The sequence below is a fragment of the Peromyscus californicus genome, unplaced genomic scaffold (assembly GCF_007827085.1).
Source record: "Peromyscus californicus insignis strain IS unplaced genomic scaffold, ASM782708v3 Scaffold_6__1_contigs__length_162567912, whole genome shotgun sequence".
NCBI classification, from domain to species: domain Eukaryota; kingdom Metazoa; phylum Chordata; class Mammalia; order Rodentia; family Cricetidae; genus Peromyscus; species Peromyscus californicus.
The window spans coordinates 66,804,401-66,948,579 of record NW_026294584.1 but is presented as its reverse complement, the minus strand read 5'-3'; the positions used below and the strand labels follow the sequence as shown (position 1 = coordinate 66,948,579).

The 144,179-nt window shown below is 40.4% G+C and overlaps 3 protein-coding genes across 5 annotated transcripts; 1 reads left to right on the top strand and 2 right to left on the bottom strand.

Moving 5' to 3' along the window:
• Positions 1-26,427: 26,427 nt before the first annotated feature.
• On the bottom strand, positions 26,428-107,366 carry Stk31 (serine/threonine kinase 31). Its single transcript, XM_052721508.1, is given in 25 exon segments — positions 26,428-26,562; positions 26,565-26,757; positions 30,633-30,701; positions 49,935-50,057; positions 53,827-53,976; positions 55,239-55,325; positions 55,497-55,622; positions 56,396-56,521; positions 60,181-60,261; positions 61,399-61,500; positions 63,437-63,568; positions 64,593-64,712; positions 65,653-65,769; positions 66,257-66,436; positions 71,681-71,803; positions 72,526-72,685; positions 78,110-78,225; positions 79,859-80,033; positions 82,417-82,775; positions 89,647-89,805; positions 92,016-92,090; positions 100,612-100,710; positions 105,717-105,728; positions 107,196-107,248; positions 107,339-107,366. Coding segments are annotated over 25 exon segments (2,994 nt in total). The 3' UTR covers positions 26,428-26,533.
• Positions 48,815-49,478, top strand: LOC128099504 (40S ribosomal protein S8-like). Its single transcript, XM_052721470.1, has one exon. The coding sequence runs from the start codon at positions 48,834-48,836 to the stop codon at positions 49,458-49,460; it is 627 nt and encodes a 208-aa protein (XP_052577430.1). The 5' UTR covers positions 48,815-48,833; the 3' UTR covers positions 49,461-49,478.
• Positions 107,367-113,990: 6,624 nt separating the features above from the next.
• On the bottom strand, positions 113,991-136,808 carry Fam221a (family with sequence similarity 221 member A). 3 transcript variants are annotated; one of them, XM_052721403.1, is made up of 7 exons: positions 136,634-136,808; positions 131,878-132,051; positions 128,270-128,460; positions 126,324-126,530; positions 120,947-121,054; positions 119,608-119,690; positions 113,991-114,600 (listed from the first exon to the last, which is right to left on the bottom strand). In XM_052721403.1, the coding sequence occupies exons 1-7, from the start codon at positions 136,696-136,698 to the stop codon at positions 114,532-114,534; spliced, it is 897 nt and encodes a 298-aa protein (XP_052577363.1). In that variant the 5' UTR covers positions 136,699-136,808; the 3' UTR covers positions 113,991-114,531. The 3 variants fall into 3 exon arrangements, 2 of the variants coding, with proteins under 2 accessions (XP_052577363.1, XP_052577364.1); XM_052721404.1 differs by lacking the exon at positions 113,991-114,600 and adding an exon at positions 115,979-118,949; XR_008214532.1 differs by lacking the exon at positions 113,991-114,600 and adding an exon at positions 125,526-125,665.
• Positions 136,809-144,179: the final 7,371 nt, after the last annotated feature.

Below are 144,179 nucleotides of genomic sequence, written 5' to 3'. Positions count from 1 at the left end.
GGTGGCACTCACACCTTTAATCCTAGCATTCCAAAGGCAGAGATCCATCAGGATCTCTGTGAGTTCAAAGCCACACTGGAAACAGCCAGACATAGTGCCACATGCCTTTAATCCCAGGAAGTGAGGGCAGAAAGCAGAAAGGTATATAAGATGTGAGGACCAGGAATTAGGCTGGTTAAACTTTTAGGCTTTCAGCAGCAGTTCAGCTGAGATCCATTCTGGATGAGGACTCAGAGGCTTCCAGTTTGAGGAAACAAGATCAGCTGAGGAATTGACGAGGTGAGGTTAGCTGAGGTTGGTTCTGTTTCTCTGATCTTTCAGCATTCACCCCAATACCTGGCTCCGGGTTTGTTTTCATTTATAAGACCGTTTAGCAATTTGTCTACATCTGGAGTCCAACATGGGTTACAAATTCGAGAAAAAGTTACTTGCCTGTGGCCTTGCGGGCCCCAGCTCAGACCCAAGCTACATGTTGCCAGTTGTGGTGGCACACTGGTTGGATTTACTGAAGGAGGCAGAGGCAGGAGGATCCCAAGTTTGAGGCTGGCCTAGGAGGCTTGCTAAGGAGAAGCTTCGGGCAGGGCTGAGCCACAAACGGTGGTGGTGGGACCCCGGAGGCAGCAGCTGCTGCTTCCCAGTTGCTGGCTGCCGGGAGGAGGGCGGTGTGGATATGATAAGATAAAAAGGGAGATTATTGAATCTACTTTTATAAGACAATTACTAGTTTTAAATGCTTTACATTGGATTGAAGAAAGATCTAGGAGCCAGAGAAGGAGGAGACGTTCAGGGGCCAGCCACCCAGCCACACACCAACAAGCTACGGAGTAGGAGTAAGATTTATGGAAGTAAGAGAATGGGAAAAGCTCAGAAGAAAAAGGAAAGCTGGCAAGAAACCAAGCCAAGATAAGGCCGGGAATTCATAAGCAGACTAAACCTCTGAGTGTGAATTTATTTGGGATCTGGGTGGTAGGCTCCCCCACAAAAGGAAAAAAACAAATAACAACCACCTGGCTCCTGCCTCCTCTATGTCCAGGGTCAGTTGTTCCTGAAAGGGACCGAAGCTCACTGACAGACACCTCTAAGCATAGTGGCTCTGGGGGCAAAGAAGCCTGCTTGGGTTTGCCTTGAAAGCTGCAAAAGTGGTGCTTTCCTTCCCTGGGATTCGCAAAGCATCGCCTGTGATCCTGGTTTCTGGAACTATCTGAGCCCATGTGATTAAGCTCAACTTAATCAATGCTGGTGCTATAAGATCACAGCATGGGAATTAGGGGCCCACCATTTTCAAAGAGACCACCAGCCCATTGACTTAGAACCCAGGACCATGGCTTTTGCTCTTTGCAGGGTTACTCCACCCACGAAACCTCCACTTCTCAGTAACAGATATTCTGCACTGTGCTACAAGGAGGAAAAGATGGGCCTCCTCAAATCACAGAGATGTAAAGGGAGCTGCAGCAGCCACCACCTCTAACACTAAAGGGACAGGCAGGAAGCTACATACAACAAACTCCAAGCCTCCTCAAATTAGCCTGACTTTTGTCTCATATAAACCAGGAAAGCATGAAGGCTTCAGGGCTGGTGTTAGAGTCTTTCCTTATAAGTGCTCCCTGAGATACACTTGAATGAATGGACACCTAGGTTGACTATCAGCACACAGAGGATTCATTAGTCTAGACCAAACCTCCAAGTACCACAGAAAAACTGTCGGGAAAATAAACATCTAGAAGATGTTATTAGTTAAATGTGAAGGGACTGGTGACAGGTTCACACCTCTACTTCTGCCTCTCTAGATCCAAATTTCCCCAGTCTCATGCCTACCTCTGTCATCTCTGGTCTCCCTTTCCTCTCTCATCCCATTCCCAATGGATCACAAAGATCTCCTCCAACATTTTTTCCTCCAACTCATCCCATTATCCTAGCTTCCAACACCGGCAGGCATAACCTGAGAAGACACCAGCTGAGCAGGACACAGACAATTTCCTACCAGACAACACACAGCCACTGCACTCCCTGAAAGTCCAGGGAAAAAGCAGAAACCAAGGAACAAAGCATTCATCCAAACCAGCATGCAGGTGCCAGAGCTAAGAGTGCTACAGCTTGCAGGCAACAGGAAGTCGACTGACTTACGGGGTGGTATCCTGAACATAGGAAACCTCAAAGTGACACAGGTCCTCTAACAAGGCTATACTCACTCCAACAAAGCCATACCTCTTAATAGTGCCACGCCCTATGAGAATGAGGTCCAATTACATTCAAGCTACCACAATTAGTAAGAAATCAACCTAATTTAAGCTCTACTAATAAAAATATAAAACGTAGCAAAGGTTTGAATGTGTGCCAATGGATTTCCTTTTTTTATTTAACTGGTGTCTAAAATTTTACATATTTATTGATTTTGATAAACATACAAATTCTGTTAGGGTCAAGTGTGACTCTATCTGCTGAGATATTTATCATATCTTTACAATCAAACTTCCAAAATCCTCTTCAAGAGAGTTTTTAATTAACACAAACTAGAGTAAGCTAGGAAGAAGGACCCTCCCTAGAGGAATTGCCTCCATCAGGTTAACTTGTGGACATATTTGAGGGGATATTTGATTAACTGATTAATTAATTAATTGTTACTTATATGGGAGGGGATAGCCCACTGTATCTAGTACTACCCCTGGGTAAGTGGGCCTGAGTTGTATAAAAAAGCAAGCTGAGTAAGGCCGTATGCAGCTTTCCTCCATGGTTCCTGCCCTGAATTCACTCACTGACAGATAACGTCCTGACAGTTGTGAGAGGAAAACCCCTTGCCTCACCTGAGTCGGTTTTGATCTGTGTTTTGTCACAGCAATAGAAAAGCAAGGCAGGACAAACCCTGTAAAGGAAATGATCAGTACATTATGTATAGCAATCCCACAGTGCAAGAGACACATAACTCCTAACCATAACTTAATACCATTCACCACCCTCTCCCCAGCTCTCCCACTGTGTCCTTTACTATTCATCAGAGTCTTGAAAGGGCTTGTTAAAACTGACTGCTAGACTCACTGTCCAGACATTCTAGTTCTTAGAAATTAGATGTCACAGTTAAAACAAGCTCCTAAGTGAAGCTGATATCACTGGGACAAGAACTCTGCTTTAATGGGGGGACTCAGTCTCAAAAGAAAAGAAAAGAAAAAAGGAAAGGAAGGAAGAAGGAAGGAAGGAAGAAAGGAAGCAAGAAAAGAAAAGGAAAAACAGAGTAGAAGAGAGCTTACAAAATGTTTATAGACACCACTTATAAATTACCATTTCAGTTTCCTGATTCTTGAATACATTAAGATGGCTTCCAGGCAGCAAGACGGCAGCAAAGGCATGAGCCTCTCTCCCAGCTGCATTCCAGCTCCTTATAAGCAGAACTGTGTGTACTCAGTCAAAACTCCTAAGAGCTAAAATGAACTGTCTGAGAACTGGGCAGCCCCAACCCACTGCTGAGGTCTATTAAGAATGCAGAAGGAAGACAAGATCTTGGGAGCCTGGGCCTGGTACACAGAAGCTACTCTACTGTGGGACTCTCCTGCATTGTCACCAAGTCCAGAGCAGGGCACTGACCACTCAGAAACTCTCCCCCAGGCTTCAGCTCCTTGTCCATTTCCCTACTACATGCCTCTTTTCCTTTAGCCTCCCTACCCAGGTGCTGGGTAGAAATGGGTTTTCAGGGAGCTCAAGCTGATGAAAATTCTTCAGTGAGTCCATGTTTCCCCCAAAGAAATTAGTTAAAAACATTTGACTTTATACAAAATTCTCCCCTACCATTCATCCCCTGCCTTGAATCTTATTCTAAATAAAACAGACCTTTTCTATCTTCAGTGCTCTCAGGCTTTCCCTACTAAAGGTGCCCTTGCCCGCCTCTTCAGTGTTGCTACCCATCCTTCCAGATGTGCTCAGGGCACAAGTAGGGAAAGGTGGGATTGGCAAACATCCTTCAATGATCCTCTCCCCTCATGGACACCAAGCTAGTCACACATCGTATTACCCTCACAAGAACTGAGGAAACCACAATTCCTGCTCTAGTGTAACAGAATGAAAAGGCAAACTGAAGAATACAGGAGAGAGGTGTCAGCATTGCCCCTCCCCCAACTCTATGGGCACACCTCCTGGCTGGGGAAGGGAAAATTGTGACTAGTCTGAAAACTGAAACCTGTTACTAGGCCCATCAGGGTTAAATGCAGTGCTTGGCCAAGTCTCTGTCTATTAAGTCAATAACTATGCACTGGGCCACCAGAACTGTTAGACCAAGTGGCTCTTTCTACCAATCTCTCTAAGCTTGGGCTACAGACCCAGAAAAAAAAAGACCCAGCCACTGAGGAGCAGGATGTGAGAACCACAAGTGTACAGTGGCAGAACCAATTTGCAGAGACCAAGTAACCACTAAGACCAACGATCTTGTCCACATGTAAAAGCTAACAATTCTATGCTCTAACCAGTGTGATCACCTGGATTCTTTTCTGCTTTTTTCCCCTTTGTTTCTTTGTTTTCTTCTTTTCTATTGGTGAAATTATTTATATATTTATTATTTAGTTATTTAGTGTTGGGGAATGTTATTTTAAGGTGTGTTACTTTTTTTTTTTTTTTTTTTTTTTTGGTTTTTCGAGACAGGGTTTCTCTGTGTAGCTTTGCGCCTTTCCTGGAACTCACTTGGTAGTCCAGGCTGGCCTCGAACTCACAGAGATCCGCCTGGCTCTGCCTCCCGAGTGCTGGGATTAAAGGCGTGCGCCACCACCGCCCGGCCTAGGTGTGTTACTTTTGTTTATGTTGCATTTGTTTAACTCTGTGAAGCTGGTGGCTGTGTCTAAAACACCTGATGGTCTAATAAAAAACTGAGCAGCCAATAGTGAGGCAGCAGAGAAAACTGGTGGGGCTGGCCGGCAGAGAAACTATATAGAAGGAGACATCTGGGAGGAGAAAAGATCGAAGAAGTAGCCAGAAAAGGAGGAGGACGCCAGAGGCCAACCACCCAGCTACCCAGCTACACAGCAAGCCACAGAGTAAGAGTAAGATTTACAGAAGTAAGAGAATGGGAAAAGCCCAGAGGCAAAAGGTAGATGGGATAATTTAAGTTAAGGAAAGCTGGCTAGAAACAAGAACAGCTGAAGCCGAGTATTTATAAGTAAGAATAAGCCACCATGTATGACTTATTTGGGAGCTGGGTGGTGGGCACCACAAAAGAGAAAACAACAACAACAACAATTTAGTTATTTCTTTTTCATTGCAAATAGATTCCTTTCTCATACTGTAATTCCAGAACATAGTTTCCCCTCCCTCCACTCCTTCCAGTCTCCCCCATACACTTTCCTTCTCCAGGACATCCACTCCCACTCTGTCTCCCTTCAGAAAAGAACAAACCTCCAAGAAACACCCAAACGTGACAGAAAAAAATAATAATACATTCCAAATGCTCTTACACAGAAGCTCAACAAGGTACCCCAACAAGAGGAAATTAGTGCAAACAGCAGGGAAAAAATTCAAAGATATACCCCCTCCCACACTTAGAGCCTTACAAAAACACCAAGTTAACAGTAACAGCATTGACATGGAGGTGGAGATCCATAAAGTCCCCTCACTTCAGTCTCTCTGAGCCCATACGTGCTAGTTGATTCAGTGGGGCAGTGTTCTCCTGCTGCCCTACAATCTTTCTACCCTCTCTTCTCTGGTATTCAATGAACCTGAGGGGAGGGATCCAAAGAAGAACTCCAATTTAGACTCTTTCTCCCCCTATGTCTGGCTGTAGGTATCTGATTCTGCTCCAATACAATGCCAGAGAAAGCCTCTATATTGACAAATGGACAGGACATGATCTGTAAGCATAGCAGAATTTCATTAGGAATCATTTCATTGTTTTTTTAAGACCAGTTGTATTTTATTCTACCCAAGAACTCTGGGATATCCAGTCTCTAGTTCCTGGCCATCCAAGCACTGTTGGGTATGGTCTCCCTCTCTTAGAGGGGGCCTCAAGTGACATCAGACATTGGCTGTCCACTCACACAAGTTCTGAGCCACCAGGCACAATTGCCCCAGCACATACAGACAGAACAGATTGTAAGTCAAAGGTTTGGGGCTGGGTTGGAGTCCATGTTCCTCTCTCAGTAGTCTACAGAATACTTTCTTTCACCAAAGACATTAGGACATGGGGCAAAGGTTCCATGCAAGCATAAGCTTCACCTCTCCATGTTTAACAAGCCCAGTGGATGTTGTCCTCTTTAGAGAGACACACTGTCACTGTATAGAGAGCAACCCTCTGTCTTAGCATCAGCCTGGGTTGTTTGGGCATATCCATGGGACCCCCTCAGCCAACAACTGAAGCAAATGCAGTACAGTCCCACTTCTGGAAGCCTTGCCTGGCTATAAGAGATGGCCGGTTCAGATTCCATATTCTCCATTACCAGGGTTTCTCAGTAGGATCACCCTCATTCTTAAGGGAAAAAATAGCCAGCAAATTTGAAAACACAATAGGATATATCACTGACAAACAAATGACACAAAAGAGTGAATTATTTAGGTACCAGAGTACTTTATAGTTAAAGTATTGACTCCCCAAAATACAAAGAAAATGAAATGGTAACAACACTACCTTTTTCGCAAAGATGAAGAAACTTTTGTCAAAGGCTTCATTAAGATACATCAGGCAGCAGTTCACATTTCCTGAGAAAAAGAAAATGTTGAAAAGCATAACTGAGTGAACTGAGCCCACCCATCACCTGCCTCTGCAGCCAAAATCTTTTCTTCCAAAGCACATAGAGCTGAATAGCAGTGACAATGACTTCCATTGCATATTCAGGGACAGTGAATTCTCACACTTTCCCTTTAAAACATAAAAAGTCTTCATAGAGATTTTAGCAGCATTAAAACATGAAGTATTCAATATTTTAATTAATTCTTTGAGAATTTCATACATAAGTAGTTTATTTTTAACATAGTCCTCTTCATTTCTCCTATCCTCCCTGATCTCAAACTCAACTGTACCAATTTGGTGTCTTTGTCTGTGTGTGTGTGTGTGTGTGTGTGTGTGTGTGTGTGTGTGTGTGTGTCCTTTCTAAGGCAACATTTCATGCCCATATTCTCACCTGTGTAGGGCTATTCACCAAGTTTTGCTCAACCTACCGTTACATCATCACCATAAGAAAAACTGACTCTTCCTTCTCTAGAAGCCACCAACTGTCAACAGCTTTTCAGTTAGGGGAGGGGCCAGTGGGCTCCTTTCCCTTCCATGCTAGAATACTGACTGGCTTCATCATAGAGTTCCTAAATGCAGCAGGACTCTCATGTCCAGAAGACAGTGCTTTATTGAAAATACCAGGACCTGTGGATCTTAAAATCTTCCCACCCCTCTTCTGGAAAGGGCTCTGAGACTCAGAGGAAGGTGTTGTAGAAATATCACAATTTCCCCGTGAACTCCTAAGACACTTCATCTGAATTTTCACAGTTTCTAGTGTGAAACACAGATTCCTGCATTAAGAGACTTCTCTGATGAGGACTGAGAGCTCACTAACCTTTGAGTAGAGAGATATGAATTCCAAGGTATATAAATGTGAATTCAGAGGGCAGTGTGATCTGATCATTTAACATAGTAATTGTGGTAGGTTCACCCTGGGGGCCTGTGAGTTTGCCAGCCACTGGTTATAGATTTACACTGTGACCAACATGGCTTTATTCTTATGGGTTGGTGCCGGAAGCCAGCCCTGGCGGTGGATGGGTCCCACAGAGGATGTAAGGAGTCCGCGGGAGAAGGAAATGAGCCAGGCCATGGTGGTCAGGAGAATCTTGCAGCCTGACCGACTACCAGCCAGAGTGTTTCTTTATTTATACAGAATTTAGTTAGCAGGGATACATTCATAATGTTCCAAAACATAGATCATATCATTTTTGTTTTTAGACATGTGTTCACTTCCTTTTGCTCATCTTTTAGTCATCATTAATAAACTATGACAGAACAGAGTTATCATTTCCAATCATTTTCCCTCAAGTTTTGACATCATTAATAAACAGAGTTATCATTCTTACTCATAAACCCCATAACCCAATTTTTGAGAATCTAGAGGCATATGACAGCCTGTGCTCAGGCTGGTTGCTTTGGTTGCTTCAAGGACACTACACCAAAACAAAATCTTCAACTACTCTGGACATTTTGCCATGTCTCAAGCAATGTATTATTAACTCTTAGTGGTCAGAGTGCCCAGGAAAAATCCTCAGACTAAAGTTGCTATAGTTATTATTCAAATTCTGACATAATATAATCAATGTTCACATTTATATCTTCATAGAATTTGTCTATATGTCTAATCCTGGCATTCTGTTGTTCCTTTGTCATATGACATTATAGTGGCTCCACATGAGCTAACTTCTAAGAGAGGGAGGTCTTAACACCTCATATTTTCATCATCTTTCCACTCCATACTTTGCTCACCAATATGTCTCTATGTAGGGCAGAATTGTATGCCACATAATTGTCTGAGTGCACAGTGGGAAGAGGCTTGTAATCTGAACTGTGGCCAACTCCTCTAGCCCACTGGATCTTGTTGACCTTTTTAATTTTACTTGTTTTGAATATCTTGTTCCTGTATAAATAGAGGGACAGATGTTTCAAGAATGTCTCATAGCCTCATAAAGAGACCTCTGGCTTCTTTATGTGTCACAACCTCCAAGGCATAAGGAAGACCTTCAAGTAGATAGGGATATCTCCCCCTCAAAGTAGGGGGCGGGGAACAGTATGTTCAGGACTTTCCTGGATAAGCTTAGAAGTAGCATTCCTGGGAGAAGGCATAAATGATTCATAAGGAATTTTCCATCAATACAATATCCTCAAATTGTACAAGTATTAAAAGTTCCTCAAGTATGCAACAGGTGGAGATGAAAACCAAAGGTGGCGTGGCAGCCATCATGTGGCTCAGCTTTGCTGGATCTTTGTCAAGCAGCTGTGCTGGCTTTATGACTTCTGCCATTCCATTCAGTTATGGCTGTGCCAGGTTGGATTTTAATTCCAATGAGAATGTGATTCATCACTGCTGTGTTTTTCATGAGAATGGGTCCATAAGCTCCTATGCTTGAATAATTAAGTCACAGATTGCAAAACTGTGGGCAAAGGTTTAGGAGGTGTGACATCATAGGAAGAGGTATGTCACTAGAGATGAACTCTGAGGTTTCTCTCTGACTCATGCTGTTATCCCAAGATGTGGGCTCTCAACTGCTGCTCCAGCACCATGCATGCCAGTCGGCTGTCATGATCTCTGCCATGATGGCCATGGACTCATCCTCTGAATCTGTAAGGCCCCAATAACTTTTGCTTCTATTAATTTCCTTGATGATTGTGTCTTTTTACAGCATATAAGAAAGTCCCTCCCATGACATCCATCCACTATTCCACCAACAGGTCTATCTTGCCATGCTGGTTGTCATTTATAACTCACAGGAATACAGCTGGAGGAGATTCCTACTGGTCCCTTCCATCAACCTAAATAGAACATTTCTGTACTATAACTCTAGTCAATATGGAGAAAACATCTTTCCATGACACCTTTGATTTCTCTATGTCCTGTGAAGAATGACTGTAGTGTTTCCAGTAGTGGGGTCTTAACCTCAAGTTCTGGTGCACCACCAAGACTAATGGCAATGGGCTATAACAATGAACTTGTAGAGACAATAGCTATAGTAGCAAAATTACATGCATGCAGTCTAGACAAATATCAGCTTAACTGGGAAAAGTAAGGCTCTTCCTCTTAGAATAAGTTGGAGAAAAATATGAAAGCTATTTTCTACCCTCTACCCCAGGTCAATATTTCAGAATAATGTTATGAGATTATATATGGTTGAGTATGTGTTTCAACAAATCATCATACATGGAAAAATTAACAAAAAGAGAACAAGAGGAAAGAGAGAAAAAAGAAGGTGAACTTTCTCGGTTCTGCAGGTAGCAAGATAAAGAGCAAGACCCCAGTGTAGATGTAACCAACCGTCTTATTAAATAAGAAACACAGAGCCAATACAGAGATAAAAGCCAAGAGGTCATAGCAATAGCTAAGAGCTAAAAACCTTACCCTTCACTATCGCGGTGGTCCTACCTCTCCAAAAGAGACCTACTTCCTGTGTGTCTGTCTTTATAAAGACTTTCTGTTCTGCCTTCTCATTGGTTGTAAACCCAACCACATGACCGCCTCGTCACTGCCTGTCTGTACAGACCTCCAGGTCTTCTATGGTTGGTATTGAGATTAAAGGCGTGTGTCTCCAATGCTGGATGTATCCTTGAACACACAGAGATCTACCTAGCTCTGCCTACCAAGTTCTGGGATTAAAGGCATGCGCCACCACCGCCCAGCTTTCGCTATGGCTTGCTAATAGCTCTGACCCCCGGGCAACTTTATTTATTAACATACAAATCACATTTCAGTACAAATAAAATATCACTATACCCCAGCATCCGGGAATGGGACTTCTCAGAGAACTTGTTGTTGTCCTCTCACTCGGTGAATGAAGAACAGAAGAGAGTGATAAACACCATATTTTTACACCATATTTTACATATTTTTACATGAGGATGAGAACGCACATTTCTCCCTGAAAGTTCACCTCCCAGTGCCAATGCCCTGGAGCAAACTGCAACCGCTGCCATATCATGGATACATGGAGGACATATTGTAAAGACTGGAACACACACAAGGATCGACAGAATGCCTTGAAATCTCAGGAGATTGCCACCCGGCTCCTGCCTCCTCTATGTCCAGAGTCAGTTGTTCCTGAAAGGGACCGAAGCTCACTGACAGTCACCTCCAAGCACCATTTGCTGTTGGGGCAAAGAAGCCTGCTTATTTTTGCATAGACAGCTGCTAAAGTGGTGCTTTCCTTCAGTTTTCCTTCCCTGGAATTCTCAAAGTATCTCCTGTGATCCTTTTCTGGGAGTGTCTGGGCCCATGTGAGGCTGCTATAAAAAGACATCCCAGTCAATGGCAGTTTCCATATCTGCTGAGGGCAACTTCCTATTTCACGATGGGAGCCTATCCAAGGTGTCCTTTTATCTGATCATTTATGCTCTTCATGAGGATACTACCTTCATGATGTGATTACCTCCCAAAGCCTCAACTTCATCATCTCTGGAGGTATAAAATCACAGCATGGGAATTAGGGGCCCAACATTTTCAAAAAGAGCAGGGGCCCATGTCTTAAAAATCAGAACCATGACTTTTGTCTTCTGCAGGGTTACCCACCCTTCAACCCTCCAGCTGTCAGAACAGATACTCTGCACTCTGCTACAAGGAGGAAAAGATGGGCCTCCTCAAATCACAGAGATGTGAAGGGAGCTGCAGCCGCCACCACCTCTAACACTAAAGGGACAGACAGGAGGAGCTACATACAATGAACTCCAAGCCTCCTCAAATTAGCCTGACTTTTGTCTCATATAAACCAGGAAAGCATGAAGGCTCCAGAGCTGGTTTTAGACTCCTTCCTCATATGTGCTCCCATAGAAACACTTGGATGAATAGACACCTAGGTTGACCATCAGCACATAGAGGTTTAATTAGAGTACACAAAATCCCCACATACCTAGGAAAAACTTCAGGGCAAATAAACATGTAGATGTTATTAGTCAAATATGAAGGATTTCTGCCTGAGAAATGATTGTGGCCCACATGAAAGTGGCCCACATGGCCAAACTTGCCACATTCCAGAGAAATCCCAGGTACCTCCCACAAGGTCAATAGTGGAACCTGGGATACACTAGGCTCAAAGACAAGATACATCATAGTATTGGTGACCTTCACAGTCCAGTGGGGAAGGTATCACCAAACATGTATTAAAAGAACCAACAATTTAAACTTGAAAGAGTCTGTGCACCAATCTCACAGATGGGACAACCTTCAAAGCAGGTCCTGGACCCTGGCCTGCAGTGAGCAGATTAGCAGTGGGAATGGAAAGGGAAGGATGTTGAGAAGCAGTCTCCCTCTCACTGGAGCTCAGCTGGACTAACTGTGGTCCCGCCAGCTCTTTATCACACGTCCTAATGGATTCTGTCAGCCTCTGGACTATTACCCTGCAGTTCACATGTAAAGTATGTAAATGCAAAAGCAGCCACAGGCTAGTTGCTTACACTGAATCATCCATCCAATCTGAGCATGTCTCTATTTCAAGTTCTATTTAATTAAACTGATTTTTTGAAGATGTTATTATTAGCTCTCCATCCCTTCAGATGTAATTCCCTGGCCTCATCTCCACTTCCACAGTAGAACTCCTGTGGCAGCTGTCTTGGCCCCAGCATTCTCATTTCCTGTGGATCACACAGATCTCCCCCTCTCTGACTCCTTGATTTGTCCCACACCCCAGTACCCCTGCTAACACAAAGGCCCCTCCTGCCAGGGTAACAAGTAGGCTGATGGCAGATACACCCCTCTACTTCTGCTTTCCAGATCCAATTCTCCCCAGGCTCGTGCCCACCTCTGTAGTCTCTGTTCTCCCTTTCCTGTCTCACGCCATTCCCAACAGATCACAGAGCTCTCTTCCAACCTTTCTTCCCCCAACTCATCCAATTATCCCAGCTTCCAACACTAGCAAGCACACCTGGAAAAATGCCAGCTGAGCAGGACAAGGAAACAGATCCACAGAAAATTTCCTAACACACAACACACAGCCACCACACTCTCTGAAAGTTCAGGGAGGATCAGAAACCAAGGAACAAAACACTTACCCAACAGAGACAAAAACAGGTATCATCACCCAGACCTGTACTCATCCCAATTCCAGATACCTTGACATCAGCTTTAAAACACAATCAATAACAGACAGGACAATGTCTCCACTGGAGCCCAGTAATTGTAACACAGCAGGCATTGAATATTCCAACATACTTAGGAAAAAGAACTAAATACAGCATGTATGAAGATCAGAGAGGCACTTAAAAAAGAAATGAAAAAAAATCTCATTAAGAAATCCAGGAAAATACACACACCATGTAAGGATATGAATTAACCCCTTTTTATAAAATCCAAGAAAACACAAAGAGTGCAGGGAAGTCAATAAACTGTTCATTTCTAATAACAGAAGTAGAACTGATGAAGAAAATCCAAACTGAGGCAAATCAGAAAATAAAAAAATTGGGTTATTTGAACAGGAACTACAAAGGCAACTGTCACCAAGAGAATATAAGAGATAAATAAAAGAATCTCAGACATTGAAAATAGGATAGAAAAATATATACATTTGTCAAAGGAAATGTTAAATCTAAAAATTTCCTGACACAAAGCTTCCTGGAACTCTAGGCCATTATGAAAAGACCAAATCTAAGAATAACTGGAATAAAGGAAGCAGCAGAAACCAAGCTAAAGGACCAGAAAGTATCTTCAACAAAATCACAGAAGAAAATTATCCTAACCTACAGATAGAGATGCCTGTAACAGTACAAGGAGTATTCAGAATGCCAATCAATTGGACCAGAAACAAAGTCCCCTCGGCACATGATAATCAAAACACCTAATGTACAGAACAAAGAAAGAAGATTAAAAGCGGCAAGTAACATGTAAAGGCAGACGTATTAGAATACCTAAATTCACAATGGAGACGGTAGAAGCCAGAAAGTCCTAGACAGATGTGCTAAAGACCCTAAGATACCACAGGTGGCAACCCATACTACTCTACTCCAGTCTCTAGTTCCTGGCCATCCAAGCACTGTTGGGTATGGTCTTGAGGGGGCCTCAAGTTACATCAGACATTGGTTGTCCACTCACACAAGTTCTGAGCCACCAGGCACAATTGCCCCAGCACATACAGACAGAACAGATTGTAAGTCAAAGGTTTGGGGCTGGGTTGGTGTCCATGTTCCTCTCTCAGTAGTCTACAGAATACTTTCTTTCACCAAAGACATTAGGACAAAGGGCAAAGGTTCCATGCAAGCATAAGCTTCACCTCTCCATGTTTAACAAGCCCAGTGGATGTTGTCCTCTTTAGAGAGACACACTGTCACTGTACAGGGAGCAACCCTCTGTCTTAGCATTAGCCTGGGTTGTTTGGGCATATCCATGGGACCCCCTCAGCCAACAACTGAAGCAAATGCAGTTCAGTCCCACTTCTGGAAGCCTTGCCTGGCTATAAGAGATGGCCGGTTCAGATTCCATATTCTCCATTACCAGGGTTTCTCAGTAGGATCACCCTCATAGAGATTCTTAAGGGAAAAAATAGCCAGCAGAATTGAAAACACAATAGGATATATCACTGACAAACAAATGACACAAAAGAGTAAGTTCAAAACCTGCCTGTTTGAAAATGCACAACTGGAATAGAGAGAAGAATGAAGTGAGGAAAGCTAACTGTATCTTTAGGATGATACTAAAAGATCAAATATCCAGAATATTGCAACTTGAAAATGAAAGTAAAAAATAACAGAAAACTTCCCACAACTGGAAATGGATACAAGTATCCAGTTACAGAAAGTGCAAAAGTCACCATTCAGACTATGCAAAGACACCTTCTGTCCCAACTCTCAAAGGTAAAATGTAAAAGGTTCTCTGGGCCCCATGATAAAAGAAACAACCAATAAGAATGTCTCAACTTGACAACAACACATTTCTCAGCAATAACTTTATAGGGAGGAGTGGATAGCATTAGATTTTCACAGCTTTAAAAAAATTGTATCTAAACTTGCCAAAACAAGGCAGGACAGTCCTTCAAAATTCCTGCTTCATAGAAAAGTCTGCCAGACATTCTGTAGGACACACAGGAAATCAACTGCTGAACTTTGCCAGCATTAGGTGGGACAGTCCATCAAAATTCCTGCTTCACTGAAAATTCTGCCAGAAATTCTAGGCATGTAGACAAAAGATTGGGTGCCCCAACATTGCAAATGAATCTTGAGTGACTGTCCAGGCAACCAGCTTCTCTGTGGTTTCTACAGTTTTGGAAGTCGCTTTACTGTATGTACTTCCTGCTTATTCATATAATATCCTATCATTCTGGGGGTCTTTGATGGAGTTGAAGATTATATAGTCATATGTCAGGAGCCAAGTAGCCTAACTGATTCTCATGGGAAAAAGCTGTGTACCTAGCCTTCCGTTAACAGTTTCAATAGCAACCATTTTTCAATAAGACCACAGTATGTACCTTTTGATCAACTTCTTGAAACATAATGGTTTGCTGTATGGTCCGTTGATCAGGCCCTGGAACAAAGAGACCTTGTCCTGAACCCTACCTTACCCTAACTTCCTCCTAGTAACTTTCCATACCCCTATCTACTTCTCCTAGCCCCTAGCATATATAAACCTGATTCCCTGTGCAATAAACGAGACCTTGACGTGACTCAGACTGACTTTGTCTTCTTTTATGCGCCTGGTCTCCTTTCTCTTTCGCCCCCATTGATCTTTCAGGAGGTGCCTCCTCGGGTCTCATCAAATAACCTGGCCCGCGGGACGGGTCAAGTGGTGCCCGAACGTGGGGCTCAAGGCACGGTGACCTGCCGGACGACGGATAACAGAAGGGGCCCCGGAGAGGATCAGGGTAGAGACGCCTGGACCGCATCACTCGTGCAACGCGGGAGAGTCTTGAGCTAAGTGTGTCGTCCCATCAATCATGGGCAAAAATTTATCTAAAGAGGCTATTTTTCTAAAGGAGATGAAAGGAAATCTTAGGGAGAGAGGAATAAGAGTTTAAAAAAAAGGATTTAATGAAATTCTTCCAATATGTGGAGGAGAAATGCCCCTGGTTAGTGATTAATGGACCAGGAATTCACCCTCTGACTTGGAACAAGGTTGGAAAAGATATTAACAAATTAATCAGAGATGGGAAAATGTCCCGATGCCTTTTTTAGTTTTTATGGTGTGATTAGAGATGTTCTAAAGAAAACAGAGGGAGATGGGCGTGTTTCACATTTACTAGCCCTTGCAGAGAATTTTCTCTCAAACTCCCCCTGCCTGACACCCAAGGGTCCAGAGGTTTATTGACATCTACCGGTAAGAGCGCTCTCTGTCTTGTCTGTGTCTCTCTGTCTTGTTACTTTTGTTTTGTACTTTGCAGGCTTGATTTGTACTTTGCAGGCTCACTGGGACAGACGTGTCCGGACAGTGAACCTGGCGGCAAAGGGAGATGTCCCAGAGCCCTAAGGCCACCTCAGAGGTGACCATTTGGTTTAGGAGCATCTTTGGGTATCTTCTCCCACGGTGGGAGGAAGTGCCATTTTGTATTTTGTCCCGGGAAATTGTCAGAGCCATTTTGTGGGGTTTTTGTGGATGTTTTGTTGTGATCATTGTTACTTTACTCTCTCCTTCTCTTCCAAGAAAAAAAGGTGCATGTCTGACTGACAGGGATGTGGAAGCCCCTGATGTCTGTTTGATTAAGGACAGAGATCCTCGAGTCTGGATTGTTTTTGATGTGATTGAGCCTGGAGGGTTCCCCCCCCCCCCCCACCCAGAGCACATCAGGCTGTCATTGTTCTTGGAGCTTTGTTGGTTGTTTTGTTGGGGCAAAGTTTTTTTGTGTGCCCTTGGTCTTGTGTGTAATGTATTAACTGTTCTCATTGTTGACTTGACTGTGACGGACGCTATGGGACAGTTCCCTTCTTCTCCACTAGACCTTTGCCTAGCCCATGGGAAGGATGTGTGAGCCACAATAGAGGGAACTGGGTCCCCCACCCCCACTCCCTGAACTGAGATAAACAGGTAGCTCCTGCCAGGTGGGGCTTGCATACTGCAGGAGGGGCTTGCTGGCTGTGAATGAGGCCATCGTCTCAGTGCTGATGTTCCGGTTCTTGGATTGTCTGTGTAAATGTTATTTGTTTCTGTCTACTAACCTCCCTTATTTTCCTAAAGGAAGAGGAGGGAAGAGAGGCATAACAAAGGCCACCTCCATCCCTCCCTAGCTCTCTTGCTATCAGGACTGCAGCCAACTGGCTGCTCTCACGAGGGTGGGGGTGCATGCTCTCCGTACAGGCGGGCAAAGACAGGAGCTCTGGACAGGGCAATGGGGACTGCCTGCAATTGACAAAAACTGTGTGAACACTGAAACAGAGAATCTGACTTTAGTCAGAGGAGTTAACAAAAACTTTTTTTCAGGAACACTGGCAGCCAAGGACACGCTCTATGCCCACTGCTCCCCCTCCCTTCCTTTACTGTGATAACCTTAAGGTCTCTTCTGCCGGCCAGCAGCTTCTCTTGTTAACCCTTCTCTGTCCTGATATTGCTTAAAAAGAAATGTTAAATTACCAGTTCAAGATACTGGGAAAATTATGCTTTTGTTTCCACAGGAAAAATAAAAATTTACATGGGTTTTGGTCATTTGAGTTCAATGGGTTACAAATACTTGCCATCATTTAAGAGAATTGGTTTCAAATTATTGTTGGTTAAGAAAAAAAATGTTTTAAAAAATATGAAAATGCAAGTTATTAAAATACCTAAAAGCAAGGTATAAAAGTCTGAGAATAAAAAGGCTTAAATAATGATTTAAAAAAAAATGACTTGAGATATATAAAAAAATGAAACATGTTTCAGATTTCTTTGTCTTGCTATTCTGCTGTTACATTGAGACTCCAAAGGGTCATAGTTGTAAAAATGTCTGTCTACTCTACAGGTATGAATGAAAAATGTGGCCACGTGTATGTTTGGTTTTGAATGTCTGAGTTTGCATGTCCTTTATGTTAAGGAATACAAGTTAATACTAGTCATCTGGCTATTCAGATACTAGTTTAAAGCATAAACTGTTCTATTTTAATAAAAAAAAACTGAGAGGTATATTTAACTAATATATCTATAAGAGAACAAATTGGCCTGGTTAATGTTACCAAACTTAGAGATATTTTCAAGATTGGGCCTAGATTTGTTTGGCTCAGATACATTTAATAGATAATGGTCCTCAAACCTGTCAAGGATCTGATGAATATGGCATTTACATTATTTGATAAAAAGCTTACTATAGCAAACAGAGACTCCAAGCTCCCCAGCTCCTAGCAATGACTCCCAAGGAATGGCCAATTTCCCTACGCTATGTCAAAAGTATGTAGCTCAGTTTATAGATCCAATGAGGGTCAAATACCCTGAAGTTTATATTATACATTATATGGATGATTTGTTAATAGCAGGGGAATCTGAAGAAAAAACACAAAATGTAGCTCAAAAGATAATTACCACACTTCAGGACCGAGGATTTCATATAGCTCCAGAGAAGATACAAACCCAATACCCCTTCCTGGTTTTAGGGTTCGAGTTACACCCGGACCTCCTCTATACACAAAAAATCCAGATTAAAAAAGATACACTTCGTTGTCTCAATGATTTTCAAAAGCTTTTAGGGGATATCAATTGGCTGCGACCCTATTTAAAAATAACCAAGGGAGAGGTACGCCCCCTTGAGGATATTCTCAAAGGAGATTCCAACCCTCAATCCCCTAGATACCTTACGGTGGAGGCAGAGAGGGTATTACAAAAGGTTGAAACGGCCATCACTCAACAACACACGGGATATTTTGACCCGAACCTCCCATTGTATTTGATCATTTTTTCTACAGATTTTGCCCCTACAGGCCTGCTCTGGCAAGAGCCCGTACCCTTACTGTGGGTACATCTTCCTGTTACTAAAAGAAAAATCCTTCCCACCTACCCTTCCCTGGTTTGCCAAGCGATAATGTTGGGAATAAAAGCCTCCACTTGATACTTTGGGCATGACCCTGATATTATTGTTATGCCATATGACAAAGAGCAACTTGAATGGTTATGCACCTGTAGTCCTGACTGGGCCATCCTTGTCTGCACCTATGAAGGAAAACTTGACACACAGATGCCCAGTAACAAACTCCTACAATTCTTCTCCCTCACTTCCTTTGTTTTTCTTAAAAATACCCGAATGGAGCCCACCCCGGACTCCCCTGTGCTTTTCATAGATGGGTCAAGTAATGGTAAAGCTGCTTATGTCCTCAATGGCCAAAAGAATGTTATGACAACTCCTTTCAAGTCAGCTCAGCTGGTGGAGCTATATGCTGCCCTTGCTGTCTTTAAAAATTTTGAAGATTGCTCCTTTAATTTGTATTCAGACAGTAGATATGTGGTAGGGGCTTTACAGGCTTTAGAAATGGTCCCAATAATTCAACCCATTACTCCCACCTTCCAAATGTTTTCTGAATTACAAAAATTAATCCGACAGAGGTCGCTACCCTTTTATGTTGGCCATATTCGTGCCCACACAGGCCTACCTGGACCCCCTAGCTCAGGGAAATGAACTTGCCGATTCTGCTACACGTTCTATCTTGGTTTCTTACTTGGAACATGATCAGGTAGCAGCTGCTCGTGAGGCACACCGCCTTCATCACCTCAATGCTCAAACTCTGAGACTAAGGTTCTCAATTACTAGAGAACAGGCTAGGGAAATTGTAAAAAGCTGTAAAAATTGCCTGATGCTCTTACCCAAACCCCATTATGGAGTAAACCCCAGAGGGCTTATACCTGGACAAATATGGCAGATGGATGTCACCCATGTTCCTTCTTTTGGCAAATTAAAGTTTATACATGTTACTGTAGATACCTTCAGTGGATTTATTTGTGCCTCCGCTCATAGTGGAGAAGCCACCAAAGATGTTATCAATCATATGTTACATGTCTTTACAGTGCTGGGTCAGCCGAAATGTATAAAAACTGATAATGGTCCGGGATATACTAGTAGCAAATTTAGACAATTTTGTTTACAATTAGGAATTAAACACATCACTGGAATATCCTATAACCCTCAAGGCCAAGGTATCATGGAGAGAGCTCACCAAACTTTAAAAAATACTCTTAATAAACTCAGCTCACAAGAGACACTATTTCCCCTTAAGGGAAACCACAAAGCTTTGCTTTCTCATGCCCTATTTGTATTAGATTTTCTGACATTGGATGCTTTCGGAAAATGTGCGGCTGAGTGACACTGGCATCCAGAAACCAAACAAGGATATGCACAGGCCCTTTGGAAAGATCCAATAACTGGAAAATGGGGCGGTCCTGATCCAGTTATAATCTGGGGAAAGGGGTCTGCATGCATTTATGACTCCAAGGAAAATGGGGCTCGTTGGCTACCAGAAAGACTGATTAAGCCTTACTCTGCACAGATTGTTTCCCTAGACTAAGAAAAAAAATAACTGTTATGTCCAGGATACAACCCTGAGACAAAAATTCTCTCTTTTTCTTTCAGAAATGCCTCTGACTTGGAAAATAAAGGGAGCCACGGACATCTCAATGGCAGGACCTGATCGTCGCTGGCCTTGGAAAATCAACCCGTTTCATCATTTGCTTACTGCTCTTCCCCCTTCCCCTCTCCTGCATCTCCAAGGAAAGCCCCTACGCTATTAAAAAGCTTACCTGGCGAATTTTCACAGTAATGGGGGAGGAGGTCTGGAGGGTTACTGCAAACCATGCTCCCTATTCCTGGTGGCCATCACTCACTCCTGACTTCTGTCAGCTGGCTGCAGGATTGGATTCTTGGGATATACCTAATATTGGCCAACACCAGTTAAATGGTACAGGAGGCCAAACGATTCCAAACTGCCATCAATTTCCTTGCAGTCCTAAAACCACTTGGTCAAGCCCTTGTGGGACATTCCATGATAATGACCCTGCCATGATGACTGCCCCAGGCTGTGTTAGTCCTACAGCTCGTTGTAGGTTAGCACAATCTGACTTTTATGTTTGCCCTAAGGATGGCAGAAGCCGAGCTACGGCTGCCAGATGTGGGGGATTTGAGACCTTCTTTTGTGCTCGATGGGGTTGTGAAACTACAGGGGCAGCTTACTGGGAACCAACTTCATCTTGGGACCTTATTTCAGTTACAAGGGGATACAGTAAACCTAGCACGGATAGACATTTTTGCTTTAGCTCCTATACTGGGAAAGCCCATAATCCCGGGCTATCATTACCTTTAAACATAACCTTCACCCCTCAGGGTAGGGCAAATCGAGAATGGCCCTCAGGAAAAACATGGGGACTCCGCTGGTATCTTGATGGCACAGATAAAGGAGTCATTTTCAAGATCTTGCTAACAATAGAAAACCTGTACCCAAAGCCAGTAGGACCCAATGTAGTTCTCTCTGACCAAAAAGTTCCCTCTAATCATGAAAAGGTGCCATCACCTCCTCCCCCCTCACCTCATCCTCACCCATTTCCCTACCATACAAACACCGTGAGTACAGACTCCATCCAGTAACAGTACTCTCCTTACTCCTTTTGGAGGAACAGGAGATAGATTGTTTAATTTGGTCAAGGGAGCTTATCTGGCCCTAAATGCCACAAATCCAAACCAAACCTTGGGTTGCTGGCTCTGCCTTACTTCCAGTCCCCCTTATTATGAAGGGATTGCCTTTCAGTCTGCTGCCAATAACCTCACTTCCCCGAGCAATAGGTGTCAGACTAAGCCACATAAACTAACACTCCCTGAAGTCTCCGGACAAGGTTCTTGTTTGGGCAAGATTCCATCGACCCATAGTCACCTCTGTAAACAAACTCTGACTCCCTATAAAGGGAGCTATTATCTCGAAGCACCCAACGGGTCCTACTGGGCCTGTAACACAGGATTGACCCCTTACGTATCTGCTCAGATATTTGATGATTCCCATGAATTTTGTGTGATGGTCCAGTTATGGCCTCGAGTAACTTATCATCAAGAAAGCTCAGTGATGGAATTCTTTGAGCAGAGAGGCAGATACACTCGAGAACCTGTGTCTATGACTATTGCCCTATTGTTAGGTATTGGGGGCATCGCTGCAGGAATTGGTACAGGAACTACTGCCCTCGTGCAGAACCACCACCTTGTGCAGTTACAAATGGCTATGACTACTGACCTAGAGGCCATAGAAAGATCCATTTCTGCTCTGGAGAAGTCTTTAACCTCGCTCTCTGAGGTTGTGTTACAAAACAGAAGAGGTCTGGATTTACTATTTTTAAAGGAGGGGGGATTGTGTGCAGCCTTGAAGGAAGAATGCTGCTTTTATGCTGATCACACTGGGGTAGTTAGAGAATCAATGGATAAACTAAGAGAAAGATTGGAACAAAGAAAACATGATTTTGAAAATCAAAACAATTGGTTTGGGGGTTGGCTAAAGGGGTCCCCTTGGCTTTCTACTCTGATCCCCACCCTCTTGGCCCCCTTGATCATTTTCCTTCTCCTCCTCACCTTTGGTCCTTGGGCTTTTCAACGACGAACACAATTCATCAAAAATCAGATCGATTCGGCCCTATCAAAAACTGTTTCAGTACACTACCATCGGATAGAAACTCATGAGGAAACTATCGGAACAGGTGAAAGGCTCAGGTTCAGCGGCCTACAAACCTAAAAAACCCCTTAAAACTAAAGGCTAGAGGGTACTCAATGACGGGAATAGTATGGGGCCTGTGCTGGGAGCACAACGTACAGAGGTCGCCAGAGACCGGCTCAAGATGGCACATTGCCAGCCACAGGATGCACTCCATATAGCCTAAGACAGGGGCCCTCTCGATTTATGACCAAAGCCTGCTTTGGCCATTTTATAGAAAGAAGGGGGAATTGTCAGGAGCCAAGTAGCCTAACTGATTCTCATGGGAAAAAGCTGTGTACCTAGCCTTCCGTTAACAGTTTCAATAGCAACCATTTTTCAATAAGACCACAGTATGTACCTTTTGATCAACTTCTTGAAACATAATGGTTTGCTGTATGGTCCGTTGATCAGGCCCTGGAACAAAGAGACCTTTTCCTGAACCCTACCTTACCCTAACTTCCTCCTAGTAACTTTCCATACCCCTATCTTCTTCTCCTAGCCCCTAGCATATATAAACCTGATTCCCTGTGCAATAAACGAGACCTTGACGTGACTCAGACTGACTTTGTCTTCTTTTATGCGCCTGGTCTCCTTTCTCTCTCGCCCCCATTGATCTTTCAGGAGGTGCCTCCTCGGGTCTCATCAAATAACCTGGCCCGCGGGACGGGTCAGTCATAGTTATAGATTTCCTTAGTTATGATAGAAAGTAAATTAGGTAAAAAAAAACTTTGGACTCATGAACATAGGATTAATAATGGAGTATTTTCTCTGAATTTGCCAAATACAAATGGACTGGATATTGTAAATGTAATTCTTACTTGATAACTGTTCTTATTGTATGAGTCTTACTACGTTAAAGTTAAAACCCTTCTTTTGATTTAGACAAAAAGGGGGAAATATTGTAAAATATTATTATAGCTATGTAAAGGTGTGCTGCATTAGTTTACGCTGCAGATTACTTTAACTGTGTATAGGTGTGTTTCATTGGTTTCTGCTGCCTTTGTAAATGATTTAAAGATGTGTTACCTGTGTTTATTCTGCATTTCTTTAATTATGTAAAGATGTGTTACATTTGTTTCACCTTGCCTGCCTAAGGCACCTGATTGATCTAATAAAAATCAGGATGGCCAATAGCTAGGCAGGAGAGGGATAGGCTGAGCTGGCAGCAGAGAGAATACATAGGCGGAGAAATCAAGGCTTGAGAGAAGAGAGAAGAAGAGAATGGGGGAGAAAGAGAGCAACACACCGTCAGCCAGACATGGAGACAGAAGGAAATTAAGATATACAGAGTGGAAAAAGGTAAGAAGCCCCAAGGCAAAACATAGACAAAGAAATACAGATTAAAATAAGAGCCACGCTAAGGCCCAGCATTCAAAACTAATAATAAATCTCTGCATCACGATTTGGGAGCTGGATGGTGGCCCAAGAGAAAGCCTGGAACAATCTTCAGTCTGGGGGCTGGGGCTCAGGAGCCAGGCATGAGAACCTACCCCTCTCCCAACACCTTTGCCCATTCCCCAGCCTCATGATGGTGACACCTAGGAAAATCTTCCACAAACCATGTGCTAGCCCTGTCAGTGGTCAGACATAGCAGAAGATGCAACAGGAGGGTTTAAGTGTAATATAAACTGTTTCGGTTGTATCTGTTGTGGCTTAGCTTTGTATTCAAATAACAAACAAAAAAGGAACTAAACTTGAAACTTCTTTATCATAAAAATAAAACAACAAAATTAAAATATTTATTGCCATGCTAAAAGGGGGGGGGAGGAATGAAAGTGAAAGAAAGACATTCTCAGATCAGCAAAAGCTGAAAGAATAAATTTCTACAAGATATATTCTACAAGAAATATGAAAGGCAACCTCACTAGCCACACTGGCCAGAGAAGCAGGTAGGCTAACTGCAGATCCTCACCACTCTCTCTTCTCCAAATCCACTGACCCAGGCTCACAGCCAGTTTTGCAGCACACCACCTGCTGAGGCCTCCCCTTCCTCTCTGCTCCCATCTCCAGGGGACCATGCAGATCATCCCCTCCAATCATCCCCTCCAATCATGCCCTCCAATCATGCCATTGTCTCAGGCTATAACTCCAGGAGGCATTTCCTGGACCTGCCAGCTCAGCCTGCCACAGAAGCAAGGAGGCCAGGGAGCAGGTAGACAAGCTTCAGATCTTCACTCTCCCTCCTCTCCTCCAATCCAGGTCTCCAGTCTCATGTTCAGCTCTGTAACAGTCACCTGTTGTGGCCTCTCCTCACTCTCTGCCCCAATTCTCAGGGGACAAAGTAGATTCTGGTGAACACCCTGTTTTCCTACCTCCTGTAGACACCCTAAACCCCTCCCCCAACCTCTGCCTCTAGCTCATCCCCAATTCAAAGTGTCAGCTCCCAATTCCAAGAAGGACATTCTTGTCAGAAACCCTAGTCACCATGTCTAGCAGGATCCCAAAACAATTCCCTACCTGGCAACACCCATCTACCACATCCTTCTAAGAACCACAGAAGGCAACAAACCAAGGCACAAAACATACACCCTTCAAAGACAAAAACAAGATAACAGCATCTAGAAGCTGAATCATCCCAAACCCAGATGCCATTGAAAAAACACATTCAGTAGCAGCCAAAGCAAGATGTCTCCTCTAGAGCCCAGAATTCTACTACAGCTGGCCCTAACAAATGCACCATGTATAAAACACAAGACAGGAATCTTCAAATAGCCTTTTTGAATAGGATAGAAGTCCTTAAAGAGAAAATGAATTAATATCTTAAAGAAATATATAAAACACAAACGAGCAGTGGAAGGAAATGAATCAAAAGTAGAAATAAAATCAATAAAGAAAATTCAAACTCAAAGGAACCTGGAAATGATATTTTTAGGAACTCAGTAAGAACTGCAGAGGCAAGCCTCTCAAACAGAATACATATGATGAGAGAAAGAAAATCTCAGACATTGAAGGCAAGACAGAAGTAATGGATACCTTGTCCAAAGAAAATGTTAAATCTAAAAAAACTGGGCACAAAACTTCAACCTGAAGATCTAACCACAACTAGGAAAGCAAAGGAATAAATAATCCTAGACAAACAAATCAGAAGTAGGGAAACACACACACACACACACACACACACACACACACACGCACGCACGCACGCACGCACGCGCACAAACACACATATGGTGATACTTTATTTGTGCTGAAATGTGATTTTATTTGTATGTTAATAAATAAAAGTGACTGGAGGTCAGAACTAATAGCAAGCCATAGCAGAAGTCTGGCAGTGGTAGCACACGCCCTTAATCTGATCACATGACAGGCAGATCTCTGTGTGTTCAAGGACATAGTCAGCAATGGAGACACACGCCTTTAATCTCAATACCAACCATAGAAGACCGAGAGGTCTGTATAAAAAGGCAGTGATGAGGAGGTCATGTAGTTGGGTTTACAACCAATGAGAAAGCAGAACAAAAAGTCAATAAAAAGACAGATACACAGGAAGTAGGTCTCTTTCTGAGGGGAAGGACGGCAGCAAAGGATAAGAAGGCGGTTTTAAGTCTCAGCTCTCAGCTACTGCTCTGACCTCTTGGGCTTTTAACTCTGCATTTGGCTCTGTGTGTATTTAATAAGACCGGTACATCTACACACACACACACACACAGAGCATTCTCAAGTTGTTGGTCAGGCATAGAGATGCCAAAAAAAATATATAGGCTATTATTGTCTTTGCCCTTGGGTACCCATCAGAACTTGATACTAAGATGCTATTATGAAAATTACAACACATCTTAGTTGCAGGACATGAAGAAACCAAGTTGGTACTAACCAGGAAGCTTCCTTCTTGCTATCTCTGGATATTTCTGTACTGCATTATCAAGATCTCTCTAAACCTTGAAATTTTTCAAACTGTGGGCCATATAAGTATAAAGGATGTTTTAATTTATCTTTATGTTGCCAGAACTAGATACAAAACAGGATGCCAAATATCCTTTGTTTCTAAAAACCTCAGCCTTTATCACTACTAACTAGCATAAGTCAATAGAAGACTTGTACTAACACTATAATGACTTAATTTCAGTAAGTCCAAACAGAAACCCTTTCCATAACAATGCTAAGTTAGGCAAAATTTCAAAGAATATGAGTGATTTTCAGGCACAACCAAAACATTTTTTATTTTTTACAATCCAAATACAAAGATGCAATCCAACTAGTTCTGGAACATTTACACACCTTTCTGTCTAGCGAACTAACAGAACAAAGTTTTTAAAGGGACATGTACAGCAACAATAGAGGACTACTTGTCAGTCAAGGGTTGGCGTCACCATTTCTTGTCGTTCTATGTATCTATCCAAGCTCTCCATCTTTGATTCATCTTCTTTGTTATGCTGAGCATACTCAATCTCTTTTTCTGGGTTTGGAATTGATTTCCCTTTTGAAAGCAAGAAACATTCAGCATTCAAAACTTGCTCAGCAGTCATTGAACTTCTGAAATATATCAAGCTACAGAGGAGGGATTTGACATTATCATCCTGCAAGGAAAGAGAAACATTTTTTAAAAGAATCCAAAACAAAACTAAGGGTAAAAAGAACAAATCTGTAATGATAAAAAATTCAATTTTTAAAAACCACTTTTAGTTACTGACATAGGCTAACAGTTTTTTATTTAGATTTTTAGTGATTATTTCCTAGTTCAGCTACATTTCATTGGAAAGAGATATCTACAGTAATAAGAAAAAAGAATTTATTTACTGGGGAAATACCATCTCTATTTGCAAATGGTACAGAGTTATGTTAAAGCATTAAGAAACCCACTAAAATTATTAGAACTAATAGTTAAGAATAATTAAAATAGTTACAAAGCACATACTTTGAAGACTACAAGATACAGTTGAAGGAAATCAAAGGTCTAGATAAATGGGAAAACATCCAATGTTTAATGGATCAAAAAACAATATTGATAAGGGGCCAAAGCTTGAAAACAATCCTTATTAATCAACTTCTTTGTAGACATTGACAAACTATCTCTGAATTTTACAAATCATAATAATAATCCTGACCCTCTTTAAAAAGAACAAACTGTAACAATTCACATTTCCCAATTTCAAATCTCTATACCAGTAATGAAGACAACATGATACCAGCAAAGGAACAGACACAAGCAGTCAGTCCTTGACTTCTGATGGTAGGATTTGTATTTTAGCAATACGTAGTATAACACTCTCATGGATGCTGGACATCCTCAGTGATCTGCACTCTAAATCAGCATGTGATTGAAATATATCAAGCTACAGAGGAGGGATTTGACATTATCATCCTGCAAGGAAATGTTCTAAATCAGCTTGATCAAGATAATCAATGTTCTGCAGTGCACTGTATACTAAGCTGTAAATTCTGCAGGTAATGTGGACCATATGCATTTTAGACTTACAATGGGTTTATAAGAACATAATCCTATCATAACTGAGAAGCATCTGTAAGACAGTGGCAGAAAATTCAGAATCTAGAAAGAAACCCACACAACTATCTACTGGTTTTGACAAGAATGACATGAACATTTAATGATTACAAAACAGTCTTTTCCACAAATGGTGCTGGGATAGACAGGCACAGGCAGAAGATTGAAGCTGGAATATTACCTCTTAAAATATACAACAATTGCCAGGCGGTAGTGGCGCACGCCTTTAATCCCAGCACTCGGGAGGCAGAGCCAGGCGGATCTCTGTGAGTTCGAGGCCAGCCTGGGCTACCAAGTGAGTTCCAGGAGAGGCGCAAAGCTACACAGAGAAACCCTGTCTCGAAAAACCAAAAAAAAAAAATATATATATATATATATATATATATATATATATATATACAACAATTTAATTCAAAATAGATCAAAGATCTAAATATAAAACCTTAAATTATATAAATGTAAGAAGAAAATATAGAGGTAAGTCTTTACAATTTTATACTTGACAAAGAACTCTTGAAAATAATCCCCAAAGTACAAGCAACAATGGGGAAAGTTATACTTCATGAAAATTACAAACTCTCATGATTCAAATGACACTATCAAGAAAATAAGAATACCACTCACAGGATGAGGTAAAATATTTACAAACCACATGCCCAACATGTTATGTATTTCTAGAATACATAAGCAACCATTAAAATTCAAAAATCAAAGGGTAACCCAATTTTTAAAATGTAAAAAACAAAGTAAGAGTCTGCATAGGCAATTCTCTGAGGAAGACACCACAAATCTAAATGAAGACTGTGAGATAGTACTCCCATTATGATGGCTAGAATCAAAAAGTCTTATAACCAGTGTTAATATAGAGAAACTGAAGCTCTCATATACTGCTACTACAAATGTAAAATAACTGCTTTGGAATCTAATAAGTCTTCAAACTACTAAATAAACAGTTGCCACAAGACCCAGTAATTCTACTACTACCCAAGAGAAATGAAGCATGTCTGCTTAAATGTTTATATATAAATATTTGTATCATTTTCTATAATAACCAAAAGGCATATAAAACCCAAATGTCCATAAATAGAAAGGTATCAACAAACTGGTAAATCTATCACTGGAATATTACTTAGCCATGAAAGAGATGAAATGCTAATATTAGAACGTGTATGAACCTTAAAAGCATGCTAAGTGAAAGCAAAGCACACTATACCCATTAACTATGATTCTATTAATATGGATGCCCAGAATAGCATAGTGGTTGATTAAGACTGAAATAAAGAAATGCAGATACTGAGAGGCAGCATATACAATTGTAGTGAGTTTATGGTACTGGTCAGACACATATGACTATACTAAAAACCACTAAGTTATACACTCAGTGGATAAACTCTAAAGTTTGTTATCTCTTTTTAAAGCCGTTTTTAATTTTTTTAAAGCTTTACTGAAAGACATGCCATATCTGACTAAATTTGAAGATGCATCAAAAATTTAAGAAATTTTTTTGCCAACTATGAACGAACCATGATTAAAAAAAAAAAAAGACTTCAACTGAAAAATACCTCCTGAACCTTTCCTTCCTTAAATTGCTTCTTGGCATGTTTTTGCTCACAGCAATGAAAAAGAGTAATAAAGAAAATCAGTCCTGAAATCAGGGGACAATGCTGTGATAAACCTGACCCTGTAGTTCCTGGGTCTCTGGAACTGGTTCACAGGAAGGACATGGGAAGAGTTTAGAACTTGGTGTTAAAATCCCCTAGAGTGCTGCAAGCAGAGCATACTGGGCTTCTAGTGGGAGTTAAGAAGATAAGAAAAAGGAAATTGGAAGGTCTGGTCCGTGAGGTTTCAGAGGGGAACAGGATTCTTACTGTGAAGTGGGCTAGATGCCTGTGGTGGTTTGAAAGAAAATGGCCCCCAATAAGGAATGGCACTATTAGAAGGTGTGGCTTTGTTAAAGTAGGTGTAGCCTTGTTGGAGGAAGTGTGTCATTGTGGGGATAGGCTTTGAGGTCTCCTTTGCTCAAGCTACACCCAGTGTGGACATAGCTGCTTTTGCTGCCTGTGGATCAAGATGTAGAATTCTCAGCTCCTTCTCCAGTACCATGTCTGGCTTCATGCCACCCACCATGATGACAATGAACTAAACCTCTGAAACTGTAAGCCAGCCCCAATTAAATGGTTTCCTTTATAAGAATTGTCATGGTCATAGTGTCTCTTCACAGCAATAGAAACCCTAACTAAGACAATGCCATCTATGTGACAGTCTAGCAATAATAATAATAATAATAATAATAATAATAATAATCTAATACTTTCTGCCCATATCCTGAGACCATGAGTGTGAGGAGAGTCCGAATACAGGAGTGATGCACTAATGTATTTGGTGGAGGAAATCTCAAGAGAGAAGAGCATTCAAGCTGTGTGGAATGGCTACTGGTAACTTTTCTCATCCAGATCTACAATGCAAGAGAGCAAAAAAGCAAAGCAAAAAAAAAAATTGTAGTTAGTCAAGGAAAAGAGCCTGGGTAAGATTACATTCACTCCCTGCTCCAATTCTGGTAGCCCCAGTACCTAGTTCAATTCCTGGTACCAGACAAGTGCTCAAAATAAGTTGGCTGAAAACATATATGGATGACAAAGTCATATCAATGACATATATGAATTTCAAAGAAAAGATATAATTAGGCACTTACAAAAAAAACAAGAGTAAAACACTCATTTCAAAACAAAATATCCTTGGAATATATAATAAGCACTATATTTTCTTATTACATATATGATTTGTTAATTATCTGGCAGCAGCATAAGTAGGGTACTTAAATTTTCTTCAATACCTCATTACTAATACTAATTTAAATTTTTGTAAAAATTAGAGAACATTTTCAATCAAATACTTATAGATTTATATTATTACACATTTCAAATGAGTAAATAGCCAATGGAAACCTACCAAATGAAACTGATCCACTTTTGGGACTCCATCTTCATTTGTCTCAAACTCCTGATTTTGAACAGAAAGCTACAAAAGAACACAAAAGTAAATAGGCTCTAAAAGTATCTAAATCAGTGATTCTTTTTTTCTTAAATCAGTGATTCTTAACCAAGGTCGAATATCAGATATTCTGCATATCAGATATTTACATTACAATTCCTAACAGTAGCAAATTTACAGTTATAAAGTAGCAACAAAATAATTTTATGGTTGGGGTCACCACAATATGAGGAACTATTTTAAAGGGTCGCAACATTAGGAAGGTTTAATTAGTGTTAAATACTAATCCTAGAGAGTCCACGCTGGATCACTTTCATATAGAATCAACCCATAGCCCACTGCATGTACCTTGGGATAACCAGGAATAAAATCTAACACTTTGTAGATTATAACAACATACCACAATGTCTCGGATAGCTCACCCAATGCAGCCTACAGCAAGGAGTGGAGCCAGTTCTGCTTTCAGGCCCTCAGCTCCAGGTCCCCTCACTCATACTGCCAGGGCTAGCTAGCTGTTTTGCCCAGGCAAGGTATAGGGCCCCCTCTCCCAACTGCTGAAGAGGGTATCTATGGGGGGTTGGGAGGGAGTTGGTCAGCTCTCCTGCTCTCACCCCCTCAGGGCTGGCTCACGTGCAACCCTGACAACAGGGTCAGCTCTAGTGTGCTGTCGCAGCAGGGTGCAGAGCCCCCTCTCCTGTGTGCTCTAGTTGTAGGGCAGGGCTGGTTCTCTCACTCTCGGGCCCAGCTCTCTTGCCTGCCATAGGCAGCAAAGAGCAGAGGGAAGAGTGTATCTTTCCCTAACCCATGCCACCATATGGCAGATAACAGGGGCGGGGGGGGGGGGGCTGTCAGTTTACCTGTGTCCCCAACCCCAGGGTCAGCTCTAGTGTGCTTCCCAGGTGAGGGAATGCTTATGGTGAGGGGTAGGACCATCTTTCCCGACTGCAGAGGTGAGCCCTCCCCTGAAGGATAGGGCCAGCTTGCCAGTTGTAATATCCAGGTAGGGGCAGGGCCAGTGAAGAGTGGGGCTGGCTCTGCACAGCATGGTTCCAATGACTCCCGTGCCAACATGGGTCATGGACATCACCACAGACACAGCTGCAGCAGGACCACGGGCCCAGATGCCACCATAGCCCCAGTGGCAGCACAGGGCCCTCAGATTAGTACAGCCCCAGCTGCAGCATGGCCCCTGGCAATCAACATGGTCCCAGGTGGCATAAATCTATTTTTTAAAAAAGAAAATGTTCTAGAACTTAGTAATCTATATTGTTTGCTTAACCAATTTTCGAAACTTAAATACTAAGGAAATAAATCAAGTTTCCTTTCATTCTAACACTTACCCTCTGTTCTTGAAATATTCAATAAACTTTATTTGTCCTGGTTAGTTCTATGTCAACTTGGTACAAGATAGAGTCATCTGGGAAGAAAGACTCTCAATTGAGAAAATACCTCCAAAAAATTGGTCTACAGACAAGTCTGTTGGGCATTTTCTTGAATAATGATTGATGTAGGAGGAGGGCCCAGACCACTATGGGTGGTACCCAACAGTGCAGGCGGGCCTAAAAAAGCAGGCTGAGTAAACCAGGAGGAGCAATCCAGTAAGCAGTGTTCCTCCATGGCTTCTGCTTTGGTTTCTGCCTCCAGGTTCCTACCCTGACTTCTTTTGACGATGGATTCCTATATGGAAGTATAACAAAATATACCTTTTCCTGCCCCTGTTTCTTTTGGTCATAGTGTTTTTATCACAGCAATAGAAAGCTAACTAAGACACTGTTAAATATAACTAAAATTTTTACATTTGCAAAGGTATTCTGAGTCCTATATATTTCATCACCCAGCCCTAACAACCACTGATTAATGATTATTCTTTTCCTATACACAAACCCACAAAATAGTCCATATTTACTACTATTTTAGTGAGGATAAATATAGGTACACAAGCATGTGTGTATACACATATGCAGAGACCAGAGGTCAACCTCAGCTATCCCTCTTTGGGAGTTATATATGATTACTTTTCTATTGCTGTGATAAAACAACATGACCAAGGCAACTTATAAAACAAAGTATTTAATTTGGGGTTCATGGTTCCAGAGGCTTAGAATCTGCAACCATCATTGCAGCAAGCATAGCAGCAGAGAGGCAGGCATGGCACTAAAGCAGTAGCTGAGTGCTCACATCTCCATACATAAGCATGAGGCAGAGAGACACACTGGGAATGGCTGGAGTCTTTTGAAATCTCAAAGCCCATTCCCAGTGATATACCTTATCCAACAAGGACACACTTAATCCTTCCCAAATAGTTCCTCCAACTGGGGAGAAAGTATTCAAACATATGAGCCTATTAGGGCCATTCTCATTCAGAATCATCATCTACCTTGTGTTTTGAGACAGGTTCTTTTATCATCCTGAAACTCCCAGGTTAGGCTAGCTAGGCTGGCCATCGAGTCCTAGGGATCCATCCACCTGTCCCCACCTCCTCAGTGTCAGGATATAAGTATGCACCAAACACTTGCCTTTTCACATGGGTTCTGGGGATTGAACTCAGAGTTTCACGCTTGCATAGCAAACACTTTATCAATGGATCTATCTTCCCAGTACACATATTTATTTCTTTTGAGATAAAGCCTATACAAATCGTAATTTCATCAATGAATACTTTACTACAAAAAAAGAGACCACTAAGTGGATCAGGGGCTTCGTGACCCCAAACCCTCCATAAACCATACTGTCAGGAAACTCAAGGTCAATGTCAGGAAACTCAAGGTCAATGTCACAGGACAATAAGCTGAAACATGACCAGCAAATACCTCTAGTCTACAAGGAAAAAACTGTGAAGCACACCTGCATAGTAGAACAAGGCAGAAACGTGGTTAGAGACAAATTATCTGTAAAATATCAACACGCAGCATGCTCAGTGTTGAGGACAGCCCAGAGGTGTGTCAGCAGTCAACTGGACTCCTGAAGACTAACGGAGGTCTGACTATCATCTGTGACCTGATGCAAGGATTACTTACTGATAGACATAACATCTGCTACCTGACCTCCTCTCCCCTTTATTCTTCCTTTCTCTAATAATTTCTATTTCATTTTCCTGTGGAGTGACTTTAACCTGGTTTACAGAATCTTTTCAACTTTCCAAGGCCTGGAATTCATTTAGTTTGTCTCACTACATTTCTTTCTTTCCATTCCACCTTTAGCTTCTACTGTCCTCTCCTTACCTCTGTGCTCCCTCCTCCTATGTGTTCCTTTATCATCAATCCAGTATTAACCACTGGTCTTACTCTCCTTTTGTTCCTTTTACTCATACCCACAGTAATTAACTTCTTACTATACTGTCAGTGTCCTTTACTAGACTACATTTTTTAAGTAAACTTACTTACTTACTTACTTACTTATTCAACATCTCGGCCACAGTTCCCTTCCCTCCTCTCCTCCTCCCCTCCCAGTCCCTCTCTCGCACCCACCCCTCTATTCCCATCCCCCAAACCACTCCTCTGTTTCTGTTTAGGAAAGGGCAGGTCCATCATTAAAAAAAAATCAGAGATTAAAAACAAAACCAGGACTGGAAAAAGGGCTCAACCATCAAGAAGACCTTCTTGTCTGGGTCTGCTCTTCTGGAAGACCCAGGTGTGGTTCCCAGCTCCTACATGGTGGCTAACAACTGTCTGTAACTCCAGTTCCAGAGCATCCAAAACTCTCTTCTGGCATTCACAAGCACTGCATGCACATGGTACACAAACATTCATGCAGGCAAAACACTCATACACATAAAAATTAAATAAAATCTCTCAAAAAATTAATTAAAAACAGTTATCTAAAATAAATAAATTAATGATACACATTGAGGTCTTGGTGAAAAAAAAAAAAAGAGCAAGCTAAAACCAAAGTCAGTAATGTAAAGAAATAAGATCAAGCTAGGTGTGATGGTGCTGCATACCTTTAATACCAGTACCTAGGAGGCAGAGGCAGGTGGAGCTCTGTGAGTTCTGGCCAGTATGGTCTACATAGCAAGTTCCAGGCCAGACATGGCTACTAAGTGAGACCCTATCTCAAAAAACAAAAAAGAAAGAAAGAAAGGAAAAGAAATAAGATCAAGTCTAAATGGAAACAAACAAACAAAAAGCAATATAAATAATCAATGAAGCAAAGAATTGGTTCTTTAAAACAATAAATAAGAAAGGTAAACCCTCAACCAAACTAAAAGACAGAGAAGACCCAAATTCAGAAAATAAGAGATAAAAAGGGAAACATTACTAAAATTACTAATGAAATTCTTTAAAAATCATTAGACCATAATTTATGAACTTAAATTTCACTAAGTTGGAAAATCTCACAGAAATCAATTTCTAGACACAAACTACCTACCAAAATTAAACCAAGATGACATAAATAAATAAGCAGAACTATGATAACAAGAGTGAAGCCATAAAAAAAAAAAAAACCTCAGAATTCAAAGGGTCCAAACCCAGATGCATCCAATGCTGAAATCTACTTGTACACTTGGTTGTTGCCCACAGGCCAGAAGCACTTCTGGCGGACCTTCAAAAGGCTGATATCAATGCTTCTCAAACTATTCCATTAAATACAAATGAAAGAGGTGCTACACATTCTATTCATGAAGCTGGGATTAGCTGTACCCAAACCAAACAAGGCCACAACAACAAAAAAGAAAATTACACACCTGAAGAGCATACATGCAAAAGTTAACAAAATATTTGCAAACCAAATTCAAGAATGCATCAAGATCATTCACCATAGCTTTATTCCAGACATGCTAGCATGGTTCATCACTTTCAAATCAATAAATACAATAAAAAGAGAAAACACATGATCATCTCAATGAATGCAGAAAAGGCTTTGGACAAAAACCCAACATTCTTTCAGGATAAAAAGCCCTAAAGAGACTAAGAAGGAATATATACCAACACAATTAAGGTGATATATGATAAGCCGATATTCAATATCATACTGAGGAAAAACTAAATGCATTTCCACTAAAATCAGAACAACACAAAGTATCCACTTCACCCACTCTTATTCAATACAGTGCTTAAGTCTTAGCGAGAGCACTATAAACAAAAGGGATACAAGCTGAAAGGAAAAATACATTCAAAATGTATTTGCAGGTGATATGATTCTATACATCTAAAGAGACTCCAAATAATCCCCTAGAAAATTCTTAGATGTGATAAACACTGTCAACTAAGAGGCAGGATTTAAAAATTAACATTTAAGCCCAGTGGTGGTGACACACACCTGTAATCCCAGCACTCAAGAGGAAGAGGCAGACAGATCTCTGTGAGTTGGAGATCAGCCTGGTCTACAGAGAAAGTTCCAGGACAGCCAGAGCTGTTACACAGAGAAACACTGTCTTGAAAAAAAAATTAACATATAAACCCCTATATGCCTTTCATTCATATGTGTGTGTATGTATGTATGAATAACAAAATGAGAAATAAGTCGAAAGATACAAATTTCATTCATAATTGAAAAAAATCCTCTGGAATAAACTGAACCAAAGAAGTAAATTAACTCTATAAAAAAATGTTAACTCTACAGAACACTCCCACACCTAAGGCTCAGTTAATATTGCAGAAGAGGGGCAATACAGTCTTGCCCAGCTATGACACCTGCAATGCACATCAACACCAGTATGTGATAGCCCTGAGGGTGCAATAGTGACACACACACATGCAAACAGCTCTCTAATTGAATTTAAGACCCACTCAACAAGGAAACCATGCTTAGTATTGGAAACCTAGCTAACGACTCAGTGCTAGTACAGTCGCGACTGTTGGGAGAATCTACAGCTACTACTTAACTAAACCAGCATAATCCCCAACAACAACAATCTATACATACTTGTCCTTATACACACAGATAGGGTAGTCTTCACCCTCATCAAAAAAAAAAACTGTTTGTAACAGATGGAGACCATTACAGAAAACCACAATGAATCAAAATGTAGAGTTGTGGAGCCCAATCCCAGCAAATACATCTATCTACAAAACACTCCCATACCCAAGGCTCAGTTAATATTGCAAAAGAGGGGGCAAAAAAATCTAAGAGCCAAAGGATCAGCGAGTTTGCTGAGAGACTGTGTCTCTAGTAATGTCAGAAGCTACATCCAAAAAGTCTCACCAACATGACTGCCCAAACATAAACTGAAAAAGAGTGACACTAATGGACGTGCCAAAGTGGATAGGGAAAAGTCCATAAGGCCTCTACCCTACACAAAGAACTATATAGGCAACTGAGGAAAGCTGTGAATAGGAGAGATGGTCTTCCCCAGGGAAGAGTCCACCAAATTGGTTGTCCAGTGCACATGGCCAACCCTGAAAACACACATTTATAGGTAGCATTATAGGGACTGAACAGGTTATATTTAAGGGAGTATGTGTATACATGAATATACATATTTGTATGCAATAACAAGTAGTGAAAAAAAGAAGCCATGGATTTGAAGGAGATTGTGAAGGGATAAGTGGAAGGGTTTGTAGAGTAGAAAGGGAAGAGAGACATGCTGTAATTATAATCTCAAAAATAAATAAATAAGAATTTTAAAAAAGAAAATGTCATGTACCAATTTTTGTTGGAAATCAGCTTTATAAAAAGTCTGTAGCTGGGCGGTGGTGGCGCACGCCTTTAATCCCAGCACTCGGGAGGCAGAGGCAGGAGGATCTCTATGAATTCGAGGCCAGCCTGGTCTACAGAGTGAGTTCCAGGACAAAGTTACACAGAGGAAACCCTGCATCGAGAAACCAAAAGAAAAAGAAGTCTGTAATAACTACATTAAAAAATTATATAAAATCAATTAAAGACAAACATGAAGAACAGAAAAAAAAATTAGTAAAATTTTACAGGACAGAAATGCAGAAAACACTAAGCAGGGTTTTTTAATCTAAAAAAAATTATCATTCTTTATTGGTGAAAACATAAATCTAGGAATGCTCAGTCATACCACAAGGACTCAATGCTCAACTGTGTTCATAGCAGCATTATTCATAATAACCAGAACCTGGAAACAACCTAGATGCCCGTCAACTGAAGAATAGATAAAGAAAATGTGGTACATATACACAATGGAGTACTACTCAGCAGAGAAAAACAATGACAGCATGAAATTTGCAGGCAAATGGATAGAACTAGAAAAAATCATCCTGAGTGAGGTAACCCAGACTCAGAAGGACAAACATGGTATGTACTCACTCATAAGTGGATACTAGATATAATGCAAAGGATAACCAAACTGCAACCCACAGCTCTAGGGAGGCTATATAGCAGGGGGGACCCTAGGAAGGACACATGGATCGCCCAGCAAAGGAGAAATAGATGAGATCTACATGAGCAAACTGAGGACGAGGGGGATAATGGAGGGCAAGGGACCGGGAACATAGGGGAACGGGAGGTTTGAACTGGAACAGGGACAGAGTGGGAGAGCAAGGAAAGAGATACCATGATAAATGAAGACATCATGGGAATAGGGAGAAAGAGAGTTCTAGGGAAGTTCCCAGGAATCCAAAGGATGACCCCACCTTAGACTACTGGCAGTAGTCGAGAGGGTGCCTGAACTGGCCTACTCTGGTGATCAGATGGCCAAATACTCTGTCATCATAGAGCCCTCATCCAGTGACTGATGGAAGTAGATGCAGGGATACACGGCTGGGTGCCAGGCCGAGCTCCAGGTGTCCAATCGATGAGAGAGAGTGCCACATCAACTCCAGTGTCATCCATGTGACATGAACAATTATGTCAATAATAGCGGATGGGAGATACGTGTCCCACAGGACTAAGCTCCCTGGAGGTCCCTGGCAGAGTGCCCGCGTTACGCTTTCTTCTCAAAGAAGATGTACTTCACAGATCATGAGCTCCCTGGGCTATGGGTTCTGTATAACTGCTTTTCTGATAATGTTCTAATTAATCTATGAAGCACAGCCAAAATTAATGAATGCTTGGGTTGTGAACTATGGAGGAAAGGGGAAGCTGGACATGGGTCTTAATCAGACATAACAGAATGAGCTATTTCTTAAAGACCCCAAGCCGCTAGATAAAGAAAGTATAAAAGTTCAGGCACTTCTAGGGAATGAACACTCACCCACTAGGAATCCTTTAAGAATCCCAACTAAAGTGATTTATGGTAGAAAACGTTATCTCATAGAAGGCAGATGGTGGGCCCCTCTGTTGAGGAAGTTCAGCATGGGAAACTTAAGGATTAAAATAGAACCCCTTCCTCTTACAGGAGTAAAAGTACAAGAGTCCATATTCCAGCAGGTAAAAAGGTTTTATATTAAAAGATATATGTGGTAAAAGAACTGAAGAAAGACTTAGAGAGGGTCTGCAGCATCCAAATTGGCTAAGTGGGCCATGGAAACCAAAAATGTATTATAAACTAAAAAACTGCTGGGATAAGATAAGGGACACAGCTGCAACCACAATAAGTCTACACAAGTCTGAGGACTGTACTAAGTTTAAAAAACACAGACTGCTCTTTGGGTCATAAAGTTCTTGTGGGAGAAGGGATATATCTAGCGCCGATTAATAATTGTGTGCTTGCTGTTTTTTAAAGATGATGTAATTGAATTATTGCCAAGCTCTTGTTGTTCCTTGTATGACTTGATAGTTTTCTTTTCTGTATATAAACTACTGATTTGCAGAAGTAAAATTACAACAGATTCAAACCCCTTCTGAGTGTGTTGTCTGTCATTCGCTGAATCCTTGCCTTCTTGACTACCCAAGCCCTGGTTCTCCTGCGGTCGTGGTACCCCCATGGGCCAGTCCATGACAAGAGAGGAGGGAGTCTATGAGCAAGGGACATCAAGACCATGATGGGGAAACATACAGAGACAACTAGCCAAACTAGCGGAAACACATGAACTGTGGACCAATAGCTGAGGAGCCATCACGGTACCGGACTAGGCCCTCTGGATAGGCTAGACAGTTGTTTAGCTTGAACTGTTTAGGGGGCCCCCAGGCAGTGGGATCCCGTCCCTAGTTCATGAGCTGGCTTTTTGGAGCCTAGTGCCTATGGTGGGACACTCTGTGTAGCCTTGGTGCAGGGAGGAGGGGCTTGGACCTGCCTCAACTGAATGTACCAGGCTCTGCTGACTCCCCATGGGAGACCTTGCCTTAGAGGAGGTGGGGATGGGGGGTGGGTGAGGAGGAACACTGGGGGGCTGAAGAAGGGAGGACAGGGGAATCTGTGGTTGGTATGTAAAATGAATAGAAAAATCTCTTAATAATAATAATAAAATTAAAATGAATAAAGAATAATATAAAGTTATTCTTTAGTGGTGAAAACATAAATCTAGGTATAACTGTTCTGTCTATAGTAAGTGACTATATGTATATTCTTCTTTAAGAGTTTAGAAATGGAGAAGTATAAACAAATAATTGACTATTTCTTGTAATCTATCACTGCTACTTGTCATCTACACACCAGAATTTAAGACAAATACAACTGTTATCATCTGGAGTTCTTCATTTATTTTCACTGTAATTCATTTAGATTAGAAATACTCACTGCAGGTTTTTCCCTCTGAGGGGCGGGGGCATTTGCCTATGTCTCCATGAATAATGAAATAAAATATCAGGTTTATGGTTGCAAGGAGAGGCAAGAGCATGGAAAGCACAGCAGTGCAGCATCGACAGCAGCTAGAAAGCAGGGAAATGCAGAAATGCTGAACTTCAGGTCTGAAGAAGAAACAGAAACTCCTAACACTGGGCACCAGGCAAGACAGTGGGAAAAGAAAGGGGGATTGATCTTCAGTAGGGCTTTCAGCACAAAGAGAAAAGGAAAGCTATGGCAAGCTCCGTGGGTATTCCATTTGGCATTCTGTGAAATACAGATTAAAACAGGAGGTCAGTGATCTGTACAACAGACACTAGACAAGAGCCTTTGTATTTTCTAAATTGCTCATCAGTGATGTGGCTGGATTTTTAGATTTTCAAGCCACAAAGGCCTTCCTCCATCTCCACTGCCTGAATAAGCAATCACATTGAGAAGTTGGGGACCCAGTAAACTGGTTTGGACTTGACAGACCTGGAACTCAGGTTTATGTGGTAAGAAATGTAATCATGCTGAAAGAAAAGCTGCCCAACCTCTGAGGAGGAGCCAAAGTGACTGAGCAGGAAGGCTGAGGCAGAGAGCACACAGGACCAGTCTCTGTCTATGCCTTTCCTCTCAGCACAGACTACTTTGGCCTGACTGTTTCCTACACTCTCAGAGTCCCAGGAACAACTGTAAATGCCTATTCCCAGCATCTCCCACACCTACACATGCAGGGGCAGAATGCTTCTGTTGATAGTGGATGTACACTGAGTGAATACACAGACTCAGCAAGTAGGAGCTAGAGGGTAGTTTCTACATTTAAACAGTTCCAAATATACCTGGGAAAATGCTGGCAAGAATTCCGCCTGGCAGTGGTCACCGAAGCCCTGGTAGGAAGGGCAGAGAAGAGCTCAGCTTCTAATAAGCTATTTCTGTTCTTACCTCTTGGCCTTCGGAGAGAAAAATGGCTCACTGTCCCAATCTCATAGCAAATAAACTGAAAATGACATGCCTGAGGAAAAGGCAGTGTCTCCATCCTCCACCTCCTCAGCAATGAGGATATAGACTGTTGTTTCTGTTGTTGTTTTGTCTAATACTGTATTTGCTTTGTTTTATTCTCTGTTTCTAGTTTTGTTTTTCTAAAATTAGGGTCTGACTGCATATCCCAGGCTGGCCTGGAGAGTCTGGCCAGAGTCTCCTGTCTCTCCCTCCTAAGTGCTAGAATCTCAAGCATGCACCACCATGACGACTCTCCCTAATGTTTCTGAAAACTTCATCCCATGTACCTTTCCTCTCTTTCCCCATTTTCCTGCTTCTGTCTCTTTCCCTTTCCCCATACCTCCCTTCTTTTTATCAATAATTAATACCTTTTCCTTTTCTAACTTTTTGAGACAGGGTCTCACTTTGTAGCCCTACACTAGTTCTAGGCTGGCCGATAACTCAATAGAGGTAAGCAGGGCTGGCCTTGAATCACAGAGATTTGCCTGCCTCTGCTTCCTCAATGCTGGAATTAAAAGCATGTAGTAATTTTTAAAATCAGTTTTTCCCATGAGTATCTTAGCCCCTTTCTTTTCTATCTCTACTTTGGATAGAGGAGTTGTTCCATTTTTTATCTCATTCTTTGACTTCTGTCCACACTTACCCTAGATAATTTCTAACTTTACAGAATATTCTATACTCTAAATTTCTCTATTTTCAGTTTACAATCATTGGTGATATGTAACTGGGTTGAAATTGATATTGGGTGATGTTACTGTTAAAGCAGTTTGTCTTTGCACACTGAGGTACTGGCAACTGAGGCTTTAACAGTATGCTACTCAATAGGAAGATTCTCACCATCCCAACCCCCCCACACAAAAATAGCCTCATCAAACAAGTGCCATCAACTAGGGACCAAGTATTCAAATATCTGAGACTATGGGAGACATATCATTCAGACCACTACACTGCCCAATAATTAATTCAAAAGATATCACAGACCTTAATGTAAAACTTGCAACTTTGAAACTGTTGGGAGTAAAACGCTTTGATAAATAAGCACATGTATGCACTTTATGAAGACTCCAAAGGCACAAGAAATAATTCTAAGAATTGAATGATATTACATGAAATTTAAAAGCTTCTGTAAGGGCAGTAAGATGCCCATCAGGCAATGGCATTTTCCTCACCTAGCAACCTGAATTAAATGAACCCATTTAAAGGTGAAAGAAAAGAATCAAGTCCACGAAACTGTCCTCTGGCCTCCACACATGCTGTGACATGTGTGCCTACACATATACATCATGTGCACGCATGCACACACACACTCCATTTTTATATAATTTTCTGTACAACAAAGGAAACAATCACAGAGTGAAGCAGCATCCTCCAATGGGGAAACAACTGTCCAATACTCTTCTAATGGGATTGCTATCTCGACTATATAAAGAACTGCAATAATCTAAACACAAAAGTGAAGTATACAACTCTTCAGCAAGCAGGCATGGGCTGATGTGGAACTGAAGTCCCACTCCAGCAATTCACCCTGATAGCAACATCGAAGAGAAATAACACAAAAGCTATGGGGCAAACCTGAGAGGAAATTTGTTACAGTAGGTTAAATAGTGAGATCATGTCACATGCATGAAAACTGATGGAAGATATTATTTGTTTGAAATCTTCTCAAATGAATGGACAAAGTTTCACAGGGTGGTGGAAGAATGTGTATTCTGTAGCTATTAGAATAGTCTACACGTCTGAATATTTTGTACTTCTCTATTTTATCTAATGTAATATTAAAGCATTTTCTCTAAAATCAATAATAATGATGTCCTCTCACAACACTTTTATTCAATATAGTGCTAAATTTGTAGCAAAAGCAAAAAAAATAAAAGGGATACAAAAAAACCCAGAGAAGTTAATTATCCATCTTGCAGATGATATGACCCCATATTTAAAAGCTCCTAAAGAACTCACCTGAAGACTCCAAAATCTGATCAAAGATTCAGCAAAGTATCAGGTTGAAAAATCACAAAAGAATCATAACATTGCTATACACCAACAAAACATCTACTGAATAAGATATTAGAAAAACAATCCCATTCATACTAGCTTAATACTTAGGTATACATATAACCAAAGATTATCAAGCATGTCTTCAGGAGATTTTAAATGCTTTTTTAAAAAAATATTTGGAAGCCGGGCGGTGGTGGCGCACGCCTTTAATCCCAGCACTCGGGAGGCAGAGCCAGGCGGATCTCTGTGAGTTCGAGGCCAGCCTGGACTACCAAGTGAGTTCCAGGAAAGGCGCAAAGCTACACAGAGAAACCCTGTCTCGAAAAACCAAAAAAAAAAAAAAAAAAATATTTGGAATACAACCCAAACAGACAAAAGATATGAAGAGACTTCATCAAGTATATAGAAAACAAACAAAATATGTCCATTATGGAGATAAAAACTTAAACCACGACACGTCTACACTTCTAAGACCATGGTTAAAATAGAAGATAACAATACCAAGTGGTGACAATGATGTAGACAACTGAAACTCATTTATATGAGTAGAGTGAAAAAGGATGCTCACTCTGCAAAGTAGTTTGGCAGTTCTTTATAAAAATTATTCACACAATTATAATCTGACCCCTCAGTCTCACTCAGAGATATTTACCCTAAAAAGACAATTTGTTTTATAACAAAACCACACACAAAGCTGTTACAAGCAGCTTTATTTGTAATAACCAAAAGCTAGAACCATCCAAATATCCTTGTGAACAAATTAACTGGGTACACTCATACAAAAACTACATTAGACAATATGCATGGGTTTTGAAAGCATTACACTGAAAGAAGATAGTCTCAAAAAGTCATTGTTTATTGTTTATTGTTTGTATGGCTGTGGTAGTTTGAGTAAAATTGGTCCCCATAAACTCATAGAGAGTGGCACTATTAGGAGTATGGCTTTGTTGGAGCAGGTATGACCTTGGTGGAGGAAGTGTGTCACTGTTGGGGCAGGCTTTGAGGCTTCCTAATACCCAGTATCTCAGTCCACTTCCTGTTGCCTACAAGATGTAGGACTCTCAGTTACCTCTCCAGTTCTGTGTCTGCCTGCACGCCATAATGCTTCCCACCATGATGATAATGGACCGAACCTCTAAAACTGTAAGCGAGCCACCCCAATTAAATGTTTTCTTTATAAGAGATGCCATGTTCATGGTGTCTCTTCACAGCAGTAAAAACCATAAATAGGACAGTGGCCTTCTTCAATAGACAAAATACAGGTGTTTTTAAAAAGAACAATGTTTATTAAAGGTGAAAGGATTACTCCTACACGTGTCCAAACTAGAGCCCATGGGCCACATGGCAATAATATTTATAAATTAGCCCAAAAATCACAGATTTACTTAATTCATTGTGAGATTCTGGGTGTGGTTTTGTTGTTGTTATTAACTAGACTGATGACAATGTCTTCCACAATATAAAAAGGTTGGACACATCTGAGTCAGAGAAAGAACTTGGCTACAAAAGGATAACACACATAAATTTGAAGGGATTACAAAATTGTTCTGGCTTAACAGTGGCAGAGTTACTACACTGATGAATGATAATTGAATAACTGAAGAAATTAAGAAGAAAATAAAAAATTCCTCCTTCTGAATGAAAATGAAAACATAACATACAAAATCCACAGACTGATATACTGAAGGCACTCCTAAGAGGGAATTCTACAGCACTAAGTATCAACGTCTAAAACCATAAGATCTCTAGTAATCTATGGATGCAGCTGAGGCCTCGGAAAAACAACAAATTAAATTAAATCCAAAGAGTAGACAGGAAGACACTAACAAAAATTAGGGCTAAAAATAATAAAATAGAAATAAACAAAAAACCAAAAGCAATACAGAGAATCAAAGAAATGAAGATTTGTTTCTCTAAAAAGATAAATGAAATTGACAAAGCTTTATCCAAATTAACCAAGAGAAGACCCAAACTAATAAAAATAGAAATAAAAAGGGAGACATTACAACAGATACAAATGAAATTCAGAAAACCCTGAGAACATACTTTTAAAACCTCTGTTCCAAGAAATTTTAAAAAAATCTAAAAAATGGATTTTCTCCTGTGTTTTCTACTTGAAGCTTTAGAGTTTTACACTTGGATCTAATAAACATTGCTTTTAATTTTTGAGCATAGTACAAGAAATTAATCAGAGTTTATTCTCCATATATGGATATCCATTGTTCCAGTACTCCATTCACTCAAATAACTTCCTTGTCAAGAATCAACTGGCCATACATGAATAGATCTATTTTTACTACTGTCTATACCATTGCTTTTCAATCTGTGGGTCACAATCCCACAGGGGTTGCAAATCAGATATTTATGGTTTAAAACAGTAGCAAAATTAGTTATGAAGTAGCAACAAAATAATTTTATAATTGGGGGGGTCACCACAATATGAGGAACTATATTAAGGGTCACAGCATTAAAAAGGTTAAGAACCACTGCTCTATACCATTCTCATCTGTTGTATGATATTTTGTTTGTGTTCTGACAAATAAAGCTTGCCTGGAGATCAGAGGGCAGATCTAGCCACTAGTTAACTATAGAACCAGGTGATAGTGGCACAAGCCTTTGATCCCAGCACTCAGGAGGCTCAAGCCTTTGATCCCAGCACTTGGGAAGATCATGCCTTTAATCCGAGCACTAGGGAGGTGGAGACAGGAATATAAGGTGGGTGGAGACAGGATCTTGACCCCATTTGGTCTGAGATTTCAAAGAGGTAAGAAGACTTTGGTGGCTGGCTGCTCTGCTTCTCTGATCTCAAGGCAAGCTTTATTTGTCAGAATACAAACGAAATATCACATAACACTCATCATTTGTATGTCTAACTTCACAATAATATCAGTCTGGTTTCATAAACTATGATTTTATTGTCTTGAAATCAGATCCTACAAGCCTTCCAATTTTTGCTTTCACAAAACTCTGTTGCTTAATACTGAAAGACCCTAGCCCTTCAGGCTTACACCCCCAAGCCTCAGGAAGAGAGAAACTTCAAGGACCAGGAAATGAGAAACTAAAAATCTAGTTCCCAGGGTCACCTGACTCAGCCACTACTCAATCACCCCTGTAACAATATAACAATGTAAAAAGATTTCTGTTAAGAGATGTGCTCAACTGTGACTGGGATAGCTGCAAGTGTTCCAGGAAGGACCACCGTGACCTGTGTGTAAACTTCACTCCCACCCTGATACCCCCCTTGAGGTTTCAAGAAAAATGTGCACACTGACGTAACTGTATCCCCCTCTGTGATCACTCTGTAACCAGACAATGATTTTATGAAATTAGCTTCTAGACATAAATCAATCGAAGTGACCTTGTATGGGAATTGTAATCTTGTGGGGTTTGTGGATTTTTCCTTTAAAAGTCCTTATGGGGCTGCAGTAAGTTGCGACTCTTGCTCTTAGGAGCAGAGCTTGCCCTTCTGTACAGAAGCCAATAAATTCCTAGTGCTGTTGCATCAACTGGACTGGAGTCTGGGTTCTTGGGGCGCCCACTAGAGACCCTAAACTTTGGGGTCCAATACTACCAATCCTATACATTTTACGTAAACTGTAACATTTATTATAATGCCTGATTATTGATTTCCACACACAAAAGCAACTACCAGCATTTCAGCTGAAAGTGTTTTGAATGTAACAGGCCAGTCTTGAGTAGAACTTTCATAAAACATCAGGTTTTCCAGTCCATAAATATAGTGTATTTTTCTATCTGTATCTTTAATTTTTCTTAGAAATGCTTTATGGTTTTTTATTTGTCTCATATATATTTTTATTAAACTTGTCCAAAGTTTCATATATTGGTATTTTCGTGATTTTCTATGAATGTGTAAGGGAGTGCATGCACACAGGCCCATGTGCATACATTCATCAGGTGTCTTCCTCTATTCCTCTCTTCCTTATTCCCTGAACTAGAAGCTCCCCATTTTAAGTGGAGAACCAACCTATGCTGGAATTACAGGCACAGCATAAAGCCATGCTTGGCTTCTTCATGGTTCTGGGGCTTCACACCCAAGTCCTCATTTTTCCACAGTAAGCCCTCACAGTCACTGAGCTGTCTCCCCAGCTACTTTCATGACTTTTTCAATTCTTTCATGTGCGTTTTTTTTTCCTGCATGCATGCATGTGTAAAATGTGTGCCTGGTGCCTGCTGAAGTCAAAATAGAATGTCAGATCCCCTAGAATATGAGTTACTCGTGGTTTGCAAGACAACATATGGTTTCTTGGAACCAAACTCAGGTTCTCTGCAAGAACAAGTGTTCTTAAGCACTGAACCATCTCTCTGAGCCATTTTTTTTTTTTTTTTTTTTTTGGTTTTTCGAGACAGGGTTTCTCTATGTAGCTTTGGAGCCTGTCCTGGAACTCACTCTGTAGACCAGGCTGGCCTCGAACTCACAGAAATCCACCTGGCTCTGCCTCCCAAGTGCTGAGATTAAAGGCGGGCACCACCGCCGCCTGGCGAGGGCCATATTTTTATAATTTTAAATTTCCTACTAGTAAATAAGAAAGATAATTATATTGCAATTAAAATTGTTACTTTGATAAAATACATATTAGTTCTAGAAGATTTTATGTACATTCCTAAAAATACTCTACATTGTTAATCATGTTATCTGCAAATAAACACAGTTTCATTTCTTTGCTTTTAAATTGAATGATTCTTCTTTGTTCATCTGTAGGGCTAGAACAGAGATTAGCAAACTATGACCTCTGTACCAAATCAATGTTACTATCTGCTTCTGTACAAACTGTAAGCCAAAAATTGTTCTCATGTTTTTAAGTATTTAAAGGAAAATCAAAGAAATACTATTTAATAAGATATGAAAGCTACATAAAATTCAAATTCAGTGTCCATTAATAAACTATTATTGGAACAGGTCACATTCACTTGTTTATGCTTTGGTGCTACAGCAGCAGAACTCTGTACCAAGAACACATACCATGCCATAGAGCCTAAGAACATAATGAGCTGACCCTTTATTGTGGTGATATATTGTTTACCCTAATAAAATTTACCTGAAGATCAGAGAACAGAACAAGCCACTAGATTAAACATAGAGGCCAGGCAGTGGTTGCACACACCTTTAATCCTAGCACTCAGGAGGCAGAGATCCGTCTGGATCTCTGTGAGTTCAAAGCCACCCTGGACTACATGAGATTGATTCAATCTAGGAGAGAAAACAGAGCCAGACAGTGGTGGCACACACCTTTAATCCCAGTACTTGGGAATCACAGGCCTTTAATCCCAGGAAGTGATGGCTGGGTGGAGAAAGGTAATTAAGGCATGAGGAGACGGGAACTAAAGGCTTTTCAGCAGAAGCCTCCCTTTCAGCTAGAGGCTTTTTCAGTTGGAGCCTTTCAGGTGAGGGCTCAGAGGATTTCAGTCAGAGGATTCATGGAGTTGGTGAGGTGAGACACAGCATTGGCTTGTTCCTTTGTCTCTCTGATCTTTCAGCATTTACCCCAATATCGGCGTGTAATTAAGTGCTTGCCACCCAAGCATGAGCTCTGAGTTATAGCCACAAAACCCATGTAAAAAAAAGGGGGCGGGCTCTTTCCAGCCAGCGCCGAGCGATGGGCATCTCTCGAGACAACTGGCACAAGCGCCGCAAGACCGGGGGTAAGAGGAAGCCCTACCACAAGAAGCGGAAGTATGAGCTGGGACGGCCTGCTGCCAACACGAAGATTGGCCCTCGTCGTATACACACAGTCCGAGTCCGAGGAGGCAATAAGAAGTACCGTGCCCTAAGATTGGATGTGGGGAACTTTTCCTGGGGCTCTGAGTGTTGTACCCGGAAAACAAGGATCATTGATGTTGTCTACAACGCATCCAATAACGAGCTGGTCCGCACCAAGACCCTGGTGAAGAACTGCATTGTGCTTATCGACAGCACACCATACCGACAGTGGTATGAGTCTCACTATGCGCTGCCCCTGGGCCACAAGAAGGGGGCCAAGCTGACTCCTGAAGAGGAAGAAATATTAAACAAAAAACGATCAAAGAAAATCCAAAAGAAATATGATGAAAGGAAAAAGAACGCTAAAATCAGCAGTCTTCTGGAGGAGCAGTTCCAGCAGGGCAAGCTTCTTGCCTGTATTGCCTCAAGACCAGGCCAGTGTGGCAGAGCAGATGGCTACGTGCTAGAAGGCAAGGAGCTGGAGTTCTATCTGAGGAAGATCAAAGCCCGGAAAGGCAAATAAAACATCATTCATAGCTCATGTAATAAAGGTGTTTATTGTTCTGTAAAAAAAAAAAAAAACAAAAAAAAAACAAAAAACAAAAAAAAAAGGGGGGGGGGGCGGGGACCTGCATCTGGTTGCACATGTCTATCATCCCTGTGTGGGGAAGGCAGATAGGCAGAACTCTGTAACTCACTGGCAGCCAGCATGGCCTACTTGGTAAGCTCCAGGACAATGACAGACCCTGTCTCAACAAGCCAAGTAGATGACTCCTAAATAACTCATCCAAAGTTGGTCTCTGGCCTCTACATGCATACACACAGGTGCATGTACACCTCCACACAAACACAATACACACACATCCACACACAAATTCTACTTTTAAAAAGTACACCATTATTCTTCATCAAGAAAAATGGCTGAAAATCACTACAATCATACCTTTACATTCTGAAACATATGTAAATTATTGATGATTTTTAAAAAACAACATACCCATAATAAAAGGCAGCCATAAGCATATAAGTCTGAACTTGGAGAAGGAGGTTTTCCAATTTTCAATTCAGGTGATGTCAAACTCAGTCCACCAACCATCATGTTCACTGAGGCTCGCTGACTCTACAAAAACAGTATCGTAAGCATTTTAGAGACAAAACAGTTAAGGGCTTTGTGCGAGAGCCTCTGTTCTCAATTTAAAGGTTTTCTGAAATATTTCATTGTCTACCTCTCAAGTATCTTATTTTCTACTCTTACAAATTTTACTTTTGTTATACTCAGATTGTAGGTGTGGACTGAAAATGAATGACTCTGGACTCTTTGATCATGGACACTGTTTTGCATATTTTAATCTTACATGTGCGCATGCACATGCATGTTTGTGGGCATGTATGTTTGTGGGCATGTTTGTGGGATGGATAAGCATGTGTGCCACTGAGCATATGTGGAGGTCAGAGAACAACTTCCTGAAGAAAACCTTCACCTTCTGCCTTGTTGAAGCAGGGTCTTTCTTGCTCTTTCTGCTGCTATACTACCTACTCCAGGCAAACTGCCCAGAAAGCTTCGGATTCTCCTATCTCTACCTCTCGTCTCACTGTAGAAGTGCTGGGATTACAGGTATGTGCCACTGCATCAGGGTTTCTTGACTTTTTACATGGGTTCCAGGAATCAAACTCAGGTTGTCAGGCTTACATGGATAGTACTTCACCCATGAAGCCATCTTCCCTACTCCTGTTTGTGTGTTTTAACAAATTCACAAAGCAGTACTATTTTCTAATTCTGAGCATTCTAAATAGTTTAAATTAAATTGTACAAATCACTTTCTTTTCTTCATGATCATTTTCTAAATATACCATATTCTAAGAAATCAAAGGGCAATCAATGACAAATTATGACACCTAAATTCAGTCTGCCATTAGTTGCAATTCCAACTCTCACATTTATTTGCTGTGTAGTCTTAAATTTTAAGTTCTTCATGTCTAAACTAACTTTTAAAGTGGATATATCTATATTATAGAGTTGTTATAAAGATAATGTTAGTTAGCACAGTGCCTACTACATATCCCTAAGTATTAATTACATATTTTCTCCATTTACTATCTTTAACCCAACTTCTCTAAGTATAATCTAAAACCCAGCAGCTAAGGCATCAACTGGGAATGTTAAATGAAAGATTAAAATAGCACTTTGGGGAAGAGTATCAGATGACAAATTAATATAAAAAGGAGTGATTCTTGGAACAGTCACATCTACAATTGTACCAATGATATGCTCAAAAATAAACTGACAAGAATCATTAAAATTGAGGTTAGAAGTCCTTATTTTCTTGTGTTCTCAGATAAATTAATATGTGACAATAAATGTTTCAAAAAATTAGTCAGTATAAAAATCCTTGTACAATCCAAGTTTGTATTAGTTTCATATTCACTTTTTCATTCTTTTGAGCTATCATATGAAAACCACGAAGACTATATACATACAGCATTATTCTAAAACTTGTGAACAACAAAATGACTGAAGTATGTAACAGCAGTGATTGACAAGGATGTATGTGAAGAAACTGAATCCTTACATAAGGCTTATGAAGATGGAAAACAGTAGGTACTTCGGAAGTTCCTCAAGAAAGGGAAACAGTAAACTGGATATATTTATTGTAAACCTACCAGAATCAATATAATTTTCTTAAATTTTTCATGTTTTTCACTGCTAGAAATAACTTAAAATCTGATTTTTAAAAATGGCCTAAGTTTGTCTCTTGAGAAAAGAATATAGTATTCTTATTCCCAGAATCCATGGTACCTTGAATATTTTTCATATAGCCAAAAACAAATTTCATTTTCTTTTTTTCTTTGTTTTAGGGTTTTTCTTTTGTTGTTGTTGTTTGTTTGTTTTCTGTTTTTTGAGACAAGGTTTCTCAGGGTAACCCTGGCTGTCCTGGAACTCTGTAGACCAGGCTGGCCTCAATCTCACAGAGATCCTCCTGCCTCTGCCTCTGAGTGCTAGGATTAAAGGTGTGCGCCACCACCACCCAGCTACAAGTTCCATTTTCCAACAGTTTTTGGCAATAAAAACTCCAGAAGTAGTGATGCTTAAAGATTTAGATTCTCTATACTGGGGCCCTTGAAATTTAGATGGAAAAAAATTCAAGCAGAATATCTACATTAGACGTAATCTTGCATGATACTTGATCAAAAATTCTTGCCACTTAAGACATTTTTTGACTTTTTTCTAAGCCAGTTTTGTTTGCTTACAATGTGTTTTGAGATTATGTGGACACCAATTATAATACAAATTATCACACATCCCTATTCATGACTGTGTAACTTGTTAAGTGTTCTATCAAACACTAAGAATTTTCAATAGGAAGGAAACCGAATTATATGACTCAGTAATTCCATTCCCCAAGGCAATGAGAATGTCTGTACAAAGAACTTGTATACTAATATTCATGGAAACCTAATTCATAATAACCGAAAAACTAAGCCTAGAGCTAGGCTTGAGGATACATACTTGTAATCTCAGCATGTCAAAGGCTGAGGCAGAAGGGCACTAGGAGTTCGAGACCTGTGCTACAAAGAAAGTTCAAAGTCAGCATTTACTACCCAGTGAGAGACCCTGTCTCAAGTAAACAAAAAAAATGTAAATCTAAGTATCTATCCACTGATGAAAACACACACTAAAGTTTCACATATACATATAATTAAATACATTTGGCCTTAAAAAGAATTATGTCCTTAAACATTCAGCAACATACATTAACTCTGAATGTTACACTAAGTAACAGAAGTGATTCACAAAAGGCCAACTATTTGCATAATTTTACTTTTGTGAGATTACAGAATAAGAAAATCCAGAAGTACAAAGTATATTTCTAGTTTCCAAGGCCTGAACAGAAGCAGAAATGAAAAGTAACTGCTAATCAGTGACTACTTCGGGATGTGATAAAAATGATCTAAATTGCTGGGCGGTGGTGGCGCACGCCTTTAATCCCAGCACTCGGGAGGCAGAGCCAGGCGGATCTCTGTGAGTTCGAGGCCAGCCTGGGCTACCAAGTGAGTCCCAGGAAAGGCGCAAAGCTACACAGAGAAACCCTGTCTCGAAAAAACAAAAAAACAAAAAAAAAAAAAATGATCTAAATTATATAGTGGTAATTAATACACCACTTTATGAACTTTATGCTAAAAATGTATGAACTCTATCTCAATAAAGCTGTTGTATTTTAAATGGGAATTGTTCATAGAGCCATTTATATTATATACATATTTCAAAACAACAGGCTATATATAATAAACATATACATCTTTGTAAATTAAAATAAACAAAGAGGAAATTTCTCTCTTGTGATCATCTATAATCCTAGACTGCCTACTCCACAAATACACATAAAAATATCACAGTCTCTTAATTGTCTAGACTTTGTCATCTCTACAAATTGTCTGGACTTTATCATCTCTCTCCTATTGGGAGATAATGAGGCACCAAGTTAAAAGTCACATAATTGAACCTAGACTTAAAACAAAAACACCCATGGTTCTCAGGCTTCTAAAAATGTACTATATTAATAATAGCAAAGCATATATATTTAAGTTTAATCTATGAAAGAAAAGAGTAGAAGCAGAGGGAGGTTCTTACATGTTTCCTAGCAACTGTTTCCTAATGAGAAAAATAATGGTCAATGTTGTCAATGCCATTCAGTAGGTCAGATTGTTTCTGTACTTACAGCAAAACCACACAACGATCATCACAACTAGATGATTGTTACAGATACTATTTGTACTACATGACACCCCTTAACTAAAAGTGCAGATCTTCCAATAAATTACCATATTGTGTGGAAGTGCTGAACCACTTTATTAAGTGGTTTCTGTCCAGTAAAGCTATGATATTTTACCTCAGATTTGGTGAAGTCAAAATCTCCAACGATTCCTTGTTCACGATTTAAGGCAAATACGTTGTTCTGATGAAGTGATCCATGAATTATGTTAGCACTGTGCAATGTATGCAGGCCTTTGGCAACACCTTTCATGACTTTTAAAGCTTCCTACAAATAAGTACATGTGAACGAGATGGAGTTTCGAAAACTGACAACTCATTTTTTTTGTTGTTGTTGTTTTTTTTGTTTTTCGAGACAGGGTTTCTCTGTGTAGCTTTGCGCCTTTTCCTGGAACTCACTTGGTAGCCCAGGCTGGCCTCGAACTCACAGAGATCCGCCTGGCTCTGCCTCCCGAGTGCTGGGATTAAAGGCGTGCGCCACCACCGCCCGGCTCGTGCGCCACCACCGCCCGGCTTTGACAACTCATTTTAATGGATAAATTTTGTCTCTAATAAAGACTGTCCCAGAACTGAAGTAAAGCTTCCTTCAAATTAATGATATATCACAGACAGAGAATTAAAGGCTAGATAAAGCTTAACTGTGTGTGGTTGTTTAAATAAGAATGGCCTCAATAGGCTCATGTTTGAATACTCATCCCTAGTTGGTAGACCTATCTGGGAAGGATTAGGAGGACTGACCTTATTGGAGGAGGTGTGTCACCCTGGGCAGACTTCCAGGTTTCAAAAGACTCGAGTCATTCCCCAGTGTGCTCTCTGCCTCCTCCCTTTCTTTAAAGATAGGAGCTCTCAAACTGTTCCCAACACCATGCCTTACTCTGTCATCATGTACTCTCTGGAATTTTAAGTCCAATTAAATGCTTTCTTTTATAAGTTGCCTTAGTCATGGTATTCTATCACAGCAATAGAAAGTTAAGTAATGCTCTATGTAACTGGTAACACCCTAAGTGCTCTTTGCACACATGCAGGCACACAAGTGCACACACACACACACACACACACACACACACACACACACACACACACCTACCTCTCTAAGGCAACTTAAATAACCACCACATAAAGCAGCTAGGTGAGAATAAAATAATGTTACTAACTGGGAAGAATCAGAACCTCTTTTATTCTTATAAACTATTTCTAAATTTATAATGATAAAAGCTAAAACTGCTACTTAAAATATCAACTATTATCACAGGCAGTTACATACAGCATAGCTTAATGGTGTAAGTCTGGGCTCTGGAACCAGAAAGACCTAATTTCAAGTTTCAGTTCTATTGGATGAAAAGGTTCTGTGCAAGTCACTTAATCCTTCTCAGCCTTGTTTTCTCATATGCACAGAGCCGATGCAACATTAAAACAGAATAACACAGCCCAAATATTTGTACACGACAGCATGTAGTATTGGGTGCTACATATTAGATGTTAGCTTCTCGTGTAATGCATTTTTACTTACTGAAAATGATTTTTACTTACTTCTGAAGTTAAAGGCATACTGGCTTGAACTGAGCTCAGGTTTGCCTTAGGGTAGTATGGGACCATCAGGTAGGCAACAGGATCAGACTAAGAAGCAAAATAGAAAATGTAACTCAAAGTGAAAAATTCACCAATATATTTGTATTGCACAGTGATTCTATAAGGTAACTATTGTTTTATACTAAGAAGAAAAAATTACTACTTTAAAATTTACTTGAAATAAATGATTTCTACAATAGATTAGCTTGGGAACTTTACCTTACACAGAAACAGGAATATCAATGGCAGTAATCCAGACTCTTCCTTAGCATCTCCACAAGCTCTATGATAGGAGGCTGCTCTCTGAATCACCCTGCCTTCTGTGTCAACATCCACAGAATAGCCCTGGACAACAACAACAACAACAAAGGTATTGGTAATTTCAACATTAAAAATTCCATTCTAATTTATTGTTCCAACTTAAATATAAGTTATTGTAAGTTAAATTACATTTATTTTTCTATTTTAAGTACTTCATCTGCATTGAATACTGGGTCCATATTCCCAAATATGTGGCAACTAAGGCCAACTTAAATACCCTCTCAAGTTCATTCAGTTTCGGCTCATAAGAAGAAATTAAGGGGCTAGAGAGATGATTAGTGGTTAAGAGCACTTGGTGCTCTTGTGAAAGACAGGAGTTTGGCTCCCAGCACCCACATGGTGTCTCACAACTGTATGAACTCCAGTTCCATGGGATCCAGTGCCCTCTTCTAACCTCCACAGGTACCAGACATGCACATGGAACAAAGATACATATGCAGACAAAACACATAAAATGAAATTTTAAAAAATTTCAAAGAAATTAAGCAGCACAAGATTGTGTTGGAAACATAGCTAAGTTTTCAAGAAACATCTAGAAAAACAAGAATTTTTTAAAGGCTATTGAACAAAATGTAGTAAGTGTACCCAAAAAAAAAAAAAAATCAAGTAACCCTAGTAAAGACAGTACTCTTTAGGGAAATGAGAGAAACTTTAAAGTCAAAATTAGCTCAAACACAATCATCATGCCAGTCAACTTACATACTTTAGAAAGAGTGGGTTTGTTTTATTCCCTGAAAAATAACATCACCACTTCCTTTATACTTCTGAAGCTTCCATAAATCAGAACTTAAAATTACCTTTAAGAGAACCGGCTGCCCGTTAACCTCAGAGCACACCAGAGGGCGCTTGCTGCTAAGTTCCTTCATGGGTTCAGTGTCAAGAAGGTCTCGCTCTAAGCTCATAGTAAGAAGACCACCAGAATTCTAGGCACAAATTTTTATTATGTTTAGACAGTCAAAAAATTCCTTAGGGCTTTCAAATCACCAACATGATTAGGGGCATACTATAAAATGCAATGAAGATCATCAACCTAACTGAAAAATACAACAAAAATGTTTAAAGTTTGGATTCTTTTTAATCCCTCACTCTTGACTTTCTCCTGCCTACTTTGTAATTACCACACAGTCACTGCTGTGAATTTACAACAGACTGTAGAAGTGACTGAGGTTAATAAGACATGCTTGCAAGAAACTCCAATACTTACTTGAAAAACCTCACATATGCCCTAAAAATTAAAATGAAGACAAGTCAAAGCAGTTAGAGAACACTAATGAAAAATCTAAAAATGATGACTGTTGTAAAGTAATCCTGACACCTCTATTCCTACTTAGTGTTCCTAAATATGAAAATGATTTTCAAAAATTTTAATTCTACCATTTTTTTTATATTAAAACTAGATTTTATTTTCTTTAGTAGATTTGTTTGTTTCCTTCCTTTCTTTGATTTTTGAGACAGGGTTTCTCTGTGTAGACCTGGCTGTTCTGGAACTTGCTCTGCAGACCAGGCTGGCCTTGAATTCAGAGATCTGCCTGTCCCTGCCTCCCAGTGCTGGGATTAAAGGCATGCACCACCACCACCGAGCTTCATTTTTTTTAACTTATTTTTTAATTTCATAAATGTGTACTATATTTACATCATGCCCCCTCCCTCCAAGCCCTCCTATATCTCCCCACTCTCAAATCCATGGCCTCATTAATTTTTGTTACACACACACACAAATACAACCTGCTGAGTTCATTTAGTGTTGCTCACATATATATGTTCTTAGTGCTGGCCAGTTGATAGTGAATAACAAATTAAGGGGCTTATCCCTGGGGAAGACTAATTTTCCCTAACTTACCAGCCTTTAATTACCTGTAGCTTTTTATCTAGGGAGGGGCCTTGTGAGATTTCCTCTAGCCACATTATGATGAAACTACTACTGCCACTTTCCAAACCATTATAATTTACAACTGTATTCTTAGTACTTATCCTTAAACCCACCAATAAGTATAACTCTCATCCTTCATTAAAGGGTCTTCTTTGTGCAGCAGATGAAGACCATTACAGGCACCACAACTGGTCAAATGCAAAGAGCCACTGACCATGGGGTGCCCAGCTCTAGTAGGAACATCTACAACACATTTCATACACCTGAGGCTCAGGGCACAACACGGAAAGTGGGGCAGGAATTTCCTAAGAGCCCAGAGGACCAGGAAATCTGATGCAATATTGTTTAGTCTACATATGACAGGAAGCTGACCTTCCCATGAACTCTCAACAATATAGATGCCTAAACAAGGCCAAACAATGACCAAGTTTTATTGCAGTGTAGTTTTAGAAGGCAAGGTTATAGGATTGCTTTCTAGGTCTTGTGTTATTAAATTTCAGTAATACGTAATCAGTTTACAAAGGATTTCTAGGATTATACCTCAAAATCATCTTAAACATAGTAAAGTCATTGGGAGGCATCCACAAACCATGATTTGAACCTTTTATACTCTTCTATAATAAATAAAATAATTTTCAACTTCATATAGCTATACACACAGTCACCAGACACAAGACAGTCTCTAAAGCTAGAGTTACTAGCTTCAAGGAAAAATAAACATTTTTTTTTTTTTTTTACAGTTTTGGTTTTTATCATGTCTTGGTGTTTGAGGGGCTGTTGTTGTGTTTTTTCTCTGGGATTTGTTTTTTGGGTTTTTCGAGACAGGATTTCTCTGTGTAGCCTTGGCTGTCCTGGAACTAGCTCTGTAGATCAGGCTGGCCTCAAACAAAGATCCAACTGCCTCTGCCTCTCTAGTGCGAGGATTAGTGTGCACCACCACCGGCCAGCTCGTATTTAGGTTTTTAAGACAGGCTCTCACTTGGTATCCCAGGCTATCCTGGAACTCAGTACACAAGTCAGGCTGGCCTCAAACTGAAAGCAATCCTCATGCCTCAGGTTCCCAAATTCTGAAACTATAATAGTAAGTTGTGATACCCAATTCACACCTCATTTTTAAATACAGTATGGGAAGACTTTATGATAATTGTTTGAAGAACTTTTATTTTTGTGGCACAGGGGATGGAACCCATGAAACTACACTACCAACTGTGATTCAAGAAATTTAATCTTACATATTTATGAAAATAAACTCACATATTTATACAAACATTTCTTTATAGATTATGTTTTAGCTATTATCATAACTTACTAACACTTTTTTTTTTAGATTGAGTCTCATGTAGCCCAGGCTGGCCTTGAACTCTGATCCTCCTGCCTCTACCTCCAAAATACTGAGACTGCAGATATGTGCCACTACATGTATTTTATGCATTGCTGGAAAACTGAAAGAATGGTTTATGCAAGCCAAGCAAGCACTATACCTACTGAATTAAATCCCTGGCTATGCATTAATGACAAACTCAATAACTAAACACAATTGGCTTCTGTATCTGTGGATTCTGCTTCCTTGTAGTCAATCGTTAAACAGAAATATTCAAAATAAAATTATATCTGTGCCAAAAAAGCAGACTTTTGTTATGCATTCCCTAAACATTGTATACCGAATATTATGTAACACTTATATTTTACTAGGTATTATAAGTATTCTAGATATGATTTAGAAGTATACTGGGAAAGCAGGATATGGTCACTTAAACATGTAATCCTAGACCTCACACCAGGGTTGAATGAGAATGACAAGTTCAAGGTTAGCCCAGACTGTGTCACAAGACCCCTTCTCAAAAACCAAAAACAAAAAACACATATTCAAATATTCTGCCACTTTTTTTTAGATTTTATTATGTATACAGTGTTCTGACTGCATATATGCCTGTACACCAGAAGAGGGCACCAGATCTCATTATAGATGGTTTCGAGCCACCACCTAAGAGCCATCTCTCCAGTCCTATTCTGCCACTTTATGTTAGGAACTTGTACATGTGGATTGTGGAACCTAAGGGATCTGGAAAGCAATTCTAAAAACTTGAGGACAATGGTGTTTCACCTAGCTCTCTATTGCCACCAGGCAATCTAAAACACTGGGGTATACAGATTCTCCCCAGAGAGTTAGTTTCTCAACTCTTCTTTGAGTCTGAAAGCCGCAGTGGTTCAATGAAGGTGAAGGGTCCCACCTGGGAGCCCGAGGTGGGATCCTGAGGCCTCTCCAGTCTGTCGAGGGCGCACCACCAGCCCATCCTGCCACAGTGCACGTGTTAGGACCTGAAAGATGGTGAACTATGCCTGGGCAGGGCAAAGCCAGAGGAAACTCTGGTGGAAGTCCATAGTGGTCCTGACGTGCCTATCAGTTGTCCGACCTGGGTATAAGGGTGAAAGACTAATCCAACCATATAGTAGCTGGTTGTGATCAATTAGTTGTAAACACCACTACCCTTGGAGTCCTGCTTGCCAAGAAAACCAAACTCACATCAGTATCTTTACTTTAAACTACTTGGTTTAAGACAGTCCTGAGAAAAGGTTCTAATAATCCTTTCAAATATTTATCTGGAGTATTTTCATAGAAATGACACTACAGATGTGACATTGACATGATCTGAACATCACTGTTTTTACAGTCTCTGCATGGTAGCAACTTTCAGAGGAAACAAAGCTTACCATGTATTTAAGTAATCCAATTTCAGGGTACAGCAGAGGCAGTTCAGGGAACCATTTCTGTGTCAAGCTATTCAGCTTCTCCTAGTTAAAAAGTAGTTTTATTGTAGATCAATATGTATTCAATTGTAGCATGTTGCTCTTCAGGAAAATATATTACCATCTGTTTCTTATATCTAATAAGATACATAATCCTTAATTTCTATTTCTACTTCAAGAACTATCAAGCAAAACATGAGTCACTTCATATTCAAAGTAAAGTAAAAAAATATTATAATAATAAACTGTCATTTCTCAAAATATTAAGAACATAGTAACATTTTAAAATAATAATTTAACTTAGGAAGAAAATCATAAGTCAATCATAGAAGCCTTATTTTTATTCAAAGATTCAAAGGTATACTATAGTTACATAAATTTAGTAAATAAGTTTGACACTTAAAATGTCTATTATTTGCATAATATTTTTGCTTTAAACAACTGTCCCTTAAACTAACTCTTTCTTAATATCTCTCAGACACAAAATGAAACTATCTTTCCATTGTGAAAAACAGTAGACTGGCTGATTTTTCTATGGCCACAGAATTTAGGAGTAAAGTGGAAACAAAGGTACAACTATTTTCTGGTTACATCTCTCAGGTGGATCAAGCTGCTCCATTCATGTTTTTATTGCTTGTTAAGCTAAAGGGTGTTTGTGTTAATCTGTGGGAATCTTTATGCCTTAAATAAAAAAAAAAAAAACCTATACAGAACTGTGTGTAATCAAGCTCAATTCTAAAAACGAGCAGGAAAAAAACTATAAAGAAGTTGAATTTAGCTTACTACTTTTACCATTGAGAACATTGTAAGTGATTTTTTTCTTCTTTATAATATTCTGAGATTTCCATATTGGCATAACTGTCATGAATTTTGTCATATTTTATTAATTTGCAAATTCATGTAAACATTACTGTGCCAATGATACCTCTAGTATATGACTATATTAAGTTTGTGTTTTTAAATTCAAATTCTTGAGTAAAATCTAATTTAAAATTTCAGAGAATCGCCGGGCGGTGGTGGCGCACGCCTTTAATCCCAGCACTCGGGAGGCAGAGCCAGGCGGATCTCTGTGAGTTCGAGGCCAGCCTGGTCTCCAAAACGAGTTCCAGGAAAGGCGCAAAGCTACACAGAGAAACCCTGTCTCGAGGAAAAAAAAAAAATTTCAGAGAATCAAATACTTACATATTCCTCCCTCTCATGATAAATCTCCTGAAAGACACTACTGCGCAACTGAGTTATCTCTTGCTTTATTTTCTCAATTTCAGTTCCATCGTGGTCATCAGACTTTATTGGAGAGAAAGAGTGGTCAATAGGCTTATTGCACTAGATGAAAACAAGTCTTCCTCTAAAAACTAATGTGACTTCCGTAGTAAACCATTCTGTGTGGTTCTCATGCATCCTTCAGTACCTAGCAGTATACCTAGTACATAGCAGGTCTTCTAATATTAAATAAATCAGTTTATTCTAACACTAACTTTTCCCCAAAACTATAAAAAAGTATTTAAATACAAAAACGTATTACATTTGTTTTAAGTTCCTATACATTTTCATGAATATAAAAACTAACTTCAATCTTTTTTTAAGAACATTTTTTTAACTTTATTTTATGGGTATTGGTGTGAAGGTGTCAGATCCCCTGAAACTGGAATTACAGACAGTTGTGAGCAGCCATGTGGGCACTAGGAATTGAACTCAGGACCTCTGGAAGAACAGCCAGTGCTTTAATCTTAAAATAAATATTAGGAACAGCAACTGAATTGAAGTCTGTGAAATTTTTACTTGAAATCAGGTTTTTAAAAGCACATACAACAAAAATATGAGTGAGTATCTAAATTATCTACTATGGGAGAAGCTATGATTCAGAAATACTCCATTATGACATAAATGGAGTTCTAGTAAATAAGGTGCCTTAAAAGGTATGACACTAAAAAGCTGCATCTACAAGTCTGCAGTCCTACTACAATGAATGTGCCCAATCTCATCAGATACATTTCTCCAAAAGATGAAAAGACTGAAAAAGACTACCTTCTCCACAGCCTAGAATACAATAAAACTAGAAACCTCTTAAACTGAAATTAGTTCTAAAACAGCTCCCATTTTGCTTCCCATTTCATGTTAAGAAGAAGAAGAGAGATAATCATGTTGAATGAAAACATACTTTAGATCTCTTCTGTATATAAATCAAATCCTCAAGAAAGTTCAGAGAATTATTAGTTTATTCACAAAGTTTCAAGCCTAAGAAAGAAGTGTAGTCAAAATTAGAAAATCCTAATCCCTCCAGTTCTATGAGCATGTGAAAACAATTTTTAAAACTTGCAAGAAATATTATAATCAGTGTTAAAATAAGTTTACAAAAGAGAGTATGATCTTTAAAAATACTTTGTCACAAAATTTGACCTTTGGAGATGGAAAGACAGCTCAGTCAGTAACATGCTCACCTTGTAAGTAAAGGACCTAAATTCAATCTCCAGGGAAAAAAACTCACAGTGTGAACCTTTAATTCCTATTCTAGGGAGGCAGAGACAGGGCGTCCTTGGAGCTCAGCCTAACTGCTCCAAGCCAGTAACATACTCTCTCCAAAAACACAAAAATAAAGGTGGACAGTGCCTGAGGAATGACACCCCAGGTTGTCCTCTGACCTTCATGTGCATGTGAACACACATACATGTGTGCACACACCAAAAAAAGAAAACAAAGAAACCCAACCATGGGAGAATATTCTACTACCTAAATGTACAGGCTTGTATTATAACAAGCATTATAACTGTTCATAGGGGAAGAAGGAGTTTTAAAATTTATTCTACAATTTTTGTTACTAAAAATCAAGGCAGCAATGTAAAACATTTAATTTTTTAAATACTTAATTACATGGGACACATGTTTCCAGTATGAATGTCATTTCAAATTTATTTCCATATACACAGATAAAAAGATTAAGTACTGGGGTCTGTGAGCCGAGTTCAGTTCTTGAGACCCACATGGTGAAAAGACCTAACTCTTACAAGTTTTTCTCTGACAGTGGTATAGGCACACTCATATATACATACACATACGCTAAGTAATGTAATTAAAGTAAGTAAATTTTTAAAAAGATAAATGTATGTAACAAAAAATATGAATACAATAGTTCTCTGGTTTTAGAGAGTATTTATACATAGCTTTATGAAATAGTTCAACCAAAATGAAAAACAAAAACATGTTAGCTACAAGCAATTCTTACTTCTTCCAAATTACTCTTCTCAACCAATTTCCATCTCAGTTGAGCTTTTAAGCCTTTCAAAGTCTTCTTAATGGACAGCAAGTAATCCACACTGGGGCTCTTATTTAAACAATCAATGATCTGATTTTTAAACTATATGAGAGAAAGAATTATCATATTTTCAAACACAGAAGACAACAGTCACTGAACATCATTATTTTGCAAGTACCTGGGTTCAGAGTAAATATTAAGAAAATTCCATAACTTTCTACAAGGCAATGCTACCAACTGATTTCCTAATTGTTCACATTTCTGTTTAGAAGAATCTCAGGTTCAGTGCTCAAAGCACCAAAGCAAATACTCTTCAATTCAACAGAGACATGAAATTAGACACATAGTGCCAACATGATTACAAACAAATTTTTGCTAAGGGTCTAAGTTGAAATGATCCTTCTCAAAAGCGGTTTGACAATATGTATCAAGTTTCAATAATGTTCATTCTTTTTAACTTAAAAATTATAAATTATAGGAATCTGAAAAGTTATACATAAAGTTATGTTCAAAGATATGTAAAATATTACTTCTATGGTTAAAAAAAAGAAGTAACTTCAACATCCAACATATGATAAGGTTAAATAACATTATATATTTATGCAATAATGAAAATCATTCAAAAGGACAGTAAAGAATCATTGATCATATGGGAAAATATTCATAACATACTAGAAAATTATGAAAATGCCTTCAAAAATGCTCACAAGACAATGCAATGCAAAGCACATGTGTATTCATAGTGGATGAATATGTCTATTCACAGGGAATACTGTATAACTATCTCTTATACTTAAAATATTAAAAACAATGTTTTTACTTCCTAACTTTCTGCATATAGCAAATTTCCTACAGTAAATCTGCTACACCGAAAATGATGACAAAGGTATCTTTAAGTTCATAAGAAATTCAATCATTCCAAGACTCACTGAAATATATATTATCAACAAAAATCACCATTCATATTTCATAGTGAAGTCAATTATACACCAAGCAACAATGGCTATACCATTTTTCTGGAAGTACTAATTAACACACTGAATATTAAACTACTTGAGAGAAATTCAACAAATAAAAAATACAAAGTAACAATTCCTAAGACCAGTAAGAGAAAGAAAACTCCAACCTCCACACTGTCCTTGTACTTGGACAGCAGGGTGGCAATGAACCTTTCCTCAGAATGGATCTTCTGCAGCACTTGACTGTATGCACTTAAAATAATCTCCTTGTCTACAACACCTTGCTCCTAGATGAAAGAATATGCATAAACAAAATGGTTAAAACCTTTCATAACAATGGATAGACTTCAAAATGAAACTGTCTTTGAAAACTGCTATATCCATTTCAAATTATTTCTCAAATCTTTTTCTAGACAAAATACTGGCATCAAAGATTCTCATACTATCCTAATTATACTATAAATTATTTCTCAAGCTGTCTGAAAGGATATCAGGGCAAGCAATATTCTAAAATAAAAGAACAAACTTTAACAACAACCTCAACACTCTAAGTTACTTTTAGAAACTGTCTCTCACCAACAACTTCTAAAATCAAGTCTCATAAAACCAACAAAATCTATTTAGTAGTAAAGAACTACAGTAAATCCTAACTTATTTTAATGCATTATCAATACAATTTCAAAAAAGAAAGAAAATGGAAAGTATTATCACTGAGACTCTGGAAAGCAGGCTGAAAAAACGGGTAAGTATCCCAGTATGCAAGGCTGAAAGGTCTAGCTTACAACACCTATACTTACTGTCATGGCAATACAGACTGGGTAAAATAAGGGGGTCCTAGTGTATGTCTGTCCAGAGTTTGCCCAGATTTTACTTCATTTTCACAATATTTAATGAGTATTTTCTTAAATGCACTGGGTATGTTGTACTCAGAAATCAGAAAGACAATCCATGTAAAGTAGTGAGAGGTCTCCTAGAATTAAACATTAGTCTTTCTTAGTGTGAAATGTCCTATTCAAATGAAAAAAGTATCCTGTGGAAGAATCAAGACACTGAATTTTAATGGATTGGACCTTGACAGTGTAACTGTTTCAAGCAGGCCTATAAAGAGGAAAGGGAAGGTCAGTCTTAATTCTATCTAACAAGAGAAGTCATATTATTGGTTAACACAATCCAGCTAGCAAATGAAACTGCTGTCTCAAAGGAAACAACAGCAACATCATTACTCACAATGAGAGATATCTCCAGTTCTTTGCAAACACATGACTCAGTCTTCTCTAAAATTTCATCAATATTGTCAATCATGTCTTCTGAAGTTAGTGATTCACCCAAAGATAGATCAAAAACCTTATTTGCAAAAATAAAACCATAGTGCATCTCAATTAATTCACTTAGCATTCATTGTACCTATATACCTGAAGTAAAGCATGAAGCTATATCATTGATGGATAGAAAAAGTAAAATTCAAGGAAAGCATGAAGCTATACCATGGATGAATAGAAAAAGTAAAATTCAAGGAAAAGAACAAATGTAAAACTTACATAACAAAGATAAAAAAATACATAAGCATAGTATGCTTAAAGAAAACTGGTAGTTAAGACAAATGATCAATTCAAATAAAAAGAGAAAAACAGAAACCAAAAATCAACATGATTTTTAATATTAAAAAAAAACAGTTTAAGTCAACAGTGATGAAAAATCTTGACTGCTCAGTCTTAACTCTGAGAGCTACAAGTAGAAAATGTCAGCTATTGAACAACAAAAAGACAGAATGAGAACAAGCATACATCCTCATTTCCTTCCACAAACAATCCTAATTGGGAGCTCGGCTTACCTTCTGACTGTTCTGGAACCACGCCACGAGATGCTGCAGAGAAGCCTCTGTCTCAGTCCTAATACTGGCGAATTCTTCTCTTTTGCTACACTGCCAGTCATAAAACTTTCTAAGTATTTCTTCAGAGTCAGTTCCTTCTTTGGACTTTCCATACACTTCTTCTAAAGAAGTTGATAAGTCCTAAAGACAGAAATATTTGTTTGAAGTAACTGACCAAATGTTAGGATTTAAGCACTGTGCTAGGATTCAAGAATCAGAATATCATAATGTTGAATCCCTACTCTTAAAAACAGTATATATATAACTAAAAAGCATAGAGAAAATATCCAAATTAGCAAAACCAGAAATAAAGGAGGGACATAATAACAGACAGCAAGAAAATCCAGAGAATCAAAAGAACATACTTTAGAAATCTATACTTCACCAAACTGGAAAATGAAAAACAGATAATTTTCTCAATATGTACCACCTACCAAAGTTAAAATCAAGATCAGATAAGCAATTGAAACAGACCTATATCCCTAGGGAAATAGAACCAGTCATTAAAAGTCTCCTAACCAAAAAATTCCCAAGGCCATATGATTTTAGCACAGAAGTCTACCAGACTTTCAAAGAGTTAATGCCAATACTCCTAAAATTATTCCACAAAATAGAAACAGAAGGAACATTGCCCAACCCATTTTTATGAGGCCACAGTTACCCTCATGCCTAAACCACATAAAGACACAACAAAGAAAGAGTTACAGAGCAATTTCCCTTATGAACATAGATACAAAAATATTCAACAAAATCCTTGCAAACTGAATCAAAGAACACATAAAAAAGATACTTCACCATGATCATGTAAGGCTTCATCCCACAGATGCAGGAATAGCTCAACATATATAAATCAATAAAAGTAATCCACTATATAAACAAAATAGAAAGAAAAAAAGCACGTGATCATTTCATTAGATGCAGAAAAGGCTTTTGACAAAATCCAACACCTTCATGATATAAAGTTCTGGAGAGATTAGGGATGAAAGAGATATACCTCAACATAATAAAGGCAGTTTGCAGCAAGCCCATGACCAACATCAACCATTTAGTTTCTTTCCATTTAAGAAAGAAACTAAAGCAATTCCACTAAAATCAGCAACAAGACAAAGTCATCCACTCTCTCCATACTTATTCAATATAGCACTTTAAGTCTTAGCTAGAGCATTAAGACAACTGAAGAAGATCAAGGAGATACAGAAGAGAAAAGAGAACTCAAAATATCTTTATTTACAGATAATATGACAGTATATACAAGCCACCCTAAAAATTCCACCAGGAAACTCTTACAACTAATAAAAACTTTCATCAAAGTGGCTGGGTACAAAATTAACTCACAAAAATCAGTAGCCTTCCTATATACAAATGACAAACAGACTGAAAAAGAAATCAGGGAACAACACCGTTTGCAAAAGCCTCAGATAATTTAAAACATCTTGGGCTAACTCTATCCAAGCAAATGAAAGACTTTTATGATAAAAACTTTAAAACACAGGAGAAAGAAACTGAAGAAGGTATCAGAAGATGGAAAGATCTCTCATGCTCATGAATTAGGAAGATTAGTATGGTAAAATGGCCATCCTACCAAAAGCAATCTACAGATTCAATTCAGTCCCCATCAAAATTCCAAGACAATTCTTCACAGATATTAAAGGGACAGTTTTCAGCTTCATATGGAAACACACACACACAAAAGAAAACAATCTGTATAATAAAAGAACTGCAGGAGGTAGCACTACCCTTGACCTCAAACTGTATGAGGGAGCTACAGTAGTAAAAAAAAAAAAAACAAAACCGCATGGTATTGGCACAAAAACAGACACGTTGATCAATAGAATAGAATTGAAGACAAAGACATAAGTATACACACCTGCAGACATCTGATTTTTGACAAAGAAGCCAAAAATACACACTGGAGGAAAGAGAGTGTGCTGATCAAACCGCACAGCTGCATGTAGAAGAATGAAAATAGAACCATATTTATCACCCTCTATAAAATTCAACTTATGGACCAAGGACTTCCACATAAGATCAGACACCCTGAATCTGACAGGATAAAGTAGAGAATAGACTGGAGCTCATTGGTACAGGAAAAGGCTTTCTGAACAGGACCAATACTTCAGGAATAAAGGCCAAGAATTAATGAATAAAACTTCATGTAGCTTTTAAAAAAAATGTACACTAAGGGACAGCTTCTTCTAACAAAGCTTTACCTAAAAAAATGGGAAAATATATTTACCAATTATAATCTGATAGAAATTTGTATCTAAAACATATAAAAAGTAACACTGAATATCAATAAAACAAATAACCCAATTAGAAATGGGATATAGAACTAAAAAGTTCTCAGAAGATGAAATGGCTGAGAAATACTTAAACAAAAATGTTCAATGTCCTTAGACATAAGGGAAATACAAATTAAAACAACTTTAAAATTCCATCTTACCACAGTCAGAATAGCTAAAGTTAATAAAACAAATGACAGCAAATGCTGGTGAGGATGTGGGGAAAGAGGAACACTTCTCCACTGCTGATGGAAGAGCAAACTGGTATAAGCCACTATGGAAATAAGTGTGAAAGTTCCTCAAAAGGATGAAACAAGATCTATTGTATTCGGCAAATACTCAAAAGACTCTGTTTCGCCGGGCAGTGGTGGCGCACACCTTTAATCCCAGCACTCGGGAGGCAGAGCCAGGCGGATCTCTGTGAATTCCAGGCCAGCCTGGGCTACCAAGTGAGTTCCAGGAAAGGCGCAAAGCTACACAGAGAAACCCTGTCTCGAAAAACCAAAAAAAAAAGAAAAAAAAGAAAAAAAGACTGTTTCTTATCACAGAGATACTTGCTCAGCCATGTTCCCTGCTGCTCTATTCATAATAGCCAGAAATTGGTAACAGCCTAGATGTCCATCAACTGATGAATGGATGAGACTAGTTCATTTACACAATGGAATATTATTCAACTGTTAAGAAAAATGAAATCAGCTGGGCAGTGGTGGCGCACACCTTTAATCCCAGCACTCGGGAGGCAGAGGCAGGCACATTTCTGTGAGTTTGAGGCCCGCCTGGGCTACAGAGTGAGTTCCAGGAAAGGCACAAAGCTACACAGAGAAACCCTGTCTCAAAAAAAGAAAAAGAAAAATGAGCTGGAGAGATGACTCAGTGGTTAAGAGCACTGGCTGCTCTTCAAGAGGTCCTGAGTTCAATTCCCAGCAACCACATGGTAGCTCACAAGCATCTATAATGAGATCTGGTGCCCTCTTCTGGGCTGCAGGCATATATGCAGGCAGAATATTATATACATAATAAAGAAATCTTTAAAAAAAATTACTAAAAAAAAAAGAAAAAGAAAAATGAAGTCAGAGGAGGGAGGGGAAACTGTGGTCAGGATGTAAAAGCAAAAAAAAAGGGGGGGGATTTTAATTATGGAATTTGCAGGTAAACTGATGAACCTAGAATCAGTCATCTTGAGTGGGGTAACCCAGACCCAGAGACACAAATAGTGCATGTTTTATCTTATATTTGGATGTTAGCTTTTAAGCTTTAGATATTTCATTTAGAATATCCACAGAGATTGGGCAGACCATCAATGACAAGAGGGAAGAAGGGGATCTTCCAAGGAAGGAAATTTAGAATATAATGTTATAAAGGAATAAAGAGGAAACTAAATGGGAGGATTAAATAGGAGGGAGAAGGATGGCAGGATAAAGGACAGAATATGGAGAGGGATAAAGGCCCTTTGAAAAGCTGTAAGTACTATTTTAGAAGCGTCCTAAAATATATGAAAGGAAATTTAATGGCATCACCATATAATGGGAAAGGCAATGCCCCAACTAGATATCATTATACCAAGTAAAACCCCTAATACCAGAATGTGTTACATCTTGCAGTCATTGGCCAAAGGTGTCCCACAGACCCCACAAGCATTATAGGCTATTGCTAATGTTATTGGTTGCCCTCCACAACATGATGGTAAGGCCCTATTGCTGAAGATACCACTTACTTATGACATCAAACATGGAGAAATCAAGATAGTGCCCAACTAGAAGCTTGACCACTACTAACTAGCATTCGTGATACTGGAAGGTGTTATACATGCTACCAGAAAAGGAAAATAATCATTAATCTCACCCAACAATGAACCCTATAACAGCAACTTGCTGCAAGATACACTGGTGCAACAATGGCACTATTATGATGGGAATAATCAACTACTTTTTCGTTGTATTGAAGGCCTGCTCCATAAGTGGAACTCACAGCTGACACTGTTAATTAATGAAGCCAAGAACCAGAAACCAGAAAGAGCATGCATCCTGGGGAAAAAGCTAGTACATTCTACTAAATGAACATAACCATAAAGCAACTACTAATGACATATTTCTATCCCCATAGTTCACTGAATCATTCAACCCTCATTAGAGAAGCTTCTTCTTGCAGTAGATGATAATTAACACAGAGGCTCACAACTGGATAGTGTGCAGAGAGTGAGAGACCTTGGAACACTCAGCCCTAAATGGGATGTCTTATCAAACCCCTTACCTCAAGGCTCAATAATCTATTGAGAAGAAGAAAAAGATTGTAAAAGCCAGAGGTAGTAGGTTACTTCAAGAAAATAGCATTTTTCAGACACAACAGGGCTGGTATACAATAGGAAGTCACAGAGACTGTGGCAGCATGCACAAGACCTGCATAAATTCAAATTAGACAAAATCCCAGCAGAGGAAGAATGGGCACAAAATTCCACCTCTAACCAGTAAGTTACTTGCAACTGATACCTGCTGAGAGATAGAAAAGCAGTTCTCTCCAATGAAGTGACACTGGATATATCAACCACACTCCAGAGCAGGCCTCATGCTTAGGGACAGCTGACCAACACAAAACAATCTACATATATTCGTGTGTGCTTTTTTGGTTATGATCTGTGGAGTTCTATCTTTTTTTAATTAATTAATTTCTTGTGCATTGTTGTTTTGCCTGTGTAAGGGTGTTGGGTGCCCTGGAACTGGAGCTGCAGACAGTTGTGAGCTGACATGTGGGTGCTGGGAATTGAACCTGCGTCCTCCAGAAGATAGACAGTGCTCTTAACTGCTGAGCCATCTCTCCAGCTCTGTCTTTTTTTTTTTTTAAGAGAAAAAACATTAAATTGAGTAGGGAGGTGGGGATGGATCTGGGAGGACAGAGTGAGAAAGAATATGGATCAAAATGTATTGTGTGGGGAAAAAATTAAATAATAATAAAACAAGTTAATTTAAATTTTAATGCCATTAAGAACTAGAAATCAGCGAAGGAAAAGTTTTTACAATTATCAGTACTATCTAAAATCTCAATGTTAATACTGATTTAACCTCTCAAACTTAATTTTAATGTATATTTAATATATTTTAATTCCAACCTGTAATGTTTTTAAGCGTTTATCAAGTGGTAATTCATCTACTTCCAGAATAAAAACATCTACAGCCACAAACAGCTTTTGTTGTACTTCATTTCTTTTGGCGATCAAAAGACTACCTTCATTCTGAAGAAAGGAAAATAGAATGGTCACTATTAGACACCAGATATTTTCACACATTTACCTATATGGACAATAGTAATTTCTAAAGCTTAATACCACACTTCAAATACACCATTTAAGCTCAACACTCCTGCTAAGCTCATTTTTCCTATTATTTTTGCCTTGATGAACTTGTTCCTTTGAACTTCTGTCTTCACGCTCTCCTTTCTTCACAGCCTCTCAACTGAGTCCAACTAGAGTAACATACATATACAGCTCAGACCAAAACATGAGGTCCAGGTTAGCAGGTTTAGAAGTTGCCCTAGTTAAAGCCTCATATGAGACCCTCAAAGCCAGTATTTCTGTTAACTCCTTCACAGGTTAGCTTCCAGTAGCCCTGAAGGACATACCCAGTTGTAAGAATACTCATTAGGTGTTTTATAGTTCTTCCTAATGCAGATACAATTTACCATTCAGGAATATTTACCATAAACAATCTTGACTATTAACATGGTTGAAACATTTTATCAGATTTTCAGGGGAATAGAAAATTAGTTGAATATTAAATATGCACACCGAAGAGGAAAAGATTTTTGTTAACCATGTATCTAGTTGCCAATTACCTATCCTAACTTTCTCTTAAAGTATGACTAGAGTATCAGACCCGCTGCTTTCTCAAAAAATTCAACAGATTAAAAAAAATAAAAATAAATAAACCAACACAGGAGAGAAAATTCTTAACCCACCTCATTGTGACAAGTTTGGATCTTCTCCTGAGCCACATTATATTCGGCCCAAATTTTTTCTAACTCATTCAAAGATTCTAGAGTAGTAAAGGAGCCTTCATCCAGCACTTGCATAGCATCTGAAAGGTCATTACCAAAACGAATACTGATGTTAATGTGCCTATTTAAAAACAGAAAAAGAAAATGGGGAAACATCAAGAAATTGCAAAGTTCATATGAGAAAAATTCATTTAAAACATCTAAAAGTTACTATTTACAGCACTGGCCTATGACTAGGTACTTTTTAAAACTTTATGGAAAATCATATGTAACTACAATACAAAGTTCTAATTAAAAATTGAGAGGAGAATTGGAGGGATGGCTCAATGGTTAAAAGACTTGCTTTTGTGAAGGACATGGGTTCAGTTCCTACTGGCACCCATATGGCAGCTCATAAATATCTGTAATGCCAGTTCTAGGGGAATAGATGCCTTCTGACCTCCACAGGCATCAGACTTGTATGTGGTGCACATATATACATGCAGGCAAAACATCCATATGCATAATAAGTAAACCTTTTAAAATGCATGGAACAAATAATTTCATATGTATTTTGAGGTAAAATATTGCTGTCAGCCAGGTGTGGTGGTACGTATCTTTAATCCCAGTACTCAAACAAAACAAAAACTACAAAAGATATTGCTGTATTGCCCAGCCTGGCCTCAGAATTTCTAGGTCCAAGCATCTTCCTGCCTCAGCCTCCAACAGAACTGTTGCTACTGACACATGCTACCATATCTAACAGAAAGAAACATTTTTTTTTAAAACTTTGTATAGAAAGATGACTTTCAAAATCTGCAGAATTTAAAATGTCAAAAGGACCTTTAACTTCTAGTCTATAATGAGATTTATAAATACTTATCTAAAAATTTTAGACATAGCCTGTCTCATTTATCAGAGCCATGGGCAAAGTCCTTCTACCTAGTATACGCTGAGTTTTTTTAAATCTATAAACAAAGCAATCAGAGAGGTTAGGTAATAAACAAAACTAACAGGTTTCATCTATATTTTTTTCTAGCTCCCAAATAGACTGCCACCATTCTATTAGCACATTTTTTCCTCAAGAATGAATTAAAGTATATTGCCATTTTGGTTCAAGTCTGGCTCAGAGTTTTGCCAATGTAGCCACTTGATTTTTAGTATTATATCAAAAGTTATTTAGGCTCTGGGAGTCCAAATTACCCAACTCTTAAAAGATTTACAGACCAACCAGGCAGTGGTGGTGCATGCCTTTAATCCCAGCACTTGGGAGGCAGAGGCAGGTGGATCTCTGCGAGTTTGAGGCCAGCCTAGTCTACAGAGTGAGTTCCAGGAAAGGCAACAAAACTACACAGAGAAACCCTGTCTCAAAAAACAAAACAAAAAACAAACAAAAAAAGATTTACAGACCACAAACTATGTGAGGATTTATACTGGAGAATATAAATTTCCACTGGGGGAAAGAAATCAACATGCAATATATGCATTCATGATGACATCAAAGTATAGGTGAAAATGAATCATTAGTTTAAAGTGCAGAACACAGCATGAAAAAAGAATTAGGTTGTTTTTAACAACTATTTAATCCATGCATTAGAAAAGAGGGACAAATTATGCCTAATAACATAACCCCCATTAACACAAATACCTATATAATTCTAACAGACTTTGAGAACTACTGAGTAAACACTGTGTAAGATTTGCTAATTAATTCCTTTTCTTCTCATTTTACAAATAAAATGTTTTAGAAAGAGTATAATAAAGAAATTCTTATTAATAAAACCTCCAATGCACTCCTCTGGGCTCCACACTAGGGCCCAAAGCCCTGGCAGACTTATGGGAGGCCAGGCTGGACCTAGGGACCCTAGGCAAGACACTACCCACCACCAACTAACTCCCTTTAAGCCTGCCCAACAACCCGACTGTGCGCGCGTGCGCGCGCGCACACACACACACACACACACACACACACACACACACACACAGGCTCCATATCCTGACCTACAACTACAGGAAAAGATTTCTGCTTTATTAGAGGCCAGGCCAGATTTAGGGACCTCAAACTGCACTCTCTCCCCGGGCCCCATATCCTAGTTTACAACTTTGGAATAAGACTTCAGTTTCACCAGATGCCAGGCCAGATCTAGGGACCCCAGACTCCCAAAATCCCAGAAGAGACACCGTACTGGACCAGAAGACTCGCTAGTCACCAGAACTGTTGGCATTTAAACCAGAAGACCAGAGGAAAGAGAAACCAAGGAACAAAACACCCATCCAACAAAGACAAACACAGGAATCAACACCTATACCTGTAATCATCCCAAACCCAGATGCCTAAACGCAAGTATAAGAAACAATAACAGAAAGGGCAACACAGCATCACCAAAGCCCAGCTATCCTATGACAGCAGGGGCTGAATCATAAGAAAATGACCTTAAAAATTACTATGAAGATGATATAGGTCCTTAAAGAGGAAATGAAAAAAAATTCCTTAAAGAAACTGAGAAAAAGACAAACAAAAAATTGGAAGAACTCAATAAATCCCTAAAAGAAAGTCAAAAAAGATAGAGAACTGAGAATCAATCTACCATAAGACCCAGCTATGTCATTCACAGTTGGGACTCTCGGGCATATACCCAAAGGATGCTCAAACATGCCACCAGGACATTTGCTCAACTATGTAATAGCCAGAACCTGGAAACAACCTAGATGTCCCTCAACTGAAGAATGGATAAAGAACATGTGGCACATTTACACAATGGAGTATTACTCAGCTGTTAAAAACAAAGACACGGGGGTGGGGGGACTGGAGAGATGGCTCAACAGTTAAAGAGCATTGTCTGCTCTTCCAGAGGACCTGGGTTCAAATCCCAGCACCCATATGGCAGCTCACAACTGTCTGTAACTCCAAGATCTGACATCCTCACACAGACATGCATGCAGGCAAAACACCAATGCACATAAAATAATATAAATAAATAAATTTAAAAAAAAAAACAAGGACACCAGGATATTTTAAGGCAAATGGATGGAACTAGGAAAAAAATCATCCTGAGTGAGGTAACCCAGACTGAGAAAGACAAACATAGTATGTACTCACTTATAAATGGTTATAAGCTGTAAAATAAAGGATTCTACAATCCACAGACCCCAAGAGACTGATTAACAAGGAGGGTTCATAGAGATACCCAGATCTCCCTGAGAAGGGGAAATTTTGTGCATGGACTGAGGGCAGGTAGGGATGGAAACATGAGCAATCAGGTTGGAGAGGTGGAGAGGGAGAATACTGAAAGAGACTACTGGAAAGGGAGGGACATTTCAGGGTCAGGTAAAAACCGGGTGCAAGGGAATCTCCCAGGTATCTACAAGGATGACCCCAGATAAGACTCTAAACAATAGCTGACACATAGCCTAAACTGGCCATCTCCTGTGACCAGGCAAGACTTCATGTGGAGGGAGTGGGAAACCAACACAACCACACAACCTTTGACCTACAGTCTGTCTGGCCTATAGGATATGCTGGGGTAAGGATGGCCTAGAGATTGAGGGAGTGGCCAACCAATGAACAGTCTAGCCTAAAAGCCATGCCACAAGAGTAAGTCCACTCCTGACACTGCCTGGAACACCAGGACCCATAGGCTGGATGAGCCAAAGACCTAGGATAGAACCAAACAGGACTAGAGGGAAAAAAATGTCAATATAATGATACCTAAACATATTCGGCTATACACATACATAGATTAGTGCCTAGCCCAACTGTCATCAGAGACGCTTCATCCAGCAACTGATAGAAACAGGTGCAGACCCACAGCCAAACATTAGTCAGAGCTCGAGGAATCCTGAAGAAGATGGGGAGAAAGGATTGTAAGAACCAGAGGGGTCAAGGACACCACAAGAAAACTCAGAATCAACTAACCTGGGCTCATAGGGGTTCACAGAGACTGAACCGTCAAACAGGGAGCCTGCTGGGACTGACCTATGCACTCTGCACACACGTGACAGTTGCGTAGCTTGGTCCTCTTGTGGGACTCCTAACAGTGGGAACAGGGGCTGTCTTTCTTTTACTGGCTTTTGGAACCCTACTCCTCATACTGAGTCTCCTTGTCCAGCCTTAATACACGGGGAAGAGCTTAGTCTTATTGCAACTTGATATGCCGTGTTTTGTTGCTACTCATGGGAGACCTGCCCTTTCCTAAACTGAAACAGAGGGGTAGTGGATTGGGGGACGGGAACAGAGAGGGGTGGGGAAGAAGGACTGGGAAGAGAGGAGGGAGGGGAAACTGTGACCAGGATATAAAATAAATAAATTTTAAAAAAAAACCTTCAGTTTCAGTCAACTGGAAAAAAACCTCAGATAGTACAGTTAAACATGCTGATTCCCCATCAAGCTGAAGTGGGTGGGAGGTTGTTTCTAATTTCACTCTCAAATACAAACTTAAGACACTATGGCTTTAAGTACAAATAGAAAATTGACCAAAAGATTCTGTAAAATTAATCCTAGGTTTGGAACTTTCTCTTTGAAGTCATCAAAAGCCAAAGACTAAACTAAGAGATTCAAACAAACACCATGACAGGCTCCTATGGCCTATCAGAAACTAGGCCTCAGTTTCAGTTTACTGGAACTGGATAGGCAGTTCTTGGAAAAACCACAACCCCATGGCAACCAATCAGCAAACACCCTTCTGCTAGCTAAAGACAGCTTTCCCCACCCTGCTCCTAGAAAGTCTCTAACCACTAGGGCCACCAACCAATCCTACAGCAACCCAAAACCTTTTTGTTTAAACCCATCAATCAACCCCTAGACTAACCTCCCCTCCATGACATTCCCCTTGCTATGCTTAAAAGGAGCCTGCGTGCTTCTCCCAGGGTGCCACTCTGTATGAATGGTAGACCCTACATGCTGGAATTGTTCTGCTCTTGAAAAATAAACATTCGTGCTGATTGCATATGTGTCTGGTGGTCTCTGGAGTGATTCAGGGACCCTAACATAAATCTCAAAAGCAAAAACAGTATACACACAATTTTAGCAAAGCACCAACTAATTAGCAATTTTTACGTTTTATTTATACACACACACACACACACACACACACACACACACACACACACACACAAAATTGAAGGGGAGGATCTGAAGAGATCAGTTGGGAAAGTTCTTGCCACAAAAGCATGGCAACCCAACTTGGATCCCCAGAACCCACATTGAAAGGCTAGGCCTAGGGGTGTACCATGTAATCCCAGTGCTAAGGAGGTAGAGACTGGTGCATCCCTGGATCTAGGTGGCCAGACAGAACAGCCTACCTGGTGAGTACAGGATAGTGAGAAACTGTCTCAAAAAACAAGGAATGCACCTGAGGAATGATCTTGAAGTTGTGCTCTGGCCTATACACATGCACCCACGCCCATGTATGCATACAAATACCACATATATATCCACATATAAAACATTCTTTGAAGCTGAAATTTTTGCTCAGTAGTAAAGAATCTGCCTAGTATACACAAGATTCTGGGCTCAATAACCAGAACTACATTGAAAAAAAACACATATAATTTTTCTGTAAAGTACCTAATTTCTTTCAATAGTTCCACTTTAGCTGCCAGATTCTTCAGCCTGGTTCCTACACACGTTTTCAGAGTGTTTTCTAAGTGCTTAGTCAGATCCATGGTGGTAGTTTTCTCTTTCTGAAACATAAAAAGTAGACTTAAGATAGTGAGAACTAATTATGACACCATACTTCTAGCATTCAAATGACTTTTGGTTAGACTCAAGCAAAACGTTAAGAGTTATATATATATATATAATCTGTTAGTGTCAGAACTGAAATGAATTGTTGGACATCCAGCTAATACCAGGTCTAGGACCCTAGTTGAAAGGGATAAATTTTAAGGACTCCATGAAGCAATATGGGAAATGTGATATAAATGGCATTATGCAATTACTGCTTATTTTACTATGAACTACATAGTATGATATAGTTTGGTTGGCTTTCAGTTGGGGAGGGCTGGGATCTAACCCAGGATACCTGTATTTGTTTGAAGTAGTTGTTTGAAGAAGTGGAGGAGGAGGAGGTGATAGTGGTGGTACTGGTGGTGGTAGTGACAGGGTCTCACTGTGTAACCCTGGCCAGTCTAGAACTCACTATGTAGACCAGGCTGACCTCAAACTCATAGAGATCCACCCATATCTGCCTCCTGGGTGCCGGGATTAAAAATGCATGCACCACCATACTCAACTCTAGTTTCTTTAACATTTTCTTCTATTAACTATATATATTCATTTTTGTAGCCTTGGCTGGCCTGGAGATTGCTATATAGACCAGGCTGGCATCAGACTCACTAACATCTGCCTGCCTTAGCCTCTCCCAGTGCTGGAATGAAAGGTATGAATGTACCACTATGCACAGAAATAGATACATTCTTAAGAATATGAAATACTATTAATGATGCTTGTTTTGAAACATTACATGATGTATAGATTTAACAAAGGACTAAAAAAAACCAAAGACTGTAAAAAATTGGTTATGAACAATAAAGGGATTAATTATGAACTCTCTATTTCTGCAATGTTTTGAGATTTTCCATAATTTACAAGCTTTTAGGGGCTATAGAGCTGGTTCTGTCAGTAAGTGCTTGCCAAACAAGCACGAGGACCTGAGTTAGGTCCACAGCTCCACATTAAAAAGCTAAGCACAGCCGGGCGGTGGTGGTGCACGCCTTTAATCCCAGCACTCGGGAGGCAGAGGCAGGTGGATCTTTGCGAGTTCAAGGCCAGCCTGGTCTACAGAGCTAGTCCAGGACAGACTCCAAAGCTACAGAGAAACCCTGTTTCGAAAAACCACAAAAAAAAAAAAAAAAGCTAAGCACAGCAGTGGCACACATCTGTAATGCAGCAGTGGAGAGGCAGAAAAAAAGGATCTTTGGGGCTTGCTGTCCAGGCAGTCCAGCCAAATTAGCATGCTCCAGGTTCAGTGAAAGACCTGCCTCAAAAACTAAAGTGGAAATGAGGAAAACATCTGACATCGACCTCTGGCCTCCACACACATGTTCAAACACAAGAAAATGCACCTGCACACAATGAACACACACACACACACACAAAATTAAAGAACATAAGAGAAAATATAAATGAAAAATAATTATATTTCAAACAGTCAGTGAAATATAAACATGGTTAGCTTGAAATATAAGAAAAAAATTCTCCTCACATAAATATCAAGAGAGACTGGATGGACACAGAGTGACAAAGTAACAAGGAGGAGCAGTAAGAGCAGAGATTTCACAGTGTAACTTTCTTTACCACAAGCCACTGACATACCTGCAGCTCCTGGGCAGTCTGTTCAACTTTCAATTCTAACACCTTATAATTTTCCAGAAGAACCTCTTTCTCTGTTTTAAGCTTTTCATTCTCTTCTATAAGTTTCTGGTCCTGTTTAATTTTTGCCAAGCTGACATTAGACCCTAAATTAAAGTCACCAGCAGCCAAACTTTCCCTATTAAAAACAAATTCATTAATTTTTAAAAATATGCTGAGGCTGTTGGAACCCACATACTGAAATTACCATAGGCTTTTTATAATACATTTTATAATTAATTGTGGACACTAAAACTATTCCCTAGCTTAACATTAAAAATAATTTAAGCTGAGCATGTTAGCACAAGCCCGAAATCCCAGAATTTGGAAGGCCAAAGGAGCTGCATACACAATCTGAGGCCACTTTCAACTGCACAGACTACAGGAGCAGTCTGGGCTACAGTCAGACTCTGTATCAAAACATGAAAACAGATTATTTTAATGCAAACTAGGTTGTTTTAACTGGGGTATACATCAAAAACAATGCCTCCACTCTCTTATATTCCAAATTCCTCTTACCACTATCAACTCCAAAGAACAACATGAACAATAAATAGTTCTGTGTCAGTTTTTTCTACTCCCTCCTCCCTTGCACCTTATTTGTTTAGTTCTTAAACCACCAGTAAAAATCCATCAAACTGCCATGACATCATTGCTTGGATCACCGTAGGTGAGAGAGAATACACTGGAGCTAGAGCAGTGATTCTCAACTTGTGGGTCGCAATCCCTTGAGGATTCAACAACCCTTTCACAGGGGTCACCTAAGACATTATGATTCATAACAGTAGCAAAATCAGTTATGAAGTAGCAACAAAAATAATTTTATGGTTGGGAGTCACCACAACAAAAGGAACTGTATTAAACGGTTATAGCATTAGAAGGGTAGAGAATTACTGACCTAGAGAGATGCTCAGTGGTTAAGAACACTGGCTGCTCTTGTAGAGGACCCTGGTTCAACTCCCTCCCAGCACCCACATGGCAGCTCACAACCTTCTGTAACTCCAGGTCCAGGATATCCAATGCTCTCTTCTAACCTCCGAGGGCACCAGACAATCATATGGTACAGAGACACACATGTAAGCAAAACACCAAACATAAAATAATGTTTTTAAATAATGTATTGGTATACATGAGTATCTAGTCTGGCTTTCTGCCTCGAGTAGATAATTGAAAATTATCTAAAAGGGTACCTCAAATTACATATACCTGAGGTGAGAGACATCTCACGTCCTCTGATCTTTTACTTATATGGAATACATGAATCGAAACAACATACCATACATCAGAAGTATAAACAATTATTTGATCAGTTAAGAATTTAAAATACAGGTTGAGGGTAGAGATCAATTAGTAAAGTATATGCCTTGCAAGCATCAGGCCTTGGGTTTTACTTCCAGCACCAAAAAAAAAAAAAAAAGCCAAAAGAATATTTTTAAAGAAATGAACTCCTTACAGAGCAATTAAATCTTACCACAAGCTTTCACACAAAAAATTCCTTAAACATGTGAAAATTTTTCTTATAGCCAGAGGAAAATCTTTCAACCTTTTTTCCCTTAAGAGGATGGGGATTACATCCAGAGCCTCATGCATACTAGGTCTGTACTCCATTGAGCTAAACTCCAGCCCCAATTGCAAAACTTATTGTAAGTTCTAGGCTTTGTCTGAATAATTTCAATACTAGGGTATGTTTTTATTTTTTATAAAGACATTCAAAAGAATTGGAATGAAAAGTTGGCAAGGGAACTTTAATCAATTCAAGAAAATTTTATTTTCAAGGTTTTTAAGGAAAATATCCCTGCTAAAAAAGAGAGACAGAATTATGTAAGATCACAAAGTCATAGGTACTGTTAAGGATTCCAAAAGCCTAAGAACTGAGTTCTATAAAGGATACTACCATAAATTTGAAATCAATTAAAGTTTTTTTTTTTTTTTTTTTTTTTGGTTTTTCGAGACAGGGTTTCTCTGTGTAGCTTTGCGCCTTTCCTGGAACTCACTTGGTAGTCCAGGCTGGCCTCGAACTCACAGAGATCCGCCTGGCTCTGCCTCCCGAGTGCTGGGATTAAAGATGTGCGCCACCACCGCCCAGCCAATTAAAGTTTTAAAACAGCAGTTGTATTGGATGCTTTTGTGTCAACCTGACAGAAGTTAGAGTCATCAGAGAGGAAGGAGCCTCAGTTGAAGAAATGCCTCCATGAGATCCAGCTGTAAGGCATTTTCTCAATGAGTAATCAATGGGGGAGGGCCCAGGGCCCAGCCTATTGTGGGTAATGGTCCTGGGTTCTATAAGAAAGCAGGCTGAGCAAGTCAGGCGAAGAAAGCCAGTAAGCAGCACCCCTCCATGGTCTCTGCATCAGCTCCTGCCTCCAGGTTCCTTCTGTTTTGAGATCCTGTCCTGACTTCCTTCCATAATGAACAGCAATATGGAAGTGTAAGCCAAATAAACCTTTCCTCCCCAACTTGTTTTTTGATCAAGGTGTTTCATTGCTGCTATAGAAACCCTGACTAAGACAACCCCGTCTTACTTTGGAAATGTCACATGATTTCCTGCATTAGTCTCATACTTCACATCAAGAGTCAACTTCCCGTTAAAATGCCCCTTTGGCCTGCTGAAAGTTGACTGGTTTGATCTGCGCCCCCACAAGGGGATAGGGTTCTTGAGGTTCCTGAGAGCAAGCTGACTGGAGTCTGGTTTCTTTGCCTCACAGACATCAACGCCAGGGGTCAGTCTGCACTTTTCTGCAAATCCTTTCTTTGCCACTTCTTCCCCTATATCGACTGTGCCATACTCAGCCTGAGCAATAACTGTTCCATCTTGATAGGTTGCTTTAATTCTCATTTTTATTTCTTTTTCAAAAATCAAGCTCCCCAAAAATGTTCTGCCCTAAGAAAGATAGGGGGAAAAAAAACAAAATATAAACCATTCACATTAACATTTTCCTCTTACTTTGCTTCCACTCATATTTTTTCCTAAAATCTGTATACATATATATTATATATTGACTTATGAAAATATATCTCTGCATGTGCATGAATTATTTCAATGTTTGTGAAAACCTTTTCCAGAAGTAAAGTTACTATTCAACCATATTTATAAATGTTTTTTTCTTTTTAAAAATTTATTTTTATTTTATGTGCATTAGTGTTTTGCCTGCATGTATGTCTATGTGAGGGTGTTGGGTACCTTGGAACTGGAGTTACAGACAGTTCTGAGCTGCCATGTGGGTGCTGGGAATAGAATCCAGGTCCTCTTGGAGAGAGCAGTCACTGTTCTTAACCACTGAGCCATCTCTCCAGCCCCATATTTATAAATTTTTAATGAATACTAATTAATTACTGAATTAATAATTGAATTAATGAATACTAAATATTTAATAATCCTAGAATAATTTTTTAACCTAGCATATTGTTTCGACGGTCTTGACTCCAACTAAATGTAATGATGTTAGTTTTGGTTTGGTTTATTGAGACAGGGTTTCTCTGAGTTGCCCTGGCTGTCCTCAAAGTCTGCCCTGTAGACCAGGCTGGCCTCTGACTACCAAGGCCTGGGATTAAAGGTGTGAGCCACCACCACAGCTGTAATGATGTTCTAGCGAGCCACCACAGCTGTAATGATGTTCTAGCGAGCCCCACCACAGCTGTAATGATGTTCTAGCGAGCCCCACCACAGCTGTAATGATGTTCTAGCGAGCCCCACCACAGCTGTAATGATGTTCTAGCGAGCCCCACCACAGCTGTAATGATGTTCTAGCGAGCCCCACCACAGCTGTAATGATGTTCTAGCGAGCCCCACCACAGCTGTAATGATGTTCTAGCGAGCCCCACCACAGCTGTAATGATGTTCTAGCGAGCCCCACCACAGCTGTAATGATGTTCTAGCGAGCCCCACCACAGCTGTAATGATGTTCTAGCGAGCCCCACCACAGCTGTAATGATGTTCTAGCGAGCCCCACCACAGCTGTAATGATGTTCTAGTGAGCCCCACCACAGCTGTAATGATGTTCAAAGGAGCTTTATTTTCAAAAAGGATTTCTGGTACCTATAAAAGGCACCATCAAGAAAACTTAAAAATTATTTTAAAGGCAAAATCAGATACTTTGATTTTAAACTAAGACAAGAACAAAGACTAAAATAGAATCTCAAAGCACAAAACAGATGTTTACAATAACTCAGTGGGTTCAAGCCACATGGTGGAAGGAGAAAAATTCCCACAAGTTATCCTCTGACTTCCACATATGCTATGCTACATGCATGCCCACACATGTACATATACACACAATAAATGTAAAAGAATTTCAAAGCACAAAATACCAGAATCTTTTTTAAAATCAACAATTTTAAATTATAGACTATGCAACACTAGTAATTGTTTATTCAAAACTTAAAACTTCCTTAAACAGAACTTTAAGGAGGCTATATCAGCACCATCATATGAGAGAAGCCACACGAAAAACTAGGTACTTGCTAACTTTTAATTATTACCAACCCACGACACTGAGAAAAGATATAATAAAACATATTTGAGATTGCAAAGTATCTTAAGACTTCATTTTACCAGGAACTTTATTGCTGTTAAGAATTTTAATTCCTAAAACTACTTTGATACAATCTAAGTACTCTTTTCTTCTAGATTTCTTTAAATTCCTTTCCTGATTTTTCAGCCTACACTATAAATGAAATTACTAATTTTTCAGAATATATAAAGCATGAATTAAAAAGGTAAAATGCGTGATTACTGCTCATATTTGCCTGTTCATATCCTCCTTGAAACAGAGGCCATTAAAATAAGTGGAGCATCTCTCTTAAGAAAGGAAAGGTTTACTTTTAACTATAGTCTCAGTAAATAGGAAAACCTATGACTAGTCAGGTGGGAGTACCATAGCCTAGCACCTAGGAAGCCCTGTGTTCAAACATCAACACCACTACCAAAAGAAGTGCAGGGGAGGGGGAAGAAAGAAGAAAAAAAGAGAAGATTATGATAAATGCCAACCAAGTGAGAATTATGTCAATAACTATCATAAAAATGAGGATGCAAAAGCCAAACCAAAAACTAAAATATAAAAGCTAACCTTACTTTTTAAAAAAAAGTCAAGATCCAGAAAAAATTGTATGAAACTAATACAGATAATTATTTTATTTCTCTAACTCTGTAACAGTATAGAGGACAGAAATAAAAACCACGTAACAGACCCAAACTTTTCTTGTACATGGGCTCTTTTATCAGTCTAATGAACTATTTGTGGAATCCTGAGAAATTTTTCAATGTATAAAATACATAGTATTACAAAGGAAAATATTTCATTTGTGTTTCAATTTATCAACAGACTAAGAACACTTAGGCCTAGAAGAATACAGCTAAAGGATCAGAAGTGATCCAAACTATATATGCTAAAAGATCGCCAATGCTGTCCTGCTAAATGGACATATCAAACTGCCTTCTAAATACTATGTTTGTATCCGATTTAGTGAGGTTCTCAACCTTGTTCAGATAGGCTGCTTTTTGCAGTGAAAGCTGAGTCTCAAAACTGTCAAAGTGCATAGCAGAAGAGCAGGCAAGTGTATAAAAACACGAGGATGAGGAACACAAGTATCTCCTGGATTTGACATGCCCCTTGCACTCATGAACTCAATAGCTGTGATTACTTAATAAGACCTGCACAAGTTAACCCCAACAATCTTCCACTATGAATGGGGAGGGGCAAAGGAGGCCCCACTCTAGCTGAGGAGCTATTGGTAGTTGGTGGCTCCTGGAGGTGAAGGAGTCGTTTTTTTTCTTCTAGGGTGTAAACTCTGGTTGTTGTTGTTGTTGTTGTTAAGGAAAGAGGATGTATTGGGAAGAAGGGTTCCAATAGATAAAGGGGAAAGGAGGAGCAGGCAAAGTATTTTATATTAAAAGAAACATAGGCTTTATAAATTTTTCAAGCATAAAATTTAGAAATACAAGCTGGGTATAGTGGCAGGAAAACTGAATAATAATTTTACTTACCATACCTTCTTATGGCAAAAGCTGCATAACCTGAGACAGTCTGAAGAAAATCAATCCCTAAAGGACTGACTTATCAAAGACATACAACACTCGGTTATCTCTGTCAGAATTCCCCATAAATACCAGGAACTAGAGGATCGTAGAGGAGGGATAGATGCTATTGAGGGAACTAGGAATGAGAGAAGCTGTGTCTGAACCCAGCTCACTGGGCCAAATAGCACTATGTTCACAGAGGAGTTCAAGAAAAGGCTCATCCTGCAGGGACCTCTAGACTAGTATGGAGCTTTAGTGACTCTGCTGAGTCCTTTGGTGGGGCAAGACCTTTGTAAAGTAGGAAAGGCTTTGGCAGAGCTCAGTGACTTAGACCGACATGTGGACAGAATTCATAAAGTGACAGAGCCCCCTAGAGGAGACAGTTAAAGGGTAAAGGCAAGGAAGTGGTCTGGGGGTTCCTCGAAGACAAATGCAACAAAATCTGTGTCGGGCTGGAGTTCCTAAGGAAAAAGCTGATAGAAAGCCACATGGTGTGCTAAGGAGCTTCTGCCTGAGGAGCAGTTCACGGAAGACACCCATGATAGAACAATACAGGATGATCAAGCCTGTCCCAGAGGTGGGTAGTTATCCCCCCAGACTGTGGAGGATACATTTCCCTCCAGCAAAAGGTTATGCTAGGGGTGGAGATGGTTTGCCCAGTCAGGAACTCCCCGCCAACAGCCAGGTATAGTGAACAGGGAGGCTAAAGGGATGTGCCAACCCAGGGTCACTCTGATCCAGGGAGCCAGCAGGTCAAACAGGACCACATTCACCTTTGGCCCTAAGTAGGTCTGAGCAGATAAAGTCAGGCCCACTGAATTTATCAGGTGTGGAGAAATGTAGGGAAGCTCCCAGAGAAAGCTCCAGGGTATGTAAAAATGTAACAATTCAGAGAATAGGAGTGAAGATTACAGAGAACTAATTAAGTTAGCATCTCCTATACACGTGTACCAAACCCTGATTTGTGGATAAAACAGATGATACAAATGAATGAAGTCTTTCCATGCTGTAATAGAGCTTGCTTATGTTCAACTTTTGTATCTTCTTAGTTGTAAACTTCTGGATCACCTGACACTTTCTGAAAACGGATGCCAACAGACTTTCAGAGTGTTTCACCAAGGTTATCTTTGTAACCCCACTCACTATCTGTTATGTTACAGTAGTTCAGGATGTTGCCTTGTCCTGCTCATCTTCTGGAAAGGGTCTTGCTCTATAGATAACATAATGCTAACCTCCAAATGTTTTTGCAGATTTGAAAAGCCACTGGAGAGACAACCAGGTAAAATGGTACTTCTACCTACCTCACAACACTACTGGGACTGGGTTAATTTTAAAAAAAAATCCAAAAGGTACCCTACATGCATAAAAAAGGACACTCCAGAGACTCTAAGGTTATTAAATAAAAACCCCAGTGCCAGGAGTGTGCTACCTTCCTGTGAGTTGTTGGCTAGGGAAGCCCCTAAGACCCCACAAATCACACACACACACACACACACACACACACAAAACTACTGCTGTTGGTTGTACGCCAGGACCAGGTGGTAAGACTACTGCTAAAGATATTATATGTATATGCTTTCACTGTAGGACATGGAGAAATTAAGCCGGGACTATACTGGAAACTCCCACCCTGCTAGTAGACCTCTGTATTGTCAGAGCAGGCCATGCCCACTGCTGGTAGAAAGCTGTCCCCAACATTCCTGCTTGGTCATGGACCCCGTGTGCTAAAACACCAACATACCAGGCAGGATGTGCCTGCTTATGCAATAGTGGCTCTGCTATCATGGGAGAGATCAAGAGCCTCCCAGTAGGATTTAAGGTCCTTTCCACAAGAGGGAGTTCATGTCTGGTACTGTAAGCCAGAACAAAAACCTATGGCTGGGAGGTCCTAAGTCCCAATTCGGAAGCAACTTCTATGGGTTTTCTGGATGTATGTGATGTGCCTGTCAAACTGCCTTCCAAACATGTGTATTTATGCCCAGATATCATTACTGTTATCAGCCTCAACTCATAACCACTGGGGTTATGAGATCAAGTGACTGTTACTGTGATATGGTACCCTATTTCTTAGTCATGGGTGAACGTCTATAGTCAACCCCTCCAAGGCTCAGGGATCATTGCTAAAGAGCAGCAGTAAAAAAAATTTAAGAGCAGGAGGATGAAATTTTAGAGGGGGAGGAAGTGGTGTTATGTAACAATTTCCTGAGATATCGAAACATTCCATTCTGCAAGAAGATGCTCCTTAGGTAGAAAGGTAAACAACTAAAAAGCTTCAGGATGTCCCTGAAACTGACCAAATTCTCTAAGCCCCTCCCTTCTAGAGTAAGCAATAAAAACTGTGAGTCTCTCTCAGAACAGAAAACTGAACTGCAAAGAAGACTCTGAGATGAGAGAAGCTGGCACAAAGACTCAGACAAGCTGACATACAAAGACGACTCTCAAGGAAAAAAAAAAGCTGCAAAATAGACTCTGACACCCAAACAGCTGCCTAGAAGCAGCAAAAACCAGCAAGCTGACTCAGAGGTTTAGACCAACTGAGGCACCTGGAAAGGACACTCTCTAACCTGTTGAGCTGCCTGCAGGGTGTGCAGTGAACCCCAGGTTCCCAGCTTTGTGAACTGTCACCCAGGCTGGGGTGGGCTTTGATAATGCAGCTGTCTTTGCACCATTTCTGCTCCTGTAAGTAACCCCAATAAAATCCACTGGTTCATCAAGTTGGGCTTTGGTGGTATCCATACTTTGGTCTGTCATGGGATTCCTATCTGGCATGAGTAGACATATGTGCTGCATCTCCCCAGGAAAAGTAAACATGTGTTGCATCTCCCAGGAAAACAGGAGAGAAAAGGTTTATTTGCCTTACAAGTACAAGTTACATTCGTCACTGCAGGGAAGTTACAGAGGCTGAAACAGCCAGCCACACCACATCCATGCTTAAAAGTAGAAAGAAATAAACATACTCATGCTGCCTGCTTGCTCTTCTCACCCAGCTATCTCCTGTACTATCTATATCATTCAAGAGACCCTGGCCAAGGAATGGTACTGCCCACAATGAATTGAGTCTTCCCAGGTCAATTAGCAATCAAAACAAGCCCTAACATACATGCCCACGGGCCAACCTTATCTAGATAATTTCTCATTTGAGACTTTCTTCCCAGATTATTCTAGTTTGTGTCCAGCTACATTTAAAACTAGTCATCACATTGCCTAAAACATAAATCTGATTATTTGTAATACTAAAAATTTCAAACTACTGATATTTATAGACAGGGTTAAAGACCACTGAGGGGTGCTCTAGAATCAATCCCCAGTACTGCCAAAACAGAAACAAACCCAATACTTTCACAAAAACAATGTTAACAGAATTTTTTATCATATAAAAGTCCTTTTAAATTTTTACAGAAGAAACCATTCACATTTATTTACTTATGTATATAAAATCACTTATTTGATCATTAAGAATGATTACCTACCAAATATGAGAACAAATATATAATTTTTTATGTGTTTATGCTCATTTGTCTGTTTGTTCGGTAAGATCAACCCCAGGGTCTGATCATACTAGGTAAGTGCTCTACCATGAACTGTATCATAACCCTGAATTATTTTATAATTCACATTTTCTACCAAAATATATAAGCTTTTACATTAAACAAAGCTAATGACATTTAACAGTGCATATGCCTTCAAGTATATAGTTTCAAGTATAATACATTAAGAATTTAAATGTGTGACTTGCCTGGTCAAACTGGGTAACTTCTTGGCCAGAAGGAATCTGTAGTCCCCAAAGTCTATACTTCTTGGCAATACTAGAAAATTGCAGCTCTGGGGGAATTTCTACTATATCAGATCGGTTTAGAATTTCAGTATTTCCATAGTCAATGTACCTCACCAGGCACTAGAAAAAAAATTGAAGGCAAACAGTAGTACTGAACCTAGATTATAAAATCTATTAACTAACAAGAGCTATAAATGTTGCTTCAGATGACAAACGCCTTTAGAAACAGCTCTAATGACAACCTCAAAGTAAAGAAAATTCTGCATTTGGGAATAATTTCCAATAGTACCATTTGTCATTTGTCTTTTTTAACCACTAGTATTTTTATACAAACATGAGTATATAGCACTGTGATCCTTTCTAATCTCTTAATATTAAAATCAATCTACAGTCTTAAATTCAAATTGAAAACAGTAAAGCCTATTTTTTTTCCCACAGGAAAAAAATTTCTTGCTGGGCGGTGGTGGCGCACACCTTTAATCCCAGCACTTGGGAAGCAGAGGCAGGCGAATCTCGGTGAGTTCGAGTCCAGCCTGGTCTACAAAGCAAGTTCCAGGAAAGGCACAAAGCTACACAGAGAAACCCTGTCTCAAAAAAAAATAAAAATAAAAATAAAAATTCTTTAACAAAATTAAACCCACTCTGGCTAGACCTTGAAACTGACCAAATTGACCCTTACTTCCAGCCCTATATCTATTGTTTTTAATCTTTCTGGGGGCTGTTGGGATAGCGATTAAGTGATCAGTGATTAAGAACACTGGCTGTTCTTCCAGAAGACTCAGGTTCAGTTCCTAGCATCCACATCGTAGCTCACAACCATCTGTAACTTCAGTTCCAAGAAATCCAACACTTTCTGGACTCTGTGGGCACTGCATACGCATGGCACACATCCATACAAGCAGGAAGAGCTCCCATACACATTTTTTTAATCCTTAAAAACTTTCTAAAAGTATATTACAAAGTCAATCATCATCTAATGCCTTAATTTAAAACCTCAGTCAACCCAAAAGGCAAGCGCAAAATATTCAACTGTCAAATTATGGAAAAAGTTATATTAGAAAATTCATTTTCACCAAGATAAAACATTATCTATAGCAATATTAAATGATATTTTTAAAACACAAACCAGCCACAGAAATCATTAAACTTTTCTACTTAGCATTTTATTAATAAAAAATATCTACCAAACTAAACATTATGAAATATATTTTAGGTCTAGAAAGCAGATGTAAAAAAATCACTTATGGAACACCTGAAGAGCTGTTTCCATGATCCCACAATGTACATTTGCCCCCAAACAGCTCTGCAGAAAAATCTCATCTCCCTTAGGAGGGAAGTTTATTGCGAGGGAAAAAATGGGTTGGGAAGAATTGGGAAGGGAATAAGACAGAGTATTGGAGGGAATGAATATTAACAAAGTACATTTTTATATATGCAATAAATTATGAAATATAAATATGTAAATAAATCTTCCACAATCTTTCAATGTAAGAAATAAAACAGCTTGACACAAAAGAACTTAATCACATTTAACTTAAGGATTAGAAGTGGAAAACCAATCTTCATTGTCAACAATATTTGACACCAAATACAAAATACATCTAACTTCAAGATCAAATAAATGTTCTTTTTCTATTCATCAATCTTAATAAAATGAACTTTAAAAGTTACTTATAACTTTTAAAGAATCATTAAGAGATAGGGCAGAAAGAGCCAACTAATCTGCAAAAATAACTCACAAATTTTATCTTCTATTTTTTAGTTTTATTATTATTTATGTGCCTGGGTATTTTGCCAGCATTATGTATGTGTCACACATGTGTGCATGCTGCCTGAGGAGGCCCAACAAGGGCACTGCCCTGGAACTAAGATCACAGATGGTTGTAAAGCCATCACGTGGGTATTAGAAACTGAACCCAGGTCTTCAGGAAGAGCAGCCAGTGCTCTTAACAACCATGCCATCTCTCCATTTCATAAATGTTAAGTCTGTTAATCTAGTCATTATCACTATGAATAAGCAATAATAAACTCAATTAAGCATCCTTTTAGAAACAAGGGCCAGCAAGATGGCTTAGTAGATGAGGATGCTTGCTGGTAAAGCTGATGACCTGAGTTCAATCCCAGGACCCAGATGGTGGCAGGACAGAACCAATTCCCTCAGGCTGTCCTCAGGCCTCACAAATGCTGTGCACTGTGGCACTCTTGTGCCCACATACATATTACGCACATACAAAATAAATAATTGTAAAAAATTTTAAAGTACATTTTTAAAAGGTTTTGGAACCAAGATAGACATTCCTTAAGCCCAAAATATGAATACAATTTCCTACCTTATCATCACTGATGGTTTTCAGCATTTTGCATCTGTACCAACACTTATCTTCAGAAAATAATCCACCATAAATCTGTAGAAGAAAAAGAAACATTTGTCATTTTAATGAAAAGCACACTAAGTAGGTCAGGATATAAGTTAGCATTGTATACTACTGTATGTTAATAAATACAGTAGCTTATCTAATCCTCCTAACATGCCTATGAGGCAGGTACTTTGTGTATACCACTATGTATCCAAAGTCATAGCCTTGTCTTCAGCACAACCAAGATTCAGACTTCTGATTCTAGAGTCCATTATACTAATCTACCTCTCAAAAAGTAAATAAAAAAAAAAAAGACCACCTTCTGGTCTTCTGGGAAAGGACAGTACTCAGCTACCACAATCATGTACTTGCAACAACCATACATGACTGTAATGAGTCTGTACAAGCACAGGCCCATGAACAGCCAGGCATACATTAAGGAGAGGACAAGGGAAGCCTATATCATTACTGAACAATCTCTCTGGTTCTATCAAGGAACAGTCATTGCCTTTCAGTTAGTTGTGTACCTACTAGTGATCCCACCAGGTTCCAATGCTCATACAAAGTTCCCTGGTTAAACGAACTGGGCCACAAAACAAAACCAAAAGTCACAAATCTGGGAAAGGGGCAGATAGGGAAGAAGTTGATAGGGATCATATAGAGAGAAAGTGACCAGAATGCATTATAAATGTGTATATGAATTGCCAATGAACTAAGTGAAATTTTAGGGGAACCTGCAGGACAAGAAAGGCCATGGAGGAATGCAGAAATCCAAGGTAACTACCACTGAAAGGTCTTACAATCGCTCCTCCCCCACATGCCAGAACCCCAAGAACACTGAGGCTGCAGAGACAGTTCCTACTTGCCCCTCACATACCTTGGAGCCTGCTAATGCCAGAGGAATCAGAAGACATAACCTTCAACTCAGCACAGCTATGCCAGCAACTCTCCATAACTATTTCTTTTATTTCTTATTCTCTATTATTTAATCTCCACTCTTGCATACACGTCTCATGGTGATTTCCTTTTGTTCGTATATTGTTCAAGTAGGTTTCAGGACTGTTGCCCACCAGTCTAATATAAAGCAGTCTCTACTACACTTTTCTCCCACATCTCAAATAACATCTCCTCTTATTCCTACATCTTCTGTTCATCTTTATCACCTCTTCTTTTTACTTCTTACTTACAACATTCCATAGATATAACAACCTCTATTATCTGTGGACCCTAACAGTACCCCAATTTTCACTTCCTAGTTACTTTATACACCTTGACTTTCTTTCTTTTCAAAATAAATCTAATACTGTGCTGACTAGATTTATGTCAACTTGCCACAAACTGTAGTCATCTGGAGGAGGGAACCTCAATTGAGAAAATGTCTCCATAAGACAGTGGTTCTCAACCTTCCTTTGGTCCTTTAATAAAGTTCTTTATGCTGTGGTAACCCCAACCATAAAATTATTTTCATTGCTACTTCATAACTTAATTTTGCTGTTATTAATCATATGTAAATATATGATATTTCCAATGGTCTTAGGTGACCCCTGTGAAGGGATCTAGGAGTCGCAAACCACAGACTGACCACTACCATAAGATCAGGCTGTAAGCCAGCCATAGAGCATTTTCTTAATTAATGATTGATGGGTGAGGGCCCAGCTCACTGTGGTGCCAACCGTTGGCTGGTGTCCTAGGTTCTGTAAGAAAGCAGAATGATCAAGCCATGGTAAATAAACCAGTAAGCAGCGCTCTTCCATGGCTTCTGCATCAGCTCCTGCCTCTGAGTTCCTACCACGTTTGAGTTCTCGTCCTGACTCCTTTCAATGATGAATATGGAAGTATAAGCAGAATAAACTCTTTCCTCCCCAACTTTCTTTTTGGTCATGGTGTTTCATTACAGCAATAGAAACCCTAAGACAAATAATTAATACTCATCCTTACCCACTCTACCTCCCTACCACTACTAATTTTAATAACTAAAATCTGAATACATGCCACACTACCCTTAGTTATTTATCCTCCAGCAATTATGGAAGCCAAAGGGGCCACTGTCATTAACTAGCTAGTATAGTATCTTCATAATGATAATATCAAGTAGCTGTGATGATCTCAAAGTTTATATCCTGCTAAGAATATAAATACATAGTTTATACCTAGCACACTGAGCTCCTAAATGGGGAACTATTTTCTGAACTACACACTTAACTCTATCACATCCAAGTCCCACAGAAACATTGCAAATACTTCAATTGAAAGAATACAGCTGATAAAAAAAAATTATACCAAATGAAGAAATAACACTACATGCATAAATTCTAACCCAGTGACATAAGAAACACAGAGAGAGAGAGAGAGAGAGAGAGAGAGAGAGAGAGAGAGAGAGAGAGAACGTAATTCCTCCAGATTTTACTAATCCTACGGTAATGGTATCTAGCAAAAATGAGTTAAATGAAATCACAGAGAAAGAACTCAAAATAATGATTGTAATTATATCCGGGAAATCAAAAACAAGCTCCTAATTGAGAATGCAAAGCAGCTGAATAAAATGAGGAAGCTATGAAGAGGAAATTCAACAAAGAGAAATACGGAGGGAAAAAACAATGAAATGTTGAAAATAAAAAACCTAGCAAAGTCAAATAAAAGCTCTATGAAAAGTCTCACTAAATAGAACAGATCAAGGAGAAGATAGACCATCTGTGCTTAAGGCAAGATCGAGGAACTGGAACAATCAAACAAGGCAAAGTTAAAATAATAAGGTAACAGAAGGAATTCCAAGTAATACCTGGCATTCTGAAAGACTCAATCTATGAGTAGGCAAGGAAGATGGAAAAGAATCTAGTTCTAAAGGCACAGAAAACAGTTTTAAGAATCATAACAGAAACTCTCCCAGGGTTAAGAAAGGAGATGCCAATCCAGATCCAAGAGGCATTAACACCAAGACCAGAAAAGAACCCCACATCATCAATATGGTTAACTCTAAATATACAGGGCCAAGAAAGTATACTAAAAGCAGCAAGAGAGAAACACCACACCGTAAATAAAGGCAGGCCCATCAAAATAACAACAGATTATTCAATGAAACTTTAAAAGCCAGGAGAGCCTGGACAGGTGTATTTCAAGTTCTGAAAAACAACTGCCAGCCCAGACCACTATACCTAGCAAAGCTACCTAGTATAATAGAAGGAAAAATAGTCTTCCCATGATAAAAATAGGCTAAAGGAATTTCTGACCACCACATCAGCTCCACAGAAAAATTTCAAGAAATTCTTGGAACTGCAGAGAAAAACAAACCCAACCACGACGCCACAGGAAAGGCTAAACTATGCTATGAAATAACACTGTTGAAAATCAAGTCCATCCTTGAAGAAATAAATAAGTGAATGAAAATAAATTACTAGAATAAAGTGAAAATGAAAGCACAACATGCCAAGACCTATAGGATATAATGAAAGCAATCCTAAGAAGGAAAAAAAGAACTGTAGAGCTCTAAGTGCCTACATAAGAAATCAGAGAAACCTCAAATAAATAAGTCAATTATTCACCTTAGGACCCTGGAAAAAGAACAATACATCAAATCACAATTCAGTAGGTGAAAAGAAATCATTAGGACATAAAATAATGAGGAAAAATATAAAGAATCAATTAAACAAATACTTGGTTCTTTGAAAAGATAATAAAACTGATAGACTCTTAGTCAAACTAACCAAAAAAAAAAAAAAAAAGACCTCAATTGATAAAGTAAGTGACGAAAAGGGAGTCATTACAGCAGCTACCAATGAAATCAGAAAATCATTAGGTCTTACCTTGAAAACATACATTCACTAAGTTAGAAATACTAAAAGGAACTTATAAACTCCTAGATGCAAATGACCTAACAAATTAAGCCAAAACGAGATAATTATTTAAACAGATCTATAACAAACAGTGAGTCTGAAGCAGTATTTTAAAATTTCCTAACTAAAATTCCAGGCCTAGATGGATTCACTGGTGAATTTTACCAAACCTTTAAAGAAGAAACACCACTAATTCTTCACAAACCTTACCATTAAAGAAAGAAGTAACATCACCCAATTCTTTTTTACTAAGCTGTTATTACCCTGATACCAAAAGCAAATAAAGAAACAATAACAAAAAAAATTAGAGACTCCCATGGTGAAATTACACACAAAAAAATTCTCAACAAAATACTTGCAAATTAAAGAACACATCAAAAAGATCATCCACCATCACCAAGTTGTCTTTATTCCAGAGATGAAGGGATAGTTTAATACACATAAGTCAACACCCTATGACTGATCGGTCAAGGAAGCCCCCCAAAAAGCAAAGGCTACTGCACTGCTCTTGGCTCATAATCATAACTAGATGGTAAGACTCTACTGCTGAAGACCCAACATACTTTGGTGGCAGGACATAGAGAAATCAAACTGCAACTTCTCTGAAAACTTCCTCCTTGCTTACTATCTTTCATAGTGCCATGTGCTATATAGGCCACTGGGAAAGAAAAGCCATTCATGGTACTGCCTAGAAGTAAACCCTGAATACTACCATACTGTCCTACCAGGCAAGATGTACCCACTGGTGCAATAATGGTAATAACCAACCACTTTCTGTCTGGGTTTGAGGTCTGCTCCATAGAAGGAAGTTCATGTCTGGCACTGTTAACCTGGTCAAAGGCTATAACTTGGAAAGTCATAGGCCATAGAGGAGCACCTACTACTGCTCTTTTGCTAAATGGGCATGTTGTCAAACTGCCTTCTAAATATGTATGTCCTGGTTAGTTTTTTGTCATCTTGATATAAGCTAGAGTAATTCTGAAAGAGAGAACCTCAATTGAAAAAACACCCCCACCAGACTGGCCTGTGGGCAAACCTGTGGAACATTTTCTTGACAGATGGTTGATGTGGGAGGGCCCAGCTCACTGTAGGTAGGGCCACCCGTAGGCAGCTGGTCCTGAGCTATGTAAGAAAGTAGCCTGAGCAAGCCAGAAAGCAGTGTTCCTCCATGGTCTCTACTTCAGTTCCTGTCTCTAGGTTCCTGTCTTGAATTTCTGCCCTGACTTTCCTTGATGTGATGGACTACAACTTGCAAAGTGAAATAAACTTTCCTTCCCAAGGTGCTTTTGGTCGTGGTATTTGGCACAGCAATGGAAAGCAAACTAAGACAACTTACGTTTATACCGACAGATTAGTGCTGCTTTCAACCTTGGCTAGAGAAGTGGTTTTCTGTAGTGGGCAGCATTTAATGCAGCAACTTTATTAGTCCAAGTGCTAAGAGTAAGTGACTACTGAGTACTCAGCTCTAGACAGAAGATCTCTATCAACCCCTAAGTGGAGAGAGCATCATGGAAGAAGAGGGCAGAAAGACTCTAAGAGCTGGAAGGTGGGGACAAGTGCTGGGAAATGCATTCTCCTGGACGTAACAGGGCCGTGCACTCACCAACTTACTCCAGCAGTTACCTGCATCAGACTTAGCCACAATCAGTCAACGTTCTAGAAGGGGACACTAATTGGGCTCACTGGGTTACAAAAAGACCCAAAAAGACACAGAGAGAAAAAGCATAAAAATGATAGGGGAATTTATAGGCTGTCTGGGAGGAGTGGGTGAAAGGTTTTGGAGCTAGATAGGATCTAGATGTATTGAACATATATGAGATTGTCAAGGAATAAATGAAGATATTCCAAAGGGAAAAGAAACACCAGTAAAACAAATGAGTTAAGAAATAAATTTTAAAAAGGAATAAAAGAGGATATAAAGAAACAAAGTTTAAAAAGTATCTTACTGGCCGGGCGGTGGTGGCGCACGCCTTTAATCCCAGCACTCGGGAGGCAGAGGCGGGCGGATCTCTGTGAGTTCGAGGCCAGCCTGGTCTCCAAAGCGAGTTCCAGGAAAAGCTCAAAGCTACACAGAGAAACCCTGTCTCGAAAAACCAAAAAGAAGTATCTTACTGTTTTAATGTCTCAAACAGGTAAAATTTTTTTTTGGTTTTTTTTTAAAAAACAGGGTTTCTCTGTGTAGCTTCGTGCCTGTCCTGGATCTTGCTCTGTAGCCCAGGCTGGCCTCAAACTCACAAAGATCCGCCTGCCTCGGCCTCCCGAGTGCTAGGATTAAAGGCGTGTGCCACCACCACCCAGCTAGGTAAAATATTTTTATACCTAAATATGCCAATGTTGTTTGAATCTTAGATGGTCTTTTAATAAAAAACCCAGTACCAGATACTGGGGTAAAAGTTGAAAGATCTGAGAAGCAGAGCAAGCCACAGCCACCAACTATTACCTCACCAACTCCATAAATCCTGTGACTGAAAGCCTCTGAGTCCTCACCTGAAAGGGTCTCAGCTAAAGTGTTTTAGTTCCTGTTTCCTCATGCCTTATATACCTTTCTCCGCCCTGCCATCACTTCCTGGGATTAAAGATGTATGTGCTTCCCAGTAGTGGAATTAAAGGTGTGTGCCACCACTACCTGGCTCTGTTTCCAGTGTGGCCTTGAACTTACAGAGATCCAGACAGATTTCTGCCTCCTGAGTGATAGGATTAAGGATGTGTGCCACCACTGTCTGGCCTCTATGTCTAATCTAGTGGCTGGCTCTCTGGCAAGCTTTATTGGAGTACATAATATATCACCACATGTAAAGAATATTCTATTTAAGTCTAACCTTGAACCTGGTGGAATCTATATTTCCTATGAATCAAGAAAAATTTTTATACTTTTTACTTTATATAATAACATTAGAAACATTTTTACCAAGAAAAAAAAACTAAAACTCTCTAGTTTCTGTGTTTTTAGTTAACTTCAAAGCCACTAATAATTTTGGAGACCAATGCATTATCAGCTTTGCTCTGCATTTGCCTCTGTTGTGAGAGTATAAGTAACAATCACTTGTCAAGGACTTGAAGGCCACTTTTGATGGAAGCACTGATTCTCCATTGGGCCTACAAATGTCTAATTCGTGACTGGAACCAGAATGAAAGGCTTGACATCTCTGTCTGTATCTTTTAAGACTTTAACCTTTTAGTTATATATGAAAATACCAGGCCACAGAAGACACAGAAAAACATAGCACCTAAGTTCTTCAAAGATTTGTACCTATTCACAGAAAAGACAAATACTTCTTCCTGGTCTCTCTTGCTCATTATTCCTGTACTGTAACTCCTTAGTTCCCTGGAGTTGAGAGGCTAAACTGCAAGCAGAGACTTCATTTCTCCATTTTTTTGGCCAATAAATAAAGTTCTCTTTTCGTTTATCACTGTCTCTTGAATCACTGTTTAATCAAACAACAGCAAAATCAAATGTTTTCTGCTACATGATTAACTGAATAAAGTTAGACCGTATTATTAATACCAAATTTATACTTTAGTTTAATGACGTTTAATTTTTTTTTTGAGCAAAAAAATTACACTATGAATTCTGCTCCCGCCTCTGCTCTACTGGACATTTGTGACTGGTTCTTTACCTGGAGGTGAAGAGCTGCACAGGCTGTTTGCCATCACTCCCTTGACATCTCTCAGGAGATGCCAGGAGTACCCTTCCAACTGTGCCAACCAAAAGCAATCTCCTTCCATTGTTAAATGTCTCTTAAAAGTGGAAGTGGAAGATACAAAACTCACTCCAGGGTGATAACCACTTAAAAACACACATCCTCAGTTGAGACAATATTGTCTCCATGGAAACAAAAAGTACATTTGGAGGAATATGGTACAAGGAAATCTTAGTTATTACAATGATTCATGGCCCTGCTAAGTTCCACCCTACCTGACAACATATACAATTTATCAATAGTATGATATTATAATGTCTTGTTGGAGAAGCCCCACTAAGAAAAAGATTAGTCCAAAATGCTTCTTAGGAGGAAATAATGAAAAAAGCCAGCAAGCTCAACCAAAACAATTGAGCCCCAGCTTCAATGACAGACCATGTCTCAAAAAAAGTAAAGTGGAGAGCAATAGAAAAAGACACACCCTATCTCTGGCCTCCACAAGCACAAACAATCTCTCCCTTCCCCTCTCCCTCATTCTCTCCCCCTCTCCCTTCCCTCTCCCTCACTCTCTCCCCCCCTCCTTCCCGCTCCCTCTTATCCCCTTCTCCTCCTTCCTCTCCTCTTCTCTTCTATCCGCTCCTTCCTCCCTCATCCCCCCCATCCCTCTGTAAGTGAAGAATTGAAGCAGGAAAGAGAAATCACATACCAAAAAAGAAAATATTAATATAGATAAGATTTCAAATGATATCCAGAAAGTAATTAAGTTAGCCAGACTAGGAGCAGGTATTAGCCATACATATATAAGACAAAAGACGTACATCAATATAGAGGTATGAAGATGCAACTCTGTTGGTAGACGGCTCACCTAACATGCACTAGACCCCACACTTGATCAAAAGCCATCCATATTGTAGTTTACATCGGAATTTCTGTCCACAGTTATTTTTAATAAATAAATTTACTATGACTATAGTTTATAGAAATTCTAAAATCTGTCTTTTCTGTTCAACAGGCCCCAAATTCCAAAATCTATGAATTCTAAAATGTAGAAAAGCAGACATGCAAGAAGAAATGATTATAACCAGGAGTAAAGCTTACCTTCTTAGGATCAAGATTCCCAAAAACTGAATTAGCATGAGGACAAACTTCAGATAGTGAGCAACCGATCTTCATAATATCCTTATTTCTACTAACATTCTAAGAAGAAAACAGGAAGAGCATGAGATTCAATAAATTCTGATGGTATTATATATAATTGAGGGTTCTACTAAGTGTAACACTTAAAGGACTTTTAGTGTTTATTACTGGGAATTAGATCAAATTCTTGTGTTACGATTTTCATAATTCAAATGAGTTCTTAGAAGAAATTATACTAAGCTACATGAAGCTTACGGTCACTTACATAGACTTCAAATAAAGTGCCAAATATTACTGAATTATACTAAGCAGGTTCCTTATGGACTGGGTAATTCCAGGACTGGTGGTGACAGAAAATAAGAAAAAGAAGATTAAGACATGTTTAGAAGACATGGAACCAACCTATCATTTTAGCCAATTTCTGTTCCATTGGTCAGAGATGAAGAATTCAAACAGCAAAAACAAATAATAACAGCAATGGCTTACAACTTGTGACATATCCACTAGTCTGTCGTCATATAAGTTAAATTACTGAACAAGTAAGTGGCAGAGAAGAAACTTCCTTACAGAAGAACAATTAATAAATGCAGCAGGAATAAAGAAAACTGTAAGGCCAGTACAATACCAGGAAAAAATTACAAGTAAAAAGTTAAAAAGAAACAAAACTAGTCAATACAATGTATCTCTCTATAGAGCATTTGTTAATTATAAAAGAAAAAATATTATTTACATTTTTTAAAAAAATGAACATCTCAACCAGGTAGATTAAAGCTAACATACCCACAAAGACATAATATCAGGAACCCCAATATAATTAATGCACACTGGACACACATCATCTTTGGGTATTTTGGCCAATTTATGAGAAATCATCATATAAACCCATATTAAAGTTACTCTATAAAAATACTAGGATTCAGCCAGGTGGTGGTGGTGCACACCTTTAATTCCAGCACTTGGGAGGCAGAGCCAGGTGGATCTCTATGAGTTCGAGGCCAGCCTGATCTACAGAGCGAGATCCAGGACAGGAACCAAAAAAAAAAAAAATACTAGGATTTGCCCAGCGATGGTGGTGCATGCCTTTAATCCCAGCACCTGGGGGTTGGGGTGGGTGGAGCAAAGGAAGGCAGATCTCTGTGAGTTTGAGGCCAGCCTGGTCTACAGAATGAGTTTCAGGACAGTCAGGACTGTTATATAAAGAAAACCTTGTACCAAAAACAAAACAAAAAAAAACAATAAAAGAAACAAAAAGAACCCTAGGAGTCTTCCAAAATATCTAAAGTCAGGCTATCTGACAAAGTATCAAAGGTTAGAGGACTCTTAAAGATACGATGGGGATCTTAGAATGGATGCTGGAGCAGCAGGGGGGTGGGGTGGGTAAAATCTGAAATAAAGGCTATTACATAGTTCAATTAACAGTACTGTGCCAATATTAATTTCCGGGCTTTTGTCACTGTGCTATGGTTATACAAGAAGTTAGCATTAATGGAAGCTGAGTGCGAAGTACACAAAAAGCCTGTCTACTATTTTGAAGTAGAAGAAATGAAATATGAGCCGGGAGTGGCACTGCACACCTGTAACCCCAGCACTTGAGAGGTAGGAATGCAGGGGCATCATGAGTTTGAAGCCAGCTTGATGCTATGGGTGACACTCCACCTCAACAACACAAAATAAAATCAAGTATCACCAGACACGCACATCACATCAACCTTTATAGAAACACAAGAATAAAATAGTCAATGAGCCCATAATGTCTGGAGATAGAAAACCTCTCAAAGAGCAGTTCTAAGACATCATGATGAATGTCAATGTCATCATTCAAAAAAAAAAATGGGAAACAAGAGCTTTGGTAATCGCACAGTTGGTAGAACATGTGCCTAGTTTGCATGAGGCCCTGGGTACAAAAAAAAAAAAGGAAACTAAATTTAAACTGACCCCAGGAAGTATTTGAAGCAGTCCTTGAAATCTGTAAATAAAATTCAGAGTACATCAAAATCTTCCAGTTATTCCTGTCACTACACAGACTACATAATGGAAGTTCCTTTCAAAGAAAAAAACAACTAGGTGTGGGAAATGACAGCACACATCTTTAATCCCGGCACTCGGGGCAGAGGGTCAGGTAGTCTACACAGTGAGTTCCAAGCCAGTCAGTGCTACACAATGAGACCCTGTCTCAAAAATATACACACACCACCACCCCCAAAAAAAGAAGGAAGGAAAGAGTTGCCATTCAGCTAAGAATACCAACAATCCTGAAGTATTCTCTTTTAAGAGACTTATCTGGCAGAAATCAGGCAGGGGAAGCCAACAATAGATCTTCACCCTGGCGTGCCTCTGTTTCCAAATCTCTACTTACGTCTCTGATCTCATCTCACCTTAATCTCACAAAAAAATTATGATTTGCATCTTAGAATAGGCATCAGATGTATAGAAATAGCACCCGTAGTTTTAATCTTCTTGATGCATTCATCTAAGGAATACTTCCTAACTTTTTATACTTTATGTTTCTGAAGGAGCCTCAAGGTGATGACTGAAGAAAGAAGTGGGTAAATTAACCGACCTGTTTTGGTGAACAAAGTTTATTGGGTCACAACTACATACTTTCTTTCACATGCTTTTATACTGCAATGGTAGAGTTACAGATTAAGAGTTACAACAGAGAATGTATGACCCATTAATTATGCAATATTTACTATCTGGCCATTACACGAAGTTCTCTGACTCCCAATTTAGATAATAGCTCATTTTTAATTTTTTTAATTTATTTTATTCGTGTGTATATGTCTCTGTGTCTGTTAGTGTTAGCAAGAGCCAGAAGAGGCTATTAGATCCCCTGAAGCTAGAGTTAGAGGCAACTGTGAGCTGCCTGACATGGGATTTGAACTAGCATCCTCTGGAGAGCAACAAGAGTAATAATTTTAACCACTAAGCCATCTCTCCAGTTCAAATTATTTTTGTTTTACGGCTATGAGAGTTTTGCTTGCATGTATCTCTGTGCACCATATGTGCTTGGTACCAAGGAGGTCAAAAGGAGGCATCAAATCCCCTGGAACTGGAATTACAGAGGGTGTAAGTGGTCACATAGGTCACACACTAGAAATAGATTGCAGGTCCTCTGGAAGAAGAACAAGTGCTCTTAACCCCTAAGCCATCTCTCTAGCCCCATAACTCCAAATTTAACCAACTAATGACTAAGATCAATGGAAATCAGAGTCTAGAAGTACATTAACAGATAATAGCAATACTCACTTGAAATGTGACAAGTCTGACTCAATGCATAGTATAAACCTACACACTGGGATTCCAAAGATGTAATAAGGCTGGGGGGGTTCACAACTTTAATCCTAGCACTCGGAAGGCAGAGGCAACCTCTGAGTTCAAGGCCAGCCTGGTCTACAGAGAGCTAGTTCCAGGACAGTTAGAGCTACACAAAGAAATCCTGTCTCAAAAAAATCAAAAACAAACATAAAAGATGTAATATAAAAAGAGGAATACAAAGTATCTTGCTCACATTTTATACCAATTGTGAGTGTACTTTCTTCTAGCATTGGAAATGGAAGCCATGGTCCTCCCTCACATATACTAGGCAAGTACTATACAACTAAACCACAAACCCAGCCCTTATTTTTTTGAACAGGAGCTAATTAAATTTTTCAAGCCAGCTGCAAACTCAAGGTCCTCTTGGTTCAGCCCTACAAGTAGCTGAGATTACTATGCCTACCTTGCTGATTAGACTTTGAAACAATATTTTGGATATATTACATTAAATAAAAACATGTATTAAATTTTTACCTATTCCTTTTACTTGCGCCAATGTGGCTGCTGAAACTAGAAATAATTACTCATAGGGTTCACATTGCATTTCTACAGTGACAGCACTGATCTAGGAAGTATTACTTAATTTAGTACATATATATGGTTCCTATAAAATAAACTTAAATGTATAATTTGTCATTCAGTGTCGGGCACCAACTGGCACATGTGCTAGTAATACTCAACACAAACCCACAACATGTGAACACCATTTAAAAAGTATGTACACAATTGGACAGATGGCTCAGCTGTTAAGTGCTTCCAAAAGAACCAGGTTCAATCCCTAGTACCTACAGGGCAACTCACAACTGTCTGTAACTCTAGTTCCAGGGATCCAATGCCCTCTTCTGACCATGATGAACACCAGGTACACAAGTTGTAGACAAACACAAATACAGGCAAAACACATATACACATGACATTAAAAAATAAAAAGGTTGTGCTTAAATATACAATTTACCACAAATTCAAATTTTTCTATGGTTTTTAAGAACTTTTTGTTAAAGATTTATTTATTTATTTATTTATTTATTTATTTATTTATTTATTATGTATACAATGTTCAGCCTGCATGTATGCCTGCATGCCAGAAGGCACCAGATCTCATTATAGACAGTTGTGAGCTGCCATGTAGGTGCTGGGAATTGAACTCAGGACCTCTGGAAGAGCAGCCAGTGCTCTTAACCTCTGAGCTATCCCTCCAGCCTTGTTTTTAAGAACTTTAAATCATATTCTTCTGTAGCTCCTTATAACTTCTATTTACACACTGTACACTTAACTTCATCAAAAAAGAGTTCCCAAGCCATGGGAAGTGTAGATAAATGCAATTTTCTTCCCTCCTTTATCATGTATAGTTTGCAAAATCAAAAAATCATTAGTAATGGCACATTAGAGATTCACCTCTTAAAATCTGAAACCCGCCGGGCGGTGGTGGCGCACGCCTTTAATCCCAGCACTCGGGAGGCAGAGCCAGGCGGATCTCTGTGAGTTCGAGGCCAGCCTGGGCTACCAAGTGAGTTCCAGGAAAGGCGCAAAGCTACACAGAGAAACCCTGTCTCGGAAAAAAAAAAAAAAAATCTGAAACCCAAGAACTTTGGTGCTTAATTTTGTTTTGCTGAGAAAAGGTCTCTGGGCATAGGCCTGGCTGTCCATGGACTCAGAGATCTGCCTGCCTCTGCCTCTCAAGTGCTGGGATAAAAGGGGTATACCACCACGCCCTGTTTAACTTTGTATTTAAAACTGAATATACTTACCTGATTTTCAATCTATCATTGAAATCAGAAATATTTCATTAATCTTCAAATTTCATAATTACATAACACTTATCTTACATTAAAATGTAGGCCATTAGAAAAAAATGAACAGAGTTTTCTTTTTCATCTCCCAGTGTCTAGAGTATGGAGCTTATCCTCTCCCTATCTTTACTATCTACCGCCATATGATATGTGAGAAGCTTTCAAGAAATTTTTTTGAAATGGCACAAGTATTCAGAATGTTGAGCTTCCCCACAATGTAACTTCTAACAAAACAATGCTGTCCCAAATCCCAACTTGGAAGAGGGGAGTCAACGTGAAAGTCCCACCCCCTGGCAAAGAAGCTACTCAAAATTTATAGCTTCTGGGAAAGAGGAAATCAGTATTTTTAATGGAGTGATACTGGATATATCAATCACATTCCTAAGCAGGTCTCATGCTCAGGAGTACTCAACCAACACAAATTGAATACAAGGGGCTTTTGTTTTGTTTTTAAGAAAGAGAAAGAACATGAAATTCTGTAGGTAGGGAGGTGGGTGAGGTCTAGAGTTAGAGAATAATAATATCAAAATATACTGTATGAAATTCTCAGAGAATAAAAAATTTAAAAATATGAAACAGGAAAGAATATTAAAATATTATTTTGTAGACATATGAATGGCATATGCAACCAAATTAAGTTAAATATAAATTCATGTTATTTCTTAAACCAGACTGCTCCAAACCTCCCAAAATGGAACTGTTCACCTTTCTACCAAGAAAGTTGGGAAAACACAGTTTCTGAGTGTGACTTATACTTGGCCAACTGGGAAAGATGCTGCTGTGGAAAGGTGCTAACATGCTTCTGAGATGTCTACAATTCCTTCAACATCAGCAGGAACTGTTAGTCCAAGTGGTTCAAACTGGTCTATGACAGGATCAAGAACAAAACTTTATTTTGAATAGTGGGGTGGGGGTGAATATGACCACAATATGTTGAATAAAATTCTCAAAGAATAAAAATGAGAATATTGTGAATGTGTTAAAGGCGCGCATGCACACACACACACAACACACACAAACCACACAGGTCAGAAAGCTAAGATTTTTTTTTAAATCAAGTTTTTTAGTAATAAGGAAAAAATGCTTGTTTTCAGAAAACAATCCTACAAAAGACCTCTAGATGGGGCTATAACTTCAGAAATACGACAGTGTTTGGCTTCCTGATCCTATTGAACATAATTTTGAAGTCCCAATCTTGATACCTCTCATGTTTCATTCAGCTGTATTGCAAGCATATTAATTCAACTCAGGAAAACTTCAAGTTGTGGTCACCTGTCTTTTAATTATGTCTGTGCTACATGACTTCATCAAGATTAGGTACTGAGAATGAAAACAAAAATACATTTATTCTTAGATTTTTATTTGGTTTTTGTTGGGAAAGGCTTGGGCTAGGAAACAAGAAGGCAGAAAAGAGAAACCAACCAAGCTTCCATTTACCTGGGCCCAAAATGTTACGGCATCTTCTACATGACTTCCAACAACATCTTCAACTAAAATAAAATCACAATGCAAAAAGAAATTAGGATTTAATCAGTACCATTAAGCTCTTACACCTCCCAAATAATATTTAACGCCAGTACCTTTATTGTAATGTGTATCTTCATCCATTTGGACAAGTTCTGAAAAACTAACAATTCAACACCTTGAATTAGGCTTTAATATCTATTAACAATGAAAAAAATCTAAACCATATTATGTTCAAATTCTTAAAAGTGTTTGTCCTAATGGGGTTATCAAAACTCAAACTCTATACCAAAAATTGCCTTCCATGTATTTTCTCATGATTGTTTCTTGTATCTGTTCTGAATAGATTGTAGTTTTCAATGTCAAAATGTATCCTCTCTATCCCTATCATTATCTTTAGCCAAACTTTTACAGATTTACATGTAAGATAACTCACACACATTTTGACCACCTTTATAAATCAACACTTTGGAACTACATGCATATTCTTGTGCACGTGTGCATGCGAGGGGGTGAGTGTATGGCTGTTTTGCCTGCATGCATGTCTATGGAGCACATGCATGCAGTGCATGCTGAGGCCAGAAGTGGGCTTCAGATGCCCTGGGATTGGCGTTACAGCCTGTTATAAACTGCTATGTTAGTGCTTCTAGAGAACTAAGGTCCAACTTCTAACAAAACCACACCATCCCAAATCTCAGCATGGAGGAGGGGAAGTGAACCCCGGTCCTCTAGAGAAGCAATCAGTGCTCTTAACTGCTGAGGTCTCCAGCCCTCACATTCTTAAAAAAAGTAATACCCTTTCAAACAAGAGAAAGTATTCCACAATAAAACAAAGAGAAATGCTACAAGTGTCTGAGACTGGCTATCTTTTGTGTTTTTTTAATACTCCGAAATTAAAAACTAAAATATATCAAAATTTTTACTTGAAAAATCATTTCATTACATAATATTTTAACTGAAAAATATTTCAAAAGAAGTCGTCTACTTTACAATTTTATGCTCAACACACCAGAAATCACTTTCCACTCGTGAATCTTAAAATGATTTAAGTATGTAGTGTATTTCACTATTCAATTCCAACTGATTTATTTCTTTCTCAAAAAGGCACAGAAGGTATATATCAACAGCCTCCACCCTTCAAAGCTGCTGGGTTTGAGGGGGCAGTGGGGGCAAGAAGATTAGTTTGTCCTTCAACTTAAGATAAACATTCTATACATTATAAAACACAGGGAAAAATTTTTTTTCACAAAATTGCCTTTAAAACAGAGTATATGTCATGTTTTGAAGCACATTTTTTGAGAGCTTTTCAATTTTTCAAGAATACCTACATCATACCAAGAAGAAAAAAAAAAAAAAAAGAATACGTACATCAAAGTTTCAAATGCTCCCAACTATGAAAAGAGAAATTAACTCGTCATAGGAAATAACGGGGCTTATTTATAAAAATTTAAAACTTTCCATTTTTGTCTAGCTTAAGCTTTTTTTTCCAAATAGTGTCACAGAAACATCTTCAAATCCGGGATCCTTTACTATAAGTCAAAAGGGAGTGTTAAAATTCAACTTAACTGTTCTGAGTAGCTGTAAAACAAAATTGGAATCTGTTTAGAGAAACTATTTTCTGGGAAACGCTGCCGTATTTTGTTTTGCTTGGTTTTTGTTTGTTGTTGTTTGTTTTCTTTTGGTTCTTCGAGACAGGGTTTCTCTGTGTAGCCTTGGCTGTCTTGGAACTCGCTCTGTAGACCAGGCTAGCCTCGAACTCACAGAGATCCTCCTGCCTCTGCCTCCCGAGTGCTGGAATTAAAGGTGTGCGCCACCACCGCCCGGCCACTGCCATGTTCTTAGTAAAAATTAATTTTACTTTGGAAATCCTGGCACTTGTTTCAAGAAACTGTTTCCTAGAACTATTTTAAATTGTTTTTAGCCGGGCAGTGGTGGCGCACGCCTTTAATCCCAGCACTCGGGAGGCAGAACCAGGCGGATCTCTGTGAGTTCGAGGCCAGCCTGGGCTACAAAGCGAGTTCCAGGAAAGGCGCAAAGCTACACAGAGAAACCCTGTCTCGAAAAACGAAAATAAATAAATAAATAAATAAAATTAAAAATAAATAAACAGTTTTTAGCAGAGGTGGATGGCCGCATGGTGGGGATAAATCGCGCCTTGAAAGGAGACCAGGAAGAAGCGGAAGGAAGCCCCTCCACACTTGCTTCCTGGGGGGCTTGGAAGGCTAAACCACAGAATTCACCAGAAGGGGAAGAACGACGACGCCACACAGCCGGGGTGCCGTCGTCGAGCTCGCTGCGGCAGGCGGCTCGAGGGCGGCTCGAGGGCGGCGGGAGGCCGGCGGTGGGTGGGGTGTGAGATAGGCCTCAGCCCGGACCATGAACCCTAAAAGTGCGAATGCGTGGACGCCGCCGCCCTGGAGACGGCCCCCCCGCTCACGCTCCCCACCAGGCCGAAGACTAACCTCACGCTTTCCGCCTCCGCCATACCAGCAAAAAGCCGCTGGCCCCACATGCCCGGCGCTCCGCCCGCCCCCCTCGCAGGCCAGCCCTCCCTCGGCCGCGGCCGACGCACTTGCAATCGCTTACCGCGCGAGCTTCCGCACCTCGGAGCCCGCACTGCGCCTGCGCGCCGCCGCCGGGTGCTGCGCCATGGCGGCTGGCGCGCGGCCGCAGTCACGTGGCCGGGCCGTCGTCGTCGCCGCCGCCGCCGCCGCCGCGAGGCCTCGAGCGCCGCGAGGCCGTCCAGGCCGCACACACCGTCCGCCCTCCACGCAGGCTCCGAAGAAGAGAGCGGCGCGCCCGGGCGCTGGGAATTTAAAGGCCGGCTCCCCCGCACCTGTCGGCCAATGGCCGCTTCCTTTCACCGGGCGTCAGTGACGTAAGGCCGTGGCGTGGGCTTGCGTGGGTCCTTCCTCTTTTATGCACGAGGGGATTTAAACTACAAAAGAAAGAAAGGGGAAAAAAAGCTAAAAATGGGGAGAAACCGGATATCCTTTTCCCAAGGTGGAAAAGAGAATAACTTGCTAAGGGACAGTGTCTTTTTGTAGATCAGTAAATAGCTTTACGCACATCTCCCCCCGAACCTTCACAGCCACGGCTAACATGGCGGGGGAGCGGGAGAGTCTTTTTTTCTCAGGACATTAAGAGGGGAAGGGATATGATGTGGCTGAGTTATCCGGTAACGGGCAAGTAATCCGTGTGGCACAAATGTGCACAGCTGAAAACCATCTCCGGCTGATTTGTTTTGCAAACCTGGGAATTAAACCCAAATCCTCCCGCAAGGTCAAACCACTGGGCTACACCCCAGCCCTCCAACTAATTCCTAAAGTTGGAAGTAGATTAGCATAAACTGCAGGTATCAATATTTAATGTCAATATTTTTGTGTATCATTGAAGTCATCCCCACGATGAAACATTTCCTTCAACTTCGAAAGTTTCCCCAAGCCCATTTACAGTACCATGGCTCTCCTTCCTGTGTTTTGATACTGGTTTCATTTTCTGAAAGTGTTAACTGGATCATATATAATGATTTCATCTGTCTTCTTTCAAATGGCATGAGTATTTTAAGGTAATTTCATCTCTTTTCTTCTATGTATCACTAGGTTGTAACATTTTCTTCCCATGTACTGGTCTACTGTGGATACATAACAGTTTTTCTACATTTCTGTGGTCATAGGGATTGTTTGCACTTTAGAATTGTTTCAGATAAAGCTGCTATGGTCTACAAGTCTCTGTGTGTACTTATGTTTTTTTCATTTCTTTTGGGTTAATGTCCCCTAGGGGATGTCTAAATGGTAGAAGTGTGTAGAAGACATTGCCAGACTGTTTAACAAAGAAGCCACGCTAATTTATAATACCACCATCAAAGCGTGATAGCCCCTGTCACAAGTTCCCCTTCCTGCCCTCCTCTGACTGTGACCTCATAAGGATTTTCGAGGGATAGTGAGGATCCTTCCTGTACTGGGTGGTTTTGTGTGTCAACCCGACACCAGCTGTAAGGCATTTTCTCATTTAGTGATCAATGGGGGAGGACCCAGCCCGTGGTAGGTGGTGCCATCCCTGGGCTGCTGGTCCTGGGTTCTATAAAAAGGTGGGCTGAGCAAGCATGGGAAGCAAGCCAGTAAGCAGCTCCCCTCCTTGGCCTCTGCATCAGCTCCTGCCTCCAGGTTCCTGCCTGTTTGAGTTCCTGTCCTGACTTCCTTCAGTGGTGGACTGCCATGTGGAAGTGTAAGCCAAATAAATACTTTCCTCCCCGACTTGCTTTATGCTCATGGTGTTTTGTCGCAGCAACAGGAACCCTAACTAAGACACTTCCTGTAAGGGATCTGGAATCTCCCTTTCTCCTAGAACCAAGACTGAACTGCCTTGGAACTGGTAAGTAGGTAAGAAACTGTGGAGTTTGGTTGGTTGGTTGGTTGGTTGTTTTTTCTGTATTCATTACCAGGACTTATGTGAGCTTTCTGCTTGCCAGTTACCACAGTTTGGGATTTGGGTTTATTGTATTATATTTGTTGTTTTGGGGGCTTTTTTTTTGGGGGGGGGTTCGAGACAGGGTTTCTCTGTGTAGTTTTGCGCTTTTCCTGGAACTCACTCTGTAGCCTAGGCTGGCCTGGAACTCACAGAGATCCACCTGCCTCTGCCTCCTGAGTGCTGTGATTAAAGGTGTGCGCCACCACCGCCCCATTGTATTGTATTTGTTGTGTTTGAGAGATGAGGCAGGAGTAGTTACACACCTCACATATCTTAATTGTCTTTCTGTCTTTCCCTTTGGATCCTGAACTTAAATTTAATCAGACTCATCCGTGCCTTGTTGCCCATTTAGTTACATTAAGCCTCTGACAGTCAAATTCCACAACTTGATATTCCATTATCAATCTGCTCTGACAGAGTCTAGGATAATGGCCGTATCTTCCACTAATTCTAAATCTGTATTGGTCAGACCCAGTGAGTTCTGTTTCCAGGACATTCTTGGCCATTGCTTGTCTTAAGACTTTAGTGATATCATCCAGGCCTTCCTAGGGAAAATGCAGACTATAGCTTCTCCAGAATTTTTTTTCCAACATCCTATTTTTATTATTTGGGAATTTCACACAATGCACCCCCAATCACACTCACTTCCCAGTCCCCCTAGACCCACCCTCCCACCCTTGGGCCCTCCCCAATAAAAGAAAAAATACACCAAGTCCCATTTGTGTTGCCCATGTACTCATTAGAACATGTTCAAACTCCAAGTGGCCAGCCCCTTAAAGGGAACTGAGTCCTTCCCCAGCCCACCCCACCCCCACCAGAAATCATCAACTGTGAAGAGCTAGACTTCAGGATCCCTATCACAATTTCTAGGACTCTCTTCAATGGCTTCCTGTCTAGACGGGGTTTTTGTTGTTGTTGTTGGGTTGGGGTTTTGTTTGTTTGGTTTTTTGGTGGGGGGAGCTGTCACAGAAGCCTTCAATGTCTCTCATTCTCAAGCCTTCTTCAGTCATTGATACTACTGCAAAAGAAGCTTCCTTGCCCATAACAGCCAGCAGCAGCACAGATCATGGACTTCCACATGGTTTCCAGCAAGGACCATGGATATCAACATGGCCTCGGGCAGCAACATGGACTACAGACAACTCAGCCTCCAGCAGCAGCACAAACCATGGAGGTCTTTTGAGGAGGCCCAATCCAGAAATGAACCATTCTCCATCTCAGACATCCTGCCATTGGTTGCTCGGAGCCAGGGAAATGGTGTGACTGGGCAGCACTTGCCTGAGCTCCATCTCTACTCAGCAACACCGTGCCATGTTCCCACACCTGTGGCCACCACTGTGTCTGTAGTGCTGCCTCTTCCCACATGGCGTGCGACTCCATTCTGCTATCTTTTCCACCTCTCCATCGATGATTTATTCACTGAAGGGGAACTGCAAAGTGCAGTGTCTCACACAGTATATTTTTTTACCCAAACAGCTTTACATGCAAATACTTGTTGCAATGAGTCATTGGTCTGGTTCCAGGTTTCTGGTTTTTGAAGCACCATGTATACTGGACTATCACTGAGACTCATCTCAGATATCCTGTTCTTGCCCAGAGTCAGGGTGACCTTGCAGGGTCAGCACCTTGAGGCTGGTTGGTCCTTGCCTCCTGGCAGGCAGAGAACTGGCCTTACTCAGCAGTGACAAGTTCTTTGTCCACAACAGCCATGCTGCCCCTCCTGTTTTTAACACTCTCCCACCCCTGAGTTTCTGACCTCTTTATTCAGTATTATTCCAAATAACTTCAGGGACTCCATATGGATATTCTATATCCTCTGCACACTGTCCCTGCAATCTCTAGGACCAGTTGCAGGCACCTTTGTCAGAGTTCAGATGGCGTATCGGTATGAGAGCTTCCACCTCATCCTTTCCTACCAAACTTCGTATTCTTTTTTCCTCCTACTCTTTGTCCAGCATAGTCTCAAGATCTGCTCTCAGACATGTTTCCTGGGTTCCAGCCAACACCCTTAGACCAGAATCTGCAGTCCATTCAGGCCATAACTACTCTCCTGTGGAAAGACTATTTCCCAATGGGGTACACTAAGACCTGATCCTGATTATTAATTTGGAGTCAGTGAAAGGTAGCGGGAGTGGATTTTGAGAATGACAAGTGTCAATTTGTCATGCAACTGCCTTAGGTTATTTTTAATTAAATTTTTACTACATTTAGATGTATGTATGTATGTATGTGTATATATGTGCTACACAGCAGGTGTCCAATACATTTATACACAATGGGCAACTTGGTAAGACAATGTAAAAAAAAAATCAAGTGATTTTATTAGAAAGAGGCTTATAATTTTAAAATATAATTTTTAGTTAAAAACGTAAGTTAACATTCCAAAGCTTAAAAAGTAAAAACTAATGGTTTTAACTTTCCATTTTGAATGAAAATCTGGCCCATATGTATTTGTTTAAAGCCTTTAATAATACCCTTAATTTTTAAGATAGCCTGCAAAAGTTAAATTATGATAAACTAAAAATACCTATTGTACTTTCAGGGTTTTAATCATATGAAAATAACATGTATAATTCACTAAGAGAGAGAAAAGGTGTACATATGCTGAGGCAGGAGTACTGTGACTTCAAAGCCAGTCTAGGCTACACAGTGGACTATTTAAAAAGCATTGAAAGTGCTAAGTCATGAATTCTGACAAATTCCATTTCACTTGTTTCAATAAGCTAAGCAAAATTCAAAAGACATATGTATACATTAGGAATTACATAGGCTGAGAGAAAATAAACTTAAATAAGTAGAAGATGCATCCGGATGGCGGCTCCAATCTGTCCGATAGACTTCAAGAAGGCTTTGTACCTGCTGGCGACGGAGCTTTTCCTTTCCGCTTAGCAGCTTTTTCCATTTTTAGCTGTAAATTTAAAACATTTACTGATGAAATTTTTAAATTATCCTAAATAAAGGCTGTACGTACCTCGTTAGTCATGCCTTATTTAGCATAGCCACACCGAAGTTATTAACTTCTGAACATTAACACCAAAATCTGATCATTAAAGGAGCATGACTGCATTCTTTAAATGACTGGCTTTAGCTCTTCAGGAGTTTGATAAAAGGAATATATAAATCAGTATTGCCTTGGATAAAAATAAATGTGAATGTCACTGAAGTATTTCTAAATGCTTAAAATTGTGATGGTACTTCTGGCCTATGCCTGTTCCCTGCAGTTACAGAATAAACCTAATTCAGCAGTATCATCTGTCAACACCAGCACGTTAAGGGTGCGTTCCTAGGATTCCAAAGCGGGGGACAGTAAGTGGCAGCTGTCTAACTTTGAGAAACACGAGCCTTTCCACGACAGTACGGACTCTGGGACTCCCCATAACACAGGCACACCTACTTCTTCGTCATCACCACTCAACAACTCCCAGGCACAATATCAGCCTCAAACTTTCAAGGGGACAAACAGAAAATAAAGGGCCCAAAGTGGAAACAGAAACTTTGAGCTTAAGTGACAGAAGTCATATCAAGAAACCAAGGGGAAATGGAACAGGAATAAATATGATCAAGTAAGTTACATACATGTATGAAATTCTCAGAATAAAAAATAAATTAAGGAAACCAGAAAAAAAAGTCAGGAGGAAGGTGTTGCTGAGCGGCACAGCATGTAGCTAGTAAGTACCAAGACTTGGGTGTGATTTCCAGCAGAAAGGAGGGCATGAGAAAGGGCAGAACAGAACAGGAGGTACAGAAGGAAGGGGAGCGAGGGCGAGAAACTAGCTGGAACCCGGTAAAACCAGTTTACCGTATCTGTCAAATTACAAGTGATAAATTGCCAGTAATAAAATCCAGGTAACCCATCTTCCCTTTTCCCTTCATCCTCTTTGGCTGACACCTCACTGGGACACCACGCCCTCTTATCACTCACACACTGTCAGGTCCTTTGAAGGACTCTGAAGAACACCCCATTCAAAGGCAACAATTAGAGGTCCTTTTCAGTAGTTTTTTTGGGGGGGAGTGAGAGGGAGTTGGTTTGGTTTGGTTTGGGTTTGGGTTTTCAAGACAGGGTTTCTCTAGCAGACCAGGCTTGCTGAGAACTCAGATATCCGCCCGCCTCTGCCTCCGAAATTCTGGGATTAAAGGCTAGTTTTGGTTGGTTGGTTGGTTGGTTTTTATTCTCATACAAAGTCATAGGCTTCATAATGGCGTTTTGCATATGTATTTTGTTTATCCTTCTCCCCATCCCCGTCTCCCCTCCTGCTGGCCCCCTTCCTCCCCAGTGTCCCCTCTGCTTTAATGTCACCTGTATTCACCCTCTTTCTGGTTCTCTTGTTCTAAACAGAACATTTGAATCCTACCTCTTTTCATTTGTTTCTTTAACCACAGTATAGATACTTCTCAGGATTCTTCAAAGGTATAAGTAAAATCAAATATGTAAATGAATGTATTTCATAAGCACTCAGTAAGGTGGGTTTGAATGAAAGTTCCCAGCAGTCTCAGGCATTTGAATCCGTTTGGGGAAGATTAGGAGGTGTGGCCTTGCTTGTGGCAGTTGTCACTGGGGACTGGCTTTAAGGATTCACAGCATTTTGAGTTAGCTCTCTGCCACCTCCTTGCAGTTGGAGGCGTGAGCTCTCAGCTGTTCCTGCCACCCTGCCTTCACTCCCTATAATGGATGCCACCCTCTCCAGAACTTCTGTAAGCCCAGTTACTTCCTGTTAAATTGCCTTGGTCATGATGTTTTATCACAACAATAAAAAGAAGAATACTACACTAGGCATGGTGGCATATACCTACAGTTCCAGAACTTGGGGAACGGAGGCAGGAGGATTGGCAGTTCAACGTCAGTCTCTCAAATGTACCGAGTTTGATGTCACACTGAGCTACCTAATACCCTGGTCCCCCACCCCTCCCCAAAAATCAATCTGTAGATAAGTGCTCAACAACTGCTAGACTTTTTTCATCTCATTTAAGGCTAAGTGTTGGATTCTTAGTGATATGACAAGCAGGGGAGCAGAAAGTAAGCCAAACAAAAGCAAAAGGCCAAAGCAGCCATTGCTCATTTGAACTACTATTTCACAAAGCCAGGCAAAGTGGGACACACAGAACCCCCAGCACACTAGAGGCGGAGGCCAGATGACTGTAAGTTCACAGCATTCGCATGTAGAAGGCCCTGCTCAAAACAAATTAAACTTCAGACAGTTGTTGAAAGACAAACAGTACTTATCAACTATCCATGTAGTGAGGTAAAAGGCAAGCTATCTCTTTCCCAGACCCTGCCCTGCTTTTCTAAATGTCCCAACACGAACCTAGTGTCTTACCCCTAGCACACTTTGGTACTAGTTTCCTAAGTAAAATTCTCCTTTCTTGGGGAAAAGAGACCAGGTCTCATCAAAGCAGGAAGAAAATGACTTAACCTGATCCATAAAGTAAATACCTTACCAATAATCTCCAAAAGCAGACAGTAAACCATGTTAGCATGTTTAAATGTTCCTCAGTCACACTAGCCATGGCTTAAGTGCTCAGTAACCACAGTGTCTGGCAACTCCCACCTGGACTGCAAAGAAATAAATCCTTTTCGTCATTGCAGAAAGTCCTTTTGGAAAGCTCTGTTCGGGCTGCTTTAACAAAATACCATAAACTACATAAAATACATAAAGTTGACTGTCAATGCCAACTTCCACTGACCATTAAGAGTCCCCATGTCAGTGTTCGAAATAAATAGCGAAGGACAGAGGCAACACATAGCCTTGCCCTTGAACGAGGCCCTGAAACATCCAACCCAGCTTCCTACTCATCCCTTATGCTCAGTGGTTTTGGAGTAAAGAGCGAGTACTAACCACATGCATAGTTCATGCCAGCTAAAGGGAAAGCATTCAATGTGGACTTCTTACTTTCATATTCCATTAATTACATTGCAAAGTGTTTAAAAACTGTGTCAGGAAACAATTCATCACATGAGCTCCATCTCTACCTGCCAGCAAACAAATACCACTGGCATGCTTTCAACACAGCCAACACTACTCAGGCCCATTGGGGTGGGGGTGGGGGGCCCGCAAAGGGAGTTTTAGAACCCAGAAAAACTAAAATTAACCTGTAAGTGTGTGTCCCGATAATGAAGATTGATTGGATTGTAAGTCCTGCCCCTAATGGTACTACAAAAGCAGCCTTTTGACTCCAACTTGCCTCTAAGGCCTTCAGCTATGTGTTTCCCCTTGCTATGCCCCCAAGTGTTTGAACCCTGCCAAACTCACGTGCTGAACCCAATCACCGGAGTGTGAACTTTGGGTGGTAGGTCGGGTATGAAGGTAAGCACTCAGGAACGCAGTTGGTGTCGTGAAAACAATGCCAGAGAGCTCCCTTACCTCCTTCACTGCCACACAGCAAGAAGGTGCCGACTATGGACCAGAAGGCAGCCCTCACAGGACACCCAATCTGCAAGCACCTTGATCTCAGACTTCCTGGCCTCAAAAACTTGGTAAGCATCTACTGTTTAGAAGCTACTTAGTTTATGGTATTTTGTTAAAGCAGCCCGAACAGAGCTTTCCAAAAGGACTTTCTGCAATGACGAAAAGGATTTATTTCTTTGTAGTCCCCTGAAGTTGCCAGACACTGTGGTTACTGAGCACTTAAGCCATGGCTAGTGTGACTAAGGAACATTTAAACTTACAGTCACGTGTGGTAAGTGATTATGGCACAAAGACAGTTTCTATCATTACACAATGTCCCACCATTTACCTCTGCCTACACTGTGTCCAGAGTGCCCCTTCCCAACTTCAGAGGCTTACACTGTGTCCAGGACACCCCTTCCCGACTTCAGAGGCTACACTGTGTCCAGAGTGCCCCTTCCTGACTTCAGAGGCTACACTGTGTCCAGAGTGCCCCTTCCCCACTTCAGAGGATACACTGTGTCCAGAGTGCCCCTTCCCTACTTCAGAGGCTACACTGTGTCCAGAGTGCCCCTTCCCCACTTCAGAGGCTACACTGTGTCCAGGACACCCCTTCCCAACTTCAAAGGATACACTGTGTCCAGGACACCCCTTCCCGACTTCAGAGGCTACACTGTGTCCAGGACACCCCTTCCCGACTTCAGAGGCTACACTGTGTCCAGGGTGCCCCTCTCAACTTCAGAATCCCCCATCCCCATCTTCAGGATTCCTCATGGGGCAGCTGAGATAATCTTGTTTTTCTTTTCACTTCCTGTGCTCTTGCATAGAGAATTTATTGACCATTCTACTTCTGCATCCTCCGTTACACAGCGAGCTTAGCGAGGCATCACGTGAGGGACAAGAGAAAGAAAAGGAGAGGCTTACCCATGTGCAGTTTTAGTTAACTGTGTACACTGATGCGGTGCAGTGTGGGTCAATATCAGCCTGAGATGTACGATAATTCCATTAAGGGAGTTGGCATATCTATTACCTCTAGCATCTACCACTTCTTTGTTTTAAGCCATTCAAATCCTCTCTGCTCGCCACTTGGAAGTACACAGCTGCTGACCCCTGGTGTGCTACAGAGCATCAGAATGTGTTCCTCCCAGGCAGCTGCACTCCTGCACCCATTAACCAGCCTCTCCCCTGACAACTACTTATTTAAAAAATCTTTAAATCATGTATAAAAAATTCAAGATACACATAACTTAAAATATGCAGATGGTTGATGTTTATTTTACTTCTGTATTTAATCAATATTTATGAATTTCATGAATCAAATGGTAGATTAGTCCTATTTACATATCAGTGCTATTTCTATCTGAATTGTTCTAAGGAAACTTTAACGCCTGATACCAGCTATGAGTTAAACCTTTACAAACTATTTTCAGGATGCTGCATATACAAGATCTAATCTTTCAGTGGTGTAACCTTTCAGTGGTGTCTATGCTTCAAGTAAAACCTTATGCAAGTAAATTTCCGCAAACACTTACCTTTTCCTGGTATCGTCTTTCAAAGTATGCCATATCATCCTCGTCAGGTTTCCTTAAGGAAGAATTCTGAGTGCTTGGACCTGCTAATATGAGAAAAAAAAATCCAAGTTGTGCATTTATAACATTACATGTCCCCCAAAAGGAGATGGAGAGGAGGCAGAACTCCTTTATACCTAGTTTATTATTCAAGTAATAATAGTTTATTATTCAAACCAGAAATGGTCTAATGGTCCTCATATTAAATTCTTTCTTAGCAAGAATTCCATCACAAAACAAAAGTAATTTCCAGTAGCAAAAATTCTCCAAATATTCAACTGGCTCTTATTAAATAATACCACACAGCTATTCCATATGAGCAACCTAGAGTTAGGCACTGAGAGGTAGAGGTAGGAAGAGTTAAAACTAGAGGCAAGCCTAGGCTACCTATATAGCAAGTTCCAGGCTAGCCTAGGCTACAACACTGTATCAGAAAGTAAAACAGAGGGACAACAGATGGTTTGATCCTCCACATCCACACACACACACACACACACACACACACACACACACACACACCACACACAGAGCAAGTACTCCTCTGACCTCCACATCTACACCTACCACCACCACACACACACACACACACACACAAATACACTTATTTTCCAGACTGTAACTAGAAATCCATATTATACTTTATGAGATAATATTCAGTACTATGCACTACTGAGGCTGTCTATAGGCAACCACAGAAATGATACTAACTGCTTTGGAAAGTTCCAGAACTAAAATAGTTTTAGCCATCCCTCATAGTGTTTATTTTGTAAAATTAACCAATAGCTGCTTTATGTTCTGAAAGGAATTTAAACTTGTTTTTGTGATGTCCGTGTGAGTGCTAGGGGTTGGGTTGGACTCTCTGCATGGCCCCCAGGTTCCTCAGAATTGCAACATTCCCTCCAAATTGAAACATTGCCAGCAGGAGGGAGGGAGAGGCTTTTCCTCTACACCCTCGGAGGAAAATAAGAGGTAAACAAAAGGTCACCAGTGGGGAAAAACAAGAATTCCCAAGACTCTCCCAGCAGTGGAAAAAAGGAGTAAACAGTTGCTCCGGACAGAGACAGGCAAACTGTGGAAAGAGATTTCCGGTGTGTGCGGCTTTTCTGAGTTGAGGTCTTCCTGGTAATGCAACTGGTTTTGGGTTATCCCTGCTCCTCACCACACTCCTGTTAGTAACCCCAGTAAAAACTCATGAGTTCACTAAATTGAACACTGGTGCAATCCTTACTCTGGTCTGTTGCCTGGGTAGCAAATCCAAGTTCTATATTGTTACTACACCCAAAAATACTTGTAACTTCATTACCATCTGTTGGTGTTTGTGGAGAAGAAGTAGATGGCATTTGCCAGGCTCTTAGGAATGGGTGGTCCATGGCTGAAACTGGAGCATTCAAAACTTCAACCGAGGGTGTACCTGGAAACAGAGGATACGGAGAATGGAGATCAAATCTCTATTCATAAGGATAGAAGCAATTCATCACTTCTACTGTGAAGTAGATCAGAACATCAGCAGATCATTAGGAAAAACTCCAGTGCATTTTAGCTGGCTACAGTAGTACATGCCTATAATCCCATATTTAGGTAGTGAGACATTAGACTAGTTTGAAGAGCACATTGAGACCTCAACACACACACACACACACACACACACACACACACACACACACACATACACACACACACAAAAGCAACACCACCAAATACAAATAAGTAGACAAACAGGAATCTTTATTTTAAATTATTTTTATTTTCAGTGTATGGGTGTTTTGCCTGCATGTACGTCTGTCTAATGTGTATGCCTGGTGCCCAGGTGTTGGATCCCCTGGAAAAGGAGTTACAGACAGTTGTGAGCTGCCATGTGGATTCTGGGAATCAAACCCAGGTCCTCTGAAAGAGCAACAAGTGCTCTTAAACACTCAGCCATTTCTCCAGACCAAGGAATTTTTATTTTAAATTTTTATTTACCACACAAAGAAAAACATCGCTTTAAAAAAGTGTTTTTGCATTTCTCAGAAATTTTTCCCCTGAAGGAAAAAATGTTAGTTGCTACTGTAACTGTCAGGAAAGAAGTATCAGACCTAATGTAGTCATGAAACACTAAAACAAAGCTGAGCTTCTGATCCACTCCTTCCTAGAGAACCAGTGAGCTGCCCAGTGTTTGTCAACTGGACACAAACTAGAGTCATGGAGAAGAGAGAGTCTCTCCTGAGGATTGCCTTGATCACACTGTCCTGGGGGCACGTCTGCGGGATGCATCCTAATTAGAATGTTTGATGGGGCTGGAGAGATGGCTCAGTGCTTAAGAGTATTGCTCTTCCAGAGGATAAGTTCAATTCCCAGAACCTGTATCAGGTAGTTCATAAATGCCTGTTAACACCAGCTCCAGGGAATCTAACGCGCTCTCCAGGCCTCCAAAGGTACCTGTATATGTGTGGCTTACACACACATACACCAAAATAAAAATAATTTTTTCTGTTTTGTTTTTTTGAGACAGGGTTTCTCTGTGTAGCTTTGCACCTTTCCTGGAACTCACTCTGTAGCCCAGGCTGGCCCCGAACTCACAGAGATCCACCTGCCTCTGCCTCCCAAGTGCTGGGATTAAAGGCGTGTGCCACCATCGCCTGGCTTACCAGCTTAAATTTATTTTTAAAAAAAGAAATGATTGCCGGGCGGTGGTGGCGCAGGCCTTTAATCCCAGCACTCGGGAGGCAGAGCCAGGCGGATCTCTGTGAGTTCGAGGCCAGCCTGGTCTCCAAAGCGAGTTCCAGGAAAGGCGCAAAGCTACGAAGAGAAACCCTGTCTCGAAAAACCAAAAAAAAAAAAAAAAAGAAATGATTGGCTGGACAGTGGTGACACTCGCCTTTAATTCCAGCACTCGGAAAGGAGAGGCAGGTGAATCTCTGAGTTCAAGGTTAGCCTGGTCTACAGAGCGTGTTCCAGGACAGCCAGAGATGCACAGAGATATCTTGTCTCAAAAATAAAAAATCCTCCTACCTGAAGATCCTGGGTTGTATAAGGTAGATCAAGCCATGGGAAGCAAGCCAGAAAGGCATTCTTCCAGCCTCTGCTTCAGTTCCTGCCTCCAGGTTCCAGGGTGGCCTCACTCAAGGATGGATTATCACCTACAGCCCTTTCCTCCCCAAGTTGTTTGGGGGCAGTGATTTATGAGAGTTGACGGAAAAGCAAAGAAGGACAACCAAGTATGAAAAATGAAGGAAGTTCTTTCTTCAATGAACAAGGAAACATACACCACCCTCAAACTACAAACTACAAAGACCAATTGCTAAGGGCATTAACTCTTGAACCAAAAAGAAGGAAGCTACAGAGAAATATATAAAACCATCCTATCTCCCTCACAGACCTCCTCCTAGGAAATGAACTTTCAATCTAACGGGCTGACAAGCTAGTCTTAATCTCCTAAAGTGCACAGCACAGAAAACTGCTCATTCTTCCAATTCCTTCCCCTGGCTGTCTCCACCACTCGCTCCTGCGACTCTGGGGACACGGGAGGCTACAGCTGGGCCTGTCCATCCTCGCTTGCTGCATGGGTTCTGGTCTCCAGCATTAATGGCTGGCCTCATTTGTAATTTGGTCTGGTCCTGGTGGTCTCCCATTTGCTCTCATTGCAAGTGCAGATTCTACCATGCTCCGACGCCTGTCACTTCCCATCCTGAATCTTCCAGTGCTGGGGACCCACCTCCAGCTATGCTCTGGGTCACCTGAGTCCCACTACAACAGACTGCGTGGCGGACCCATCTCACAGCTCAGCTGTCTGCCAAGCCCTCCTGAGTGCTGGAAATTATGGACTGCTTCCACATCATAAAGGAATCAAGTCCCGGCCAGAGAGCACCGTTGTCTAGAACTCTACATGGCTCAGAGCAGAAGCTTCACCATCCCTGGGTTCTCCTTCAAACAGGACAGAAACTTCTGCATCTCCTCTCCTCACCCACCTTTCCTTAGTACCCCCTTCCCTCATGGGTTTTGGTGATTTGAGTAAGAACGGCTCATGTTTGAATATGTGTCCCCAGTTGATGAAACTGTTTGGGAAATATTAGGAGGTGTGATCTTATTGGAAGAGGTCTGTCACTGGGAATGGGCTTGGAGGTTTCAAAAGGCCATGCCATCCCCAGTTAGCTGTCTCCTAGTTGTGGCTCAAGATGTGAGCTCTCAGCTATTCCTACAGCCAGGCCTTTACTCCCCCACCATGGACTCTAACCCTCTAGGACAAGGGCCAAGATGAAAAGTTTTCTTTCTTTACACTGCAGTGACTTGAGGGATAAATATTAGAAAGGCCAAGATGCCAGTTTACCACCACTATTCAGATGGTTGGAAAACTACTAATAAAAGGATTGGAAACAGTGCAGGAGAGAAAGGCAAATATATCATTTGCAAACTATACTGAAAATCCATCTAAAACTCCCAAGTTTGAGATCCCACATGATAGAAGGACTCCAAAAAGTTGTTGTCTGGGCTCCACATGTGCTCTCATACATAAACACACATGCCTACATATATACACACACAATACATAAATGTAATTTTTAAAAATTTTTTTTTAAAGATTTATTTATTTATTATGTATACAGAAGAGGTCGCCAGATCTCATTACAGATGGTTGTGAGCCACCATGTGGGTGCTGGGAATTGAACTCAGGACCTCTGGAAGAGCAGTCGGTGTTCTTAACCTCTGAGCCATCTCTCCAGGCCCAATTTTTAAAAATTTTTAAAGATTACATAGAAATCATAAGAACTGTGTGGGCCTTCTAAAAAAATAATTTCAGAATTCCACTTGTCTGTAGAGAAAGGCCAAAATAAATGAAGATAAAATATTATAAATTACCAGTTCTTTCTATATTAATCTGCACATTCAATGTGCTATTAATTAAAATATTGCAAAGTTTTTATTTAAAAAATTGGGCCAAATTTATGAAAAAATTTAAAAATAGGCCAGGAACATTCTGAAATAGTAAAATTAAATCATAAATGAATTCATTTATTTACTCTGAGCCTACAATAATGGAAATAAAATGGTCATACAGAAAGAGACACGAATGAGGCAGACCTAGGAGTAGAGAGCAATCTCTAGGCTTCACCCAGTCCTACTAGCTGATGAGGAAGAGCAGCAGGTATAACGTCTCCACTCCTCACGTGTAAAACAGGAAAGACAGCTTACCCCCCAGACTTGCTATAACAGAATAAATGAGATCCTGAGAAGTGGTTGGAACAACTTAGAGCAGTACAAAGAAAGCTTCAACCTTCATCATCGTTTCTGCACTTGCACTTGGGTTTTCTGAAGCTGTTACAGGAACCTAAGAAAATCCTGTACATTCAATCTACAGAAAAATTATGATTATATAAAATAAAAAAATATATAACAGAATCATAATTTTGACAGATGAACACAAACAAGAGGAGTATTAGATATCAAAGCCTACCATGACACAATAAAAAACTGAGTATACGTGATACTGGCACACAACAAGTCCGGACAGGCTATGGCAGCATCTCTGATCATTTGAGAAAGAGTGGCAGCCATCAATCTGAACAAAAACTGAGTTAGATGTAATATCTCACATGTTCATAAAAATAAATTCCAGATTCATGAAAAAGAGAAACTATATATTAAGATAAAATGAAGAGATGTACATTTATAAAAATCAAAATGAGGCCGGGCGGCGGTGGCGCACACCCTTAATTCCAGCACTCAGGAGGCAGAGCCAGGCGGATCTCTGTGAGTTCGAGGCCGGCCTGGTCTACAGAGCGAGATCTAGGATAGGCACCAACACTACACAGAGAAACCTTGTCTCAGAAAAAAATAATAATAATAAAAATGGGAAAAAATGGAACAGGAAAACCTAGTTACAAACTTAAAAAAAAAAATTTAACATTAGGAGCTGGGGAGATGGTTCCTGTTAGAGAGTGAGCGCCTGCTGCTCTTCCAAAGGATGTGAGCTCCGTTCCCAGCACCATGGCAGCTGGCTCACAAGTGCCTGTGACTGCAGCTCCCGGGGATCTGCCACCTTCTTCTGGCCCCCACAGGCACACAAACACATAAATAAGAATAAAATAACATTTTTAATGTTAAAATCAAATGGTAAATGACATTAGAGAAAAATATCGGCAAAATAAACACAAGATTATTAGTTACATTAACATTTAAAGGACTTGATATAGGTCAGTGAGAAAAGATGGAAAAGGAAAGAAAAGGGAAAATGGAGCGGGGAGAGGAGAAAGAGCAGGAGCGTTACAATAGCAAGTCGCACACAACGGAGTAACAAGGAACTATATCATATCAAACAAGTGTCATCCAGCTACTTCAATAAACAGGGGCATGGACTCAGGTTTGGATTAAGTATTGCACACAGAATCATCTTTTCTTTGGTGTTTTCTATAACAGTATGTTGTATAGTGCAACAGGTTTTTAAAAATAAAAACCAAATAAGGGAACTTTTTCTGGAAAAAAAAAAAACATGACTATAAACTGCTAACTAAGGCCAGGCAATTGTGGCACAGGCCTTTAATCCCAGCGCTCAGAAGGTTCAAGTCCAGCATGGTCTACCGAGTGAGTTCCAGGACAGCCAGGACTGTTACACAGAGAAACCCCGTCTCAAAAACCAAAACAAAGGGGTATCATTACTGTTGGTGCACCTCGTGCCAAGCTCACACTTCAATGTTTTCACTTACCAATGCCGCTGTCATCCAAGCGCATGTAGCCTTCTGCCAATGAGCTGAAACCTGTCAGACCTCCCATGGCTGCGTAAGGAACATCCTGTCCCACTGGTTTTCCCTGAGCCAGCCTTTCCTGTCGTGTTTCCACCACTGTGTCATGGGCATACGCGGGCTGGCCACAGGGGCAAGTGAAGCAGCTGCGGAAGCCTGAACACTTGAAGCCTGAATTAAGACACCAAGGGCAAAATGTTAAGAGTAAACACTAAACCGCCCACCCTAACACATTCATCTTAGCCAAAGCCAGCTAAGGGTAGGTCCTCTGACCCTGGATCTCTTATCTCCAGCCACTGTTACTCTTACAGATGCTGCAGTGGTTCAGGGGGTGCACACTGAAGCCGTGGGGGGGGGGGGAATGTTTCAAAAACCAACTGGGCCCAAAGGACACTAAGGTAAAAACTGGAGTGCCAGAAAATACAGATCCTCTCCTCAAAAGCTACATTAGCACTGAGCACTGTGGTGAATTCCTGGAAGCTAAGCACCCTGAAGGCTGAGACAGGAGGATCACAACTCTCAGGCCAGACTAGTCTACACAGCAAAACTCTGCCTCTAAAAAATGAAATAAATAAAGGCTGGAGAGATGGTTCAGTGGATTAAAAGCACATACTGTTCTTGCAGAAGACCTGGGTTCAGTTCTCAACACCTACATGGCGGCTCACAACTGCCTGTAACTCCAATTCCAGGGAATCAAATGCCCTCTTGCCCTCTTCTGGCTTTTACCAGCACCGGGTGCATACACACACACACACACACACACACACACACACACACACACACACACACACACACTTTTTTAAAGCAGCCATATTGGAATGGAGACCAGAATATATAATGCAAAATCTTCACCTGCTCACATCACTTATACCTGTGTACGGGAACCAAAGCTCCTAAATTTTATACAACTAATTCCATCCATACTTGGCAGATGAAACACATTTACTCCTGCTATTGTCAGTAAAAATGTTTCTCCAGTTGAGTATCCTTTATCCAGAATGCTCAAAGTCAGAAATGCTCCAAATTTGTTTTTGAATTTGTAATTGCAACATGTAGAATTTACTGGCTGAGCACACATAATCTGAAATGTTTGTCAGGTTCTTGCATCTTTTTTACTTATAAAATCCCTCTTTTAAAAGTCTGTAAAGAATAAATTTAGGGCCATGGGTGTCGCTCTGTGGTAGAGGGCTTGCCTAGCATTCCTGTGACCTTAGGGTCAATCCCCAACACCAAAACCCACACCACAGCAAAAAGGCACCAGGTTGATTAAACTCTCATTATTAAAAACATTGTTATCATCTCCAGGTTCATTTATTTTATTTTATGTGTGTGAGTGCTTTGCCTGAATGTCTGAATGTGCACAGTGTCTGTGCCTAGAAATGGCTGTAAGCCCTCACAGCGGTGCGGGACCTGAACCGGGGACCTCTACAAAACCAGTCAGGGTTTTCACTGCGGAGCCATCCCTCCTGTTACTGACACTTTTAGTCAGAGCTGGAGAGACTGGCTGCTCTTCCGGAGGACCTGGGTTTAACTCCCAGCACCCACACGGCAGCTCACAACCAGCTATAACTGCAGTTCCGGGAGCCTGGCACCCTCCTCTGGCCTCCACATACACCAAGCACACACGTGGTGCACAGATGTGCATGCAGACAAAGCACCCATAACACCTTAAATTAAACTCAGTTTAAAACTTTAAAATAAAGCGGTGTCTAGTAATTCTTTAAAATCTATCCCTATTACTTAAATTATTTAAATTCTAGAACACTGAAGTTTGTTATTATAAATCATACCAAGGACTGAGTATCTACCCATTGAAATTTGCTTTGTAGCTAACTAAACTGTGACATAAATTCATGAAGTATTTAACAGAGAAATTAAAGCAGTCTGCAACTGTGCATGCTGGAACTCACAGGCGTTGCATATGAAGCCAAGTGCAGGGCTGTGCTGGTCAGCAAAGTGTTTGCAGCTGCAGCGAACAGGCTGGGTACCATTCTGAGGGACGTACTGGTAAGCCTTGCATCGGCACCCCGCCACCTGGCAAGGCAGGTCAATGGGGCGCTGCTGTGGAAGCGATTCAAAGTCCGTTTTATGCTGTTTATACCTTTAAAAAATAGAAACACAAACACAATTTGGATAGTGTCAAACATTACATAACTGTCTATTAAATGCACATGTAATTATTTTGAATCTGTTTTTATCTTTCGTTATTTGTATTAATAAGGTAAAAGTAACTGCTTCCACACTCAGCATTTCTATCCGCTTTAGAATGTAGTGTTCACTTATTCTAATTTTAATTTTTGGTTATTTAAGAAGTTTCACAATCGTATAAAGAAATATAATTCCCTTAAAATACTGATCATTGCAGTTCTTTAGTCTGGATGAAAAAGTTCCTTTTGTGGGGACTACTGGAGATCAAACCCAAGGCATCATGTATGTTCAGCAGATGTTCCACTACTGAAGTATAACCAGTCACACAAAACAGCTCTTTATAAAAAAAAAAAAAAAAAAAAAATGCTTTCTATCAAGTCAGGTGTAGCGGTATATACTCGTAATTTTAGCATTCAGAAAGTGGAGGCAGGCAAGAGGATCATGAGTTTGAGGCCAGCCTGGACTGTACAAGAAGACACTGTTAAAACACTCAGGTGTGAGGGAAGTGGAGAGATGGCTCAGAAGGTAAAGGTGTTTGCTGCCAAGACTGATGACCTCATTTTGATAACCACTCCCCTTAAGTTGTCCTCTGCAGGACATCCACACTGTGTCGTGGCATGCCTGTGTGCTGGGCGTCCTCCCTCCCTCCCTCCCTCCCTCCCACACACACACACACACACACACACACACACACACACACACACACACACACACGGTAAAATTATATAAAATTCCTAAAGCTAGGTAGAATGCTCACCTACTATGTACAAGGCAGTGGGTATCCTAGCACACCAAGAAAACTAAAGAGGCCTGTGAGATGCCTCAGTGGGTTGAGGGACTTGCTGCCAAGCTGAATGTCTTGAGTTTGATCTTCTGGACCCACTGACCAATGTACCACACATACATGAAAACATACATACATACTGAACAAATATAAATGTCAGGTTTTTTAAAAGAATGGTTTTCATCAAAGTGCATCAATTAAATTTATTTTTATGCTTTGCTATCTAAACCTGAAATAAGTTTAATAAAATTTTAATATTATTTACTTCACTATAATTTAATTTCTAACTTTCAATATCAAAATGAACTAATGGTATTGATAAAATATTTTTAAGTTGTATGTTTTTTAGCTTTGCATACACATAAAATAATCTTTTAATTTTTGAAAAGAGTATTACAAAACAACCAATTCCATTTGGTATTTCAAAAAACTTTTAAAATTCCATCCTTTCACCCTAGAAATTCATTTTGGAAAATACACCCTAAGTTAATAATTGCACATATAGATAAGGGTTTGGTATAAAGGCAGTGTTAGCAATAGTACATGTACTAGTAGATATCGATTATAAATAGGCATCTTTATAAGCATAAAAGAATGGATAAATCCATTACTTGAGAGCAGTCTTTTTATCTAAACAGAATAGGTATTTATCTAAACAGTAGGTGAAACTCTGTTTAGATAAAAAACCTTCATAGAATCACAGTTCTACATATAAACTATTTAGAAGTTGGGCTGGTTAAAGCCAAGGAAAGGACAGGAATTGGAGTCCCCACTTCTGTAACCTGCCTTTCTGCCTGGCACACCCGAGTCTGCCTCACAGCTTCAAGAACAACGGAGAACAGCTCTGGACGAGCTGGGACATGGAGGAACTGCTAAAAACCTGCCTGAGGTTACTAACAGCCACACGCACACACACTTCCTGTGGTTTGTTCATGAAAAAACAGTGCTATGTTTTAATGCATGCACAGAACATACAACTAAATGAACAACGCAAAGAGAAAAATTATACAGATAAAATAGAAAGTACTAACAGCAGCAGGCTTTGGGTGGTGAGCGCTCTACTTTTTATATATTCCCAGTTTTCCTTAGTAACTATGTTTCACTTTAGTAACAGAAAAACGTATGTTAGGTAGGTATTTCATTAAGTGATGAATACCACAGAGAAATTTCTTCATCATAATTGGGTTGGATTTTGAGGGTCATTTACAGCAACACAAATTCCACATAGAAACTGGCATTAGATGTTCACAAGCATAAATTATAAGACAGCACAAATTTGCCCAGCCCCTTCAGTTTTGACAGATATCAACATGTACCCATCATCCTCCAGTCCTCCACAGTGCTTTTAGTTATGGTGTCTAGGTAAGTCTGAAGCCAATCTATACACATTACTCATCCTAGCAACTGCCTAACAACTTCTGGCAAACTGCAACTCTGTAAATAGCAACTAGATAAAGAGTCTCTCAGAAGGAGCCTTGGAAGTTGCTGTTGAAGCAGGGCAGTTCCCCTTCAATGAATTCCTTAGAACAAAAAGTAAAACCTGGTCCCTAAGAATAGCTACTAGGTTCGGTGGTTTCTTCGTGTTGTACTTTTTACAAAGCAGTTTTGTCATTTTGATATTTACAACTGTGAAGTGACAGAAAAATCCGAAGGAATGCACATGCACAGCAATTCAAACAACACACATATGACTGGCCCCTCAAGTCTCTTCTCTCAGTGATACTCGTGAACACAACCATTTGAAGTCGAAAGAATTTTGTATTTTTCATTTGTTCAAGGTATGGGGCCAGGTATGGTGGTCACACCTGTCAACCCCACACTGGGGAGAAAAGAGAACATGAGTTTAAGACTCCTTAGGATTACACAGACAGTTCCAGGCCAGCCTGGGATATATAACGGGACGCTCTCACAAAGAATTGAGCAAACAAATATAGAATGAAAAACACCAACCCAGCACTCCCTGAGGGTGTGAAGAGTGATTCGTAACCCTGAGGAGAAGCTGGTCTACTGGTGGATGAGTAGCCTGACCAGCACGGGTCAGTGTGACCAACCAGTTCCCACCTCTCTAATAATGGGGCCAGTGGGTGCTACTTTCACCACACTGAAAGACCCCTGGAAAAACAAGACTCTGTTTCTCCCAACGGCAAGACAAGAGTTGCTCATGGTGACAGACTCTGTGACGAGTTCTAACACAGCATGAAAGTTTATTACCCGTTCCAAAACCTTTGCGTAGTTCTGGTGCATAGTTACGCAAATGTCGACATCAAATGTTTCTTAATCCTCACACTGTTATTTCTAGGAGGAAGACGTGTTTTTGCTCTAGCTCTCCTTCTTAGCCTTCAGCAAATCAGCGATGGGGTGGGCTGGAGAGACGGTTCACCAGTTAAGGTGCACCCTGCTCCTGCAGTCTGTTTCCCCACACCTACCTCAGTTGGCTCAGATCCATGTGTAACCACAGCTCCAGGCAGATCTGATGCCTCCGGCCGGACAGTCACCTGCACTCACGTGCACATACCCACCCAGAGACACACTCCCATACGTAAGTAAAACCGAAATTTTTAACAAGTAAATGATACAATATCTTACCTATGTGTACAAAAACACGGTGTCTCTGGGCCAATAAGTTTACAGTCCATTCCTGTTGGTGACCGCCAGCTCACAAATAACCTGTTCTGTAAACGCATGGGTAAGACTTTTTTCTTGTATTCCTCATACTCTTCAGGAGTAAAAGGTTTCCCTCCATCGTCCTCACCAACAATTCTACAACAACAAGAATTGCTTTTAACCCTTGAGTATCTTCCAGGCCCAAAATATTCAACTCTAAAATTAAATTATTCTTGTATATTTAAATGAAAAGTGGCTTTGACTTTGGATTTTTTACTTTCAACATAAATCATAGCCAAACTGCAAACAGTAACAATAACACTTTCGCTTCTGATGGAGTTCAGGCTGTGCCAACCCTCCCCCCGGATTTGGCAAGCACCTTCTTGAGCAAACAGCCAAAGCAGGAATGCCACTCCCACCATCCCAAATATTCTTCCCTGAAACAGGTCCCTCATTCCAGGAGGAGCCTCCCTCTACCTACGTACTAGCCTCCGAAGACACAACAGCACTGAGAAGCATCTAGACCAACAGGCCTTGCTGAGTTCCCTAGTTCCCTGCTGTCCTCTGGTCCTTTCACCCTGCTGTCCTTTCTCTCTGGCTGCCCACCATCCCACAAACCAAGCATAACAGCACAGGATTCCTGTGTGTTTCTTTTCTTTCACTCCCATGCCACATAGCATTTGACTCTGTAAGCGTTTCCCTTGCAACCTTCCTTTTATTTTAGGTACTTTAGCCATGAACCCTGTGATGTCTAAGAAAAGAAATCTTTTCTCCATTCTCTTCCCATATAAAAGATTGGAGGTGACAATGTTTGAACATGGATTTACTGATTATGGTGTCATATAAAAGATTGGAGGTGACAGTGTTTGAACATGGCTTTACTGATTATGGTGTCTGACTGAGAAACGTCCCCCACAGGTTCTTGCATCTGAACACTTAGTCCCCAGTTGGTGGCAGTGTTTGGTGAGGTCGTGCAACCTTTAGGAGATGCAGCCACGCTGGAGGAAATGCATGGCTCAATGCCAGCTTTGAGAGATTGTAGCTTTTCTCCACTTCCTGTTCTGTCTCTCTCTGCTTCCTGTGTACAGACAGAAACTGATCAGCCATCTTCCTGCTCCTGCCACCATGCCATGCCAGGCCATGCCATCCCTGCCATAATGGACCCATAAGCCCAAATAAACCCTTCCTCCTTGAACTTCTTTTGACCATGGTATTTTATCACAGCAACAGAAAAGTAACTATACAGTGCTCAGGGTTTATCAGTGGATTACCACATACTCATCTCAATCTCTACTTTAGTTTTGAAGCAAACATTCATTCCTCTCATTAAAAGCTAGAGCCTAAACCAGATGTGGCGCCCTCCTGCAATCCCATCCAAAATGGTTAAGGCAGGAAGATGAATTAGAGGCCAGTCTGGAATACACAGCAAGACCCTGTCTCGAGAAAATAAAAATCTTGAGCTTAAGCTTCTAAAAGTTATGTTTTCATCCTCTTAAAACAGTACCTAAAGCTGGGCACTAGTGGTTCACATCTTTAATCCCAGTACTCAGGAGGCAGAGACAAGGAGACCTCTGTGAGTTTGAGGCCAGCCTGGTCTACAGAGTGAGTTCCAGGACAGCCTGAGCTACACCAGAAACCCTGTGTAAACCAAACAAACAAACAAAACAGTACCTAAAATCAAACCTCTATCAGTGCAGAAGCCAGCTTAACTTCTTGGCATAGCTGACCTCTGGGCAAGCTGAAGGTCATGTGAGCTCTGAAAAGATGCTTTGATTACACAAGCTCAAACTCATGGTATATAATGGATGATCAGATGTTTTGAGGTTTCATAAGATTCCAAAATCTTATGAAAAAATATCAGCCTGCACTATGTCTATGGGGAAAAATTGCTTTGCTAGAAGAAAGAAAAAATACAATTAAAAACAATTTTAAAGTTGTTCAAAGTGGAAGAAATTTCTATTTGAAAACATCTCTCTTTAATTACTTTTTTTCTAAATAAATTTATTTATCTACTTATTTTATAACCTGGCTGAAGTGTTTATAGAATGTCTATATGATTTTTTGAACATTACATACTTTTCCATGTTTTGAAATACCTGGTTGCAGCAGAAAATAGAAATCCAGCCTTTATTCCCAGCACTCAAGAGGCAGAGGCAGGTGGCAGAGTCTGAGTTCAAGGCCAGCCTGATCTACAGAGCAAGTTCCAGTACAGCCTGAGTTACACAGAGAAACCCTGTCTTGAAAAACTAAAGAAAAAAAGAAAGAAAAGTAAATAGAAACCTAATTCATAAGCTATACAATCAGCACAATCTTCTCCCTTGTTTTTTAATAAGCTTTTTAAAACTTGCAAATAAAATTTCATACACTAAAATTAACTAGACCCAAAGCCTATATATCTCAATGAATTTCTACAATGTTAGAATGGCCATTCAGAAGCTGTGCAGCTTCACATTAGATTTTATACTTACACCATGGAATATATTTCTGTGCACTTACCTACCAAGAAAACAGAAAATCCACGACAGAGTCAGAACTAGAAAAACAGCTTTCTACCCTCCTTCACTGCTGCGCCCATCACCTGCACTCAGTCCTTCCTCTTCCCTAATGCTTACCCTTTCTGGTTCTCTCCTTTATCTGCTTGGATTTTTCTCTCCTTTGCTTAAACATTCTAGATACACAATAGTTTTTAAAAATGAACTTATTCTGAGATAAGGTTTTATTATAGCCATCAAAAAATATCAATAGTACCAAAAAGATCTTAGGTCAAATGCAGATCTTTCAAGTAAGAGAGTATTGGTATTTAAATTCAAACTGTATTGTATATCCATCATCTCCAGGGTGCCTTGTTCACCTGCTGATTTGAGTCAGTGAGTCTGAGTGAGTCTGAGGTCCTGCTTTCCTAGTAAGCCAGGTGAGGTGGTTGCCAGGGGCCCCACCTTCTGAAACTTTGAGTAGAAAGGCTGTATACTCCCTCTAGACGCCTCCCACCCAAGGCAAGTCAAAACTAAAGAAAACTTAGGAAGAAGCTTTTTGTTTGACATTTTTTCTGTGTTTGCAGAACCCAGGGCCTTGCACTCATTAGGCAATGGTTCCACCACTGATGAGCTACATTTCAGTCCTTAGTTTTCCAGCAGGTTCTCCATACGTGGTTTAGACTGACTTTGAACTCACTTCCCTCCTAGACATTTCCTTGGAGCTGAAATTACAAGCCTGGGCCGCTGACAGTAGGAAAGTTCGTTTCTGATGGAGATCATTTATTTGGTGGAGACTTCTCCAAATAATCCTCTTATATCAAGTAGCCCAAGTCCTCGTGTTTCTCAAAGCTTGTTGATGGTAAAGGACATGATAATCTCTCTTAAAGGGATATGACCCATGACATTTAGGCTTGCAAAAACTAATTTTCCATGAGCCTGTCCCTAGCATTTTCTGGACAAGAGAAAAGTGAAAGTCCAATCCATATTTGTAAATATGTAAGTCTTCAGTCAACCTCAGGATCAAGTGGCTTCCTCCCAGGGAAGAGCCAGAAAGCCAAAACGAAATGACGCCTGCTATAGGTAAGAGGGTTAAGTATGTGATGGGTGAACCTGCCACGAAGACTCTGTGCTGGCTAGTTTTATGCCAACTTGACACAAACTAGAGTCATATAGAAATATAAAATCTCAGTTGAGAAAATACGCACGACTAGATTGGCCTGTGGGCAACCCTGTAGTTAGAAGGCTTGCGAAGACCCAGCTCACTGTGGGTGGTGCCACTCCTGGCGGTATCTAGGGTGCTCTAAGAAAGCAGGCTGAGCAAGCCATGAGCTGCAAAGAAGTAAAGAGCGCCCTTCCATGGGCGCTGCATTAGTTCCTGCCCTGACTTCCCTGGATGATGGACTACAAGCTGTAAGATGGAATAAATCCTTTCCTCCCCAAGTTGCTTTTGATTATGGTGTTTTATCACAGCAATAGAAACCTAAGACAAATGTAATCAAGCTGTTACATCTCACATTTCCTGTTCAAAATCTTCAGAAAGTTCTAAACATTACCCAAAACTACACTAATGGGGCAGTATGCTGGGAAACCCAACCGCCTAGATGCCCCCAAATGACTTGGGGAAAGCTCCATACATTTGGGCTTTTCCTTTGTTCGCACATATCCTCCTGCCATGACGTCTACAATCCCCATTTTCCCAGTTTCCCAACTGTCAAAAGGAAACCTTTCTTAGGAGATGGGGATTTGGAGGCAGATGTATCAGCCTTTGTGCGTCCTAGAGTCAAAGAAGCAAGCATCTGTGTCCCCTGCTGTGGGAGAGGAGCCTGGGAAACCAAGTCCTAAAACCATCTCCCTGGGCTGGGGAGTGCATTCGGCAGTTCACTCCTTACCTATCACTGAATAAATGTGCAAACTGATGTCTACTAACTTTTATAGATCTCGAGTGCTCAATATGTAATTCTTCAACTGTCACTAAGAGAAACAAAAAAGCACCCACTATAAAAGTAGTTAATCATCCCTCTTGTCAGGGGAGACTCTCAAGTGGTCTCGGAAGAGACTCATTACAGACTAGAACCGTGTGTCAGCACATTTAATTACAGAAGATGAAATGTGAAATCAATCCAGGCCTCTCGAACAGCCCAGGAACGGACTCCCGAGCCCTAAAAGCGCTCGCCTGCCGGGTCCCTGCTCGCCCCACTGTGCTCCGACGACGAGACCCAGCCAGGAACCGAAGTCCGCACCGAGGAGCAGAGTCAAGGCCTCACCTCTTGTACTCCAGGTACTCGTCTACCGCCTCCGCGCCGCCGGGAGGCAACGTCAGCCGCTCCATGGCCGTGGGAAGGGAAAGGAGTCCTAGCCTCGAGCCCTGAGCCCGCCCTGCAGCAGCCAGGTAGGATCCGCCCGACCTGCGCGCGAGCACCAGCCTCGCCGCCAGAAACAGCCCGGCCCCGCCCCTCTTAGCTCCGCCCCCGCCAAGGCCCCGCCCCTAACCCTTTGCTCGCGCCTAGCTCCTCCCCTTAGTTCCGCCCTCGTCCCTCCTCTCGCTTAGCACCGCCCTCTCCCCTCAGCTCCTCCCCTACTAGCCTCGCCCTCTCCCCTGGGCTCCGCCCCACTTAGTTCCGCCCTCCCCGCCAGAGGTGCACCCCTTCCTAGCGCCGCGCCCTCCCCTTGCACCCTGCCCGTCCTAGCGCCACGCCCCTACCTTATCCCGCGCCCTCCCTAGCCACGCCCTAGTCTGACCCGCCTCGCCCTCCGGCTCCACTCCTGGACTGACCAGGCCAAACCTCTCCACCAGCCCTCGAGATTGCCCTTGTGGCCCACTAGTCTACCTGGAGCACCTCTTTGGTCCTTGAGCCTAACTTAGCTTGAGCATCACCGCCTGACCTGGTTACCTGAGGCCTTACAAGCTGGCTTCTCCTGCATAGGCCCAGGCTGCAAAAGAGATGCTGTTTGCTCCCTTCCTCAAACTTTATGCTTGTCACTGCTGCATTCCCAGAGACTCCTTAAGAACAAGGAAGTCCAGTGCCTGGCTGGATACAATGGGTTCACAAAATCGGGCTTTGTACACCTCTTTTCATTTCTTCTGTCTCTTGAAATCTAAGTGGTCTTGGAGAGGTGGCCACTTGGAGCGTTTAGGCTAAGAGTGCTTGCTGAGCAATCCTGAGTACCGGAGTTCAGAACCCAGCACCCACATAATGAACCAGACATCTCACAGACGCTTTACACCCCAGTTTCAAGGTGGGCAGAGACAGGAAAATCAAAGAAGCTTGGGGGCTTTCAACCTAGCCAAGAAAACTCCAACCCTGGGTTCAGGAAGTGACTATCTAAAAGGACTAGATGGAGAGTGGTAGAGGGAAACACCAAACACCCACCTCTCTGTGCTTAGAACATGTGACAAGAAAAACTGTTCCCTGAAGAAAGTAAATAACAGGTCTGAGAAAGAACAAATGGAAACAATTCAGTCTCGTTCTTGCCGCCTGGGTTGGAACCCGGCGCCTTTCAAGTTCTACCTAAGTAAGCACTATACCACCAAACTATACACCTGGCTCCAAGCTAAGTCTGTTTAACGTTTTAAAATAAACTTCATGCGTTTTATATAAAGATGGAATTATCATCCATTAGTAATTTAGCCATAAGTTGCTCTGGCTAGCTGGAAAGGGGTAAGAAATCCACCATTACTCAGGAGAAAAGAATCCTTGAACATTGAAGCTCTCTGGGGACCAGATTTAGCATCCTTTGTTAATCATCTTGCTTACCAGACAATTGCATTTTTACAGATTCAAGGTTCACAGCAACTTGCATGCTCCAGGTCAGTTGTGGCTGTTTCCCAACAGCGTGTTTCCACTTCAGCGCACTACCACCTGAGCTATGTCTTGGGACCAGAATGATAATGATTTTGAGAAAAGGTCTCACCATAAAATCACGCCTGATTTAGAACTCACTATGGTGTCCAGGCTGGTTCACACTTGTATTCCTCCTGCCTCTGCTTCCCAGGTGCTGGGAATGGAGATGTTCTTTAATGTTAAATTTCTTAATGTTGGTAATGTTGTTAGCCTTTCACTCAAACCCTTTTTTAAATTTTTTTTTTTTTTTTTTTTTTTTTTTTGGTTTTTTCGAGACAGGGTTTCTCTGTGTAGCTTTGCGCCTTTCCTGGATCTCGCGCTGTAGACCAGGCTGGCCTCGAACTCACAGAGATCCGCCTGGCTCTGCCTCCCGAGTGCTGGGATTAAAGGCGTGCGCCACCACCACCCGGCTCTTTTTTAAATTATTTTTAATTAGCATACAATGTATTGGATTTCCATAAGGCTTTTTAATACACCATTAGTTTTGTTAATTCACCCCTACCCCTACCCTCGTCCCTACTGAAACCTTTAACTTCCAGTATCCCCCCTCTACTTTCATATCACGTGTTCTACTATCCCCTCTCCACATTGAGGCCTCTTTCCCTCCCCCTCTTATGGGATCTTTCTGGCTTACTGACCTCTACAGACACTCCATATTAAATACATAAATATGTAAGTTTGAAACTCAGATTCACATTGAGAAATAACATGTGGCATTTGTCTTTCTGGATTACCTCACTTAGTTCAATATTTTACTGTTCATTTTCCTGCAAATTTCATTTTTCTTCCCAGATGAATAAAATCCCATTGTGTATATACACCACATTTTCATTGTCCATGCAACAGCTGATGGACATCTACTCGGATTCCATTTCCTGGCTGCTTTGCATAGAACCACAATAAACATGGGTGTGCAAGTGTGTCTATAGTAGGAGATAGAATCCTTAGGATCTGTGTCCAGAAATAGTGTAGCCGGGTCATATCGGAGTTCTGTTTTCAGCTTTTTGAGAAACCTCCACACTACTTTCCCTAGTGGGTGCAGCAGTTTACACTCACATCAAGAACAGAATGGGCTCCTCTTCCCCACATCCTTGCCAATATTTGTAGTTTGTTTTCTTCATGAACAGCAATTCTGAGTGGGGTGAAAAGCAATCTCAAAGTTGTTTTAGTTTCCACTTCCCTGGTGGCTGAGGAGATTAAGCGCTTTTCAGAGTATTTATTGTCCGTGTGTGTGTGTGTGTGTGTGTGTGTGTGTGTGTGTGTGTGTGTGTTTGGATTATCAAGACAGGGTTTGTCTGTGTAGTTCTGACTGTCCTAGAACTCGCTCTGTAGACCAGGCAGACCTCGAACTCAGAGACCCGCCTTCCTCTGCCTCCCGAGTGTGGGGATTAAAGGTGGCCTGGCTCCGTTTGTGTTTCTTGAGAACTCTCTGTAGCCCGTGTACTGATTGGGTTGTGTGTTTTTTTTATGTTTAGTTTATTGAGTTCTTTATATACTCTAGATATTAACCCTCTGTCAAATGCATTGCTTGCAAAGATTTTCTCCCAATCTATATGCACTCTCTTAATCTGATTGTCAATTTCCTGTGCTCCCGTTTTTAATTTTATGAGATCGCATTTATTGATCATTGGCCTTCCTGGGCAATCAGAGTCCTGTTCAGGAAGTCCTTACGTATGCCTCTATCTTGAAATGTACTCCCTGCTTTCTCAGCTATCCATTTCAGAGTTTTAGGAATGACTCGGAGGTTCTTCATCCATTTCGAGTTGTTTCATGCAGAGTGAAAATAAGGACCCAGTTTCATTCTTTTGCATGTAGACACCTATTTTCTAAGCACCATTTGTTGAAGATGCCGTCTTTTCTCCATTGTGTATTTTTTACATCTTTGTCAAAAATCAGATAGTTCTTGGTTGCATGGCCTTGTTTCTGGGCTTTCTGTAGGGCAGGATGTCCGAGCCCACTTCTAGGTGTAAGCACAAAATCCCACCAATCTCAGTCTCAGTAATCTCCACCCTGGAAATCTCCACACTGGAAAATAACTCCCCTCCAAAAAAAAAAAAGATATACGCCTGCCTTCTGTGCCTTCTGTTAAGTTCTTTGCTGCTGCTTCTGTCTCAGGCAGAGGCAGCCACGCTCTTGTGTCTTTCCCAAGAAATGTCTTACGTGAGGTTTGTTGTGTGGCGTGATTTTATGGTATTCCTTGGCTCCCAACTGCCAGGATACCTTTTCAGAGCCGCAGCACTTACCTAGGAGAAACCTCTCCCCTCAAAGCTGTAACAGTTCCTTTGGGGAAACCTTTCCCCTCAGAAGTGTGACATGTGTGTTGGGAATTTCTCCTCAGAACTGCAACCCTTGTGTTGCAGAAACCTTTCCCCTCAGAGTTGTAACACTCACATTCTCTATTTTAATCCACTGTTCGACACGTCTGTTTTGGTGCTGGTAGCATGCCGCCTGTGTTACTATGGCTATGTAGTATAACATGAAATCCGGCATAGGGATACTTCTAGCAGTTTTCTTTTTGCTCAGAATTTCTTTGGCTACCTGGAGTCTTTTGTATTTCCATATGAATGTTAAGATTGTTTTTTCTATTTCTGTCAAGATCACTGCTGAAATTTTGATTGGGATCACATTAAATCTGTAGATTGCTTTTGGTAGCTGGCCATTTTTACAATGCTAATCCTACCAGTTCATGAGCATGAGAAGTCTTTCTTAGTGTCTTCCTCAGTGTCCTTAACACAATCTCTGTGGATTAAGGTTTCCATTCTAGACCTCCTTGGTTAGAGTTATTCCAAGGTGGGTGGTTTGGTTTAGTTTGAGACTATTATCAATGGGTTTACTTCCCTGACTTCTTTCTCAGTATAGTTGTCTTTGGAATATAAAAAGGATAACGATTTTAGTGTGTTCATTTTGTACCCCGCCATTTTGCTGGAAGTGCTTATCAGTCCTGTTTCCTGGCAAAGTCCTTAAAGGTTCCTTTTTTTGGAATCATGATGTGCACATGGCGATGCTTTGATCTCTTCCTTCCCTATTTGTATCACTTTTATTTGCAGCTCATGTCTTACCTCTCTAGGACTCCTAGCACTGTGTTGAGTAAGAGGGGAGACAGTAGACACTTTTGTCTTGTTCCTGGTGTTAGCAGCAATGCTTTGAGTTTTTCCTCCTTTATAATGTTGGCTATAGATTTGTCATATATAGCCTTATTACGCCGAGATAATTTCTTTCTTTCTATTCTGAATTTCTTCAGGACTTTTTAACATGTAAGGATTTGGGCTTTTTTTTAAAAGCCTTTTCTGCATCAATAGAGGTGACCACATGATTTCTGTCCTTGAGTCCACTGTACAATTTATAACATTTATTGATTTTTATCTATTGAACCATCACAAGCTTGTTCAGTCAGGCTATCAACATCAAGGCAACACTTCCACCAGCAAAAGTATCACCACTCTCTGAAGGCAGAGGTGATAATTAACAAGTTCTTGGTAACAGAATATTTTAATTGAGACATGTACATTGTTATTTGAAACACAATGCTGTTGTGCATGTAACACTGAGCACAACTTGTATATGTACTGGAAACCAAAACAAGTTGTGTGAGACTTTTTTTGCTGCAGTACACACTTTCTTGCAGAATGGTCTAGAACTGAGCCTGCAGTAGCTCTAAGGTATGCCTGTTCATGGTACCTGGGAGAGACAATAGGCACACAGTAAGAAAGAGAATCCAATAAGCTTCAATGTTTTATTTTAAATGTGCTTTCCAGGCTGAGGAGACAGCTCGGCTGGTAAGTGCTTGCCACACAGCATGAGGACCTGAGTTTGAGCCCCAGAGTCCATGTTAAAAGCTGGAGTGAGGGAGCACATGCTTGTAATTCAGTGCTGAGGAGGCAAAGGCAGGTAGCCAGCCTAGCCTAATTGGAAAGCCCCAGGTCCCACAGAGACCCTACTTGGAAAAAGGTGGATGTCATCTAGGAATGACCCAAGATGTACTACACACACACACACACACACACACACACACACACACACACACACACACACTCCACACACATAATCACATACACAAACTCATATATGTATATATGTGGATATATGCATATATATAATAAAAGGGCTTTATACATATTTTTTAATTATTTATTTTTATCTTATGTGAGTGGGTGTTGGGTCCCCTAGAACTGGAGTCACAGGCAGCTCTGAGCTACCATGTGGGTGCTAGGAATTGAACCCAGGTCCTCTGGAAGAGCAGTCAGTGTTCTAAACAGTTGAGCCATCTCTCCAGCCCCCTATACATATTTTAAGTCCAAAAACATATTATATGGACAAAGTGAATCCCTGCCCATCCCTTTTCAGGATCCTATAGAGGTGGGTTCCAGTCCCATTTAACTTCTTCTCTTTTTATTAACTACCTTCCACTAAACTGTCTTCATTCAGCCATACACTAGCAAGCCTAGAAGGCTGTCAGGCACACATGCATTTTTTGTTTTGTTTTGGTTTTTTTTGGTTTTTAATTTTCCGGAGCTGAGGACCGAACCCAGGGCCTTGTGCTTGCTAGGCAAGCGCTCTACCACTGAGCTAAATCCCCAACCCCACACATGCACTTTTTATAGAGATGATTTAAGACAAAAAAAAAATATTTCAAGTATCAGATAAATGGGCGATTCTAGGATCAAGTTCACCCACAGGGGAAGGGTCTCCACGCAGGTCTCAACAGTCATACCTGTGTTTGCTGGTGCCAGTCTGGCATTTTGTGAGTACCCAGCCCTGCTTTAGGCAGCAGCTAAACTAACAAAGACAAATAGCAGAAAAAGGCAGGCCCTCTGAGCTTGTAGAAAACCGGCAGGGGAGTGTCTGGGTAGGCAAAAGGGTCTTAATGAATCCAGAGGGAAATAATTAAACAGGCTCCGCGCAATTATGCACTCTCCAGGAAGATGCTGGAGCAGTGACTTTTCTGCAGAAAGATAGCCACAAAAAAAAAAGTCAGCATGACAAATTGGAATATGAGGCCAGCCAGAAAATGTAATCCTAACTCTATGTCACTTTATATTTAAAAAATTAACATTTTGTTAATCAGAACACTGCACTTGGGTGTGGCCTGCCAGACAAGATCCAATTACAGTTTCCTTCTCAAGCAGAGCTAAGATGATCCAGGAGGGAGGATGGACAAAGAGCTATGAAAATTGCCTGGGTAAGTAATTGTTAGATGTTTTGTGCATTTAATCTTCACAGAATATTATAAAATAAGAACCATCTGCCTTTTGCAAGGACATATACATTAGAAATGCTCTCTCTGCAAACAACGGAAAAACCCAACTAACAGTGGCTTAAGCATAAATTTTGGCAAAAGTGTTTTTCTTATTACTCTGCAGAAGTGGTAGGCAGCTGCTGGCATGGGTTCAGGGCATTTCTCCATGGTTGCAAGAACAGTCAGTGGCTCCAGAAATTATACCCAAATTCGTGGAAGAGAAAAGGAGGGTCACCAGCATCAGCTGTCATTCTGCCAAGTTCGAGTTTCCTAGAAACCTCCCTGGAAAAGGGTTTTGTTATGCAGTTTGGGACCCCTGGGAAAAGAGCATAGAGTCCATCCTATTATAATTAAAGGATTTATTGATTAGCTGCTAGCAGGATGATCAACCTCTGAGCCAAATTTGAGATTGCTGTGAGAAGGGGCTTGAGGGGAGGATTTTTAAAGGGGAAAACCACAAGAAGACCTTCCACAGCTACACAATCAAGCAAAAACTAGCCTGTTCTGCCAAGTTGAGTGGTTAAAGGAACTCAAAACAATCTTTGGGTATCCACATAAGCAAGTCACAGAAGCAAAAAAAACGCAGTCATAACAAGTAGATGGTCACGGTGGTACATTTTTGGGTGGGGGTCACTGAGTCAGGGTTACAGGAACGTATCTTCCAGGGACTGGAATCAGAGACAAGCAGCTGGTGGGTACCAAGATGATGCCTAGCATAAAATGGAGCTTCTT

Bases quoted from the DNA above. Each gene is read 5' to 3' on its own strand.
- Fam221a (XM_052721403.1), bottom strand. From the start codon at position 136,698: ATGGAGCGGCTGACGTTGCCTCCCGGCGGCGCGGAGGCGGTAGACGAG. The intron at 121,055-126,323 runs GTAAGTGAAAAC...CTCTGTTTCCAG, and splicing joins CTTGGATGACAGCGGCATTG to GTACACCCTCGGTTGAAGTT. The intron at 119,691-120,946 runs GTAATGAAGTTA...TTCTCATATTAG, and splicing joins TCCACAAACACCAACAGATG to CAGGTCCAAGCACTCAGAAT.
- LOC128099504 (XM_052721470.1), top strand. From the start codon at position 48,834: ATGGGCATCTCTCGAGACAACTGGCACAAGCGCCGCAAGACCGGGGGT.